The sequence below is a fragment of the Adiantum capillus-veneris genome, chromosome 1, assembly GCF_014529385.1.
Source record: "Adiantum capillus-veneris isolate H3 chromosome 1, ASM1452938v2, whole genome shotgun sequence".
In the NCBI taxonomy this organism is placed as follows: Eukaryota; Viridiplantae; Streptophyta; class Polypodiopsida; order Polypodiales; family Pteridaceae; genus Adiantum; species Adiantum capillus-veneris.
The window spans coordinates 97,521,322-97,665,500 of NC_140931.1; the positions used below are offsets into that span (position 1 = coordinate 97,521,322).

General features: G+C 41.7%; 1 protein-coding gene across 2 annotated transcripts; it reads right to left on the reverse strand.

Moving 5' to 3' along the window:
• Positions 1-49,617: 49,617 nt before the first annotated feature.
• LOC147465233 (uncharacterized) lies at positions 49,618-91,997 on the reverse strand. Of its 2 annotated transcripts, XM_086518953.1 has the most exons (9): positions 91,164-91,997; positions 90,828-90,943; positions 90,701-90,753; positions 90,621-90,633; positions 90,499-90,536; positions 88,499-90,404; positions 52,176-52,304; positions 51,151-51,173; positions 49,618-51,025 (listed from the first exon to the last, which is right to left on the reverse strand). In XM_086518953.1, the coding sequence occupies exons 1-9, from the start codon at positions 91,245-91,247 to the stop codon at positions 50,397-50,399; spliced, it is 2,991 nt and encodes a 996-aa protein (XP_086375079.1). In that variant the 5' UTR covers positions 91,248-91,997; the 3' UTR covers positions 49,618-50,396. The 2 variants fall into 2 exon arrangements, with proteins under 2 accessions (XP_086375079.1, XP_086375073.1); XM_086518947.1 differs by having other exon boundaries at positions 88,499-90,940; positions 91,164-91,199.
• Positions 91,998-144,179: the final 52,182 nt, after the last annotated feature.

The window sequence follows — 144,179 nt, forward strand, 5'->3', positions numbered from 1 at the left end:
TTGCGACCTATGATGGGAGCACACACATTTTCTAGATGGGTATAGACTTTGTAGGTCCAATACAACCACTAGCTTACAAAACTCGAGCACAATATATTATTGTGGAAACAGATTACTTAACCAAGTGGACTGAGGCACGAGCCACCCGGAAGAGCACTGCTAGAACCATTGTTGCATTCCTGTACAAATGCGTCTTTACTAGATATGGACTTTCTATTGAGCTTGTGAGTGATCACGAATTGCATTTTCTCAATGAGGTGATAGAATATCTACTAGATGAGTTCATGGTAATCCATAACAAGTTTGCACCCTACCACCCTCAAGAAAATGGCCAAGCAGAACATACAAACAAAATTTTGAGCTTTGTACTAACCAAAATTGTTAGTTTAGGCAGAATGGACTAGGAAATGCATCTTCACTCTTCCTTATGTGCTTATTGAGTTTCCTTTAGAATGACTTTGAGCACGAGTCCTTTTAATTTGGTTTATGGCCTGGATGCGATATTGCCGATGGAATTCTTGTTACCCGCACTTAGAGTTTGCAACTAAGTTGGAATGGAAAGGGCATGAGTTGTCAAAACGACTCGAGGACTTAGAACAGCTAGATGAACAACGTTTAGCGGACATTGCCCACATATATGCACAAAAATGAAAACAAAAGCATTTCTTTGACTTGAATTTTTTGACTAAAGTTTTTAAACCAAGTGACTTAGTCCTGGTATACTCGTTCAAACAACATATACCCAAGTTCAAGAAAAAAGGACATGGTCCTTTTGTCATTGAAGATGTTTCACCAAGTGGGGCTATCAAGTTAGCCATTGTAGATGGAGAAATCATGGGAAGCTGTATTAGTGGATGTCAACTCCGCAAATACAACCTTCCCTTAGCTAATGGACTTCTCCGGAGAATGCATGCATCCAAGGAAAGTAAGCTTAAACGACAACAGGTTATTGAGGAGTGTTACCATACATGTGGTAGTGATGTGTGTGAACACACTAGGACCGCCGGGGCATTTTTTTCCTTTTTAGGAGGTTTTTTCCCCCGTGCATTGTATATACGCCCATCACTCTAGAGCTGTCTATCTTTCCATTGCACACTAAGAAACACACTCTCTATTGTGTGCCTTGAGCTTCCTTCGTCTTCTCCAAGCTGTGTGTGTTTCTCTGCAACCCTAATTCCAACAATTGGTATCAGAGCAGGTCACGTCCTCCCGGGCTTAGTCGCCAGCTGCTCCAGCACACGCCTGCTCACTTTCTCCGATTTCAGTGAGCTTCGGCTCAGAATTTTGATTTGGGCTCATTTTGGCCTCCGTTTCCACTACGGGCAGTACTGCACAGGCTATTTCGTCATTTTGTGCAGATTTTTTGTCAGTGCCGTTTTCTGCATAACAGGTGCCTTATAGTCTTCTACGGTTTGTGCTATATAGCACAAGCTGTTCCCGCTCCATTTCTCCTATTTTCGGGCAGTTTTCACATCAGGTGCAGCATTTACCATGGCTGACAACAACAACACAGATGTGTTCAAGATGTTTGCTGCTGAGGACAGGTTGGATGGGGACAACTACCCTATGTGGGCTTATATGATGAAACATGTTCTTGTGTCAAAAGGTGTCTGGAACATTGTGCAGGGCATTGATGTACGTCCTGGTTCTGAAGATGTAGGCGATATTGAGGATGTTGCAGGTCTTGCTGCAAGGATTGCAGCTGTTAGAGCTGTTTTGCCTACGGCAGAACAAGCTCGTTGGGATGTTAAGGATGCGCAGGCTCATGCATTGATTACGTTGTCTGTGAAGCGCACCATTATTCCTCACATCCGTTCAGCAAAATCTGCAAAACAGGCTTGGGATATTCTAGCAGGTCTTTATGCAAGCCGCAATGAGGCTAAAATTGCTTTGCTGCGTAAAGAGCTAGAGTCGAAGATTATGCATGAGGAAGATGATATGGACACTTTCCTTGCTAGTGTCAAGGATATCAATGAGCAACTCATTTCTGCAGGTGAAGTCATTTCGGACAGTTCCCTTGTGCAGACTGTTCTTGATGCCTTACCAGATTCCTACCAGACTTTTGCTAGTAATTGGAGACTGATGACCCAAGGAAATCCTGAAGTTGTCAAGTTTGATGCATTATGCACATTGCTGTTGCAAGAGTCACTTTCTAGAAAAAACAGGACTAGGCAGCGTGCAGTTGAACAGGATTTTATTGCTTCTCAAAGAAAGGGTGGTAACAGTAATGCAGCCACTTCTTATGGTTCTGCTGCGAGTGGCAAAAATTCTGTTCCTAATGCTTCTGCTGGCAGCACTTCGTCTGGCAATTCTGGTGATAAGGGCAAAAAGAAGATGCGTTGCCATTATTGTAAATCCAATGATCACTTGATCAAGTCGTGTCCCAAGTTGAAGGCCAAAGAGGCTAAGAAGAAAGAGGGTGGTTCCACTGCAAATGCTGGTTCCACTACAAATGCAGCCATTGTTGAGTCTTCTGTGAAAGGAGATTGTGATGTTGATGTTGATGCAGAATGGGCTTTTAGCGCAGAGTGCACTTACAATCCTGTTGTCCATGATGCATGCTTGTCAGTTGCTGCAGATTCACATGTATGGTATTTCGGCAGTGGTGCTACAAAGCACATTACCTCACATCGTGAATTGTTTACCTCTCTCGAGTCTGTCCCTCATGGGAATTCAGTCACTTGTGCCAACAACGCCTCTTATCCAGTTCATGGAGTTGGAAAGATTGTGCTCACTGCTGCTAATGGCAGTTCCTTCACACTTGTTGATGCACTTTATGTACCTGGGATCAAGAAGAATCTCTTGTCTGTATCCGCACTTGCTAGACTTGGACTTGTAGTCAAATTTGTGGATGACAGATGTACAGTTCATGATCTCAGTTTTGGTGATGAAATTGTTGCATCTGGGCTTTTGTGTCGTGGGCTGTATAAGCTCACTTTGTATGACAAGTGTGGACAAAATTTGCAAATGCTGTTGCAGATTCAAGGGCTATTTCAGATGCAAAACTTTGGCATGCACGTTTTGGTCATCTGAATTTTGCCAGTTTGCTGCGTTTGCAGAAATCTGATATGGTTGCTTCTTTGCCGCCTCTTGAAGCACCTGTCAAACATGTTTGTGAAGGCTGTATTCTGGGTAAAATGCAGCGTTCTAAGTTTCCAAAGGATGGTTCAGTTAGGGCCACATGCAGGTTGCAGCCTGTGCATAATGATGTTTGTGGGCCCATGCACACTCCGTCCTTGGGAAATTACCTGTACTTCGTGACTTTCATTGATGATTACTCCAGGCATGCATGGGTATTTCCGCTTAAAGCGAAGTCCGAAGTTTTTATGTGCTTCAAACAATTTTTGGCTATGGTTGAAAATGTCTCAAAATGTACTATGGGCACCCTCCGTTCCGATCGAGGGGGGGAGTATATGTCTCATGAATTTAATGCATTTCTGGCTAGTCGTGGGATAAAACACCAATGTACAGTGCCTTATACACCTCAGCAAAATGGTGTTGCTGAGAGGAAAAACAGGTCACTAACGGAAATGGCACGATGTATGGTCAAAAGTCAAGCTTGCCGCATTTTTTTTGGCTTGAGGCCATCATGTGTGCCACTTATGTACTTAACAGGTGTCCTACGAAAGCTTTGCAGTCTATTACTCCATATGAAGCATGGCATGATAGAAAACCTTCTATTGAGCACATGCGTGTTTTTGGCTGTTTGGCATATGCTTTGGTGCCACAAGTGCAGCGCAGAAAATTGGATGATAAGGCTGTCAAATGTATTTTTGTTGGTTATAGTGCTGAAAGCAAACGTTACAGGTTGTATCATCCGCAAACAAAACGTATTCTGGTTTCATGGGATGTAGTGTTTGTGAAAGACTCTGTTCAGCCCTTGCTGTCATGTACTAGAGACAGTAATGTAAGCTCACAGGACATTTATGACACTTTGTTGCCTCTTTTCAGTGGTGGAAATACGAATGTAAGTTCCAATGAGGCAAATGTACAGCCTATGGGGGTTTCTGAAAATGTTTTAGAACAGCCTATTACTGATGCAGATGTACATGATGTACTTGATGAGGAAAGGGCTGAAAATGAGCAGGCTAGAGGTATGCCAAAATGGCTCGTGCACACTTTGCGTGACAGTAAATTGGATGCACCTTTATCTAGTCGTACTCGTTCAGGCTCTCGCCATGCATCTTATGCATCAGATTGTTATGCTTTGGCTGTGTCTAGTTTACATGATGTTGAGGAGCCTCTCTCTTTTGATGAAGCACAGAATTCAGAAAATTGGATTGCTGCCATGAAATCAGAATATGATGCACTTATAGAGAATGACACATGGACTTTATGTGATTTGCCTCCTGGCAAAAAGGCCATTGGTACGAAGTGGGTTTACAAGTTGAAACGCAAGCCGGATGGTGAGATCGATCGCCATAAGGCTCGACTTGTTGCAAAGGGTTATGCACAACAAAAAGGCATAGATTATGAAGAGACTTTTGCTCCCACTTGTCGTATGACTACTGTGCATTTTCTATGTGCATTGGCAGCTCATTTTGGTTGGGATGTACATCAATCAGACATTGTTACTGCTTTCTTGAATGGTGACATATTTGAGGAAGTTTATGTAACGCAGCCTCGTGGTTTTGTCATAAAAGAACAAGAGGACAAAGTGTGCAAATGTAAGAAGGCTTTGTATGGGTTGAAGCAATCTCCTCGTGCTTGGTATGAGAAAGCTGACACTCATTTGGTTAAACGAGGTTTTCGTAACAGTCCAACAGAAAGCACATTGTATGTAAAGCATGAGGATGATGTATTTCTCATTGTGGTTCTTTATGTTGATGATTTGCTGATCACTGGACCAAATGAGAGACATATTGCTGAATTTAAGGCTGATTTGAATGCTACTTTCAAGATGAAAGATTTGGGGCTGTTGCATCATTACTTGGGTATACAGTTTAAGCAGTGTGATGGTGGTATTGCCTTGTGTCAGAAAAGTTACATAGAGACATTGCTATGTAAGTTTGGACTTGAGGACTGCAAACCTATTGACACTCCCATGGAAACAGGTTTGAAGTTGAGTCTACATGATGCTGGCGATCCTGCTGATGTCACTCTTTACCAAACTGCTGTTGGCTGCCTCATTTATGTATGCAACACGAGGCCAGATATTCAGTTTGCAGTCTCACAGGTCAGCAGATTTATGCATAGCCCAGGGTCTAAGCATTGGCAGGAAATCAAGAGGATTTTCCGCTACCTTAGTGGCACTTTACATCTTGGCTTGTTTTATCCCAAGGGGGGATCATTGCCGCCAGACTTACATGCTTTTTCGGACTGAGATTGGGCTGGTTGTTTTGACACGCGAGTGTCCACAAGTGGTTTTTGTTTCATGCTTGGCAGTTCATGTATATCATGGTTGAGCAAGAAGCAACCTACTGTGGCCACTTCGAGTTGTGAGGCTGAGTACAGGGCAGTCTTCAGAGCTACGGTTGAGTGTGTATGGCTCAGACGCCTTATGGCTGACTTGGGTGTTGGACAGGACACTGCCAACACTATCTACACTGACAGTCAGAGCGCATTGGCAGTTGCGAGGAACCCAGTTTTTCATGCTCGCACAAAGCACATTGAGGTGCATTACCACTATGTCAGGGAGAGGCTCTCAGCAGGAGAGATCAGCTTGGCTTATGTGCCAACACAGGACAACCTTGCAGATCTTTTCACAAAGGCATTATCTCGTGAGAAGCTTGAAGCTTTCCGCAAAGCTTTGGGCTTACTCCCCTTTGTGGACTGATCCTGTCCTCAGGGCATGGCACTTCCCTTTACTCATGTGCCAGCTCTCGTTCACCGCATCACTCCAGGGGGGATTTGTTACCATATACATGTGGTAGTGATGTGTGTGAACACACTAGGGCCGCCGGGCATTTTTTTCCTCTTTAAGAGGTTTTTCCCTCCGTGCATTGTATATACGCCCATCACTCTAGGGCTATCTATCTTTCCATTGCACACTAAGAAACACACTCTCTATTGTGTGCCTTGAGCTTCCTTCGTCTTCTCCAAGCTGTGTGTGTTTCTCTGCAACCCTAATTCCAACAAGGAGGCTCAAGAAAAAGCTCGCATTTGAGTTCTAAAACAAAAATTTGCAAGGCAACCTGTCCTCCAAGCTATACCACTCAGTACTTTCCAGTCTCCACATTCAACCCTTAGTAGAGTACGAGTTCAAGACTGATGACGAAAGGCTAGATGGTCTTGATATGCGAATCAATGTGAATATGAATGACGATCACAAAGTCAAAGCTTTAGCAAATGTAGGAGCCGAGTCAATGCGGTCAACTATTCCACTTACCGCAAAGCAACCACTCAACCACTTGAGTACTATCAATCCATTGTCAAGGGCTACAACAAGAGTGTCACTCCAACTTAAGGGAAGATCAACTTGAATATTATGGTTCATGGATTCTCTTACCCACATACTTTCATATGTATAGCGGATGAACACATGAATAAGGACTTAATACTAGGTGTCTGTGAATGAGAACCTACAAAGAAATTTAGGATTAGGATGCCAAAATTCTAGAGCTCACACTCAAAGGAGGACAGCTAAAAATACCATTTGCATATAGTAAAGAGGAATGGAAAGAAGCTCTGGGTGGTGATTTTCAATCAAACAAGCATGAGTCATCAACCACAATTACAACTACAACTCCAATAAATACTTCTACTACTCCACCAATGTAGGGAGCCAGGAAAGTTTGGATACCCAAAAGTCAGCTTGTCAATCTATCTCAGCAAATTTGGATGCCCAAAAGATTTCTATGCACCACCAAAAACCCTAAGGAAAAACAATTATATCCATCTTTTCAACAAGAACCACCGCTACTAAAGATGAAATGGATATGGAAACCAAAGGAGAAATGTGCAGCTCAGATTAGAAGACCAACTGCCCAAAGCAGACAAGTTAGACTATGGGTACCAAGACCCCATCACAAAGCCTGCCTCCATCACGTACAAGTGGATACCTAAAGTCAAACCCCCAACCATGATTGTACCTATAGTCATAATACTACAGACGATGCATATCGCACCATAAAAGAACGTGCTCAAGTGCTTCAAGATTTACTCTTCATGAGAGTTCAATCACAACATACCTCGCCAACGGAAACCCTTGAGTACAATACTCAAGACCCATCTCTTACACAGCACAGCGTGTTTAACTACATTCACATCAATAGTATTATAGGGCTAATCAGGGCCATGCATAGACATGACTTTGTAACCTACGCACTGGACAACCAAAATGCTTTGTTATTTCGAAGGACTGAAGCAAGGAGGGGGGGGATGATCTGAAAATGGACAAAGCATATCGATTTGGAATAGATACGAACAATGTTTAGTCCTCGTAACACGATAATTGGAAAATGCAATAAGTTAATCCCTTGATATGTGTATATAATTATTTTTTTCCAAAATTGAATATAAAATCCCTTGTTTTAATGTATCTCTGTTAAATTGCCTAAATTTTTTGAATTTTAAAATCCCTCCTTTTGAACTCACGTTATACATTAACATGATTACATAGTGCACCCCCCGAGTCAAAACCCAACCTTATGGTACATCAAGAATCTACCCTCCACTACTAGTCAAGGTGCTAGAAACACAAAACCTGCCAAATCAGTCATTTTTTATCTTAGGAGCACCTAAGATAGAAATACTAGAGGGAGGGCTTTGGCTCGAAAAGCTCAAAAAGGTACATGGATCACAATCCATGTTTGGTATCCTTTTTGGGTAAAACTTGGGATATATGTTCCTATAGCCTATCCTAACACACTGATGAAATCTTTTCAAATTAGTTTTTCTCAAGTTTTTGCAATTTTCCAAATTATAGCCCAATTTGGTCCAACTTTGCCATATTTGGTTTTGAATGGCATCTTTGATCCACTATTGTGATCAATCTGTTTAAGATTTTTTCCATCTAATGATTGAAAGGCTCGCAAACCGGTTGTCACAAACCATAACAAAATTGAGAATGATTATACTTGAATTAAAGAGCATTAGACAAGGAACACAATGAAATTGTCGAAAATGAACTTGCATTACGAGAGCTCAAGAAAAATGGCTTATAAGTCGCATGAGAGTAGTCCCTCTTAATCATACGCTTCAAAATCCAAAACTTTTGGCCAGAGGGTGGCTTACAAGACTAAGACTCAGAAATAGACTTTACAACTCATGTTTTACAATAATTGGCTCACAGATCTTTTGACTAAAAGCAAGTTCTCATAATTACAAAGCTTTCTCAGAAAAATAATAATAGGGTTACGAAATTGACGACTTTAAGAACAGGTGGCCGACTAGGAGGGTGCAAATGTGGTCCAGTTGCTAACAACATATCTATGGTATGGAAAATTTTTCAAAAATCGTAGTTTGTAGTGTAATTGCAAATGAAAAATCCGAGTTGTGCTTTTATTGGACTTTAATTTTCAAGGTAAAAATCTAGACATTTTAGTTAGAATTCCCAGGTAAATACCTTAGATTTTGGCATAAAGTCTTATTGTCTCATTTTTTTGACCTTCAAACTCAAGGCCAAGAAAAATGGTTTTTTTTAAAGCAATGGCATGGAGATATCGTAGAAATTTTTATTTTATTTTTTTGCATAAAGACTTGAAAATAATTCTACCTATTTTTTATTGTGCCACACCAATGTGCGGGTCATCTCTAGAGTGTACGCTAGATTTCTCAAGATTGAAAATGTGTATGGTTAGTATGGCATATAGCCTAAGTGAGCCATAAATAAGTGGTTTGGAACGATCACTAGATTGTTCTCTCACATCAAGAAATCCTTCATATTTGATACAATATCACACGCCTTTATTTCCTTTTAAGACAACTTTTTGACAACAAATCTAGCAACACTTTAGAGGCTCCATCAAGAAATGTTTAAGAGAAGAACTTACTGATGGTTTCCTAAATTCCCTTCAAGGTTGATGTTGATTGGACAGTTGCAAAAGAGACCTATTAAAGCAGGTTGATTTTAAAGCTATTTAAAAAGCTAATGCAACCCATCGTGTGTTAACCTATTCTATAATTGTAGGAGTCAAAGAAGAGAGTCATTAAAGTGAGTAGAAAGTGGTGAGCTGTCATGTACCATCCATTAAATATAATGCATGTATTACTAGTGGCATCCAAGCTCATCGATCAAGGAGCTTTGAAAAGTGGCTTCTTTAGACTTTCTTTCTTTAATCAAAAGGAGAAAAGAGAATTTGGACTATAGACTTACTTTGAGCAAGAAGAAGTCCTTCTTCGAAACGATCAACCATCACTTGATCTAGAGCGATTAAACTATTTTCAAACACTCCCCAAAGAAGTCCTTCGATTACTCAAATCCTTCCACTAAAAACCAAGTATGGTGTAATTCCACCTAAAATTTTTGAAATTTATCGCTAAAATTTATATTTGGAGGTGAAAAAAGCTAAAAATGTAAAAAATTTCACATATACTTAACTTACCTTTTTAAAAAAATTACAATTTTAATTTTTTGTCTAACACATAACACATATGGCCAACTTATCTCCAAAAAAAAAAAAATCCATGTGTAGGTTTTCGAGCACTTCTTTCAAACTTCTATTAAAATGCTACTGGCTCGTTCTCACTTTCATTAATTAATTAACACTCCAGATTCCTTTGGCTCTAAAAGCATGACCCATTCTAACAGTGAGATTTAATATAAAGCTAATGCACGCGCGCCATCTCTCCTTTTCCCCTGTCCGATCTCATCACCTCCAATCCCATCGTTCTGAGTCTACGCCGCCCCTTCCCTTGCTTGCGCGAAACGGATAGAACAGTCGATGCCTCGTTGCCCACTTGGGGTTGTCCTTCAGCGTGCCCACTTGTTGCATGCTTTCCCCACACACACACACATACACACACACACACACACACACACACACACAGGCTCCCCCATGTGTCACCCAGCTTGCGCACTGTCTTATCTCCACAACTGATACTATGCACAACCCACAGGTGGGCAAGCAATACAATCCTTGGGCTCAATGAAGCCTCGATTGAGCACATCTACATCCAATACCAAGCATTGGCTCCCTGCAAATTTTCGGCAGCCACGTCCACTTCAGGTGCATTATGCCACTTGCTGGCGTGTGCATTTTTGCACACATCACCTCCCGTCCTCACAGACATGGTGCGAGAGCCCTACCCACTGCAGACTGTCGCAGTTTGCGACTACCCCGTACACAGACCAGAGGGAGAGAACCGTCAGGAGGCCAAGCGAGGTCCATACCGGATGCGAGACTCGACAAGCAGAGCGAGACAAAGCGATGTTGCTGAACCGAACCGAGACAGAGAGAGGGTCGGTTTGAGAGGGTTTGATAAAACGACCTAGTCCTACCTTGGCTGAGACATGCGTCCATTTTTCCATGATCTGCGTGCAACGTTCTATTTTGCTTTCATTTTCGACACCGCATCTCCCAAGATACTCCTTAATAAGCACCTTAAATAAGATTTGAGGGACATACTCAAACACTAGTACTACTATGCTCCTACTACTGGGTCTATTCCGTCATCCATTAATTAATTAACCTTCAAGATTCTGAGAGGACGTTAACTTTTAAAACCAGGAGCTTAGTTGGAGCTGATGCACATGCTGTGTCCCTCGCCGCACCCCATTGCATCCTCCTTGCCCTGCTCGGTTGTGATCGTTGTGTATCCATCATGCCAATTGCTGGCATTTTCCATTGCACCAAGAGCGACAGAGTTGTCTGTGCATCTAGGCTGCCCAAACGAGAGACGCACATGCCACAGAGCGGAGGACCTGGATGCATCCTCTGAGCACCGAACTCACCCTCTGAGCAACGACCTCATGCTCTGACGCATCGTCTGAGCACCGAACTGATCATCTCACCACGCCAAACTCATCGTGTCGCAGCGAACTCACCCGCATCCTCTGAACTTCAAGGGTGTGCCATACACATGAAACAGAAAGAAAACTGAACTATGCTTCAAGGCTCTAAGCTCTTGAACCATGTGAGCCATGAGATTACAAGGGGTGAATGATAACAAGCAGCCCAAACCTGATGGAAGACAATTACACAGGCAAGACATCTACATACTCACCGAAAGGCACAGATCACCACTCAAAGCTAAAACAAAGAGCTCCTCAGAACCAGCAACCTCCCTGAAGGCGGACCTCCCCCATGCCATGTGAAAGAGCCCATAGCACATCTTGCATCTGCTTGTTTCTTACTGTTGCAGTCCGCAGCATCATGCTCGTCTCACAGAGCGACGTGACGGCAGCCTGATCACTGGCACCACACACAAACACACACACACACACACACACCGTTGTCCTGGCCATCCTGCTGCTCGACTGCGCAAACGTCCTGCTTTGCCCCGAAACACAAGCGGCAAAAGTTATCAATTTTGTTCTTTTTCTCTCTCTCTCTCTCTCTCTCTCTCTCTCTCTCTCTCTCTCTCTCTCTCTCTCTCTCTCTCTCTCTCCACCCACCCAACACGTGCCACCTCGTCCCATTTTCTCCTCATAGGCTTGTTCCGTGATTTCTCTATACTCAAGAGAGATAGAAAAAACTTTCCCTTCAAATTTCCCTTTTTCAAATTAGATGAACCTAAGCATCTCCTTTGATTCCTCTAAAAAGAAATGAAAAAATCGTTTTGGGGACCTACTCAAACATATAAATGTAGGCAAAGAAGTCAATGCAACAATCAAAAAACTTTCTTATGGCAATTTGCATATTATTAACCCTTAGAAGTCTCTCCTTAGAGATGATGTTTCTTGTTTTTTAGGATTTTGTTGGATAGTAAGAACAACCTAGGTATGTCCTTCTAATTTTGCAAGCAGGTCGATCAGCAAGAATCTAGCAAGATGCTCCCAAGTCTTTGAGAAAAAAAGAAGAGGATGTGACACGTGTTGTGGAGGGAGGGAGAGAGAGAGGCACTTGTATAAACAGTTGCCCTTCACGGGCGAGCTGTTTGGATGAAACGAGGCAGTGGGAGGAGGAATGTAAGGGCGAGTCAGCATCGAGGTGTGTCTGGGGCCAAAAGAGCAGGGAGGAGCCTGAATTTCACTTTGCGAGGCGGACGAGGGAACTGCACAAGAGGCAGAGTTTTTCTCTCTCTCTCTCTCCCTCTCTCTCTCTCTCTCTCTCCCTCTCTCTCTCTCTCTCTATGTGTGTGTGTGTGTGTGTTTGCTCCGAGAGTGCGCCCTGCTCGAGCTGATCATCACAGGGAACGGTGAGGGAATAGCTGCTTGCTTCGATGCAGGATGCTCTCTCTCTCTCTGTCCCTCTCTCTCTCTCTCTCCGTCCAGCATGCACAGTGTGGCGAGATGGGGGGTTACACCTCTGGTTTGCTCTGGGGTTGGGCCACGATCAGCCAGGGGAGAAGGCGACGAGGACGATCGCGGTGCAGAGACCCATGGCGATAGCAGATTCCCGAAACGACTGCTATGTGACGTGGAGGGTGACTTTGCCTTTTCAATTGATGATTCGAAACGAATCATCATTGGAAATTAATTGATGGAAGTGGCAAAGACCCAGTACGTACCTAGTGTTGCTTTGCTCAAACTAGGATATACAGCTTCTCATTTTGTAGTTTCTCAAGAAGAGAAAATTACCACAATGCCCTCTAAAATTTGTGGAACCTTCCAAAATACCCATTAAGCTCCAAATAGGTGGCACAAAAGATTTTTTAATGGGTAAATTAGACGATAGCAATGAAATGGAAAAGGACAAAGAGTTAGCAATCTAGGTGGCAAGCCATGAGGTCTCTCTCTCTCTCTCTCTCTCTCTCTCTCTCTCTCTCTCTCTCTCGTGCATAGAATGATGTGCAAACTGAAAATCCCTCTCTCATCTACTGATGCCCGGCCTCGTTATTTTAGGCATGTGCCACCGTTAGATTGAAGCATAGCAAGCTTCTCACATAGAGCTCAGTACTCATTGTTTCCGGAGTGCTATTCTCTCAAATTGGGCTCCTTGCAGTAGTGCTTGCTTCCATAGCAGTACCTTGATTCAATTGCATGCTTTGTTTTTCCATGGATTTTCTCTCTCCATCTAATGTGTTGATGTCTACACAGGAGATCCGTCTAATCACTTTGCAATTGCATGATAGATCTTTGAGGCCTCTTGGGATTGTTGCTACCATGTTAAAATCTCTCTCCTTCTTGTCTTGCTTAATGGCATGCTTGTGAGGTGTAAAATGGTCCACACATGCGTGGGACACGACCAAGGAACGAAGGTGGATAGAGCACCATGCAAAACTCGGGAAGGATGGTGGCTAGAGCAAAGTGTAGGAGCAGGATGAACTGGGGAGTTCTCCCACATTTCACACTCTAGAAGGGAGAGGAAGCCCTGAGGCAGGTTGAGCTTGTAGGAACACCATGCATGAGAAAGATCAAGGACAAGTAGGGAGCGGATCTTCTGAGATTCACCTTAGTAAAATGTAGATAGAGTGAGTGAAGTAGCTACACCTACAAGAGCTACTAGTAGTAGTAGTTCTTGATTCCACCCGAACCCAATGCTCTTTTTTTTTATAACAAAACTCACAATTCGTGAGTGTATTGTATTAAACACATCATAATATTACAAAACCAACCTCAAGCTCGTATCGAGCCTTGAGGTGCAAAATCTTACAATCTGGATGTTTGCCGCCTTGTGGTTAGGCCTTTCACCACGGAATTTGAATAAAATTTCTAGGCTTTACTTATCGTCTTTTGACAACAAGGCATGAGTAGTCCTAGACCAATCTTTCGAATTTTGCTTGCACCCGAGCGTCCATATTAGCACTTTGCTTTCCTGGATAATCTCTGTGAAGGTTGCCACCTCAGGATCTCCTTCGAACACCCGGCGGTTCCTTGTCTGCTCATACATCATGGAAGAAGAAGTACCTTACAGTTTGAGTGTTGATGAGGAGGGCAAGACTTCCCAGCTTATTACCTCCAAGGAATAATTCAATCTTGAAAAAACCAATTTTCCATGTCCTTTGTACCCACTTGCATATTTTCCATGCAATGCCTCCGATAGCCGGGCATTCCATGAATAGATGGGACAGATCCTCACTAGCTAACTTGCACCCCCAGGATCAATCTGCCCCAATCCCTCTCTCATGTATCTTCACCCCCATTGGAAGATCACCCCACATTACCTTCCATAGAAATACCTTCATGAACTGCGGCAACTTTGGCTTCCAGATGTTCTCTGTTACTTGCTCCCACCATTCATCTGGCCTTTGTTTTTTCCATAACTTGTTAAAGGGGCTAGACCAATTCTTCTTGTGCATCATTGCATGATATATGCATTTAGAATGGGTTTTCCATAAGAGACTACTTTCGGGCCATCTCTAGGCATTCCATTCAAACCTTATCTTCCCATGTACTCTCCCCTTCATTACTCTCTCCTTTTTTCTCCAACCCTTTCATCGAGGTTTCCCTTTCACTAGGGACCTGTGCTGCTGGCGTTGCAGTGCTATTAGTCTTCATCCGGCAATCCTTGGCGAAGTGTCCAAATTTTTTGCATTGAAAACATGCTCCAAAGTATGACCCAAAATTGAGCGGAGTAGTAACAAGCCCAGCTCCAACATTGATTTACCATGCTCTTAGGTGGCGTTTTAGAAACATTCCAGCTTATACAAACCCTGTTTGTGGCCCTGCCAAACCCTCTCTTGTTAGGTATAAATAAAGGGGTGCTCAGTTGACTGGCAAGCATCCTGAGATTTTTCCACAACCAGCTAGGCAATCCCACAAAGTCAACCCAAACCGGGTGGAACCCTTGTAGGGATTCAGCCAAGTCGAACACTGGATCCCATGGCACCACACATACCATAGTCCTGTTAAAAACAAGGGGCCCTTTGTCAAGGATCTTTTGCACGTCGGAGGCCTCTTTGAATCTAACTAAACAAAAACCTTTGGCTAGGTAGAAGGTACTTTCAACTGTTCCTCCATGTCCAAGAATTTGCAGGCCCTGAAGCCACTAAATCATCTCAAACCTGTTCGGGATTCTTCCACTGAACCCAAATACAAGAGTCAGCTTAGCTTGCTTGGATAATTTCTTTTTGATAAGTGCTGACAGAATTGCTACAGTAATAGCCTCGGCAACCTCCACTTGTTACGGCAAAGACTTTTTTAAAGCAAAAAAGGCTTGATCTGCCAATCCGTCTTCAACCAGACCACTACAATCTTCTTGAGAGCAAGTTCTTCTCTAGTTGTTAGGGCCAGTCTCTATCATTTTGTTGACTTCCTTGAGCTCTTGTTTGAGTCTAGCTCTTGCATTCTGCAGTTTTTCAATATCTCCTTCACTCGGCAACCCTTTCGATGAAACTTTTTCACAATCCTTAGAGCCAGGCTCCTTGAGTATGCTAGCAAACAAAATGCCTAGCCTGCGAGCTGCAGAAACACTTGCCACCTTATTTATGTTTGTATAAATGGGACCTTGAGGTACACCGGCTTTCTTGGTCTTTACCTCAAATTTAAACCCTTGAGTTGAACACATTTTTTCTTTTGCTTCCTCAGAGGAAACCTTTTCAGTCGAAACAGCTTTATCATTTTTTGTAGTTGAAGCCCTTGGCGAATTGGGGCTCGCCATTTCCATCATCAAAGGGTCTCAAGACCAAGCCACCTCCTTCTTCCATCGGAACGGCTACCTCCTTCTCTTGTATTTATTCCGTTGCTAACATATGTAAAAGTTTTACTATATCTTCGTCTACGGCCAGATGATCGAGTTCCATTACCAACTACCTCGGGACGACAGGGTGTCGTGAGGAAATTCTAATTACTGCACAGGAATGGACCACTCAGGATGAGCTATGGAGCTGTTTGATGGCATTTTTAATAGTTTTTCGATGCCTTTTTTTTTCCCCAAGCTAAGGCTTTTATCCAAAAAGCACTATCGCAGACCAACTTAAGGAAGGATGGATCGCAATCGATGGAAAGCAATGGAAGAATCTTTTGATCAACCGAGCTCGATCACAATCTAAGCCGCAAGCTTACGCCCTATTAGACCTCAACAGGGCAGTGGATTACGATCTAAACCAGCGATTCTTAATGACCTCTGACAGCTCACTGCTCTAATAGCAACCACACTCCACCTTCTCCTAGTCACCACTAGGCCATGAGGATGGATTGCGATCCATGAGGAGTGAACCAGCTGTGGGGATGTTGCTTCCAAAAAGTGTAACCAAAGGCTTGCACTATAAACCTCCTCCTTTACTCCTCAAAAACCACAGAGGGTGAAGGTCATTGTCGACTCCAAGCCCTAAGGGACGGGCTTGCGACCACCCTTGGACTTCTTACACCTATACGCCACCACCAGCTAGCTCTTCTGAAGAAAACCCCAACTCACAAGTCACTCAGGACATCAGCACCAGCTCCACCTGATAGCCAAACACCACTGCTGTGTTTCTTTGTGCTCTTATATAATGTGTAAATATAGGATTAAAAATTCAATACATTAAATAAAATTGTTTAAACTTATGTGGTGATAGAAGCCTTGTGACCATTGAAAGGTGGATACTAAGGGGTGTGTTTTTTTATCATTCACTATCCAAGACCTTTATCACCTTAAGCCACTACATAATAATCGAAGAGCACAAAGAAATACAAACATTATCTATTGGATCATGGAATTTGTTTACAATGGATTAGGGTTAATAAGATTAGGGTAATTGGAGTGGAGTACAGCCTCTACGTAATCAACACCAATTGAAAGGATAGGCCCATGCCTACCACCATCAACAAAAAACACTCAATTACAACTGACATATTTACAATTGAAAGGCAGGTGTCACTGTCGAGTCACCGCCCTAACCCTCTTGCTATCAATTTCGCAACTTGATGCACATCGCTCAACTCAAATTACTAAGTGGAGTCATTTTAGAATGAAAAGCTAATAATAGATGAACTTTAAGTATGATCACTAGACTCATTTGTGAAAACATTATAGAAACAAAAAATTACCAAAAGAACTTTGGCGGGCAACAAAAAGTCCTTTTTACTCCTTTCAATTCAATGCATGACACATCGACCATTCATAATAGTCATTGCTAGCTACATAGGCCATGCATGAGAGGGTTAAGAGCACTTTACATACTCTACAAGGGGTGAAGAGAGTGCTCAGCTTGAGGCCTCCACTATTCAAAAAGCTTCTATATCACATACGTTCATGTAGCATTTAAATAACCCCTCTTCACATTCTTCACATACCTATTTTCATTAATTAAATGACCTCCCTTCATTTAAAACCTGTAGATTTTTTTTGTGATTTTTAAAACTCCTTTTGTTGATGTAAACTTATAACTTTCTTGAAATTAAAAAACCCTCTTCATGGTCGATTTTTGTTAATAAAGAGAAAAACATGTGTAGTATTCAATTTTTCATTTGTGAGCTAAATCAATTTAGTGAGTAGGTCTATTGATGAACAATTAGGTATGGGATACAAGTGGAAGTAAAGTGCATGAGTGTTGCCTTTAATGGTCGAAAAGCTCACAAGAGGAAATTTAACTTAGTCATATAGTAGGGGATTCCATAAGGAAAAATAATAGGCGTGCCACTATATCCGTGCCCTTTATAAATAACTCTAGAGAAGGAAAAAATCATTGACAATGGGAATAGATTGCGAGGATATGCATATAAAGAATAGGAATTACGCGTACAAAAGTAAGATGACATAAATTATCATGGTTTAGGATCTAGTGAATAATAATATATTTTTTGATAGATCTCATCTACAAATTTAAGGATATAAGAGAGATAAAGGAGAGCACTAGATCACAAAGACCATGTGTGTGTGTGTGTGTAGCTGTTTTACTTATATAATAAGACATAAATTAACTTTTACGTTCAAAAGACAGTTGGCTTTAGAAAAGTGACAATGATTAGTACAAAAACAACTCAATCTTAAAATTATCTTTGTACATGGCTATAAGAATGACATCTCATTCTAATGTAAAAATACAATATTGATCAAAGAAGTAATTTCCAAACAGCAGTAGGAGCCAGTGAAGTCACGGACAGTCATTTGCTTCAAGCCAAAAAATTCCAAGAAAGGATAGAGTCCTCACCTGCATCCATTCAAACAAGACAACAAATATGCTAGCGTTGAATGCATTATATAAGTGTTAATGGACTATATCCATTTTTATCCATGTCCAACTTACAACTTTTTAACTTTAACACTAGTCTGGTAACCTAATAGGACATAAAAGTGTCCTTTTAAGGTTTTGGAAAAAAATTTCAAAACCATAGTAGATCCACTCATTTTGAAAAATCATTTCATGAGCTTATAGTTCAAAGACTACTACATATGGCAAAATTGAGAAATTTGTAAAATTTCTCAATTTTTTGGTCGCAACAAGCCTCCAAAGTTGATGGACCAATGCATTTTGCCCAAAACAACAATTTCTTGCGGTTGATTGCATATAAATAAGAGTGGGGATTTTTGTAGGACATGAGATAAAAAAAAATTGTTAGCTTCAATGGGTTGGGGATCAAAATATATGGTTACTTTTGCCTCACTTTTTTTTGGGGGGGAGGAAAATAGGTACAAAAAAGTTGCATTTTTGTCATTCTACAGACCTATCATCAAAGTTTCTATAGTCACGCACAATACAGATATTATATACATGTTTTCTTAGTTCCCTTTGGGACTTTGGATTCAAAAGGAGCCATGGGGCATGTCAAAAGAATAATAGATCTCTTACTAAGTGGAACCTTGGGGACAATCATGAAGTGCTAAATACAACAAACATGACAAAATTGGGTTTAGCATTATGACCTCTAGAATCCCACAGAAACTACTCAATATCTAGCCAAATTTATAGTCTATGATTAGATATGGCTACTAGCTACAAATTACACACACTTGTCTTAAGAAACTAGTAATATTGAGAAAGCTACACTTGCTACATTATAATGTCTAGTATTCTTCAACAATCAAAAAACTCAACCATCATTATATACTATGCTATATAGCATATTAGATCACCCAAAACTGAAGAAAAATTAGCTTTATGTTATACATGAAACTTAAACAATCAAAATTGCATTTGGATATCAAGAAAGCCACCAAAGAAATCATAAAAGTGCTAATTTTGGCCAAAAAAACAAGATTAGGCAATTCTTGTAATTTGGTCATAACTTTCAATTTTAACACTTAGTTCTCCCTAGAAGCGTCAAAACATATTGAGAACTAGGAAGGTTTATTCTCTAGCAATTTAAACCTCACAAACATGAAGTTTAGAGTGGTATAGTTGCAAAAATTTGAACAAAAAGCATAAAACAAGACCCGTTTTTTCGCACAGTTTAGGTTCAAAAATGTTGTGCAAGAGTAAGGTTAATGGTGAGATCGATATTACAAAGAAAATGTCAAGTTTTTTTAGCTTATAAGGCAGCTTTGTGGATATATATAGAACCTAGAAATACATTTTCATACTCTTCAAATAATTCAAGCATTTATGGAAGTAATTATATGTATGGTTCCTATATCGCTCCATTTTATTTAGACCTTAAATAGATAATAACATACATATTATTCTAATCAGAAGGCCACCACCCCTTCTAATCAAAGTGTCTCAAAACAAAAATCTACCCCAAGCCATCTCTAAAACACCTAAAATACTTTGCAAGGTACTTTTAATGTTTAGTCAAAGCAACTCATCTATGCGGTATTCTTCGTATCGTCTTTCACCATGAAGTCATAGTAGTCTGATATCAGACTCAATCCCCAAAACCCTTTGTTTAATTTTGGTATCAAATTTGGTCCAACATTTCAAGCCAAAACAAAATACTAGGATCTAATCGAATATGCAGTACCCTATATCACCAAAGATTGTAAAAAACCAATGTCATGCTTAAAACCACAATAAGATATAGGTTACTCAACCATAAGGTTGTTATAAAAAACCTGCGGAAAAAACCAATGAGCAATATCCAAAAAGCAACATCCACATTCCACTCCTTTTTACGTAGAGCACAAGCAACTTAAAGCATATAACCAAGAGAGTGATACCTATAGTATGCAACAAAACACCAATCCAAAAAAGTACATTTGACTGGCGCCTTCTGGGCCAAAAGTATCCACTCCACTTAACCATAGTAGATCAAAGCATCCTTCCGACCAGCCCCCTTTTCTTTTCTTTTTTTAGAACTCAAGCAGTGCAATATTAAGATAGCAGTTTAACCAAGCCATAAACCACGTCACAACCAATAACCAATCTCAACACACTAATGGCCACCCAAAAACGGCATAATTCAAAGCTAGGTGTAGTAATTATTCAAGAGTTTTGAGAACCAACACCAGGTGCACTTAGCCCTATAGCACACCCATGAGAGAATATCTGATGGTACTATGGACAAGAGCCCTGAACATCATGAGATAATTGTTCCCCAAAAAAACTTAGAGTTTCGGTCAGCAAGACGTAGAGAATGATCAAGAGAGCAAGAAACCATGCTCCTGAAGAAGATCATAAACAACATCTAATACCAGTAATTGCAACAAGGAATCACTTTTAGAAAAAGAACACCCCATGTTGCAACCTGTAAAGCGAGCCTACCAAGGCAAGAATCCTTATTTAAATGCCCATAGAACCACCAATTCATTGTTTCATTATGTTGCATAGTATATTGAAAACATCTGGTGTGATAGAAAAATAGAGGAATTTTTTAAAAAACCAATAAAAATGTACTTTTTAGTAGAATGCAGACCTGAGAAGCACCATCTTTTTCTATCAGCTCCATAGTTAGAAAGTAGGCATGCCACCAAAAAGCCCTCAAATCTCTCTTTACAGAGACACAAACACTACGCAAAGACAACACTAAGTGAGGGGCACACGGCCATCCTCACCTCATTTATATAGTATTCCATTAATGGAGGGACTGATGAGGAAGGCCAGCATGTAGGAATCCTTCTCGATCTTTGCTCGACTCCCAAAGCCCCTTGCTAGAAAAGGCAGCTACCATGGAAAACCACATAGGGGACAGAGTGGGAGAGAAGGGGGGACAGCATATTGTATGCAGGTGCAAAGAGATCAAGCGGCAACAGAGTCGTGAGGTAGAGAGGGTAAGAGGACGAGCGTGACAAACTTACTGCGCACGCAACCCCGTCATCAAGACACCTAATACAGTGTCCCAAAAAAACAAAAAATGAGAGCCAGTCACCCCATTTGGGGTGGTGTCCCATAGTTCAGGCACCCTATAAAGGCCTATGTAAGGCCTAAAACAACTTGAGAGGCCAAGAGAGGTCAAAAACACCATCCCTCAAAGTGATATAGGAGAGCCCAAGCCCCGGGGGGGGGGGGGGGGGGGGGGGGGGGGGGGGGGGGGGGGGGTTGCAAGGGTTTTTTTCAAAAAAGAAAGGGAAAAAACCAGACATGGTACAGAGTCAAAGTTTGTGCTAGGCTGACATTTCATAGTGAATAGGTATATTTGTGCATATAGAACTTTAGTTGCATTAGTATTTAGGGGGGGGGGGGGGGGGGGGGGGGGGGGGGGTGTGTGCCATTTCCTAGGCACCATACACAATGGGTCGGTAGTAGGCCCATTGTGTATGGACCTACTACCTAATTAGAGAGATGAGGTTGGCATGGCTGAATTGTAAGCCATGCTAGTCATTTCGAGAGATAGTTTTTGTGATTTTTCTTATAAGGTCACTCCTCTTGAATCCATTAGGGCAAAACTTGTGAATAAGAATCTTGATGTTTTCCCATGCTAAGAAATATAGGAGGTTGATGCAAGTACTAAGAGCGCCTTTATAAGTTCGATTATTGCTCTTTTTGATGAATTCTATGGGAGGGATATCCAATAGGTCTCTTTTCCAAGTGAAACAGTAGCCATAGCCACCATTATAGGGGTTATGAAGTGTAATTGTAAAGTTAAGGAATTGTATCGAAGTAGTAAAGAAGTAAGAGGTTGTAGTAAACCCTTGGCCATAACTTGGTTCAATCGTAAGAAATTACGATAACTAAGATTAATTTCTTTGGAAAAAATTTTATTGTTCAGGCTTAATATGTCATCCATATACCTATAAGTGTGCTTAAACAGAGAAAGTTTATGATAATTCACTTTTATCCCCATGGTTTTGAGAAACCATTTTTATTCAAAGAAGGCTAAATATAGATTACACATAAGGGATAAATAGGAAAATCCAATAGGAATGCCCAAGCTTTGCTTAAAGCATTTCCTCTAAAGAGAATAGCGCAGTCATCGAGAACCCAAGAAATATTACTAAATATTTTTTCCTCATTGAACTGTAAGAGGAGTGGTTTTTCTTAATCCATCTAGGTTTATTGGAGAGAGAAATGTAGAAGAAACCATTCCTCCTAGCATGTTTAAATGCTAACCCAATCATTTGTAGTAGAAAATTTTTCAGCCCTAAATTAACCTTCTACATGTATATTCTGGTAGAATTGACTGATATTTGTTGTGAAGAGATGCAATATCTATTTGGGGAGGTTAAGAGTAACTTCAGTGGAGTTTTTACTGGCCAAAATGGGCTATAGTGTATTTGGAGAAAGTTAAAATAGATTTTTTGTTTGGTTGCACAATCAGATTCAAATTCTGAGAGTACAAGGTCTAGGAAAAGGGTGATATCTTTAGTAATTTCAGTAAAAATACCATTAGAAGAAGCATCAGATATCCATTTGAATTTATGCTTGTGAAATTTATACGTGCAAAAAAGCAATGGAAGCTTCATAGCCAGAAGAGAATAGCTAAGGTTTATAAGAAGTTTGGAAATCTTATCAGTAACTACACAAGAAGATACATTTAGCGGTTTGAATTCCTTCCCAAATAGTCAAGAGTGAGCTGCTTTCCAAGCCAAGTTTTTTCACAAAAGAGTCGGACATTTGAGGCTTTTATCTAGCCCTACTATAAACCAATCTTGTGAAAGCTTCTGAAATTCAACCACGAGACGTGGTGGGATCCAGGAACTCTCAGTAGACAACCATTTCTATAGTATAAGCAAGATTTTTTGAAAGAAACATTGTTCAACCATTTTAGTTAAGCATAGTAGGGCTGTCTTCTCTAGTCGGAGAGTACTAACAAGGTAAGTTAAGCAACTAAGTAAATTTGACAGAGCAAGATATGGGTTTCTTAGAAAAATGGAGATGTGATTTAGTCCTTTAGCTAAAATTTTATTGAGTGTGGTATCTTTAACTAAATCAAGTTCACAAGTGCAGACATGCTTGCCATAAATATCAAAATGCTTACAAAAAGAGACATATTTATCACAAGCACACTTCAGAGCAACGTTGTGTCGTAAAAAATCATTATATAGACAAGATTCTTAATAGGTTGTTGATACTTCCAACCAATGAGAACATTCTCAAGTATTTCATGGTTTCCAAAATGTAAGTCAAGACACTCACAGAATATTATTTTGGGGTGCACCCAATCTAGAAGTTCACTTTGGAAAAGACAATGTACGTAGATATACTCCTTGCAAGAGATCTTTCTAGTAAGATGCATCCTTCCACACGGGCCAAAAGAAAGCCACACAGTATAGGTGATCATAAGTCAAGAAGGTGCCGGATAGGAGTGTTTCTTCTTCCTCCCGCAGTAAAGCCACGAGACTTTCCTCTGTTAAAATTAAAGGAACAACTAGGTGTCAAAAAAGATGTGAATGTATTATTTGGGGTGGCTAAAGAGTTAGGTCTTTTTAGCGAGGGGGATTCGTCATCTTCAATACAAGGCTTGAGTAAACTAGTGATTAACTTAACACCTTTGAAGTTGGCATAAGTGGTCAGATAATCCCTACATCAAATTTGAGTTCTTTAAGAATATCAAGCATAAGCCCACGAAAAATATTGAAAGCAATTTGAGCAACCAATAATTGTTTGGCTTGGCCCCCTAATCAAGAATAGATAAGGGATAGATGAGATTCCACTGGCTTCTCGGGAAAAAGTTGGTTAAGATGGTTGAGGATAAACCAGATAGCATGGTCAAACCACATAATGTTGGATTCACATGAGTCTTTAGGGTCAATAAACTTGCATGCACATTTAACATATGGCCAAAATACATTCCTAATTGATTCCTTGTAGAAGTCGGGATTACTTTTAGCAAACTCCATGTTTCCTTTTGTCCAAATGTACAATCCTACATTAGAAGAGCATTTGGAATGGTCAATAAATTGAAGGTTGAAAGGGGCTTTAATGAGTTCCCTTTGTCATGAAACTATCCTCCTTTTAGAATCTTGAGACTACAATCCTAAACTATGGAGGCAGGAAGATTAGCCAAATATACTCAGGTTTCACTAAGAATGGTGCTAGAAAGGCTTTGTTAGGTGAAACCCAAAGCTAATGATCCACTCCAAAAGATTCAATTTCAATTTGTCTACAGGTAAGAAAGGAAAAACTTGTGACACTTTGGGTACCATTTCCAAAAGATTAGAGTCACTAAGGGAGAAAAGATTGTTTTGAAACTTTTTGACAGCTTCAAGCACCGCACTATCTCTACAAAAGATGCCACTAGTTTGAGGGATAGTCAGAGTAGCAGGGGTAATGATCAAAGATGGATTGAAGCCACATAATTTTTTGATAAGAGAATAGGGCTAGCTCTTGTTGATATTGTAAAGAAAGTATAGGTAACTCGGCTATGTAATGGGAAATCATAGCAACCCCATCTTTGGAGTCCTTGTCCAGGGTAGCCAAAATCTTGACCCAATCATTGAAAGAAAGCATGTGTAAGCTAGATAACTTTTTATTCATGGCAAGGGCCAAATCATAGATTAATTGAGAAGCATCCAAACTGCAAATACATCTAAGGACAAGAGAGGTTGCCACAGAGAGGGGCTCAGAGGATAAATTCAGGCCTTGCAATAGAGCAAGGGTCTGAAATAGACAAAATTATTAGTAAGCAAGGGATTACTTAGGGTAAGAAGTAACACAGCTTTTGGCCCATCAACCCAGAGAATCTCTAGTCCTAACAGCCAAGGCTTTTTGTGGAGAATGGTCTTTTAGGTAACACCTAATTTGTATTAAAATCCTTGTATGCTTCTCCACGTCGTGGATCACTCTCATGCGAGCAATCAGTCTAAAATGTTTGTGATCCTGAAAGTTAATAGAAAAATATGATTAGTACTGTAGGTTGGACCTGCACTCCTTAAATCGGCAAAGCCAGAGACTATAATAGTCGTGAGCAAGTATCTAGAATATTAGCCTAAGAGGGACCACCTAACACCACCCAACCCAAAAAGGAATTATACGCAGTGGGTACAACTTACAACTAAGATTTGAGCTAGTTTTCAAAGCCAGCATCTTGGTTTTCCCAAGGAATTGGAAAAACCTTATGTATATGATTACTTATATTGTAATGGAATTGGCCTATTTAACTTGAGAGTAGCGGAAATTAATGAAAGTACTTTTGAGAAATGACTTTGTGAGCATAGCGGGTGAACATAGTTGAAGATAGCAACATAATCATAGCAATTAGTTAACTTGGCATGAACAATACTTTTGCAAGAGAGAGAATTTAGAGAACATGACAACAGTTGAGGACCGGATTCATGTGGAACCGGTCCCCCCTCCAATAGACATTTTTATTATGATTTCTCCCATCAAGAGAGACTTGCTACAATACAATCTTTGTGTTCCTTGTGACCTAGGTGATGCAATGAAGATGGAAAGCTTCATGCATCACAAACATAACATAAACTTGAAGAAAGCTTTAACTATCCCAAGCCTCAATCCCAAGACCTCAAACACCTTCGAAGGTGGAGAGAGCTAGCAGGGAATGAGGGTAGGGAAGAGGAAGAAGAAACATTTCGTAGGAGAAAGAATTAGTTCCTCACTTATCATAACTCTTGTTGCTAGCATACATAATAGCATAGTAATTAAGAAGAAGGAGATGGCAAGCTTAAGCATTGAAGCATGGCTCTTGGTTGGATTTGCACTCCATATCCAAGAGTGTTGGTGTAGGCTCTCAACCTCTACGTGATTGGAGAAGGAGAGGGAGCTCTTGCACTTTGCATAGCACACCATGAGAGTGTTTGTGAGTGTGTGTGGGTGAGTATACCTTGCAAGCAACCCCCCTCCTTGCTAGGTCGACCCCCTCTTCTAGCTCATCATTGAAGCTCATTGGATCATGCCAAGCCTAGCCAATCACAAGCTTGGGCCATTTCTAGCAATAGGTGTAGTCTTGGGACAAGTGTCCCCCTTTCCCCTTAGAGAGAGAGAGGACTTGATAAATGCAAAAACAATTAGATAATTGTTGTAAATTTTCATTGGACCCCTTTTAATCCTAGCCAATAGGGTTCAAGCACCTCATGGAGGTAACATGGGTAGGGGCTTGCCATGTGTCCCTGCTGCCTCTTTAAGCTTGGGGTTTCCTTGAGAGTGTGTGTGTGTGTGTGTGTGTGTTCTCTTTCTAACCCCTAAGAAAAGGGCTCTCCCCCCTCTTTGTAGGGATCTTTTTGACCTTGGGTGCTCAAGCACCTTAGTCATCAAGCATGACTAAGCACTTGGACTAGGGGTGTTCCCACAAGCATCTCAGGCAAGCATGTCAAAGCACCTCAAGCACCTTAATCATGCAGCAGGTCAAGCACCTCAAACACCTTAATCATGCAATAGGTCAAGTACCTCAAGCACCTTAATCAAGCACCTCAAGCACGACAAGCACTTCAAGCAGGACAAGCACCTCGAGTTTGGGCCGGGTTCCCACCTCAAGCTAAGACCTAGATTGACTATGGTCCTAGATCTAAGGACTTTTACACACATTATTGGAGGTCTTCAATGAAGCTAACCCTAAGGTCTTATGCTCCATTGTTTAACCTTGCTCTTTTATAGACCATCTCTCATTTGGGCTCCTTTACCATTGGCCCCGTGTTGAGATAGATCTATAAGCACATGTCTATATCTTAACACTAGGTTTGTAATGGGACACTTTTATGTCCTAGGACACTTTTATGTCCTGTTAAGTGACCATTTTCCTTGAATTATGTCAAGAGTTTCAAAATGGATTTTGAGGTGCTATCTATCTAGAAAGTTGTCTCATGAGCTGAAAAAACTCGACAGTTTTTTGGAATATCAATTCCATCTTTATCATTGTCCTTGCACAACATTTCACAACCTAAACTGTGTGAAAAAACGGGTCCTGTTTTTGGCTTTTTTCAACTTTTTGCAACTATACCACTCTAGAATTCATGTTTGTGAGGTCTATAATGCTAGAGAACTATCTTTAGTAGTCCTCAACATGTCCTGATGCTTCTAGGGAGAAATAAATATTAAAGTTGTAAGTTATGACCAAATTACAAAAATTGTCAAATCCTGTGTTTTAGCCAATTTTAGCTCTTCTATGATTTTTTTGGTGGATTTCATAATATCCTAATGCATTTTTTATTTTCTATGTCACATATTGTAACATAAAGGTAACATTCCTTGAGTTTTGGGGCACCTAATACCCTATTTTTCATAGTACACAACGATGGTTGATTTTTTCAATTATAGAAGAAAACGAAACATTCTAGTATATCAAGTATAGCTTTTTCAATATTGCTAGTTTCTTGTGACAACTACATGCATTTTGTAGGTAGTAACCATATCTAGTCATAAGGATCAAATTTGGCTAGATATTGAATAGTTTTTATGGGATTCTACAACTCATAATGTTGAACCCAGTTTTTTCATGTTTGTTGTATTTAACCCTTCATCTTTGTCCCCAAGATTCCCCTTGGTAAGAGATGTATTATTCTTTTGACATGCTCCATGGCTCCTTATGAACATAAAGGACAATAGGGAACTAAGAAAACATGTATATATTATTTGTATTGAGCGTGGCTATAGAAACTTTGATGATAAGTTTGCAGAATGGTAAAAATTCAACTTTTTTGTACCTATTTATTTTGGAAAAACAAAAAATAGTGAGTGAGAAGCAATCATATGTTCTGATCATCAACCCATTGAAGTTAACTAGGGAGATGAGAAATTTTACAAGTTTCTTATTTTTCCTTGTTTAGAAGGCCTTGAACGATAACGTCATGAAAGGATTTTACAAAATGAGTGGATCTACTATGGATTTGGAGGTTTTTTTCAAAACCCTGAAAGGACACTTTTATGTCCTGTTAGGTTACCAACCTAGTGTTAACCTTTGTTTCCGTTTATTCTCCCACATTAAGTGATCAGTTTAATATGAGAAAATCATTTGGGTTGGTTAGATATTAGATATTAGATTTTATGACATTACCTCTCTCTTGAAATCATAGTCGTCCTCGACTATGAGGTAGAAGAGATAAAGCCTTAGTCATTAGTCAATTTTACTTAGCGGATAGAGGATCCCTTTTTACCCTACGACATCTTTCCAAGATGGATGACTAATCCATTTGGTGCTTGGGAGACATAGCTGCAAGCATGTCTGCTCTTTAGTCCATTTCATTCTCCCAAAGTAGAGTGACAAATTCTACTTGGTGTTTGAGAGACGTCGTCATCACAAACATGATTCTAAGCATGCATACTAGTTAAATTTGTGCACAATTAAAAAGAGGACTACTCTTATACGACAAACCATGAGTCATTTAAAAGAAAATTGTACATTTTCTTACTCTAATGTAGCATTGTAAGCATTGACAAGGTTCATACTATCCTTAAGCTGTATTCCTTGCATCCATCTAGCATCTTCAAAAGGATAATTTTTGAACTTAATAAGATACCGACGGATAGTCTTACCATGTCGTGATACCTTGTCTTCATGTCGAAGAACAGCTTCGGGTTGTAGCACCTCTTCTTGGTCTTCAACTTCGGGAGGGTCTTCAATAATTGGTTCAGTTGGTGGCTCTCCTTTGTAGGTCTTAAGTAGGCTTACATGAAAGGCATTGTGTATGAACCAATGGTTGGGCAACTTGAGTTGATAAGCCGTCTCATTGATGGGCTTCAAGATTTGGAAAGCACCATAGTATCTTTTTGCTAGTTTAGCATAATACTTTTGATGGCCCGTAGGATTTTTGCCCGTCATTTGCCTTAATCGAGCCTTAGGAAACTTGAGTAAGACCCAATCATTTTTTTTGAACATTAAGGCTCTTCTGTGCTTATCAGCAGCATCTTTTTGCCTTTGTTGAGAGATGGATATAGCCTCCTTAAAAGATTCTTGTAGGTCACGGCTATACTCATTGGCGGCGAAGATCTTCCCATGTAGTTTGAGTAGAAAGGGACTTTTAGGTCTTCCCTCAATGATCTCAAAAGGTGCTTTTCCCGTAGAAGTATGTACAGTATTATTGTAGGCATACTCTACAATAGGTAAGTACTTTTCCCATTGTGAGCGTTGATCTACTTCGGTAACATAAGTCTTGAGTAGATTGAGTATCGTAAGATTGGCTATCTCACTTTGGCCATCCGTTTGTGGGTGATAGGCCGAAGACAAATTCAATCTTGTTCCTAGATTTTCAAAGAGACCTTTCTAGAAATTACTGGTCATTCTAGGATCTCTATCTGACACGATGGATGTGGGTAATCCATGGTGCTTGAAAATCTGAGATATAAAGAGAGTTGCCATTTGATGTGCCTTAATAGTCTTTTTGACGGGAATAAAATGTGCTTGCTTGCTAAAACTGTCAACTATTGTCCATATTCCTGTATTCCCATGGATAGACTTGGGTAATCCAAAGATGAAATTTATGGATATACTCTCCCATGGTGAATTTGAAATAGGCAATGGCTGGAGTAATTCAGGTTGCTTCCCTCTATCATACTTGGTCTTTTGGCATACTACACATTTTGAAACATACTCTTGTATGTCCACTTTCATGGTAGGCCAATAGAAGTACGTCTCTACTCCTCGGAGAGTAGGTTGAATACCTCTATGCCCCGCATATGGAGGAGCATGGGATTCATGCATAAATTTCTCACGAAGGGAATGGGTAACACATAGCCTATTGCCGCGGAGAAGATAACCATCCTGCAAGGTGAATGGTTCCTCTTTCTTCCCCAAATCAAGGGCTGACATTATGTCGATCTCTAAAGTCAGGGTCAGTAGCATACTCATCTATCATAGAGGATAGATCATTGTGAGTAGCTATAGACACCGCATTAACTTTGGGTCGTCGTGAAAGTGCATCGGCCACTTGATTGTGTTTTCCAGCTATGTGAGCAATATGGAAATTAAATTGCAAAAGAAAATTTGCCCATCTCATTTGTTTGTCAGAAAGCTTGGTTTGCGTCATGAAATACTTGAGACTTTGGTGATCGGTTTGTCGGATAAATGGAGTCCCCAATAGGTAGTTCTTCCATGTGTCTAGGGCATGTAGAACAGCTAAAATCTCTTTCTTATAAATTCCCAAGACTCGTTCATCAATATTGAGCCTTCGGCTCTAATATGCTATGGCATGCCCTTCTTGAAGCAAAACTGCTCCAAGGCAATCACCACAAGCATCACATTGGACCTCAAATGGCTTTGAGAGATCCGGAAGCACGAGGACTGGTTGGGAAGTAAGCTTCTCTTTGAGCTTTTCAAAAGCATTTTTCTCCTTAGCAGTCCACACAAACTTAACGTTCTTCTTAGTTAAGTCATGTAGTGGTCCTGCTACTTGAGAGAATTTTGCTATGAAGCGTCTATAGTATGCGCACATACCAACAAAGCTTCTTGGCTCATGTAGATTTCTTGGGTTAGGCCATGCTTTTATTACCTCTAACTTTGATGGATCCATTTGGATACCATCTTTAGAGATAATATGAACTAGGTATTGAATCTCTTGTAGGAAGAATTCGCTTTTCTTTTGGTTGAGAAAAAGCTTGTTCTCCCTCAATGCTTGAAAAATCACTTGGAGACGTTGTTTATGTTCCTCCAAAGACTTGGAGTAGATGATGATATCATCAAAGAACGCTCTAGTGAATTTGCGGTATGGTCTAAAAATTTTCTCCATCAAACGATTGAACGTAGCTGGTGCATTAGTCAAGCCAAAAGGCATGACTAGATATTCATAAAGACCAAACATTGTGCGAAACGCGGTCTTTAAGATATCTTCATCCACTATCCTTATTTGATGATAGCCACTCTTAAGGTCAATCCTATTGAAGTAGGTCGATCCTTGTAGCTTATCAAACAGATCTTCTACCCGAGGTACGGGAAATCTGTTTTTGATAGTGATATGGTTTAGTGCTCGATAGTCCACACACATACGGTATGTACCATCTTTCTTTTGCACTAAAAGGACTGGAGAACAAAAGGGAGAGGAACTAGGCCTCACCATCCCTTTGTCTACCAGCTCTTGTACTTGCCTCATGATCTCCTCTTGTTGAGCTTGTGAGACTCGATAAGGAGGCTTGTTAGGTGGTGAGCTTCCAGAAAGGAGCTCAATACGATGGTCATCATCCCCTCGTTTTGGAGGTAAGTCCATAGGGATATCATTGATGAACACATCTTGGAATCCTTTTAGAAAATTAGACAAGTCTAACTCTTCTTGATTCCTATCATTTACATTTGATGAAACATTAGTATCTTTTAGAGACTCTTTGACAAAAATCATGTACACAGAAACTGAGCTCTTCATGACTTATAAAATGCAAGAGGATTTACAAGTGGAATAGTGTGACCACGCTCACTAGCATCTATATGCCTGTTCTTTCCCCTGTAGAAGTGAAGTAGATTCTCCTTTCAGGGAACTTCATGTTGGCAGCCATGCGATCAAACCATGGTGCCCCTAGGATAACATCCTCATGTTGGAGAGGAGAGATGAAGAAGTCTTCTTTGTCGACATAGCTTTGGAAATGAAGCCTCAACTTCCCAATCAAGGGAGTAACGGAGGCTTGTTGTCCTTTGAAAGTTGCATCAACCACTACTATATCTCCCATCTCAAAAGCTTGAATGCCCAACTTGGTGGCCAACTCCATTCATATGAGCCAGGGTCAAAGAGTAGAGCCAGGGTCAAAGAGCCATGGTCAAACAAGATGAAGGCATCATGCTCTCTTACCTTTACCCAAGCATAGGAAAGTGATGATCCTTTGCAATGAGCATCCTCTTTTGGAGCTTCGATGGTGGAAGCCCTAGGAGTCTCATTGCGAGTATTCTTCTTGGGGAAATAACGATAGCCATGTCCTTGCTCCCCACACTTGAAACACTTCTGGCCCTTGCAAAAAGCTTCAAGCTCTTCAGGAGAGAGATTTTTTTTACCTTTGTAAACTCCCTTCTCCTTGGACCAATTGTTGTTGTTAATGGAATTGACTTGGGAAGTATTTTGAACATTGGTTTTCCCCTTTGCATCATTTTTGTCTTTGTTTTCCATGGGCTTGACATTACGTCTAGCCCCTTGATGGAAATTGATGCATGAAGCAACCATGGTGTGATGGATTACTTCGCTAATTGTACCAGGCCATTGAGAGTTGATGTATTCGGCCATCTCTTCAGGTAATCCCGCATAGAATTGTTGCCTTTGCTCTGCAAAGTCTATCTTTTGAAAGACAGTAGCCTTGAGATGTAAATCCCAAAACTTGTCTACATATTTGTGGATAGACTCATGGGAGAGGAGCTTCAAGCTGCGCCATTCGGTAAGCACTTTGTTCTTTTCATCGCTTCGCAAGGAATTGCTTCATGATGGAAACTCGTAGAGTTTTCCATGTCTTTGGGGATTCACCATTTCCACGAAGGCTAGCCCACCATTGACGAGCTGATTTTTGGAAATGCATAGCTACATGGTGTAGCTTAGAGGACTCTGTGAAGCCCTCATCTCCAAAGGCCGCATCAAATTGTTGGGTGAAGGCCAACACTTTGTCGGTAGCACCGAAGGTGCCATCATAGGTGAGAAAAGAGATACTCTTTCCTCCCTCCTTGAACTTCTTTAGCTTTTGTGACCTTCGCCATGCAGGAAATGATTTGCGATGTCCTCCCCTCTTGTATTCTCTAGGAGAATAACCATAACTTTCATCAGAAGAGGAGGAAGGTGAAGAAGAAGGAGAAGAGGGTGACCTCTTCCTAGCCCTTTTCTTCCTTTGTTTCCTCTCTTGCCTTTCAGAGTGATGAGGAGAAGGACTATGTGTTGATCTTTTCCTCTTGGGAGGAGTGGGCGATCGTCTAGACCGCCGTCTTTGTGGAGCCACATCTTCAGAGGAACTTAAACCTTCATTGATTTCTTGCTCTTTGGATTCCTCCTCTCGAATGGGAGAGAGTCTTCTTTTGGGGGTCTCTTCAAGAGGCCTCCTAAGCTCTCTCTCCTCTTAAAGAGGAAGGGAAATTCCATAAGCACGAAGTTGTTAAGTAACTTCGGCTTGCAAAGCAGGGTTGCCCATAGCCTGCTGTAACCTAGTGACGAGATAATTCACAAACATGGGAGCATCATCATTAGCACCTTCATGTGCAAAATCAAAGCTATCAATGTTCATTCTACTCTCTTGATTATTGTCAGCCATGTTAACAAAATTTATGTATGTACTTAGTGTATGCTTTTATACCTATAAGTGTGCTTAAACAGAGAAAGTTTATGATAATTCACTTTTATCCCCATGGTTCTGAGAAACCATTTTTATTCAAAGAAGGCTAAATATACATTACACATAAGGAATGAACAGGAAAATCCAATAGGAATTCCCAAGCTTTGCTTAAAGCATTTCCTCTGAAGAGAATAGCGCAGTCATCGAGAACCCAAGAAATATTACTAAATAGTTTTTCCTCATTGAACTGTAAGAGGAGTGGTTTTTCTTAATCCATCTAGGTTTATTGGAGAGAGAAATGTAGAAGAAACCATTCCTCCTAGCATGTTTAAATGCTAACCCAATCATTTGTAGTAGAAAATTTTCCAGCCCTAAATTCACCTTCTACATGTATATTCTGGTAGCATTGACTGATATTTGTTGTGAAGAGATGGAATATCTATTTGGGGAGGTTAAGAGTAACTTCAGTGGAGTTTTTACTAGCCAAAATGGGCTATAGTGTATTTGGAGAAAGTTAAAATAGATTTTTTGTTTGGTTGCACAATCAGATTCAAATTCTGAGAGTACAAGGTCTAGGAAAAGGGTGATATCTTTAGTAATTTCAGTAAAAATACCATTAGAAGAAGCATCAGATATCCATTTGAATTTATGCTTGTGAAGTTTATACGTGCAAAAGAGCAATGGAAGCTTGGTAGCCAGAAGAGAATAGCTAAGGTTTATAAGAAGTTATCAGTAACTACACAAGAAGATACATTTAGCGGTTTGAATTCCTTCCCAAATAGTCGAGAGTGAGCTGCTTTCCAAGCCAAGTTTTTTCACAAAAGAGTGGGACATTTGACACTTTTATCTAGCCCTACTATAAACCAATCTTGTGAAAGCTTCTGAAATTCAACCGCGAGATGTGGTGGGATCCAGGAACTCTCAGTAGACAACCATTTGTATGGTATAAGCGAGATTTTTTGAAAGAAACATTGTTCAACCATTTTAGTTAAGTATAGTAGGGTTGTCTTCTCTAGTCGGAGAGTACTGATAACGTAAGTTAAGCAGCTAAGTAAAGTTGACAGAGCAAGATATGGGTTTCTTGGAAAAATGGAGATGTGATTTAGTCCTTTAGCTAAAATTTTCTGGAGTGTGGTATCTTTAACTAAATCAAGTTCACAAGTGCAGACATGCTTGCCATAAATATCAAAATGCTTACAAAAAGAGACATATTTATGACAAGCACACTTCAGAGCAACGTTGTGTTGTTAAAAAACATTATATAGACAAGATTCTTAATAGGTTGTTGATACTTCCAACCAATGTATCAAGTATTTCATGGTTTCCAAAATGTAAGTCAAGACACTCACAGAATATTGTTTTTGGGTGCACCCAATCTAGAACTTCACTTTGGAAAAGACAATGTACGTAGATATACTCCTTGCAAGAGGTCTTTCTAGTAATATGCATCCTTCCACACGGGCCAAAAGCAACCCGCACAGTATAGGTGATCATAAGTCCAGAAGGTTCCGGATAGGAGTGTTTCTTCTTCCTCCCCTAGTAAAGCTACCAGACTTTCCTCTGTTAAAATTAAAGGAAGAACTAGGTGTCAAGAAAGATGTGAATGTATTATTCGGGGTGGCTAAAGAGTTAGGTCTTTTTAGCGAGGGGGATTCGTCATCTTCAATACAAGGCTTGAGTAAACTAGTGATTAACTTAACACCTTTGAAGTTGGCATAAGTGGTCAGATAATCCCTACTTCATCAAATTTGAGTTCTTTAAGGATATCCAGCATAAGCCCACGAAAAATATTGAAAGCAATTTGAGCAACCAATAATTGTTTGGCTTGGCCCCCTAATCAAGAATAGATAAGGGATAGATGATATTCCACTGGCTTCTCGGGAAAAAGTTGGTTAAGATGGTTGAGGATAAACCAGATAGCATGGTCAAACCCCATAATGTTAGATTCACATGAGTCTTTAGGGTCAATAAACTTGCATGCACATTTAACATATGGCCAAAATACATTCCTAATTGATTCCGTGTAGAAGTCGGGATTACTTTTAGCAAACTCCATGTTTCCTTTTGTCCAAATGTGCAATCCTACATTAGAAGAGCATTTGGAATGGTCAATAAATTGAAGGTTGAATGGGGCTTTAATGAGTTCCCCTTTGTCATGGACCTATCCTCCTTTTAGAATCTTGAGACTACAATCCTAAACTATGGAGGCTGGAAGATTAGCCAAATATACCCAGGTTTCACTAAGAATTGGTGCTAGAAAGGCTTTGTTAGGTAAAACCCAGAGCTGATGATCCACTCCAAAAGATTCAATTTCAATTTGTCTACAGGTAAGAAAGGAAAAACTTGTGACACTTTGGGTACCATTTCCAAAATATTAGAGTCACTAAGGGAGAAAAGATTGTTTTGAAACTCTTTGACAGCTTCAAGCACCGCACTATCTCTACAAAAGATGCCACTAGTTTGAGGGATAGTCGGAGTAGCAGGGGTAATGATCAAAGATGGATTGAAGCCACATAATTTTATGATAAGAGAATAGGGCTAGCTCTTGTTGGTATTGTAAAGAAAGTATAGGTAACTCGGCTATCTAATGGGAAATCATAGCAACCCCATCTTTGGAGTCCTTGTCCAGGGTAGCCAAAATCTTGACCCAATCATTGAAAGAAAGCATGTGTAAGCTAGATAACTTTTTATTCATGGCAAGGGCCAAATCATAGATTAATTGAGAAGCATCCAAACTGCAAATACATATGAGGACAAGAGAGGTTGCCACAGAGAGGGGCTCAGAGGATAAATTCAGGCCTTGCAATAGAGCAAGGGTCTGAAATAGACAAAATTATTAGTAAGCAAGGGATTACTTAGGGTAAGAAGTAACACAGCTTTTGGCCTGTCAACCCAGAGAATCTCTAGTCCTAACAGCCAAGGCTTTTTGTGGAGAATGGTCTTTTAGGTAACACCTAATTTATTCTAAAATCCTTGTATGCTTCTCCACGTCGTGGATCACTCTCATGCGAGCAATCAGTCTAAAATGTTTGTGATCCTGAAAGTTAATAGAAAAATATGATTAGTACTGTAGGTTGGACCTGCACTCCTTAAATCGGCAAAACCAGAGACTATAATAGTCGTGAGCAAGTATCTAGAATATTAGCCTAAGAGGGACCACCTAACACCACCCAACTCAAAAAGGAATTATAGGCAGTGGGTACAACTAAGATTTGAGCTAGTTTTCAAAGCCAGCATCTTGGTTTTCCCAAGGAATTGGAAAAACCTTATGTATATGACATGTGTGTAGCTGTTTTACTTATATTGTAATGGAATTGGCCTATTTAACTTGAGAGTAGCGGAAATTAATGAAAGTACTTTTGAGAAATGACTTTGTGAGCATAGCGGGTGAACATAGTTGAAGATAGCAACACAATCATAGCAATTAGTTAACTTGGCATGAACAATACTTTTGCAAGAGAGAGAATTTAGAGAACATGACAACAGTTGAGGACCGGATTCATGTGGAGCCGGTCCCCCCTCCAATAGGCATTTTTATTATGATTTCTCCCATTAAGAGAGACTTGCTACAATACAATCTTTGTGTTCCTTGTGACCTAGGTGATGCAATGAAGATGGAAAGCTTCATGCATCACAAACATAACATAAACTTGAAGAAAGCTTTAACTATCCCAAGCCTCAATCCCAAGACCTCAAACACCTTCGAAGGTGGAGAGAGCTAGCAGGGAATGAGGGTAGGGAAGAGGAAGAAGAAACATTTCGTAGGAGAAAGAATTAGTTCCTCACTTATCATAACTCTTGTTGCTAGCATACATAATAGCATAGTAATTAAGAAGAAGGAGATGGCAAGCTTAAGCATTGAAGCATGGCTCTTGGTTGGATTTGCACTCCATATCCAAGAGTGTTGGTGTAGGCTCTCAACCTCTACGTGCTTGGAGAAGGAGAGGGAGCTCTTGCACTTTGCATAGCACACCATGAGAGTGTTTGTGAGTGTGTGTGGGTGAGTATACCTTGCAAGCAACCCCCCTCCTTGCTAGGTCGACCCCCTCTTCTAGCTCATCATTGAAGCTCATTGGATCATGCCAAGCCTAGCCAATCACAAGCTTGGGCCATTTCTAGCAATAGGTGTAGTCTTGGGACAAGTGTCCCCCTTTCCATTGCATACTAAGAAAGACACTCTCTATTGTGTGCCTTGAGCTTCCTTCATCTTCTCCAAGCTGTGTGCGTTTCTCTACAACCCTAATTCCAACATATCTTGTACATGGCTATAAGAATGAGATCTCATTCTAATGTAAAATACAATAACGGATCAAAGAAAAAAAAAATCCAAACAGTAGTAGGAGCCAGTGAAGCCATGGAAAGTCATTTGCTTCAAGCCAAAAAATTCTAAGAAAGGATAGAGTCCTCACTTGCATCCATTCAAACAAGACAACAGATATGTTAGCCTTGAATGTGTGATACAGGTGTTAATAGACTATATCAGTTGTTATCCATGTCCAACTTACAACTTTTGAACTTAAAACAAACGTCGAGAGTGCATATGTAATCTAGTTTTGTAAAGTATAAGGTGTGTGTATTTTTCATACCATTTCAAAGTTTGTGGCAAAAGACATTATCGCTTTGATTTATGGAAGTAATGATATATATGGTTCCTATATAGCCCCATTTTGTTTAGACCTTCAATAGATAATAACATACATATCATTCTGATCAGAAGGCCACCACCCCTTCTAATCAAAGTGTCTCAGAACAAAAATGTGCCCCAAGCCATCCCTAAAATACCTAAAATACTTTGCAAGGAATTTATTTAATGTTTAGTCAAAGCAACTCATCTATGCAGTGTTCTTCTTACCGTCTTTCTCCATGAAGTCACAGTAGTCGGATATTAGAGTCAACCTCCAAAACCCTTTGTTTAGTTTAGCTATCGAATTCATTTCAGCATTTCAAGTCAAAAAAAAATACTAGGATCTAATCGAATACACCCTATATCACCATAGATTGTAACAACCAGTGTCATGCTTAAAACCACAATAAGATATAGGTTGCTCAACCATAAGGTTGTTATAAAAAACCTGTAGAAAAAACCAGTGAGCAGTACCCAAAAAGTGACATCCACATTTCACTCCTTTTTACGTGGAGCAGAAGCTACTTAAAGCATGTAACCAAGAGAGTGATACCTATAGTATGCAACAAAACTCCAATCCAAAAAAGTGCATTTGACTGGCGCCTTTTCGGCCAGAAGTATCCACTTCACTTAACCATGATAAATCAAAGAATCCTTCCGAAAACCTCCCTTTTCTTTCTTTTAAAAACTCACGTAGCGTAGTATTAAATAGCAGTTTAACCAAGCCACAAACGGCGTCACAACCAGTAACCAGTCTCAACACACCAATGGCCACCCAGAAACATCATAATTCAAAGCTAGGTGTAGTAATTATTCATGAGTTTCGAGAATCAACACCTGGTGCACTTAGCCGTATAGCACACCCATGAGAGTATCTGATGGTACTATGGACAAAAGCCAAGAACATCATGAGATAATTATTTCCCAACAAAACACAGAGTTTTGGCCAGCAAGATGCAGAGAATGATCAAGAGATCAAGAAACCATGCTCCTGAAGAAGATCATAAACAACATCTAATACAAGTAATCGCAACAAGGAAGCGCTTTTAGAAAAAGAAAACCCCCTGTTGCAACCTGTAAAGCGAGCCTATAGAGCCAAGAATCCTTATCTAAATGCCCATAGAACCACCAATCCATTGTTTCATTATGCTATGCAGTATATCAAAAGCATCTAGTGCGACAAAAAAACAAAGGAATTAAAAAAAAACCAGTAAAAATGTACTTTTTAGTAGAATATTGACTTGAGAAGCACCATCTTTTTCTATCAGTTCCATAGTTAGAAAGTAGGCACGCCACCAAAAAACCCTCAAATCTCTCTTTACACAAACACAAACACTATGCAAAGACAAGGCTGTGAGGGGCACAGGGAAATCCTCACCTCATTTATATAGTATTCCATCAGTGGAGGGAGAAATGAGGAAAGCCAACATGTAGGAATCCTTCTCGATCTTTGCTCGACTCCCAAAGCCCCTGGATAGAAAAGGCAGCCTCCATGGCAATCCACATAGGGGACAGAGTGCGAGAGAAGGGGGGACATCATACTACGTGTAGGTGCAAAGAGAGCAGGCAACAACAGAGTTGTGAGATAGAGAGGGTAAGAGGATAAGCGTGAAGCACTTACTCTGCATGTAACCCCTTCATGAAGACACCTAATACAGTGTCCCAAAAAAATAAAAATTGAGATCGAGTCACTCCATTTTGGGGTGGTGTCCCATAGTACCCTATGAAGGGTAAAGGCCTATGTTAGCCTAAAACAACTTGAGAGGCTAAGAGAGGTCAAAAAAACCATCCCTCAAAGTGATATAGGAGAGCCCAGGGGTTGTAGCCATGTGGTAAGTATAAAGTACTAAATAAACTCTGGGATGATAAAACCTTTTAAATACTTTGGACCAAGCTTGTAAGTTTTTTAAAAAAGTTAAGAGATGGACATGGATAACAATTGGTATAGTCCATTGATACCGATAAAGTTTTTGTTAATATGGAATCTCATCCTTCCTAATTTTATAAGTCACAATTTCATAGCAAGACAAGTGGTAGAGAACTTATGTGGTAAACTAGCTCGTCTAATTGTCAAACCAAAAAACAAGGTTTAGTTGTAAATGCTAATAGTTTATAGCATCATCTCGACCAATCAATTGATATCCAACAGTTTTATAAATGGAATGTAGCCGGGCACTATTCCCCCGAAGTAGCCCACATTTATTAGAACATGTAGTTATCATCGTGTAAAAGGGCCAAAAACGACCTTAAAGTTTTACTAATTTTTTTGATTTTGTGAGCAACAATCAGTCACAGCGACAGTACCATATGCAAGAACCAATAATCATCCGAGGTATACCCTTCCATCCCAAAGCTCCATTATGCATCGACGGGTTACTTACCTTTTCAGTGGGCAAAAAAAACGACCACAAAGTTCAGTAAGCCAACCCACACAGTAGGTTTTACCAGAATTTGAAAGCAACAGGCATGATGATGTCAAGTCACAGTGCCAATACCATGTGTAAGAACCAATAATCATTAGGTGTATACCCTCCATCCCAAAGCTCCAGGTTACTTACTATTTCAATATCAAGCCAAGCAACAGTCACCATACAATACTCCCCCATATCAGTGTGTAGAAAACAATGCTATCAATGCTGCCAGTTTACTTACCACCAGATTATGCCAAATGAAGCAATTCTAGACAAATATATCTCCTAAAAAACGAGTGAACTAGTTAACGCATAGCATCAAAAAATTTATTGTGTACAATGGCCATAACTTATAAGCCAAAACCTCAAGTTCTTAAGGATTACCATTATTCAAACCATATGTGGCTTTTACTGAAAAAAATATAAAACCCAGTTGAGGGGTCAAAGTAACAAAACCATTCAACTCTTTGCACTTGTAACGTAAAGCAACCTTATCCGGTGGGCTATATCAGGCATCCCGTGCAGGTGATCAAAATACCCTAGCATGGTTATATTTATGAAATCTAATTAAGAAAGAAAACCATGTTAAGTAGATAGTGACAAACCTGAGTTGGTTGAGCTACAAGCTCCATGTTGGTGCAGCAGTGAATAAGAAAACCAACACACAGTCCTCTCTCGCAAAAACCACACATCCAAAGCTCAGTGAGGGGCAGAAAGCACCCTCACCTCCTTAAATAGAGGGGGGGAACACCATCACTCGTGGTGTGTGCAGAATCTTCCCAGGTATTGAGTATAGTATGCGCCTTCTGGGGAATCGACACCATGCGCGCCTTAGTAGTGGTCCGGCTCACCATTGCCAAGAATTTTTATCACAACACCTCACAGCAGAGTAGGTAAGTGTAAAGTAGAGAGACCCATGTTTTTTTACTTGCCATCTACTGCTTAAGTGGCAGTCATTAGCCTATAACGGCTCTACCCCATGGTAGATTTCAAACTTAGTGTACAAAATTGAAGCTATCTACCCAAGGTGACATTATTAGGGTTTAGTAAATTTTTTTCCAATCTGTTGAAAGCTCAAAAAAGCAAGTAACAAAGTGTGTGTGTGTGTGTGTGTGTGTGTGTGTGTGTGTGTGTGTGTGTGTGTGTTTGTGTGTGCGCGCACGTAGATACACACACACACGTACGTACATATATCGGTAAGTGCAAAGTAGAGAGACCCATGTTTTTTTACTTGCCATCTACTGCTTAAGTGGCAGTCATTAGCCTATAATGGCTCTACCCCATGGTAGATTTCAAACTTAGTGTACAAAATTGAAGCTATCTACCCAAGGTGACATTATTAGGGTTTAGTAAATTTTTTTCTAATCTGTTGAAAGCTCAAAAAAGCAAGTAACAAAGTGTGTGTGTGTGTGTGTGTGTGTGTGTGTGTGTGTGTGTGTGTACACATATATATGCATAATGTGTGTGTGTGTGTGCGCGCGCGTAGATACACACACACGTACATACATATATCGGGTGTGTGTGTGTATATGTGCGTATGTGTGATCATGTTTATTTATTTTTACCTCGATCTTGAGTTTGTTTTGCAAACAAATGATCCGCGCTAGGTGCATTCAAAAGGGCAAGATGTTTCCCACCATCTTCAAGGCTTGGTTGTTTTTCTTTATCTCTATCCAGATACATGCAAGGCATGTGATCATGTTCAAGCTATAAAACAAGGCTCCATATGAGGCTACTCAGGCGCAAGGCTTGTACATTAAGTGGTCACGGATTCCATTGAAATTTAGCCACATTCAAGATTTAATCAACCATGTATATCACATTGTTTGCGTTTTTTCCTCACGTTTTAAGTTTTGCAAGACAAACTAAACATTGAAAGGTTTTAAAAAGTTTAAATCTTGGCATTGGATTAGAAAAGAAAGTCAAGCAATTTTGCTTATAGTATGGCTCTCTGGGCCCTTGAGAGTTTTATTATGCATTGCATGTGAATGTTTTATGAAGCATCAAAAACCTTTAAGTACAAATGCTAGACACATATTAATTCTTGAAATGTCACTATCTAATGCAAGGCTTCCTACTTTATGACTATGGCATAGTAGGTTTCAAAGTTTGCGGTATGCTATCACTATATGTATTTGGAGGGGTTTTACAAGTGTATCTGACTGGTTAATTATTGGGTGCCAGCATGAACCAAGCTAAGGGGCTAACGAGCCAGATCCAAAGCTTATCAAATTTGAGTTGGTACTTGTTACTCCATTGCAAGGACTACATAATCCATCCGAAATTCATTCTCCAATGAGCACATGCTTTTGGATTTTAAGACAATTGGCACAGGAAAGGTGACAAGTTGACAATTTTATGTTTCTATTGTTTTTTATATGTTTATAACCATTAATTTGAATAAAATCTTAACTTGCAGTGCAAGGTGCTTTGAAGGCCATAACAGAAAGCAAGGCTTCTACCCCATGCTAATGTCCTGCTCATTGAGCTAAGATCTACGGCAAGGCACAAAGAGATCGAGAATTGGCATTATTGGGATTCAAGTTCACATTTTACGTATAACAAGGTCGAATCGTGCTCAAATTTATCAATGTTAGTTTTTAATAGTGCAAGACACTCAAAGGTATCGGTTAAAATTATTGAGGCCATCATTGTAGCCAATGGCTTATCAATCTAGAGTTTTTAATTGCGTGCAAAGCATGCCACTGAGATCGCATTAATTCCATCCAATTAGTTTGTACGCTTCTATTATGATGCAAGATACTCTATCAAGAATATTTTGCATAAGTATGCACTCAGTGTGCTACACATGTTAAGTGATAATGACTTCTTTTTTAATAGACTGGCATGGCATAGCTATCGAGAGACTTGTGCATGTGACAACATCAATCGTGTACAAGATCTTCAAGGTAGGCAGTCCCTTGTTTTGATTACAGCTCTATGGACTTGCAGCCACACATTCATGCTTAAGTCATGCTTGTAAGACATATCTCTTATATTATATGGAAGGCATATTTTAACAAAGAGCCTAGTGTGACTCTTCTCTTTTGGGTTTTGAGAATATCTTCCTCCTTTCAACAGGGTGACGTGATCGTTTAACAATCTAGTAGTAATTACAGGAACAGTTAGAGGTTACTGTATTGGGTACCTCCTCTGATAATTTTTTCTTGTCCATGTTAATTACTCTTATGCTAAAGTTGAAGGTCCACTTGGATATTACCTAGTCTTTTAAGTGGTCAACTCCCTTACGACGGTCATAGACCTAAAAGATAGGGATTCTTTTTTTCATGTGGTGTCAGTCATAAGGTGTACAACATGGTTTAAGAACTCATGGAGTTTAGTTTAGCCAGTGTGGAGCAAGGTTATGAAGGTCCCTTTCACTCATGTTGCTAAGTGTTTTTGGTGACCTCCACACATAGGTATTTTTTTGTACTTCATGGATGTCACACTTATTAACATCACTATATGAGACATATTCCACATATGGAGAACATGAGTTTCTCAAACTTGACACCGGCATATTTTTTATAAATTATGTATCATGACAAAGTCCTTACGTTTACTCAAATTCGTTTATTAAACCATTTCAAGCATGTGATATCGAGAACAATTTTTGTGGCCAAAAATTATAGGATATCTAGTAAAACATGTTAATGTAACAAGTACTATAAAAAATTTTGCCTACCTGTTTCATCTTTTTTGCCTACAATTTCGCATACATGTTTCGCACATATCAAAGCTATGTCATGTCAATGAAAACATTCAACAATTATTGTAAACAACATTAATGAATGGTTGGTTCAACTTTTTCGCCTACAATGTTGCATACCTATTACACACATATCAAAGCTATGTCATGTCAATAAAATGTTTCCTTATTTGTACATAGATCCGATTTATGTTCACATTCTATCATGGTTCAAATGTTTTAGCAGGACAATGGTTCATAAGTAACCAAGTTTCCACTTTTGACTCTTTGCATGATGGTGCCTGTGAAATTTTGCACAATGGTGCATAAAAGATTTATGATTGGCATTTATTTTTCCCTCTACAAATATTTCAAGCTACAAGTTTGGTCCAGTATTTATTTTGAGAATCTCAAAAGGATGTAGAATGCTTACATAGGAACATTAATGTCATCAATTAAAATGTAATTTGTTCATTTCATTGAACCTTCCATTCAACCGCGTGAACTTCAACGTATTCATGATTATCATGGCATAGCTCAAGAGGAAAAACATTAGTGTTCTTACAAAGAACTATTTCACTTTTATTTTCGAAGACAAAAATGCTTCTTTATGACAGTAGGACAAGGGGAGTCCATACCCTTAATAAGGTCGAGTAAACATGCATGTTCAAGGGTTCCTAAACAAAAGCTACGAATCTATAAGAGGATACAGTTGGGTGGAGATCAATATATCGTAATTCCCATCAATTTTTCACTTATTCTCATGTGTGTGTGTGTGTGTGTGTGTGTGTGTGTGTGTGTGTGTGTGTGTGTGTGTGTGTGTGTGTGTGTGTGTGGATTTTGAGAATTGGCCTTAAAACTAGCAACCAACCCATAGATATGTAAGGCATCCATGATACATCATACATTAGCTGGTTGATTTTTGGGCCAAAACATGGAATCATCATCATACACGTGCCACAAAATGATTGCCATATGGTAATTCCAATCCATGCAAATGTTTCGGTGTTGTCAAAGAATCCAAATAAAGCAATACAGGATGAGTGGCAATAGCATATAACATGGCACTCAAATGACATCCTTGTCTGACAGATCAGCCAAGATCCCATGACTCCATAAGCTCACCATCAATTATACCCGAAGATTTACTATGTTCATCAAGAAAATAAACCACCCGCCGCACTCTAGTACCAAAGCCCAAGCCCTCCATTATTTGTGCAAATGAAATTCCAATGAACCGTATCAAATGCTTTTTCAATATCAACCTGTATGATAAGTACATCTTGATTTGTGTATTTATCATATTCGATTTCGAGTAAGACATTAGCAAGATTATCCATAATTTATCTTCGAGGAATGAAACCATACTGACGTGCTTGTATATTCAAAAACAAATGATCTTTAATGCGTGTAGCAAGCATTTTGGACATCAACTTGTAGATGACCGGCAGAAGTTTGATGGATGCCAATGAAAGAAGGATTACATAATGCTTGTTTAGGCAATAATTTCACCAAGCCTTCTTTTCACAATACTGGCAAAGATTGTATACTCCATGTGTAATTCAACATCAAAAGTAGAGGTTGTGTTAAAGAATCCTAAAAGAAACTCAACATTAAGCCCATCCCATCCAAGAGATTTTCAATTGAGATTGTGAAGTCGGATTAGATTGTGCAGCATCTTGGATATCCTTTGGCTTGTTTGATAAACAACGCCAAACGATTGGATTGGGTTGAGCATAATTTTAGATCCAAATTACGTCATTGGAAGTTTCTACCTAGCTGTAATGTGTACGCCTCAGAATAGTTCAGTCCATCTTAATGGCATACATGTAGTTTTTTCTACCATTATTACATTAGCCATCTTGTTGTCTTTGTGCTTTTATATCTCGCATCTTGGAACATTTTTGGTCCACTTGCTCACACAAAAGAGGATTGTGACTACTTTCTATGGATAAAATATGTACTCCAAAATCTTGTGGTGGTCTGAATATTTTATATTTATGCTCTCATGTTCTTGCCAAGGAGGCCACATTGTTTTCAATCATAGTGGAGCAAAACAACCCTCGACATTGATATTTTCTTATTTATGCTCTCATGCAGTTTCTATACCCGCTTTTGGTCATTGGTCACCTTCATACTGGGATGTGGTTTTTGGAAAACTTGAAGCTACAATTCTGGGTTGCCCCTCGCATCCAGTCTTATAGCTGATTGGTAACAAGTCACCAAGCGTTTGTCTGGCATGGTCGGAATGGCGATAGTGGAAACTCGCTCAGGCTAGAAAGTATACATTGTAGCATGGTTTTTTATCAGATCTTAGTCCAGCGATCGCCCAAGGAGGCATATTTTCTCGCCAAGAAAGGAATTACTTCGAGATCAAACATTGTTGACGCTAATGGGAGTGTACTTTTATTTTGGCAGGCGACTATTACTTTTTATCTTTGTATGCATTATAGATATGCATCGAAAATTATCCAAGGTTTGTTGTTTCTAAATCTCCCATTCTGCCACTTTTTGTTGAAGATCAACTTTGTATGCGTTCCTTATGTGCCAGAAAGGTATATTACCATTTGCAATCATCCTCCTAGATAGCGGACCATTGTAATATGGTAAGAAATATGAAATAAATGTATTGCACGATGGCACAATAAGATCATGAACATTTGGCATGCTAAACGTCCCCTGAAAGTGCAATTGTTCATGTTGTGATGTCTCATTGGAGTTCTCCCAACAGCTGACAAATTTATTCATACTTGAAGGCTTGCTTCTTCACGATGCATTCATTGCACTGTAAAGAGTGAAACTATCCCGCATTTTTTGTGGTATTGCTCTCATATGCATCGGTTTATTGATTACATCTCTACATGCACTTGCACTCATTTCCGTGGGATATCTTTTTGGTCGATATTTCTGGCTTTTTGGAGTGCTTCGGCCATATGCATATTTTTTTGCTTGGGTTTGTTTTTGGGTGCTCATAACAATTTGGAGAGCATGTACTCTTCTCATGTTTCAGTAGGTGGAGGTGGACTACGTATTCCTCTTCAAAACATCTCTTTGTCAAACCCTTAAATTTGCCCATGACTTGAATGAGCTCTCCTCCCTTCACTATGAGTGTTTCTAATTTCCCACATCTAATGTTTTCTATGTTTTTTCCTTGTTTTGAGGTTTCCCATTAGTAATTCAATCTAATATTACTATATTTTATTTTTTTAAAGTTTGTGTGTGTGTGTGTGTGTGTGTGTGTGTGTGTGTGTGTGTGTGTGAGAGAGAGAGAGAGAGAGAGAGAGACACACGCACATACATATATTTTCCCTATATTTCTCTTTATACATATATCATATGTATACACATATTCGTAGATACATCTAATAGAGACATGGACAAGCACACATATACATATTCATATGTCTATATATAATAGGAAGTCTATTACGAGTCAAGGAATGTCAGGTAAGACTCTACAGCTCCCAAAACATACCTAAGCTTTTGAGAGACACAAACAAGCATGCAGACAACCACCCTATCAAGTACACCATGTAATCATCCATTTCTTGATAAATGTTGAGCTCTATACAACTTGTGCATTCATCAAAGGTTGGGGTTCGGGTGCAGCACCCCTCGATGGTCCATATGCTCACCAATATGTGCCAAAATTTATGCCTCAACCGCTAGATGTTCACCAGATCAGGATCGAGAAAATAGCGGCCCAAGCTCCAATGGACATCACTGGCCCTTGTGGCATCTCCTAATTAACATTGACAGCCTATCTTGTAGAGCCATTCTCCTTCACACCATATTGATCATTGTCTTCAAATTCCTTAACAAGGGGTTCATAATTGTTTGCATGGATGTCTTTTGTAGTTCTTAGAGTTGTTCATTTTTTTATTTTGAGTGGATACTAAGAACATTAAAAGGATTCTTGCTTCAGAGTTTTGAGACTATATTGGCACCATCCTTAAACATTTTGTCTTAACTTTTCAAGTTGCAATAAGTCAAGTGGAAAGAATACACTACACTGCAAAGATTCCTATTAGCCCTAGATAAGGTAAGGAGCAAGATGCTAAGGTGGAAGTATGTACTTATCCCTTTCCCAAGAAGACTAACAATGGTCAACTCGTGTATACTACCTTGCATAACCTTCACCGAACCTCTGCTAAAGTTAGTCAAATGCAACCCGAAAGAATTCTCGAAAACTAGTAAAAATATTCTTGTGGAAGAACACTAAAGACTTAATGTGTCACACCCTAGCATTGGGTGGGGTGGGATACCTTGGCAAGACCTATAGAGCGAGGCAGTATCGAATGGTCACCTGGTGACCGTTCCTTGGAATACAGCTCTCACCAATGCAATCTATGCAAACCTATCTGTTGTGCCCAAATTGTGCCAACATAAAAACACGTCCATTCACTGAAAAGAAATGCATGTGAAACACAAGTAATTGATTTGTTTTGTGTACATAGCAAGAAAAATTGAACCAAGGCATTCTATGTTCCTGAGGGAAGTTTCAAAGGCAAGTGCATAAGAGACTAAAGCTGTTTGGTTTGCATAATGAATGAATTAAGCACACTCAAGAAACTCAAAGCAAGGGCTACCATGCTCCCTACAAGTGTGGTCTTATACTAGTCTTCTTCCGTGCCAACACAATCTTTTGATTCTCACCCAAGATGGGAAAATGGGGATAACCACAAGCTTGATGGTTCTTCATGCATCTGCCAGTCCTAATACGAATGATAGACCTTGAACTTGCCAAGCTAAGCTACTATACATTTCTGATGGAACACTTTCACCAAAAGCTGTGCTGACATCAGGTCAGGATCATAACATAGTGGTTAAGGTGGATGTGTGGGTTTGTAAAGACCCAGGTTCCATGCCAACGGCATCTATTGAATTTTGATTGTAGCTCAAAGCCATAAAAGGTGTATGTGCAGACATGTGCATGTGTCAGTAAATAGGATGCCATGGCTACCATTTATAGCTTGTACAAAGTGGGGAACTAGCGATGAAGCTTCATGGCATTTTTCCATTGAAGCTACACTTTAATCTGCTTCCTGCACAGAAGCAGCCTCTAATCATGCAAAAGCAGCACCAGTGCAAAATCTGTTAAACCAAACGGACCAAAGAATTGCAGCCAAAAGTGAGCAGGGGAGAGTGTGAGGACTAAGGTGTTGCATTAGTATAACACTCACATTGGATGAATTCCTTCGAAGAGAACAAACCTGCTATTTTTCAACCCAAAAAAAAAAAGTTATTTATCTCCTTGCATGTGTTCTGTTGCAACCCCATTGCAGCATTTTATTTAGGGGCATGCAGTGATTGACTCGAAGTATGGCATCCAAGCTTTAAAAAAGGCCATTTGTTAGTATCTCCACTACAATGATTCTTGCAGTGAAAGAAATGAGTGGTCGTACTTCCGCAAAGTTTGATCATTTTGTGCTGCCAACTTATTCAAAACAATGCACAACGGTTTCATGGTCAACTTACTCTGTAAACAAAAATCTGTGTAGAAGTACAACATAAGGGCCCATTAGAAGATAGCTCCAAAGGATGAATACCAAAACTAGGAAGAAATCGTTTGCTTTGCATCTGAGACATCCTTCAATTTTGCTGAAAATGGAATGTGAATAACTAAGATGTTTTGAGCAAAAACTGGCAGTGTAATGTACAACCCATTAAACTACAGTGGTGAATAGGCTGCCAGATGAGTATTCACCACCGTACCCTCATATACACACGATAATGATATCCAATCAGACAAGAAGCTTTAGCAATGTTACAATGTTTGACCCCCTCGCCAAACCAGTAATGCTTCAATAATTGCGGTGCTGGACAAGCCCACTTCCATCACTTTCATTGAAGGCTAGAACCAATGCAGCAGCTGTCGTTAAATTTTCCAATACATCATAAAAAACCCTCTCCATGGCCAGAAAAAGGCATACGTGATCTTAAGATGGCATACGTGATCTTAAGATGGCAGATAAATGGCTAGAAAAGCTAATTGGTCTCCTCGAGAATGTCCAGGTCGCAAGTTGTGGGATGAGCTTCTCAGAATGTATATCACCCGGAGGAGCATGAAAAGCCCCCTTACAGAACCTAACCCCTTGTCAAACAACTTCTCACATTGACAAACACAAGCTCAGAGCCGCATCATTCTGGCCTACAAGAGGATTTTCAGAAGGAGATAACCCTTCAATCGACCTAAAAGCTTTGAAAGCAGCTATGCCACTTTCGATAGCAGATTAAACCATCCGCAGCTTGTACTGACTGTTATGCCAGAGCAGGTGAAGGAAGCCTTCCAATGAGAGGCTGCCAGCAACCCTGGTTATTTGAAAACAATGCACTAAGTACTTAGCTTATCAGAGTCTCTGTTTGTGGGTGCTTGGATAATTGAGTCCTCTAGAGGTTCAGGGAATATCTCACTTGACCCTGGTCTCCTTTGAGAGAGGCAGATTTCCACTAGGCCACCACTCCCTTGAGAAGCTCCATTCAATGCATGCTTGTTCTTGTGCAAATACTCTTCCCTTAACGAGCCGGGAATGATAACCGTCTCCGATGAGCTGTGGCGCCAACTTCCAAAGAAGGCACCATTCCATGACCCATGTGAAGATGTTCGTAACCTGGCAGACCCGGCGGTTGTGTCTTCTCTGACCACCTTGAGAGGATTTTCCAAGGCCTTCAGAATGTATCTCATTAGGGGCCTCTTACTTGGCTTTGGGTTTAAACATGATTTAGCCACAATTGACATCGCCCAAACCTCATCCATGAGATCCTCATCAACAATTAAGCTTGGATCCACAATCTTGCCAATAGGTTCTTTGTCATTTACATTGATAAAGGACAGAGCCCATTCAAGCCATGCATCCGTGGAAGGATCCGTCGAGCCACTTATGCCAAGCTTACCTGTAACAAGCTCAAGTAGCACTTTACCAAAGCAGTACACATCTTGAGCACAGGTTGGAGCAGTGGCACCTGAATGACATAAAAGAAAATATACAAAATCAGGCAAGATACACTGATTTGAATGCAATAGGCCACAGAAACTCTCTTCTGTGGCAGAAAACACGTTACTCAAATAGGCTGCAATCGAAACACACCTGCTTCTCCATGCTCTGAAGTCCTGTCATATATAACAAAAACACATAAGAGTCCATTTGTAACTAGTGTGTATGAAACCCAAAGAGAAAACACAGTAAAATAAGCGATCAAAGATTGCATGCAAATCACATTTCATGTCCTTTGGCTATCTCGGTACAAAATATGGCCAATTGAGAACAGCAAGAGCCATTCTAAGAGTCCAGAATGATAAGAACATGATATAGCTTCAGCTGAGAGAAGAAATCGTTGATAGATAACACTACGCAAAAGAAGTAGAGCCGGGAACCCTTACCTACAACATTGTACTACAAAAAGCCCAGGCAAGTGCCAAATAGACATTCAGAAAGCGTGCTTAAAAGCACGCAAAGAACTACTCTCTATGTGAAAAACATTGTGTTTCAAAAAAACGCAGTCAATTAAAATTTAGGAGTGGTGCTCCTGCTTTAGTTGGCTCCAAACTTCCCATTATAATAGACAAGACTAAAAGATTCCACCTCTTTGAGACATTCATAATAATATTTTACTCGACTACCAGGCATTTTGACCCCATGAAAGGTCATCAAAAACGACGATGTGGGGCCACTCACACCTGTAAAGTTCTCTATCCACCCTTGACACAGGATGTAAGATACCCCCAATGGAGAAAAATGAGACTCCTATGTACTTTGAACTATGTTGCCTCAAAATAGTAGAGGCCATGATACAAACTGCATCGATGCAGTATTTATTAAGATGGGACATGTGTACCTCTTTACATTATAAAAACAAGGCCAGAATACAGAGAATGTAAACATGCAGGCCTTCTTTTGTCTTTTTCTTTTGTGTCTGTCTTTTTCCTTTACATGCTCATATATTTGAGTGATCAAGTGTTCTGCACACTGTTGATTGATGAAACTTCCTAGGAACTTTACTCCAAACCAAAAACAAAATTACCATCCAAGACCATAAACTGCTCTATTTCATCGCACGCAATGGCACATATTTGCCTAAAAGAACTGGCTTGAAATCTGAGAAATATACATACTGTGATCTGCGAAGTAAACGAGCAATAACCCCGTGATGTGCTTCACTAGTAGCTACACATGCTTCTGACAAGCTGCCTAGCCTCACTTCAAATTTATCATCCAGGAAGATACTGTTTGATTGTATATCCCTGCAAATCAGTTAAAAACAAAGTATCATTCAACCACTGCTGTCAAATAATGTTTGTTCAAAGCAAGACTATTGCGTACTATAACAGTAACAAAGTTAATGTAATTTTTTTTTCCCTGGCATTAGAACAACCAATCATCCAACTTGACATCATGGCTTGTTACCATACAGAGGGAAATTTGGCTCCTATTTCACATCTTGACTTCTGAAAAAGCTTGATTTAAAAATCCAGTTAAAGAAGAGCTTATAGAAGAAAAGACATGGATAGTTGGGGCAAGGTCTGGCATGCAGAAGAATTGTCTCTTTCCAAGTTCATAGCAGGTAGCACTTCAAATTCTTAAGGGACAACCCTTGATATGTGCCTCATAAGGGGAGAGCTGTCCCTGATCTGGCTGTAGGTAATCCAGGGTTGCTACATTTGCAACATGCCTACTCTAAACTCAAACTAACTCGCAAACAAGTGATCTGAATGTTCAAGAAAAGAACCAAAAAAACCTGAGACTCTGAATCTGGAGGCGGAGGCTTACAATGACTAAGCCCTATGCTACATTCCTGACAGAACAGATTGAGAAGCTGCTCACTGAATCTATGCCTGGAAGACTCATTGGAGTAAATTCCTGGGAGGTTTGGATCCTGTTCAAACCACTCAAATACCTTGAACAAAACTAAAAGATTTATGCTAGTACCTCAAAGCTCCTAGTACTACCTATATACACTTCATAACAAGCATAAAAGACAATTCAGAAGGATGCGCCTACAATTGTGGAAACACAAGGTGTACAGAATTTAATTAAGCTCGCATCCTACGTACACATTCAGCTTCTATTTTTCAAGAAAATCTCGTAATGTATTGCAAACTACTCCAATCCTCACTTTTTATTTTTTAATTTCCACTAGCAATTCCTATGGAGCCGGACTGCCAATGACACATAAATGGCTCTTATTTCGCCTACAATATTATCTCGCTTGCGAGACAGAGAGGTTTTAATGTCGTAGGAACAATCCCAAGAGACCTCCGACGAGTCTTGAACTCAAGACGAGAGAGAGAGAGAGAGAGAGAGAGAGAGAGAGAGAGAGAGAGACGTAAATATAGACCCAATCCTCTCATGCAACCTCCTCAGACAATTGGAGCATCCTCTCATTTTGGGCCTCCTAGGTCTCCCAATTCTGTTGCTCGATCCCTCACTAACTCAAGTGGATATAGCCCAAGACATCTCTGATCCTCATAACTCATGACCCTAGAGAAAGGACCGAAACCCTCTCTGAATAAGCAGTGGAAACGGCCCCGAATCTCATAACACACTGTGCAATGACATATGTAATGTAGTTATGTCTATGGCTGTAGCTGGCATAAGCGGCATATCCTGTTGTTAGCTGGTATCCCTCTAAATCTACCAGTCTCAATCTCCATCTAATGTGAGGATGTGAGTATCTGACCAATAGCACACCACAAACCATGAGACATGTTTGTATCCATGTAGCTGGGTCGAATCACAAACCCATCTCCTGTGAGGGGGAGAAGATGCTCTCCATAGAAAGCCATCTTCGTGCCCAACTCCTATGGTGGCTCTATCCATGTCCTCCTGGTATCCAGCTGGATCAGGTCCTGACGAATGAGTCTAGTAATCTCTACCCGTGTAAGAGACATCGAGGGTGTCGGAAGAGAGTACTGGAAAGGGGGCAACTTGTCCATGGCAAAGCCATGCATATGAAACCATGATGTCTATGTGCATACCAGCATGAAGTGTCCCCCTGAAGAGCTAACTGTCTGGAAGACTCAAGGGTCAGTCTAGCATATCTGTCTCTAGTAGTATCCCACAAGCTGTGAACAAAGGAGACTGATCTGGTAAGCACCTCAATCTCCATAGGAGGGGCACAGCTAGCTCTGCTTGAATGATAACGTGGGGTACGGAGGCCTTGGCTCTGATCAATCGAGAGATCATAGATACCAAGGGCCTCTCCATACGTCTCCAACCATCTTGGCCTACAGAAGATCCGCATATCTGCACCACAATAGGGATATTCATTCCCTCCGTTCTGTAGCTTGCTCCAAATGAGGGAGAAGTCTGGTCATCCGAATATAGGTCGGGAAGTGATTCCAGTTCTTGATGATGTTCACAAGAAATTACATTCACCCTCGGCCATCTAGACAGTCCGTTTGCAGCCACATTCTTACTTCCAACCGTATGAAGGATCTGGAAATGAAACATGGACAAGGGGTTTTCCCGTTTTATCTGTTTCTCAAATAATTTCCGTTATGTAAGGAAACCACAGACTTTAATATTCGGTTTTGATCACAAAATCCGCTCCTAAAAGATAATGCTTCTAGGCAGACAACGCGTGAATCACAGCCATAAGTTCCTTCTCATGGATCGAGGCATGCAATTCTGCATCCTTGAGCCATCTACTCCCATAATCCATTGCATGGGCTTCTTGGTTAATCACTCCACCGATGCAATCACCTGAAGCATCGTAGTGTACCTCCAACGGTTTCCTTGAGTCTAGCACTACCAGAATAGGACCGTGACTAAATTAATACTCTAGCCTGTCAAAGGCTGCTTGTTGTCGTGTTTGCCATTTGAAAGGGATCTTCTTCCTGGTTAGATTATGACGTGGTCCTATTACATGAGCAAAGCCTTGGATAAACCTCCGATAATATGAACACAATCCTAAAAAGCTAAATACGTCATGTCCAGTAGTGGGAGTTGGCAATCTTGCACAACATGGATCTTTGATGGATCCATACTCACTTGATTGTGAGACACTATATAGCCTAAGTAGTGAATGTTAGTGAGAAAGAACTCACTTTCCTTTGCTAAATACGTCATGTCCAGTAGTGGGAGTTGGCAGTCTTGTACAACATGGATCTTTGATGGATCCATACTCACTTGATTGTGAGACACTATATAGCCTAAGTAGTGAATCTTAGTGAGAAAGAACTCACTTTCCTTTGCATTTACATGCAACTCATGCTTACGCACTTCCTAAAACACTATATCCAAGTGCTTCCGATGTTCCTCTTCTGCCTTTCAGAAGATTGGTATGCCATCGAAGACTCTTGTAAAGGCTCCGTATGGACTGAAAATATGATCCATCATTCGATTGAATGTGGTAGGAGCATTGGTTAAACCGAAAGGCGTGACCAAAAATTCAAGAAGTCCAAAAGTGAAGTAGAAAGCAATCTTATGGACATTTTCAAGGGCGATGCATATCTAATGATACCCATTGTAAGGTGCAACGGGATGAATGTTGAACTTTGCTCAAGATGAGTGCTCTGAACTGTGCTCAAGGGTTCCTTTTACTTACGAAAGGAAGAGCCTTCCGTTCCTTTAGTGAGAGAGTGCAATGGACACAAACAAAGTGAATGGACACTGTTAGTGAAGGTACATGAGACTGAGAGATAGAGAGAGAAGAGAATATGACACCAGTAAGTTGTCAAACCCTCCTCCGAAGGCCCCACTCTCTATGGCGAGAGCGGTCTACTTATGATTGCACAAATCTCTACAATGCTTGGACTTGCCGACGATGTCGACGACGATGAGGACGACGACGAGACGGGCTGAAATCTGAAAATGCTAAGGTTGAAATCTGCAATCTTCTATCTGCTGAATTCTGACTCTATGTCGGTGACGATGTCGATGGCGACGATGCGACGACGACGCGCTGAAACGCAGATGCTAAAATCTGCGTTTTCCGGGCTGAAACCGTAAACCTTGCGAAATCTGATCGTGCGGCGACGAACCGCTGCGGGAAGGTGAGACCTGCGACGTTCAGGGGTTCTACTGCGGAGTCTGACTGCTGAAAACTGAAAACGCTGATGCTTCTTGGGTCTTGTCGCGATGAATCTGCAAAACGCTGAGGTTGCTGCCTAATCCAAAAACGCTAGGGGCTGAGTTGTCTTTTGTTGCAAAAACGCTAGGAGTTTTGCTATCTTGCTGCTGCCGGGGCTGATCTATTGTGAAAAAACATCGGCTGCTTGTCTTGATCCAAAAACGCTAGCTAATCTGGTCCAAAAACGCTAGGTTTATGCTGTGGAGCATAATCGCTAGGCCTCTTGGGTTCTGCTGAGAAGTTACCTGTTGAGCGAGTGCTCCTGCTGCCTCTTCTGCCACAAAGTGCTAACTTTGGTTTGCTTATATATTATCTTAGCAAAATTGCCCTACCTAGTTCCCAACAAAAGTCACTTAATAAATAAGTGAAAAATGTCAAAAATAGGGAAAATAGGTCTAATGCATTGGAAAATTCCCCTGATGGATTCTAATGGGAATGTTGATGATCATGTTGTATGCAACCAAGGGATATGCACCTAATCTAAGTGTCTGGACATGCACAGTCTGCAAACCGACTCACAAAAGTGCCATATCACTTCCTATTCTAGATTGACTTGACTGAACTGAACCCTGGTCATGCTGTAGCTTTTCCACGGACACATAGGGTTGGATGTGTCACGTGACATCCCCTCTTTTTCAAAGTGAGGTACTGGTACCGAGCTGCATGGCTTCCTTGTAGTCTGCCAACAACTCTGGATAATCCTTGAACAACTCTTCGTCAACCCACTCTCAGGTGTGGGTTGTGCGATACTTGAACTTCATAAAGGTCTGCAACGCTTGCTTCTTTGGGCCGCGCCGAAAGCGATACAAAGTCTGATGTGGCTCCTTCAATGTTTCAACTTCGTCAAGAGTCATGCTTCTTCCTTCTTCAAGAATCTCCATGGCTGAAAATTCATGAAACCACTTCCAACACAAAAACATGAACATACCTATTCCATGTAAAGTGACTGGAAAAAATCTCGTCTTCCTAAAAGACTGTGCATGCAATGTAGATGAACAAAGAGATGGAGTGCCAAACCATTCACCACACACACGCAAACAATGAGATCGAATCGTTCTCTTCTGATCTAAAGCAATGAACTGTGGCAATTCACAACGGAAATGCCCATGCTTGGTGCTCATACTTTCATGTGCTCTTTCTACAACTGTATCGTGCCAAGGAAGAGACATGAAATGTGACTTCCTTGAATGCATACTTTTCAGATTTTCATGAATAATCCGCATACATCCGTGCTCATTCATGAGTGAAACGTAATCAACGGACAATATGGCATGCCTAGGAAAAGGGATCACATAAAGACGCTGACTAAAATACAGGAAACGATCACGAATGAAACACTCGAACAATGTGTGTTGACAAATCATTCGAACACATAGTACTTTCTGTAAGGGTTCTTTGAACCTAGGCTCAAGAGCCAAGATCGGTTCTTCCTGAGGGATCGAATCTGAAATGAGGTTAGTTTCACTAGTGAAAGTATCAACTAACACATCATTCTTATGAACAATCACATCATCTTCATGCAAATCATCATGCTTGTGAGAAATCACATCTTGATCATGCAAATCATCATGCTTGTCCTTATCATCCAAATCATCATGCTCATCATTATCATGCAATTCATCATGCTTATCATCATGTAAATCCTTTGTGTCATGCTTTGGAGAAGACGAGACTATGAGAGTCTCCTTTTCCCGAATCTCTTGCATCTGTGCCTGAACTTGAGAAAAGAGTCGCAACATCTCTTGCATTCTTGCTTTGTTCTGGCGATCAAATCTTGCTAGTCTTTCTTTGTTCTCACGCTCGTGCTCACGCTCTATGGCTTCCATTTTTGCATCGTATTCACGATCTATGGATGCCATACTTTCGTCGTAGGCCTTTCTTTCTGCTTCTCTTGCTTCGCGTTCGAACTTGTTGTCCATAAACAACTGCGTCAACTCCTTCATAGGAGTTAGTGCAATCCTTGGCATAGATGGGAAAGGGGGGGGGTCGAAAAAACCTCCCGGTGGGGAAAATTCTTCTTCGCCTTTCTCATGCTCATCACCTCCAAGCGAAGTATCCATTCCGCTTCGAGTGATGACCATCCACTGAAGTCTTGGGTTCTTGTGGGTTCTTGTGGTCTTGGGTTCTTAAGTTCACGAGAAACTTGAGTTCTTGGGGGTCTTGGTTCTTGGGGTTCTTGAGTTCTTGAGGTTCTGGCGGGTCTTGAGGTTCTTGAGGTTCTTCTTTCGCTTGCAATCTGTGTTTGAGAAGGATCTTCTCTTCACCCGAGTTCTGCTCTTTTCCGCAGGCGCACCCCTTGGCGGCCTTGCGCTCACACCAAGGTTGCTTTTTCCTACCTCGCGTCGATTAGCCAGCCGCTAAGTGCACGGTCCGATCTCAATGAGTGAAAAGAGAACAAGGGGAGGCTGGACAAGCCCTTCTTTCTTGAGTTTCCTGTCACTCTTCAAAAACACGACTAGGAATCAACACGCCCAAGCGAACTTGGGTTCGTACGACCGCAACAAGCAAAAAAAATTATGTGGTTCTTGTGGTTCTTTCCTTCAGTGATTCAAAACACTACCAAAGCTCTAATACCCACTGTAAGGTGCAACGGGATGAATGTTGAACTTTGCTCAAGATGAGTGCTCCGAACTGTGCTCAAGGGTTCCTTTTACTTACGGAAGGAAGAGCCTTTCGTTCCTTTAGTGAGAGAGTGCAATGGACACAAACAAAGTGAATGGACACTATGCGTGAAGTTAAATGAGACTGAGAGGTAGAGAGAGGAGAATACGACACCAGTAAGTTGTCAAACCCTCCTCCGAAGGCCCCACTCTCTATGGCGAGAGCGGTCTACTTATGATTGCACAAATCTCTACAATGCTTGGACTTGCCGATGATGTTGACGACGATGAGGACGAAGACCAGACGGGCTGAAATTTGAAAATGCTAAGGTTGAAATCTGCAATCTTTTGTCTGTTGAATTCTGACTCTATGTCGGTGACGATGTCGATGGCGACGATGCGACGACGACGCGCAATCTGCGTTTTCCGAACTGAAACTGCAAACCTTGCGGAATCTGACCGTGCGGCGAGGAACCGCTGCGGGAAGGTGAGATCTGCGAGGTTCATGCGTTCCACTGCAGAGTCTAACTGCTGAAAACTGAAAACGCTGATGCTTCTTAGGTCTTGTCGCGATGAATCTGCAAAACGCTGAGGTTGCTGCCTGATCCAAAAACGCTAGGGGCTGAATTGTCTTCTGTTGCAAAAACGCTAGGAGTTCTGCTGTCTTGCTGCTGCCGGGGCTGATCTACTGTGAAAAAACGCCAGGCTGCTTGTCTTTATCCAAAAATGTTGGCTAATCTGGTCCAAAAACGCTAGGTTTATGCTGTGGAGCAAAAACGCTAGGCCTCTTGGGTTCTGCTGAGAAGTTGCCTCTTGAGCAAGTGCTCCTGCTGCCTCTTCTGCCAGAAAGTGCTAACTCTGGTTTGCTTATATATTATCATAGCAAAATTGCCCTACCTAGTTCCCAACAAAAGCACTTAATAAATAAGTGAAAAATGTCAAAAATAGAAAAAATCAGTCTAATGCACTGGAAAATTCCCCTGATGGATTTTGATGGGAATGCTGATGAACATGCTGTGTGCAACCAGTGGATATGGATATGCACCTAATCTAAGTGTCTGGACATGCACAGTCTGCAAACAGACTCAGAAAAGTGCCAGATCACTTCCTATTCTAGACTGACTTGATTGAACTGAATCATGGTCATGCTGTAGCTTGTCCACGGACACATAGGGTTGGATGTGTCACGTGACACCCACTCTTTAAGTCTATGCGACTAAAGATGCTTGCACTGTAACTTATCGAGAATGTCATCAATCCGAGGAATCGGAAAGCAATTATTGATTGTGATCTTGTTTAAAGATCGATAATCCATGCGCATTCGAAATGTGCCATCTTTCTTTTGCACCAATAGAACTGGAGAGCAATGGGAGAAGTACTTGGCCGTACTATACCTTTCTCTAGAAGCTCATTGACTTGCTTCAGAATTTCTTCTTGCTTTCCTTTTGCTGAGCAAGATTGTGAAGAACACTCTTACTATGTGTGTTTATTCATAACTAAACTTAGATAAAAACTGAAACTGAACTAGAACTAGAGACAAAGACTCAAGAGACTGAATGTGTGTTGATTGATCAAAATGTGTTACAAGGGTGTTCTTATATAGAAACTGAAGAGACACGATAAAAAGACATGACCATAGGTCAAGAGACATGACTTTAGGCAAATAGTCGTGTCCTTCGGCTGTAGAGTCTCGACCCTTCGGAGTAAGGATGCAGCCATTCGCTGAAGAGGCATGGCTATTCGCTGAACAGGTGCAACTCTTGGGCGAAGAGACACATCTTTTGGAGAATCAGGGGTCTCGCATCTGGTGCATCTTCATATCTGCAAAAGAATCAAGCGAAAAAGGTAATACAAAGGCAAAGAATACATCACAATCATGACATTCCCTCCCATTTAAAATGAGAGCATGTGTCAAAGAAATTACTTCTGATGTTGATAGAACTCTGGAAAAGCATTGAATCTCCGAAAATCTTCAGTCTTTGAGTTATTTGAAACCTTTGTCTTGAACCTTCGCTTCTTGCAAAACCTTTTTGCTTTGATTGTTAAATCCCATGTCATTGCATTATTCAAAGACTTTTTAGAAGAATCTGGCTTAATCAAGTTGACTCCAACAAGAGATTGATCTTCAAAATCGTTCATGTGATGTAAGACTTCTCATTCAAAATCTTCCAATAACTGTGAATTATTTGGTCAAGAGGAAATCTTCTCAAGGCATGCTTCGAAGGGGGTAACTTGAACTTTATCAATAGAGAGAATTTTGGATTGACACTCCACTCATCTTCCAATAACAAATCCCAAAATTCTTCAGAATCATCTTCAGATAATGTCACTTCACGACTTGCAATTGGCATATCATCATCCAACAAAGAATCAAAGAAAGAAAGCATAATCATCTTCTGATTCAAAATCTACAACTATGTCCTTATCTTTGTCTGGTAAAGAAGTATCACTTGGAAAAACTTCTTGATCGAAATCATTTTTGTCTTCATCAATTGGTTCAAGAGAAGTTAATGAACTCAAAAATTCATCAAAAATAATTTTTGCATCCGCATCAGAAATGATATTCGCTTCATAATCCATTGTATCATGTTGTTTGAATTGTACAAGTGAGGCTTAAATCACTCGTTTCGCATGATAAAGCCCATGTAAAATCAGTTCACTTCCATCTTTAATAGTATGTCCTCAAAAGCTAATTGTTGGAGCGTACTGAAATAACGAATGCTGACCAAGAATCATGTCGTAATAAGATAAAGGCATGACCTCAAAATGCAGTTGATCTGCATAATTTAGAATATCGAACAACAACTGTCGAACTGTCTCATCACAAGTTAAAATTGGTCCATCTGCTAATTACACATCATATAAGTGAGATGTCTTCTGAGTTGGTAAACCTAAACCAAGTTGTTGAGCTAGTGCTGACGAAATTATTCGAGCATCCGCTGTCCACCAAAATGATGATGGAGCGACCATTGAGAGTTCCAAGAAGGCTCAAAACTTGCTTTGAGAGAGGCTCCAAAATTGAAGAACTACACTGAGCATGCTTCATAAGAATAGTCGTATCTGCTAAGACATGAATTGTATTGACCATAGATTTTCCTTTATCTTGAGCAGAATCTGATTGTTCAGAATTTGATGATGTTTCCACGTTGGAATTTCTTTTCAAACTAGACTGATTTGATTTCTTTGGACATTGATAACATCTATGATCACCACCACAAATTGTACATAATCCATCCTTCTTTGAAGTCGAAGAAAGATTTGACGAAGAGCCTTGCTGAGTATTAGAACGCCGATCTTGAGAAAAATCACGTTCTTTACCACGATCAAGTGTAATATATGAAGAAGATCTGCTTTGAGATTGTCGATCTCGAGAGTAGGATCTTGAAGTTGAATAAGGCTTTGTTGCATGCTGCCAAAACAGAGATTGTTGCTGCTGACTTTGGCTATAGCTTTCTCTACGATCGCGCTGTGAAAAGCGAGCGCTATTTGAAGATCTATCACCAGGGAGAAAATTTTGTGTAGGGTGCCGATTATTGCCAAGACGCTCCACATAGGCAATTGCAGCATCCAAAGTGGTAGGGTTGTATTTGTGCACATCGTCCTTCGCTCACGATCCAATTTGGATTGTCATTCTTTGGCTTCCAAGTGTGCTTGCTCGCGCTGATGCGCTATGGCTTCCATTCTTTCTTCGTACTTAAGACACCGGAGACGTTGTAAAACCCTCCTCCTAAGGGCCCACTCTCTATGTAACAAACTGCTGACGTGTCAAAGCCTAAAGAATGGAGCCAACTTATAGATGCTGGCCGAGGGACCTAAACCCTAAGAAGAACAAGCAACAGAAGAAGTGTCACAAAGTGATGACGTGGTTGGCCGAGTGTAGAAAACCCTAACCCTAATTTCAGCCAAAAACCCTAATTGCTAAAAACCTAATTCTGGAAACCCTAATTCTGGAAGCCCTAACTTCTGAAACCCTAATTCCAAAAACCCTAACTGCTGAAACCCTAATTCTGAAAACCCTAATCCTAAAACCTGCAAACCCTAATTCTAAAAACCCTAACCCTAAAACCTGCAAACCCTAATTCTGGAAACCCTAACCCTAGAATTGCAACAGTGTAGCTGATTTCCGAAAATTGCGCTGGCATGATGACGTGGCAGGCTGTACGGATGTCCGTGATTTACGCTGGCAGCTTTTGGCATTGCTTTTTGGCCATAAGCTTTTGAGTTTGAAAACTTTTCATGTAAACTGCTTTTTGGACCAGAAGCTTTTGATTTTGAAAGCTTTTCATGTAAACTGCTTTTTGGACCAGAAGCTTTTGATTTTGAAAGCTTTTCATGTAAACTGCTTTTTAGGCGAAGGGCCTTTAAATATGAGGCTAGGACTCATTCTCTGGCATGCTTCCTGGAGAAGGTGCAGAGTCTGGAGTATCGGCTTGTACTTTGATGATGCAATATAAAGAAATACCGAAAGGGGCACCAAGGTTTGGGGCCAATACTCTCTAGGGTGGAATTCCACCACTCCATGTCGTGTGTCGTCTCTCTCTCTTTCAGTTCAGTTGTTATTGAAGTGGTAAAAGTCTATTCAGTATGTTCTTTTATTGGCACGTGGTGCCCGCCTTGTGACACTCTATGGCGAGAGCGGGCTACTTATGATTGCACAAATCTCTACAATGCTTGGACTTGCCGACGATGTCGACGACGATGAAGACGACGACGAGACGGGCTGAAATCTGAAAATGCTAATGGCTGAAATCTGCAAATCTTTATCGACTGAATTCTGACTCTATGTCGGTGACGATGTCGATGGCGACAATGCGACGACGACGCGCTGAAAACGCAGATGCTGAAATCTGTGTTTTCCAGGCTGAATCTATAAACCTTGCGGAAGCTGACCGTGCGGCGAGGATCTGCTGCAGGAAGGTGAGATCTGCGAGGTTCGGGACTTGTTCTACGATGTCTAAGTGCTGAAAACTAAAAACGATGGTGCTTGTGTTGGTTCCGTCGTGGTAGATCTGCAAAACGCTGAAATGCCTGGCATATGCAAAAACTCTAGGGCTGAAAATCTGACTTGCGATGGAAATCTACTAACATTAGGGCTGATCTGCGGTGGTTCTGTCGTCACGTTGATGCAGGTGCAAAAACACTGGCTGATTTGGGTACTTGTCCAAAAAACGCTAGCTCTTCTGCTGAGGTGCAAAAGCGCTAGGCCTCTTGGGGGTTCTACTGAGAAGTTGTCTGTTAAGCATGTGCTCCTGCTGCCTCTTCTGCCAAAAAGTGCTAGCGCTAGGTTTCTATTTATACAAACTTAGCAAAATTGCCCTACCTACTTTCCAACAAAAGTCACTTAATAAATAAGTGAAAAATAGGAAAAATAGGTTTAATGCACTGGAAAATTCCCCTGATGGATTCTGATGGGAATGTTGTGTGCAACCGGAGGATATGCATCTACTCTACGTGACTGGTTATGCACGGTCTGCGAACAGACTCACAAAAGTGCCAGATCACTTCCTCTTCTAGACTGACATGACTAAACTCAACCCTTGTCATGCTGTAGAGCTTGTCCACGGACACATAGGGTTGGATATGTCACGTGACATCCCCTCCTTTTCAAAGTGAAGTACTGGTACCGAATTGTATGGCGTCGAGGGAGATCTCCAGTAACATCCGGAATCCTGGAAAGAACTCTTCGTCGTCCCACTCTGATGTGTGGATCGTGCGATACTTGAACTTCATAAAGGTCTGCAATGCCTTCTTCTTTGGGCCGCACCGAAAGCAACACAAAGTCATCTATGGCTCCTTCATTGCTTCAACTTCGTCTTTAGTCATGCATCTACCATCGTCAAGAATCTCCATGGCTGAAAATTCCTGAAACCACTTCCAACACAAAAACACAAAAACATGAACATACCTATTCCATGTAAGGTGACTGGAAAAATGCTCGTCTTCCTCAAAGACTGTGCATGCAATGTAAATGAACAAATAGACGGAGTGCCAAACCATTCATCACACACACGCAAACAATGAGATCGAATCTTGTGTTTCTGATCTAAATCAATCAACTGTGGCAAAGCACAACGTAAATGCCCATGCTTGGTGCTCATACTTTCTTGTGCTCGTTCTACAACTGTGTCGTGCCAAGGAAGAGACATGAAATGCGAATTCCTTGAATGCAAACATTTCAACTTTCCATGAGTAATCCGTATACATCCGTGCTCATCCATGAGTGAAATGTGCTCAACGTGCAATATATCATGCCTAGGAAAAGGGATCACATAAAAACGTTAACTAAAATACAGGAAACGATCACGAATGAAACACCCGGACAATGAGTGCTGACTAATCATGCGAACACATAGTACTTCCTGTAAGGGTTCTTTGGACTTAGGCTCGAGAGCCAAGATCGGTTCTTCCTAATTGATCGAATCTTCCTGTGGGGGTTCTTTGGACCTCGACTCGAGAGCCAATATCGATTCTTCGTGATTGATCGAATCTGCAATGAGGTTAGCTTCACTAGAGAAAGTATCCACTAAACCATCATCCTTGTGAACAATCACATCATCTTCATGCAAATCATTATGCTTGTGAGAAATCACATATTGATCATCATGTAAATCATCATGCTTGTGAGAAATCACATCTTGATCATCATGCAAATCATCATGCTTGTGAGAAATCACATCTTGATCATGCAAATCATCATACTTGTCATTGTCATCCAAATCATCATTCTTGTCATTATCATGCAAATCCTGTGTATCATGCTTTGGAGAAGACGAGACCGAGAGTCTCCTTCTCCCGAACCTCTTGCATCTGTACCTGCACTTGAGAAAAAAGTCGCAACATCTCTTTCATGTGTCCGTCATTCATTGCTTGTCTTGATTTGTTCTCGCGATCTAATTCGGCTTATCTTTCTTTGTTCTCGCGATCAAATTTGGCTTGTCTTTCTTTGTTCTCTGCTTGTCTTTCTTTGTTCTCTGCTTGTCTTTCTTCGCGTTCACGATCCAATTTGGCTTGTCGTTCTTTGGCTTCCAAGCGTGCTTGCTCGCGCTCACGCGCTATGGCTGCCATTCTTTCTTCGTACTTACGACACCGGAGACGACGTAAAACCCTCCTCCTAAGGCCCCACTCTCTATGGCGAGAGCGGTCTACTTATGATTGCACAAATCTCTACAATGCTTGGACTTGCCGACGATAAGGACGACGACGAGACGGGCTGAAATCTTGAAATGCTAATGGCTGAAATCTGCAAATCTTTATCTGCTGAATTCTGACTCTATATCGGTGACAATGTCGATGGCGACGATGCGACGACGACGCGCTGAAAACGCAAATACTGAAATCTGCGTTTTCCGGGCTAAATTTGTAAACCTTGCGGAAGCTGACCATGCGGCGAGGATCTGCTACTAGAAGGTGAGATCTGCGAGGTTCAGGACTTGTTCTACGATGTCTAAGTGCTGAAAACTGAAAACGCTGGTGCTTGTATTGGTTCAGTCGTGGTACATCTGCAAAACGCTGAAATGCCTGGCAGATGCAAAAACGCTACGGCTGAAAATCTGACTTGCGGTGGAAATCTACTAACGCTAGGACTGATCTACAGTGGTTCTGTCGTCAGGTTGATGCATGTGCAAAAACACTGGCTGATCTGGGTACTTGTCCAAAAAACGCTAGCTCTTCTGCTGAGGTGCAAAAACGCTAGGCCTCTTGGGGGTTCTGCTGAGAAGTTGTCTGTTGAGAGTGTGCTCCTGCTGCCTCTTCTGCCAGAAAGTGCTAGCGCTAGGTTTCTATTTATACAAACTTAGCAAAATTGCCCTACCTACTTTCCAACAAAAGTCACTTAATAAATAAGTGAAAAATGTCAAAAATAGGAAAAATAGGTTTAATGCACTAGAAAATTCCCCTAATGGATTCTGATGGATTCTAATGGGAATGTTGTGTGCAACCAGAGGATATGCATCTACTCTACGTGACTGGTCCTGCACGGTCTGCGAACAGACTCAAAAAAGTGCCAGATCACTTCCTATTCTAGACTGACTTGACTAAACTCAACCCTTGTCATGTTGTAGCTTGTCCACGGACACATAGGGTTGGATGTGTCACGTGACAAAAACGTTGTTTTTACATCCGTTTGATTCAATTTCAAATCAAGCACTGCAACGAGAGCAAAAAGGACACGTAGGCCATTGGGTAGCCACAAGCTTTGTGACAGGCATGTGGGTGACAATGTGGCCAAGCACAAAGGGAGTCCACAAAGTCTCTTGTCAATTCGTCGGACTGAAGTCCCATCATTGGAAGGGTCGTATATTGAAGATGAAGCAGGCGATCGATGGAAGCAAGCAAGTGAAGATACAACATGTCTACAAAGCTTCTCAATTATGGATCAACGACGTCGATTGCAAGCACTTTCCTGCTAATTGTAAGTATTTCTAGTGTAGTTTGTAGCTCTTCTGCAAAGAAGTATGAATCTGCATCACCGTTGTCAAGAGAATCCTCTACACAACCATTCTCATCACCCAAAGAGACCTTTGATATATCCAAGGTGAACCTTGCATCAATTCTCTCACCCTCTTTTAGATACCTCTCTACCTCTGCATCATGAAACTCTGTATACCTCTCAAATATAGCATCCAGTTCCCTATCCATGTCAGCATTACAAATATGTTTCCAGTTTGCTATAACCAGTTGTTCAGAAACCTGCTTGTAATTAGTCTCTGACACAATATCGTCAACCCCCCTCCAGCTTTCTGGTCAAACTCTGAAATTGCCGCAACCGAATCATGTCTCGAGTCATCTGGAGAACCCTATGTATTCCTTTCTGCATGCTCATCTCATGTGTATGTCTTTCTTCATACTCACCCTCCAATCTATTCTCTTTGTAATCGCATAGTCTTATCAAATCCCTCTAAAACCCTGATCACAATCGCAGTCACCATCTCATGTAATTCATCCAAGTACCTTTGAACCTCTCTGTCATAGAACTCTACATGTCCCAAGAAGATAGCATCGATTTCTTTGTCCAAGTTGTCACTATGAGTAGGCTTCCAAGATCGAGATGACTGCTCATAAACATGCTTGCTTTGTAACCCTGACTCTGACACAGTTTCATCACACCCTTTAAACTTGGAACACTCAGTAAGCATCCCAAGATAACCCAGCCTTGAAGAACCCTATAAAATCTCTTGGCAAGCAGCTTTAGGTGCATCATCCCTGACGGAATCACCCATGTCACATACACAAACCAGTATAGCTTCACTCTCCTCATTTGAAAAAGATTCAACCTTTGGATCATCTGCTTCACAGTACCCTTGCCCCCAATAATCATACCTAAGAGCATGTTGAAACTCATACCAGCTTTGAAAATATTATGCTTGAAGTTCGTGAACTCGATCCTCCAATTCTAGAACAACTAGGTGATGAAAAGCCTGTACCATCTCAATTTCTGAAATACCGTTGTCCATCCGTCTTCTGTAGTGGCTTAGGTATTCATCTATGTTCATGGTATCCAACATACCGATATTTTCATATATTGACATAACCATCATCTTCACCCCTTAAACTCGTCTGTCAATTTGTCGCTTCCTCGATGTAATTAAGCTCACCATCTTTAACTCCAGCCTCTGTCTGCTCAAGTTTGCCTTCCTAAGTGTAAGCTTTACAGAGGGGAAAAGATTTCTTGAAAATCAATTCCTTCTTTTTGTGCATATCCTTTTGCAACCAATCTTGCCTTGTACTTGGGTTTTTCATCCACAATCTTAATCTTGTACACCCATTTGTTAGGAAGAGCCTTTCTCCCTTTAGGCAATGGCACAAGATCCCAAGTATCATTTGCATACAAGGATTTCATTTCCTCTTGCATTGCAAGCTCCCACTTACTGCTTGACTCACATGACTTAGTCTTTTTATAAGTAAGAGGTTCACCCTCATCTGTCAATATTACATGATGCAAAGAGGGATTAAATCTTTGCGGTTGTCTTCTCAAATGAGTTGACCTGCATACCCAATGATCTACATTCTCAGGTAACGGTTCTACATCATAAGGCAACTCATTTTTAGCTCTATTATGCTGCTGAAAATCATTTTCAGCCAATTCAGGTGGCTGTCCATCCTCATTAGGGGCATCAATATCATGTTCTACCTCTTCTGGCTCAAGGTTAGCTGGCTGATTATCAATTTCAGCTTGCGGTAATGCATCATGAGGCTCTTTTTCAACATCAATGGGTGGCACGGAAGGCTGAAATCTAACTGTTTTCTTATCAGCATCAGATTTTGTAGCATTCTTAAGCAATTTTGCCTCATTGCATACTACATCTCAGCTGCGAATTACTTTTCTAAACTGTGGTAACCACACTCTATAGCCCATTTCACCTTCTTCTCCATAACCTAAGAAGACTCCCTTAATGGACTTCATATCAAGCTTTGTTCTCAAGTCATTGCGTACATGAACGAAAGCTTCGCAGTCAAATACTCTCAAATGATCATAAGAGGCAGGTTTGCCAGACCAAACCTCCTCTGGAATGTCATTTTTCAGCGTACTATTAAGAGAGCAATTGCAAATATGAACTGCAGTTTTCAATGCCTCCCCCCAAAACTCTTTGAAAAGATTAGCGGTGGACAACATGCAACGCACTCTCACATAAAGTACGATTATACTTCTCAGCCACACCATTAGAAGACGAATTATTAGGGGCTGTCAACTCCCTTTTAATACCCAATCCCTCAATGTTGCAAGCAAAATTATCACCAAGGTACACCTTGCCATAATTGCCTGCAACATATGTAGCAAAACACTCTAAAGATGGAGTCACATGGAATGAAGCACTAGAGTCCACTATCCAAGACTTGGATAGGCCATCATTAGCGCTAAGCAATGCATCAATGACATCTTTCTTCGAGATAAGCATGTCTTCTGCATTAGCTATCACCAAATCTGAGGGACATGAAGCTGCAACCGAAATTTTCTCAACGTCTGACAACTCCTCCATGACCACACTAGAGGATACATTTGCATTCTCAGCATCCCTGGAGGAATCACCTGCTGATTTTTTCCCTTTCTTCTTTTTATCTTGCGTTCCCTTCTTCTTTTCCTGCTCTTTCTTCAAGTACCTGCAATCGGGTTTCTTATGACCCTTTCTGCCACATTGATAATAAGTGACATTCTTATCCTTTGTCTTGCTCTTACTTGTATTTTGAGTCATGTTGCCCGCATGACGCTTTTGATTTCTACCTCTTGCATTGTAGGTAGAACTGCCACCTTCCCCACTATACTTGCGTCTAATCTCTTCATTGAGCATGGACCCTCTCACACTGTCATACGTGATGGTGGGACTGTTGCTCAAGGAGACAATCAATGTTTCCCAAGTATCTGACAATGTCATAAGCAAGAAAATAGCTTTCAACTTATCATCGAATTGTTGAAGCCCACTGTCTTGCAACTGACTCAACACACCTGTAAAAGCACTCAAATGCTCAAAAGCCGACTTCGAGTCATCAAGCTGCATATTCACCAACTTTCGCATCAAATGCACCTGGTTCACAGACGTGGTGTTTTCATAATTGGACTTTAGCTTTTGCCATATTGCATAAGCAGAGTCCAAACGCTTGATGTCCGTCAAAATGTCATCATTGATAGCCATTTTTATGTAGACCATAGCCTTCTTATGTAACCTAGCCCACTCTTCGTCAGACAAACATGACGGCTTATTCTGTTCCAATGCATCTTCACAATCCTTTAAGGAAAGGATACCTTGCATGCGTTCTTGCCAAAGATCGAAGCCTTGACCATCAAACCGTTTGATTTCCATCAAACTTTTAGTGTCAGATGTGGAAGAGGAAGAAGCAATCTTAATTCAACCACAAGTGTGTATACAAGAGAGATGCAATAGGCTGAAAATTTCAACAAATAGTAGCAACCACAAGACTTTGTATACAAAGAGCCAGAGTTTCTTTACATGAAACAATCCAAATCTGAAATTTCAGCTGAAATGTGCAATTTCAAGCACTTGTACTCAGCTTTTCACTCAATTTGTCGCGACAAGCATCAATAATGTGATCCCACAACTTTGGTACACCTACGTATTGCTGATTTGACTTGGAATAACCTATAAATCATTTATTTTGCGCTAAAAACAGCCTGCTTTGGGCTGTTTTAATGACCTTTTCGACCCCAGAAGCAAGGGGCTTCGCGATGGAAGCGAAATTGATTGCAGAAGAGCAAATTTAACTTGCTGTCCAGCAGACTGCGTAGGGCTATTTTGAAACCCTAGGGCTCTGATACCAGTTGAAAGCGTGAAGCAGAGGGTACCGGTAGGTGCGCGTCGCGATGTAGTGCAAGATTGAGACAAGAAGCAGGAGACACAGTGCAGCAGAGAAGAAGCGCTAGCAATCGAAAATACAGAGAGAGAGAGAGAGAGAGAGAGAGAGAGAGAGAGAGAGAGAGAGCTCGTACGTTTTTTTGCGGAAAACTCCATAAGTGAGTTTTGGGTTTTCCCACTTTTATTAATGGTGACTTTAAAAAAATGTGTGCATGTTCAATATGAACCTGGACAAAGTATAAAAATGTACAAAAAGGGGTTATTTAGGCCTTTAACCCAACACAAGGAACCTGTCTGGCTCATGCGACGAAGAGAGGACCGGGCCTAAAAATTCGCATTGGCAGCTCCGAACGCCTTGCGCATAGCGCACCGGAATTTGTCTCAAGAAGGCGTGTGTTTACCTTCAGCAACCCATCGTTGCCACCAAAGAAATGCTGTGTCTTTGAGCAAAGAACTAGCAAGTGCAACTTTTTTACTCTCTACTTGTCACGTGCACATCTAACCCTACGTGCATGTGGACAAGCTACTTCATGACAAGGGTTCAGTTAGCCTAGCTTAAGAAGTGTTCTGGCACTTTTGTGAGTCTGTTCGCAGACCGTGCATGACAAGGCATTTTGCAGTGCAGAAAACCTATTTTCTCTATTTTAGCCATTTTTCACTTATTATTTTTGTAAGGTGCAGCGGAATGAATGTTGTATTTTCTCAAGATTAGTGATCTTTATTGCTCAAGGTTCCTTTTAGTTCTTAGGGAAAGAGAGAGCTTTCCGTCTTGTAGAGTGCTGTGGTCACGAACAAAGTGAGTGGATCTTGTGCGTGCAAGTGAATGAGACTAAGAGGAGAGAGAAGAGATACGACACCGAGAGGTTGTAAAACCCTCCTCCGAAGGCCCCACTCTCGTCGGCGAGAGTGGTCTAACTTTGATTGCACAAAGGTGTACAATGCGTATGCAATGGACTGATGCAATGGAACTATGCCGATGACGACAATGGTGATGACGACGACAACTAGATGGCTGAATCTGTGATCTTCTTTAGGCTGAAATTCTTGGATTGGTTTAGGGCTGAAAATGACTGTTTTGGGCTGTGTTCTTATGGCTGAAAATGGGGAACCATCTTGGGGGGAATCTGCTACTTTGTTAACTGCTGAAAACTGCGTTTCTACGAGGCTGAACTGCAGACTTTCTGGCGTTAGTGGATTGGGCTGAAAACGCTGGGCTGAAATTGGCTAATCTGGTGCAGAGCCTAGCGTTAGTGAAAACGATGCATAGGCATGGCTGTTGTGAGCAAAAACGCTGATGGGCTGATTGCCTGAGTCCCAAAAACGCCAGCCCACAAGGGTTGATGGCGATGCTAGAATCTAGGGAAAAACGCCAAGAGATGATCCTGATGGCGATAGCTGACTGCTGTGGAGAAAAACGCCAGATGGGGGAAAATGGTCAGCGATGGGTCTTGATGCTGAGGGGGTACTGCTGAGAAGTTGCATGTTGAGCGGGAAGCTCCTGCTGCCTCTTTTGCCAGAAAGTGCTAACTTGGGTTTGCTTATATATTAACTTAGCAAAATTGCCCTACCTACTTTTGTAGGAAAGTCGCTTAAAAATAATAAGTGAAAATCCCAATAAATAGGAAAATAGGCTAAATGCACTGGAAAATTCCCCTAACTGATGTTAATGGATTCTGATGGGAATTCCGATGATCATGCTGTGTGCAACCGGAGGATATGCATCTAGGCTAAGTGACTGGGCATGCACGGTCTACGAATAGACTCACAAAAGTGCCAGATCACTGCTATTCTAAACTGATCGGACTGACTGAACCCTGCTGTGGTGTAGCTTGTCCACGGACACATAGGGTTGGGATGTGTCACGTGACATCCCCTCTTTTTCAAAGTGAGGTACTGGTACCGAACTGTATGGCGTTGAGGGAGATCGCTAATAGCATCCGAAATCCTGGAAGGGACTCTTCGTCGGCCCACTCTTCGTGCGGTACTTGAACTTCATAAAAATCTGCAACGCTTGCTTCTTTGGGCCGCCCCGAAAGCGACACAAAGTCTTTTGTGGCTCCTTCCTTGCTGCAACTTCGTCGAGAGTCATGTTTCTTTCTTCTTCAAGAATCTCCATGGCTGAAAATTCCTGAAACCATCTCCAACACAAAACCATGAACATACCCATTCCATGTAAAGTGAAGGAAAAAAATCTTGTCTTCTCTAAAGACTGTGTATGCAATGTAGATAAACATAGAGACAGAGTGACAACCCGTTCATCAAACACATGCAAACAATGCGATCGAATCTTTCTTGTTTGATCGAAATCAATCAACTGTGGCAAATCACAATGGAAATGCCCATGCATGGTGCTCATACTTTCATGTGCTCGTTCGGAAACTGGGTCATGCCAAGTAAGAGACATGGAATGTGACTTCCTTACATACAAACTTTTCAACTTTTCAAGAACAATCCGCATATATTCGTGCTCATCCATGAGAGAAACGTGCTCAACATACAATATGTCATACCTAGGAAAAGGGATCACATAACGATGCTGACTAAAATACACGAAACCTTCACGAATGAAACACTCGAACCATGCGTGCGTATCAATCATGCGAACACATAATACTTCCTGTGAGGGTTCTTTGGACCAAGGCTCGAGAGCCAAGATCGCTTCTTCCTGAATGATCGAATCGTCCTGTGAGGGTTCTTTGGACCTCAACTCGAAAGCCAAGATCGGATCTTCGTGATTGATCGAATCTACAACGAGGTTAGCTTCGCTAGGAAAAGCATCCACTAACACATCATCCTTGTGAACAATCATATCTTGTTCATGCAATTCACCATTCTTGTCTTTATCATCCAAATCATCATGCAAATCATGGTCAATCAAATCATCATCATACTTCACACAATCATGCAAATCCTGTGTGTCATGCTGTGGAGAAAGAGAGACTGAGAGAATCTCCTTATCCCGAATCCTTTCAATCTTGTCATGTATATTAGCAATGAGAGATGGAGAATGAGCAATGTCCTCTCTATGAATGACAATAGGAGAATCACTTTTGGCATTGAGAGTTATAGTGTTAGTCAGAAAATCCATGAGAGCGTCATTATCACGAAACCATCGAATGCCCAAAATCATATCACATCTGAGAGAGGAGAAATACCAAATCTTTTAGTGAAGACGGTCTGTTTCATTGCAAATAACACATCAAGGCATTCCTCGGTGATGAGAGCGTCCATACCAGGACGAAAGCCAGAGACCTCGATAGGAGATCTCGAACTAACTTCGAAGCGGGCTCTCTTAACAAAAGAGGAACTGATCACATCATGCATACTACCTGGATCAAACAATATGAAAAAACGGTGCCCCGACGTACGACCATAACATTTAATGAGAGAATCATCAATGGGAGGGTCTTGAGAAACTTTGGGCACACCCGTGTTATCATTCATTGCATTGACAGATGTAGTGGGTGCTGTGGGTTCTTTAGATTCATTCGATTCAAGCTTAGGACATGTTCGTTTTATGTGACCCTTAATGTGACAATGAAAACAACGACCTTCCTTAGAATGAGTGCTTTGTTCTTCCGAAGTGATGTAACCTCCAATAATTCCTTGTGCTACCTTTTCATCTGGAGTAAGCTTAGGTTTAGCCGTTGTGTTAGCCTTACCCTTAGATTCATTGGAAGAATTCTTTGATGAGATACTGTTGGTAGATTGGTTAGAAGAGTTATCATTCTTACCATTCTTACCGTTCTTATCGTTCTGAGGGTTCTGAGAAGTTTGCGAGGTACTTGTGGAAGCCTTGTTCTCCTTAGGCTTTCCCTTGTTGTGCTTCATCTCCTTTGCGAGAGCAATCGCTACCGCCTTGTTGAGATCGATTGGATCGAATACCTCAACATTGTACTTGATATACTCGTCCAATCCATAGAGAAAAGCCTCTTTGCGCTCATCATCCGACATGCGTAATTGGGTACCTAGCTGCAAAACACGATTACAAAAAGACATAACCGGCATACCATTTTGCTTGAGAGCGCGCCAATCGTCTTTCAACCGTGCGAGGTACTGAGGTGGCATAAACCGCGCCTTGAGCTTGTCTTGGAAATCAGCCCAACTAAAAGAGAGGGACGTGAAATCGTCGGCTGCCCCTAGGTGCACGGTTAGCTGTGCCTCTTGCAATGCGTGGTACCAATTAATGGCATCACCGGCAAGATACATAGCTGTCGTCAAAACTTTGCTATTGCTTGTCTTCTTAGTTGTTGCAAAATAAGCATTAAATTGATGCACCAAGAATAAATAACTGTAGCATCCATCTTACCGTCATACTTACTGAAAATCAACTTTTCTGTAACTGGATGGTTGGAATCCCCATCGTGGCTTGCGCCACTTGACGAACTTCCACGATCTTTGGGTGGTTCGATCTTTGAGGCTAGGACTTGGGCAATCAATTCTTGAGAGCGTAGCTCTCGTCGAGCTTCACGCTCGGTCTCCAAAGCCAATCTATGAGCGGCACGATCGGCCTCCAATGCTGCGTTTCGTACTGCCGCCTCTTCCTTCCTGAGTTCTTTTCTTTCTTTTCTTGCGTCGCGCTCGCGTTCTAAAGCAAGGCGCTTGTCTTCCTGTCTCTCCATCATGGCCATCATTTGCTTCATCATTACCTCCATAGGGTCTGGCGTAGATGGCAAAGGGGGAGGGTTGGAAAAATCTCCTAGTGGGGAGAATCCTTCGTCGCCTCTCTCATGCTCATCACCTGAATGCGAAGTATCCATGCCGCTTCGGGTGACGACCATGCACTATGATCTTGGGGTCTTAAGCTCACGAGGAACTTGGGTTCTTGAGGTCCTTGATTCGTGAGAATCTTGGGTTCTTGAGGTTCTTGAGGATCTTGAGGTTCTTGAGAGTTTCTTTCGCTTGCAAATCGCGTTAGAGGAGGATTTTCTCTTCACCCGAGTTCTACCCTTTTCAACGGGCGCACCCCTTGGCGGCCTTGCGCTCACACCAAGGTTGCTTTTTCCCACCTCACGTCGATTGGCCGACCGCTAAGTGCACACTCCGCTCTCAATGAGTGAAAAGAGACAAGGGGAGGCTGGACAAGCCCTTCTTTCTTGGGATTCCTGTCACTCTTCAACAAAACACGATTAGGAATCGCCACGCCCAAGTAAACTTGGGTTCGTGCGATTGCAATAAGCAAAAAAATTCTTGTGGTTCTTGTGGTTCTTTCCTTGAGTAATGCGGAACACTTCCAAAGCTCTGATACCAATGTAAGGTGCAGCGGAATGAATGTTGTATTTTCTCAAGATTAGTGATCTTTATTGCTCAAGGTTCCTTTTAGTTCTTAGGGAAAGAGAGAGCTTTCCATCTTGTAGAGTGTTGTGGTCACGAACAAAGTGAGTGGATCTTGTGCGTGCAAGTGAATGAGACTGAGAGAAGGAGAGAGAAGAGATACAACACCAAGAGGTTGTAAAACCCTCCTCCGAAGGCCCCACTCTCGTCGGCGAGAGTGGTCTAACTTTGATTGCACAAAGGTGTACAATGCGTATGCAATGGACTAATGCAATGGGACTATGCCGATGACGACGACGGTGATGACGACGACGACTGGATGGCTGAATCTGTGATCTTCTTTAGGCTGAAATTCTTGGACTGGTTTAGGGCTGAAAATGACTGTTTTGAGCTGTGTTCTTATGGCTGAAAATGGGGAACCATTTGCAACCTTCTTGGGGGGTATCTGCTACTTTGTTAACTGCTGAAAACTGCGTTTCTACGAGGCTGAACTACAGACTTTCTGGCGTTAGTGGATTGGGCTGAAAACGCTGGAAAGGCTGGGCTGAAATTGGCTAATCTGGTGCAGAGCCTAGCGTTAGTGAAAACGCTGCATAGGCATGGCTGTTGTGAGCAAAAACGCTGATGGTTTGAATTGCCTGAGTCCCAAAAACGCCAGCCCACAAGGGTTGATGGCGATGCTAGAATCTAGGGAAAAACGCCAAGAGATGATCCTGATGACGATAGCTGATTGCTGTGGAGGAAAACGCCAGATGGGGGAAAATGGTCAGCGATGGGTCTTGATGCTGAGGGGGTACAGCTAAGAAGTTGCCTGTTGAGCGGGAAGCTCCTGCTGCCTCTTCTGCCAGAAAGTGCTAACTTGGGTTTGCTTATATATTAACTTAGCAAAATTGCCCTACCTACTTTTGTAGGAAAGTCACTTAAAAATAATAAGTGAAAATCCCAATAAATAGGAAAATAGGCTAAATGCACTGGAAAATTCCCCTAACTGATGTTACTGGATTCAGATGGGAATTCCGATGATCATGCTGTGTGCAACCGGAGGATATGCATCTAGGCTAAGTGACTAGGCATGCACGGTCTACAAATAGACTCACAAAAGTGCCAGATCACTACTATTCTAAACTGATCGGACTGACTGAACCCTGCTGTGGTGTAGCTTGTCCACGGACACATAGGGCTGGGATGTGTCACGTGACAATTTTTAAGTGACTTTTGTTGGGAACTGGGTAGGGCAATTTGACTCGGCTTATATAAAAGAAAACCTAGCGCTAGTGCATTCTGGCAGAAGAGGAAGGAAAGCACAGGCATTAAGTTACAGCAGGCCCTCTGGGAAAGCTTCTCAAGCAAGAACTCTTGAAGACCTGGCGTGTTTCCCACATATCAAAGCCAGCGTTTTCAGCAGCCATTTCCATCGCCAAGCAACCCCTCAAATCAGCGTTTTCAAGGCAGCAGTTCAGCGTTTTTCAAAACAGCAGTTCAACGTTTTTCCAAGCAGCAGTTCAGTGTTTTGTCTAGCAGCAGATCAGCGTTTTTTGCACCAGCAGATTTAGCGTTTTTGCAGCAGCAGACTTCAGCGTTTTCAGCAGCAAAATCAGTAGTAGATCCAGCGATTTTCAGCAGATAAAGAACAGCCCGAAGATAGCAAATTCAGCCAGCCGTCGTCTTCGCCACTCTCTTCATCGCTGTCGTCTCCAACCTAGATCCGCAGTGCATCATAGCTTCACGCACTTGCATCAGCATCTTGTACCAGATTTCTGCAATCAATAGCATAGGCCTCTCTCGCCATCGAGAGAGGGGCCCCGGGAGGAGGGTTTGACAACTTGTCTGGTGTCGTATTCTTCTCTCTCTATCTCTCAGTCTCAGCACCTTCATTCACAGTGTTTATCCACTTTGTTTGCGATCACTTGCACTCTCTCATTAAAGGAATGGAAGGCTTTCCCTTCCGTAAGTAAAAGGAAACTTGAGCACAGTTCGGAGCACTCATCTTGAGCAAAGTTCAACATTCACTTCCGCTGCACCTTACACTACTAAATCAATGTTGGACAAGTAGAGTCTAGACCTCCATTTTGAAAAACCATTGGTCCACCACGCGCTTGTCGCGACGACCATTATAAGGCTCAGACAATTTAACATCTAGTTTCTTCTTCTGAGCAGCATTAAAAATTTTATAAAGTAATTGAAGTTCACGATCTGTTGGATCTGCTTCGTTTCGTTCGTCCAATGAAACTTCAGAAGAAGGTGGTGAAGCAGCATGTGTAGTCCGAGAAGCAGTATGAACAGTCTGTGATGAGTTTTGCGTTTGCATCTGCTCTAGGCGAGTGTTGATTAAGGCGAGGCTTGTGGAAAGTGTTGTCATCGGCCTCTTGATAAGAGTGAGGGCGGCATCCTCTGATTAACCTTCTCCACCCTGAGAAGTCGGCATGGTTACGCCTATAAGGGAGCTTGAATAGGTGCAGGAGCAGGTTCTAGGATAGGTGCTCCGAGAGCAGAAACTGCGTCCGGAACGCGTTCCAGCTCTGGAGTCAGGGAATCAGGAATACTTATCATTTTGGGTGCAAGGGATTTTTTCCAGGAGAACAGTGTTCGGAATCTCGTCTAAATACGAGAGAAATGAGACGGGCACATCTAAGGCCATGGCTGCAAAGTATCCCTTTTGCGGTGAGAGCACACAAGGCCAGCGCTAGAGGGAGAGGCAGGGGAAGAAGCGTCCGGAAATTGACATCGTTAGCTGGTCTTCATGCTTTTGTTTCTACTTAAATTTAATTGAAGGGCTAATGTCACATGGGGATTAAAAATTATAAGAGTGTTGTTCACATAGGCTTTAATTTTGGGGGAGGCCAACCAAGTTGGGCCGGTCAATGGGGGCTTTAAAAAATTGGGGTACTTGTGTACTGCTTGTCTTATACGTAAAACAGCCAACCAGCACAAAGCAGTTTCAATGCCAGTATCTTAACAGCCAACGAAGACTTTATTGATTTGACAAAGGGGCAGCCATCACAACGTTTGCAACAAACTGCTGACGTGTCAAAGCCCTGAAGAATGGAGTCAACTTGCAGATGTCGGCCGAGGGGCCTAAACCTAAGAAGAAGAAGTAACAGAAGAAGAAGTCCTACCAACTTATGGGGACCCCGTTCGATGGGGCCCCAAGTGACATAAAGGATTAAAATAAAGCAAGACCCACACACACTGACAGTTTTGCGTGGCAGCTGATGACGTGGCAGCTGTAAGGAGATTTCCGGAAATTTCCACTGACTGCAGACGTGGCAGAATTGTACGGATTTTCGCTTTTCACGCTGGCGGTGCTAACGTGGCAGGACTGTACGGATTTCCGCTTTTCACGCTGGCGATGCTAACGTGGAAGGACTGTATGGATTTTCGTAAACTGCGCTAACAGCTTTTTGGCTTTGCTTTTGGACCAGATGCTTTTGAGTTTGAAGGCTTTTTACTGTAAACTGCTTTTGGGGCCTAGGGCCTTTAAATATGAGGTTAGGGCTCATTCTCTAGCATGCTTCCTGGAGAAGGTGCAGAGTCTGGAGTACCGGCTTGTACTGTGTTGATGCAATATAAAGAAATACCGAAAGGGGCACCAAGGTTTGGGGCCAATACTCTCTGGGGTGGAATTCTGCCATTCCATGTCGCGTGTCGTCTCTCTCTCTCTCTCTCTCTCTCTCTCTCTCTCTCTCTCTCTCTCTCTCTCTCTCTCTCTCTCTCTCTCTCTCTCTCTCTCTCTCTCTCAGTTCAATTGTTATTGAAGTGCTAAAAGTTTGTTCAGTCTGTTCTTTTCTATTGGCACGTGGTGCCCGGCTTGTGACAACGTTTCAGCCCAGTGTTTCAACAATCCACCGCTTGAAGAAAAGATACGCAAAGGGCAGGTGCGAGCACTAAAGCAGAGGTGACCGTTGGCTAGGGTAGTGCCCTTTCGCACGAAAGGGTGCGAGCATAGAGAGTGTGAGGTTCTTCGAGTACGCGGCACACACACATCATTGGTCCAATATAGTTATTAGTAGGTAAATAAACAAATACCAATGTTACCTCATACAGTCATGAGAAAAATTGCATTCTCTCTTTCTTTTGCTTCCATACAACTCCGGGAGAGGGGATAGAGTGTAGCGGCGAGGGTGAGAGGCTCACAACCTTTGGGTCCCTGGAAAAAAAAATTCTCTGATACCACTGTGAAGAACACTCTTACTACGTGTGTTTATTCATAACTGAACTTGGATAAAAACTGAAACTGAACTAGAATTAGAGAGACTCTCAAGAGACTGAATGTGTGTTGATTTATCGAAATGTGTTACAAGGGTGTCCTTATATAGAAACAAAAGAGACACGATGAAAAGACATGACCATAGGTCAAGAGACATGACTTTAGGCCAATAGTCATGTCCTTCTATTGTAGAGTCATGACCCTTCAACGTAAAGGTGTAGCCATTCACTGAAGAGACATGGCTATTCATCGAACAGGTGCGACTCTTGGGCGAAGAGACACATCCTTTGGAGAATCGGGGGTCTCGGATCTGGTGCGTCTTTGTAACTGCAAAAGAATAAAGCCAAGAAGGTAATACAAAGGCAAAGAATACGTCACAATCGTGACAAAGAGTTACCCTGTAGGGAGGAGATCTACCAGGTGAGATCAATGCAATGATCTTCCGAACGTTCCGGAGGTAGCTTATCAGGAATACTTTCAATGAAATAGCCCTTGTACCTTTCAATAAAGTGAAAACGTTCAATATCAAGACCCAAGAGCAAACTCTCTTTAGACTTATCCTTTTCTCGTACAAAAATCAAGTAGAAACGCACTTCTTTATTTCCTTTTTAATGGAGATATGGCTTATAATAGGGGATAGCCAATCCCCAGCATCAACAAAAAATTAACTTTCTTGCCCTCATGTTCAAAGGTACTGACTTTTCCACATAATCTGGGACCGGCGGGATGTGGAAGTGCCATGGCATACCTAAAATGATATCATATCCTTGGATGGGTACCATCACAAATGATTCGTCGTCTTTGTACTCGCCAATCAAAGATTGAGCTATCCTTGCATGAGCGTCACGCACTCTACACTATCAAGTGAGATGAAATTGCCCATAGATCCTCGATCATAGAGGATCAATACTCGCTAGTTATTCAAAGATCCCTAGCCCTTTGGAAGTTGACGCTTCCCTTCCCAAGAAAAGAATTTGAGCTTGGTGGGGCGGCTTCCTTCTTCGTTTGTTCTTTCCTCAAAGATGCTTCTTCCTATCGTTGCTGCCAAACAGGCAGTCGTACTTCATATGTTCTTTCTCTCCACAGTAGAACAATCTTGTCCCCTCCTCTCTCATCATGTACCAATGTTTTAAAACACTTTGAGAGTAAGTGAGTGTGAAGGGCACCTTTGGGCAGGTAAGGAAGGGATTTGGTAGCCTCGCATTAGAGAGCCTTGACGGTGGCTTTCGGAGCCCCGTTTGCCACACTTGGTGCGGCTTGGGAGAATGAAGAGACGGGAAATTGGAGTTGAAGAGAGGGATTGCGGAAGGTGCGGAGCAGTTTGGCATAAGTCGTGGAGTGGAAAAACGGCTTGGAAGAGGCGAGGAGATTGGAGATCTTGCAGCTTGGGATTTGTTGCGGCCACCTTTGGAGTGCGAGAAGGTTTCCCTGACTTCCAGATCTTGCGACTTCAACATAGCTCCCCCTTGCTCGAGCGCCCGCAACGATAACCACCAAAACCAACAAGTGGCTATGGATAGCAGAACAACCATCCACTTAGCGGCCTATGCACTGGCACAGTTCTCAAGGAACCTAACAAATTGTTTGGCTCGAGATTGTAAAGCCAAAAGCAAATGCCCGAGTTCGCTAGAGGACAAAGGCAAAGGTCAACTTGACAAGGATGACAGTACCAGTACTCAGTTAGTTGCCTTGGTACCCATGCGGTACGACCACAATTGTTATGAATGTGACTGGACGCTTTGTTTGGCTCGGGAGTTCGAAGCCAAAGGCAAAAGCAAGAATTCGAAGATAGACAAAGACAAAGGCAAGCTGAACAGAGATTACGGTAATAAAGATTTGACAAAGGAGATCGGCATGGCACACGTGGTGGCGGCCACAATGGCCTCGACATCAGATTTCTAGTCAAAGTACAAGTGTCGCCACTAGCTTTACGTTTTTGAGTGGCAGAGAGGGGTAAGCAATGCTCCGTATAATTAATTTGGACCATTGTGTTGGAGTTCAAGTTATCGGTGTTTGGACCCTGTAGGTCAAAATTAATGCACATGCATCTGACAGGGAACCAATCAAACGTATCTCTATGGATGAGTGCACCAATCCATTGTTGTTGGTCGGATTATGGACAGGATGTGTTCCATAATTCATTATCTTGGAGTTTTATATTTTGGATGTGATGTGTTCACACTTCACGAATGGGGATTATTGGACGTAGTGTGGTCTACATTTCAAATTTTCCACACAGGCAACCAATGCTCAAGATGGCATTATTATCAGGTACAAAGTTGAGGCGAACAACACCGGGGTGTATCCAATTGGCAGTGGTCACTTCTAGGGTGTCCATGGTAGATTCTTCATTGACTTGGTCTCACTATTGATGTCCACTATGAGTTGCAAAGAGGGTGTTTCAGCACCTCAAGTGAATTGCCCAATGTGATTTCATTATTTAGTTTGGCTTCTAGGTATTTATTTTACTTATTTGTCAAAGTCTCATTTATTGAGGTTGCTATATAGCAACCCCTTGCCTCCATTGTATACACATTCAATTATTCATTGCCAAGGTTGATTGGTTCAAGAGAGACTCTCTCTCTCTCTCTCTCTCTCTCTCTCTCTCTCTCTCTCTCTCTCTCTCTCTCTCTCTCTCTCTCTCTCTCTCTCTCTCTACGCTTCCACATCATCGACTTTAACAGTTCTGGCTTGAGCACCTTCCAAAATCTTTGCCAACCACCAATGGCTTACTGTCACAAACTAATGGCGTGGCACGACTGCCCGGACATGCGACGTGGACAAATGTACGGCCCTCCGTGAATCGCGCTGACATGGCAGCTGAACGGACCGTCGCATTTTGCGCTGACATGCCACGTGGACAACAGTACGTATTTTCGTAAATTCCGCTTGCTGCTTTTCTTGAGAACAAGCGTTGGCCTTTGAAAGCAGATACTTTTGGATTATTGCTTTTGAACTGAATGATTTCGAGGCTCTGCTTTTGGGGCATCCCTCGTAAGAATAAATAAGACCCTTGGGGCCTCAATCTGCAGAGTATCTTGACGCAGAGTTTGAGAGCAAAGGTCCCTCGGGAGTTGTACTTTGCTCAAGCATTAATATAAAAATAAATACAGACCTTTGGGCACAAAACTACTATGTGCCGTGTAGACTCAAATTTTAAAGTTGTGAAGTATTTTACGTATTCTCTCGTATGTCATGTCAAATTCCCAGTCTCTGACACTTGTCTTTGAGATACATCCCAGCATGACGCAACTTGGATTGTTTGGTGAAGTTTCCATTTGAAAAAGCAACTTTAAACCGTCTGATAAACGAAAGTGCCTAGGAGATATCTCCCCGTCTATATAGCTGTCAAACTTCGTCCTTGTCACCAGATTTGAAAACTCGCATCTTGTGGTGATGCTCGTGTGTGTCCTTTTTAGCATGGGCCTCTCTTTCGAATTATGTAGAGTAGTAGTAGGTGTTCTCCTCTTAGAAGAGGGTTTTAAAGTTTCTTTGCGTGTAACTTAGATGACAGAGATTTATTTATGTTTATACATAATGCTTTGAGAAATCTATAGATGGGAGTTGTCCACAGAAACTTTGGTAAGGCCCGTGTCACACTTGATCAAGATGATGGCTATTTGTCTGTGGATGACCACCACGATTCTGTAAACTGGCCTTGCTTTCAATGTTGAATCTAGGCTTTTCCTTTGGATTCATGTGGGTATACATCAGTCACAATAAAACGCGTTTCGTCCCATCGCAAACTAAACACGAAACGCTTGAAACATTTCGAAACAAACTCGAAACAGGGAGATGAAACGCATTTCTTAGGTTAAAACAAAGGTCTCTAGTTTTCAAAATTCATAATTAGCTGTCACGTGCACATCTAACCCTATGTGTATGTAGACAAGCTACTTCATGTCTAGGATTCAGTTCAATTCGGCTTAGGAAGTGTTCTGGCACCTTTGTGAGTCTGTTCACAGACCGTGCATGTCCAGACACTTACAGTAGATGCATATCCTCTGGTTGCACACAGCATGATCATCAGCATTACCATCAGATTCCATCAGGAGCATTTTACAGTGCACAGAACCTATTTTCCCTATTTTAGCCATTTTTCACTTATTATTAATTAATACTAAGTGACTTTGTTGGGAAACTGGGTAGGGCAAATTGGCTAAGGATATATATAAGAAAAGCTAGCGCTAGCACTTTCAGGCAGAAGAGGCAACAGAGACCCAACGTCTGACAGGCATCTTCTCAGCAAGACCCCAACAAGACCACCTAGCCTTTTTGCAACAAACATCCCTAGCGTTTTCTGCAGCAGCACAACTAGCGTTTTCATCAAGATCAGCCCCAGCGTTTGCAGTTGCAGATCAGCCGGCGTAAGCAGATTCATAGCAGACATCCATAGCGTTTTTGCATCAGAAACAACAGATCAGCCCTAGCCTTTTGGGATCAGCAGACACCTAGCGTTTTGCAGATTCTCCGCGACAGATTCAGCCTTTGCATTAGCGTTTTGCAATTTCAACATATAGACACCGTAGAACAAGTCCCAAACCTCGCAGATCTCACCTTCCCACAACAAATCCTCGCCACACGATCAGATCAGCCCGTGTTTGCAGATTCAGCCCCAAAAACGTAGATTTCAACATCTGTGTTTTCAGCGCATCGTCGTTGCATTGTCGTCATCGCCGTCGTCTTCGACATAGTCCCCTTCAGTACCTCAGTACCCTTCAATATGTCAATACCAATACCCAGCATTAGTAGCAACAGAACTGTCATGGACCACCTCTTCGACATAGTACCGTCGTCGTGTTCGACATAGACCTCGCCGTCGACCTCCCCATCCTCAACATAGAACCCGCACTACCCATCGTTGGCATCATCGTCTTCGACACAGAACCTCAGTACCCCTTCAGTACCTCAGTAGCAAGTACCACAGCATCAGCATCCACTCATTGTAGTAGCATTTGTGCAAGGATAAAGAAAGTACTTGCTTTGGCAACAGAGCAAGGGAGCCCTTGAGGGTTGGAACCGACAACCCTCTCTCTCTCTCTCTCTCTCTCTCTCTCTCTCTCTCTCTCTCTCTCTCTCTCTCTCAGAGTCTCAGTTCAGTTCTTTCAAGTGAAGTAAAGTGTCCCTTGTGTTTGTGTGCGGAGTACTAGATCCGAGTAAATCCTTATTCTCTTTCGTTGCACCTTACATTAGCCATATAATGTGTGACATGCAGCATGTTTGACACTTCTGTGACCATGTATATTGGATGTAGTCATCTACTAGACTCCTAAATAATATTTCTCCTAAAACCTCTAGAAACGTATGTGTTTTATTCTGTTTCGCCTTGGCATTTTCAAAATGAAACGAAACAAAATGTCTCGAAACAACCAAAGGACGGAACACAAAAAAAATTTGTATACATAAGGCGAGTTTCATGCACATAGCCGGCCGCCATTTTTGAGCTGCACTGAGAGAGCAAGGGCCCAATGTGTTACGTCCATAGACATTAGGATGGGCACATGAGCGGTGTTTGGCTAGTGTAAGCCAGGCCCCTAGGTTAGGACAGTTATAAAGTCCAAATTCAAAAAATAGGACCCTAGGCTCATTTGTGATCTATCTTGTGTGATCACCACACATGGACTATGGATCCTTGGCAGTGCTTGCCGGGACACCCAAGCTAGGGTGTGGGCTGATGGCAAAACCTTAAGAGGTGAGACACTAGGACAAAGTAGTTGCAAGCTCCCAGACTCGGGGATGAGCAGCCATGAGCTAGTTCGGCTCCATGCCTCTGAGGTTAGTCAGATGTCAACCCATTATGTTGTTTTATATGCATGTTTGGCTATTGTCAAGTCATGTGTGTAGAATGGATACTTGGGGAGCACTAACGTTGGTATCAAAGTGTCACATGCACATCTAACCCTATGTGCATGTGAACAAGCTACTTCATGACAAGGGTTCAGTTAGCTTAGGAAGTATTCTGGCACCTTTGTGAATCTATTCACAAGCCGTGCATGTCCAGGGTAGATGCATATCCTCTGGTTGCACACAGCATGATCATCAAGAGCATTTTACACTGCACAGAACCTATTTTTCCTATTTTAGCTATTTTTCACTTATTATTAATAAGTGACTTTGTTGGGAAACTGGGTAGGGCATTTTTGACAAGGAACTATATAAGAAACCTAGCGCTAGCAGTATCTGGCAGAAGAGGCAGCAGATAGCATCTGGCAATGCACCTTCTCAGCAAGACTGGCAAGGGAACCGAGCGTTTTCAGTCACCAGAGACCAGTCAACGTTTTTCATCAACTGCAGAACAAGCCCAGCGTTTTGCAAGTTGCAGATCAACCAGGCGACAGCAAATTCCATAGCGTTTTTGCAGCAGATGACTCATCAGCCCTAGTGTTTTTGGAACGACAGATCAGCCCCAGCGTTTGTAGTTCCTTGGCGACAAGACCCATTTTTGCATCAGCGTTTTCAGTTTTCAGCAGACTGACTCCGCACCGTAGCCCCCAAACCCCGCAGATCTCACCTTCCCGCAGCAAATCCTCGCCACACGGTCAAATCAACCAACATTTGCAGATTCAGTCCGCTATTCGCAGATTTCAGCATCTGCATTTTCAGTGCGTCATTGTCGCATCGTCGTCATCACCGACAGAGTCAGAATTCAGCAGATACAAGATTTGCAGATTTCAGCCCTTAGCATTTTCAGATTTCAGCCCGTCTTGTCACCGTCCTCATCGTCGTCGACATCGTCGGCAAGTCCATTGCATTTAGACCATTGTACGAGATTTGTGCAATCAATAGCATAGACTTATCTCGCCATCGAGAGAGGGGCCCTTGGAGGAGGGTTTGACAACTTTTCTGGTATCGTATTCTTCTCTCAGTCTCAGCACCTTCATTCACAGTGTTTACCACTTTGTTTGTGATCATTTGCACTCTCTCACTAAAGGAACGGAAGGCTCTCCCTTCGGGAAGTAAAAGGAACCCTTGAGGACAGCTCAGAACACTCACCTTGAGCAAAGTTCAACATTCACTTCCGCTGCACCTTACACAAAGCAACTTCGTGCTCGATTACATAAACAGGGCGACGTGCACAAATCCACTACAACTCATGGGGGCCACGATGGTCCAGATTGACAAGTCCACCCCCTTCCGAATAAAGTGGTATGGGACACTACTATAGAGAAAAGTGGGCAAAGGGGGCACATGCCATCCGGAGGTGGGACTCTATGGTATGTAATTTCATTTCCATCGACTCTCTTGTGTGGTGGTTGGTGTTGGCAGGAGTCACATGGTGATTGGAGAGTGGGTGTAGGTGTCATGAGGAAGCCTTGGAGGCATGCTAGCATTCCTTACCGCATAGCCAAATTGAGTATGAGTTGTATTATTGAGTATGAGTCCTCACTTGTGGCAGCCACTCCAAAATGGGGTTACACCATCAATTTCACATGAACATACGGCCTCCTCGGAGACCTTTTTCCCAAGGACCATTGTAAAATAGTTGATGCAAGTGAGTCCCCAGCTCCTCAAACTTCAAAGAAGCCACTCATAGTTCTCTCTCTTTCCCTTGCACCATACAAACACCTATTTTGGGTGCAGTTGTTTAGCACTCATTTTGGAAGCACCTCTTTCCGGTACAGGGGCAATACCAGCCCTTTAGTAGCCTACTTCCCGGCTCATCTTCTTGGAAAGGGTGGGCTCAATAAGGGCAGCTAGTTTCCTTGCTGCAGAAGAGCCCTTATGGTTGGCAGAAACACAAGCTAGGGGGCAACTATTACTCCTCATATAGTGCCTCTACAGGCCAGGATTCTTACACATCAACTTCATTACCAGACTCCATTCTACACTACATAGAGACCAAATAAGATGTGTTTTTCTCCCAAATGGGAAAAAACAGCCACCCACAGCAGTTACATAATATTGACCACACACATTGTACGTAAAAGCCACTACAATTGAGGTTCAACGGATGAAAGATTCAGGAAAAGGACAGTACCTGTGGACAAGAGCAGGTGTGCATTCATGATGAAGGTGTGTCAATCCTTCAGCTACTCCAATTGCAATCTTTAACCTAGTTATCCAATCTAATGACTGCAAGCCATCTTCTGGGGAGCTTCCTCTACTTTTCTTTTGCAAAGCATGGCCTAAATCTCGACCGGGCATAAACTCGTACACAAGCAACTTCTCCTCCTCCCTTTCGAGGCAGTGGCCCAATAGAGGAACCAACCTGGTGTGAGATGCCCTCCCAAAAAGGTCAAGCTCTGAAATATAACCATCCTTCTTGAACCTACTGAGATCAATCCTTTTGACTACAACAGGTATGTGACCTTCCAAAAGGCCTTGGAATAGATCGCCTGAATGCCCAGCTTTCAAAAAATTTGCTTCATTGAAGTCCCCTGTTGCTATTTGCAGTTGAGTATAAGAGAAGTTCTCCCCGAGGCACAGCAAATTGACTGAAATATTGCCTGAAAAAGCTTGAGGTACACCTTTTCTGGCTGCTGGAAGACTTTCCCCCTGCTCTTTTTTAACTTTCTTCTGTCTTTTTAATACATAAAACATCACCAACATGACTAGAATCACAAAACCTACACCACCAAATACTCCACCTAAAATGGGAGCCAAATGATTGGATTTGTTGATGACACTGTCAACCGCCAATGGCAATGCCGGAGAAGGAGCTTCAATCTGCCCCTGGAACAGAAGCCCTCTGCTAAGATAAAAATTTTGGCAAACATTTAAACTGCGCTGGTTAGGCATATCCGTCAAGCAGTTCCCCTTCAAACGAACCTCAGAAACAAAAAGAGCCGGTGGTGTTCCTTCCAGATAGTTCTCGAAAAGGTCTAAAGTGGCGCTCTTGCTCAAATTGGTGAACGATGATGGAATTGTGCCATAAAAGAGATTATTGGACAAAAGAATATGTTGGGCTCCTGTAAGTCCCATTAATTCCTCAGGTAAAAGGCCTGAAAGATTGTTAGAGAAGAGACTAATAGTGGAAAGATTGGCAAGAGATCCCAGGAAGTTTGGAAGGCTGCCTGTTAGAGCATTGCGATCCAGTGAAAGAGATTGTAAATGGGTGCAACTTGAGAGTTGTTCAGGTACTCCACCATTCAAGGAATTATTAGATAATGTCAAAGAAACCAGAGAAGTTAACTTTCCAAATGAAATGGGGATTGAACCTGAAAGAGCGTTAAAGCCCAGATCCAGACTTCTCAGGGAGGTAAGGTTTCCATATTCTGCTGGTATGGGACCTTGAAATGCATTGTTGCCCAACTGCAAAAACTGCAAATTCAAAAAGCTTGCAATGCCAGAAGGTAGTTGACCCTCCAGCTGGTTGGCACCAAGGTTCAACGTGACAAGATTCCTAAGATTGATCAGGGTTTCTGGAAGGACACCTGTAAGCTTGTTGCTTGAGAGATCCAAGGAAGTAAGGTCGGTCAGATTTCCAAATGATGTAGGAATCGAGCCTGTCAGATTGTTCTTGGCAATTGCAAGAATTTGCAGGTTTACGAGGTTGCCCAAAGATGTGGGAAGAGAGGACTTTATTGAAGAGGAGGAGAAATCCAGCTGTTCTAGGGAGGGGAGAGAGCCAAACCAGTCTGGAATCATGCCAGGTAAAGCAAAGCCTGAAGAATTGAAAATAGAGAGGCTGGATAAATTCCGAAGAGGATCCAATGCAAAGGAAGGATGCAGGGCTCCTGATGATGTCCTTCTCAGTCTGGATAAGGTTATGGCATACACGTGACCATTTCTGCAAGTAATGCCAGACCAAACCTGGCAGGGATCTGCTTTTCGAGGCCAGTAGCGACTCCGGATACCCAACATGCCCCTTAGCGCTAGGAGAGCAGCAGCCTCCGATGAAACAATAGGTGTAGCCTCAAATTGAGTGGGAGCTGTTGCTGCATCTGTAGAGAAAGGATCGCCCTTGGCAGTAAAGCTGCATACAAATGGCAAAAGCGTTGCCACTATAGCTAATACAAAAGCATGCATCTTAAGCACCATCTCCAAGAGCTTCTTGGTGGCAGAAACGCACTACCCTAAAAGAGAACCAATAAGTCATTCAACTATGCATTCCTCTTACAGAAGAGTGTCTTGTGTGAGCATGCCGTAAAGCATTCAACCTTTCCAAGGTAGCTGTACATGCACACAGCTAATCACCAGGTTGAGCTTCTCTGTAGTGCTCCGGTGCTCCACCAAGAACGCTGGAGCACTCTCTCGCATATCAATGAAGGAGAGACGGTAGACTGCAGAAAACTGTCCACTGAGGTAAAACAAAGTATTGCTGCATGCCCAGGAACCTACTGCAACGAACCCCAGGAGCAACTTACTGGAAAGCAATCATCGCCCACCACCACATTTGCAAGAGTTTTCTGCGACAGAGGAGCCCCACAAACCCTAATCCAAGCCAAGATGAAGCTGTAGTTGAAGGAGACCTGTATGCCTGCTGCAAGAACAAAGAACAACCTTGTGAGAAGAAACTATCATTTGTAAAACAAAAATGGCCTCAGAGCGTCAACCTACCTCTCTTGATGGAGACACACACACACACACACAGAGAGAGAGAGAGAGAGACACTTTTTTTGTGTAAATGAGAGACACACACACACACAGCGAGAGAGAGAGAGAGAGGGGGAGGGGGGGCGCAGACATGCACACCTCCCTACCTCGTTAGTGAGAGAGAGGGAAGCTCCCTTATTGCGGGCCTCGTGAGTAGATAGAAGAGGGAAGATGATGAGTTCTCCTTGCATGTATTGCTGACTTGTCTTCTTGTTCCATCCTTCCTTCTGCTCTAGAGTCTGGCCCTACTCCCAGCGAAGAGCTTCATGCGCCGCAATCGCAGCCAGCTCGCATTTTCATAAACATTACCCAATACATTAGAAGAATCTCCGAGAATTTTTCCCCTTTTTAGTGCATATTTCTGGAAAAAAATTGTGCGCCCAATTCGACCTTTCTAGAAAACATGACCGCAAATTCAAAAATATGCGAAAAAGATTATGAGCTCGGGGTTAAGTTTTCATGGAGACCTTGACGCGCAGGAAAGTCAGCTCCAGCTCTCACAGAGAGGTTCTCTTGTTCGAAAGCGTGCTACCACGCCAGTAGTACTAGCGGAAAGGTTCACTGAAATCAGTTGAAAAGGGAAGACTTTCTGTTGAGAAGCACGTTAAGAGCTGGCACGTAGAGCTCGAGAGGAGAATCTAATATGGAAAGAGAAGCGAGAAGCTCCCATGGAAAGCTTCAGAAACTCACTCAGGTAGAAAAAGGAGACTGACAGGTTAAAGGGTGGAACGGCTGAACGATATCTTTCTAGTAAAGACGGCTCATCATCAAAACGGTTTAAACTGCTGCTCTTTTGTATTGGGTTCGGTGAGGCATTTTAACTGTGAAATGCCTGCATCACATTAATGGTAGGTGCCCCTCTGCAGCTCTGCTTTTTTGAAGGAAAAGCTTCTTTTGTAGTTACTAGCCCACACCTATTAAAGGACCTGCAGGCTGCCTCTGCTTTGCTTGGCGTTCCTCTAGCCTCTAGGCTCTCAAAAAAGCTCAAGGAGCCTCAAGCCTCGACAGAGAGTCTAGGATCAAACTAGAAAGCGAGCTCCTCTCTGCTAATAAGGCTGGTGTCACACTGGGACGGGGAGGGGATGGCCATGCTGATTTGGCACGCTCTCATTGGTGCTCCAAAAAGTGAAAGATGGCCACTGGGGTTTGTCAAAGGGGTGACCTTCCCACCTCGGCCAACTTTCAGCATGGGAGGCCATCTGCCAAAAGCTATGGCGCGAGCGCACGGGATTGGGTTTGAACCCTGGCAGGCAACGAGAAACCCGGTGGTCGTACCACTTGGCCAAGGCGGATTCGCTGCTGCCTCCACGCAGGTTTTTGGAGAAGGCCCAGTGTGACAGCAGCGACGGGCGGCACCCTGCTAAAAGTGAGGGACGCCCGTCCCAGTGTGACACGGGCCTAAGATCTCTGTTTTGTTTGTCATTAGAGATTTTTATTTTTTTTGGCCTGCCCTGAAGGGGGAATGCTTTTAGTGATGCCCATTGCCTTCCATTTTTTTTTGGGTAGAAGAGTAGAAATGTGTTAATGAAAGGTAAAGAATAAGTACAAAGGTCCCACAGATGATGCAAGATAGAGTGCAATCTTCAAGGAGAGCATCTTGTGCTTTGCTGCATCATCTGAGATCAGAATTCCTAAGCTCAAACATAAGAAAGCTGATGGGATCTGGAGAGGAGTAATTAAATATAGAGGTGTTTCTTTGGATCCAAAATAAACTAAATTATAAGACTTCTCCATATATTCCACAGAGGTATATCTAGTCTTTTGCAATTACCCTATAGGAGATCCTTATAGTCGAGGGCTTGAAGATTAAGTTGGCTAATAGATGTTGCACTGCCCTTATTACTTCTGAAGTGCATTTGCAGTTAAACCATAAATGAGTGCAGTCTTGACCAGTTGAGCTTTTGAAGCTTGTTTTGGCATGGTTGATCACTGACCCACTGCTTTGGAAAAAGTTTCTAGACAGGTCAGAAGTGATTCACTGTAGATGTGTCATTAGGCAACAAAGAGTTGTTGTCATCAGCAAACTATTGTAGGACCAGATACTTTTCCATACCATGAATTTTGATACCTTTCATAATGCCTCTCTCAAGGGCATCCTGCACTAGCCAACCAAGGGTATCTTAACGGATGGCATACAAAAGAGGAGCTATAGGATGACCCTGCTCTTTTCAAAGGAAACACATCAGTTAGTCCCCCATTAATTGCTACTCTGACACAAGCATTACCAAACAAAATTTGAATGTATCTGATTAAAAAAATTCCAAAGCCGATGTCCGGCAATGATTGGAAAATGAAGTCCCACTCTATCATGTCATAAGCTTTATCAAAATCAATTCGGAAAAAAATGAACTCTTGTTCACTCTCATGACCATACTTGATTGCTTCCCACAATGTCATGATAGCATCCAGAATAAATGTGCCCGTTATGAAACCTTTATGTTCAGGCATGATAATCTAGTGCTTAATAGGACTCAATCTTCTAGCTAGGACCTGGGAGAAGATTTCATAGACAGAAGTCAGGCAGGTGATAGATCGCCAATTACCGAAGTCCTCCTTTTTCCCTCTTTTATGGATAAGCTCAATGACATTGTGTTTATAGAGCTTCCTTCCATATGGACAAGAGATGGGGCAGGAGGAAATCTTTATACATTTTGAAAAATTCATTAGGAAGACCATCACAACCATGTGATTTACCATTTTTAAGAACATCATGGAGTCCTTCACGTCCCCCTCTGTTAGTGGCTGATCCATCATTTTAGCTATATGCTAGCTCTCGCTATTGTGGCCCTGGCATGAGGTCAGCCCCTGTTTTTGGAGGACAGGAAAAAATGTCAACAAAGAAATCAGTGACAATCTTGATATTATCTTTATGTGATTCTGATGTAACACCATTTTTTTTTTTTAAAAGGGGAATAAAGTCTTTGAACTTCTTCTTTCTAAGAAGATTGAACATGTGCTTATCAGGTTTGTTGATTTTTCTTAGCCCAAAATTCTCTTGTCCAAAGGATGGAAGCTCTAGCAGCCAGCAGCTCTTTCTCTTTAAGTTTAGATTTTAGCTCATATAGCTCAAGGGAAGGAGTATTGTTGGGATCAGAGAGAGCTTCAATCTCAAGCTCCTAAATACCTTTCCTTATCATCATCCTTCTGTTCTCCCTAATGGCCCTAGCTTTTCATTTGTAGTTTGTGAGAAGTCTCTGAGTTTCTCTTGCTGCTACATCCCAGGCCTTAAAAGATGAACCATTCTTGCTAAAGGTTGAGGCAAAGATGTTCTCTACTTTCCCTTTCACAACATCAAGTGAGAGAAATGTCTATTCTATATGAGGCCGACCTAATTTGTACACACATTCTTCCTTTTGAAGCTCAAACACAACTGGAGTATGATCAGACAACATTATAAAATTATCCTTAGAACAACTTATCTGTCAGTAGTCATGAAGTAAGATTGAACTCATGTATACTCTCTCAAGGCTTGATGCTATGTAGCATTCCCCCATTTGTTTGTTGTTCCATGTGAGACATGTACTTTCAGAAATGTCAATCATCTTGAGCTTGGATAGGGCCATATCCCATTTAGTTTTCTCATTACTACTGATGGTAAGACCTAGCTAATTCCATCTGTCAAAGGAGGATTCAAGCATGTTAAAATCTTATGCACAAATGCAATGCCCTGATAAATTAGCCAATTCTTCCCATACTTTTTCTCTTTCCACTGAAGAATTTGAAGCATAGACAGAAATCAAAGTGTAATTAAAAGGATTGTTGAGGGAGGCATGCACCCAATTGCATGAAGTGTGAACTTGGTGCACAAGTTGTTTGTATTTTTCTGAGATTCCCAATGTTGCTCCTCCTCTTCCATGCCTATGGTTAGTGTAGTGCCAAGTATAGCGAAAACCTAGCCTTTGTGTTAAGTATGGAGCCTGATTTACCCCTTGTAATTTTCTGTATTAAAAACGCACATTTGTAAGGCCCCCGTTATGAGAAGAAGCCATCGCGCGTGAAGAAAAATTACTCATCGAAAACCAAAATTTTCACGGCCAGTCTCGAGCAAAACTCGAGACTGGCTTCGCCTGAATATTATGGTCGGACGGTGGCCGGAAAGTGGTCGAAAAACGGTCGGTCGTTTGACCGATGGCCGAATTCAATGGCTGGTGGCCGATTTCAAAGGCGGACTTGTCTTCTCAAGGACGGCCACACATGGACGGATTGGAGGGTCCAATTTGGACTTGTCAACACAAGGGAGGCTACACACGGCTGCCTCTCATGAGAGAGAACAACCCTTTGGCCCTATAAAAAGAGGCCTCTTCTACACACAAAAACGGATTGTGAAGCATTGTGAAGTCGATGTGAGGTGGTGAGAGTGAAACAAGGCGGGAGCTCCAAAAGGGTATAATCCCTTTGTAACTTACTTCTTGTTTTGAAGTATTAAAGCCATTGTGTGGCTGGTTTCCCGTGGACGTAGCCCACATTGGGTGAACCATGTATATCGTGTGTGATCTCTCTCTCTCTCTCTCTCTCTCTCTCTCTCTCTCTCTCTCTCTCTGCTCTATAATCTCTCGGGTGTGAAAATTAACTCTCTCCATTAAGTAATCTACTAAATTATCTACTAAGCTACGTCCTATTTCCTAACAAGTGGTATAAGAGCAAGGTTTGCTCGTAGGTAAAGTATCTCAAGAAAAGGATTCCTTGAATTGAGTGGGAGTAATGGCGGAGGAGGGAAGCTCAAGATCGAGAAGTTCAACGGTAAAAACTACCAACATTGAAAGATGCAAATTGAAAACTATCTCTACCAGAAGAACCTCTATTTACCATTAGGCGGTCTTGCAAAGAAGCCCACAACGATGACAGATGAAGCATGGATTGTCCTTGACTGAAAAGCATTGGGAACAATCCGGTTAAGCTTGGCGTCAACGGTGGCCTTTAATGTTTCGGAGATGAAGACCACGGAGGACTTGATGAAGTCACTTGACGGCCTCTATGAGAAACCATCAACATCCAATAAGGTATTTCTCATGAAGCGCTTGTTCAATCTAAAGATGACAGAGAATGGTTCAGTTGTAGAACACCTAAATGACTTTAACACCAACATAAGCCAACTTCAATCGATGAAAATAAATTTCGATGATGAAGTGCGAGCTCTCTTTATACTATCGTCTCTATCGGATAGTTAGGACAGCCTTGTGATGGTTGTAAGTAATTCTATCTCTGGCACAAATACTCTTAAGTTTGATGATGTTGTGGGTGTTCTTCTAAGCAGGGAAATGCAAAGGAGTAGCACAAGAGAATCATCAAGTGTTGCATTGTCAGTGGAAACAAGAGGAAGGTCTAAGGAGAGGGTCAAAAACCAAAAGGGTCGTGATCGCTCGAGGCGGAGAAAGTCACGCACAAAGTCAGTTCTTGAATGTTGGAACTGCGACAAGAAGGGCCACGTCAAGAAGGATTGGTGGTCCAAGAAGAAGAAGGAGTCGGAGTCTCAAGACATCAAGTTGGCACTATCAGCTTAGGCATATAAGTGCCAAAGGAATGCAAATCCTTCAAACGAAGAAGCTTCTACTAGGTTTGAAAGAAGTGGACTTAAAGATCTGTGAAGATTGTACTTATGGAAAACAAAAAAGGGTAAAATTTCAAAAATCAGAAAATGAAAGAAAAAAAAAACTTGAGTTGGTTCATTCTGATGTTTGGGGTCCTGCAAGTATACCATCACTTGGTGGCTCATTGTACTATGTAACATTCATAGATGATGCGACTAGGAAAACATGGGTTTATGTAATGAAGAATAAATCCGATGTGTTTTCCATATTTCAAAGGTGGAAAGCTTTTGTGGAGAATGAACAGGTACTAAGATTAAATGTCTCAAATCCGACAATGGAGATGAATATTGTAGCCAAGCTTTTGGAAACTTTTGTGCTAGCAATGGCATTCGAAGGCAAAAGACAACCCCAAGGACACCTCAACAAAATGAGATTTTGAAAAGGATGAACAGGACAATCATGGAGCGAGCACCAAGCACGCGGCTACATGCAGACCTACCGCTTAAGCTTTGGGCGGAAGCAGTAAGTGAAGGGGATCGGGGAGCACCACAGACGGAGAGTGTGAGAGAGAGAAGGAGACACACGACACACAGATATGGGTGGGGAGACTCCAAGAGTGAGCAGCCCCCTATACACTTATGCTATGTATAAGGTATACAAGTCAGTGGGCGCCCAGACTCTGGGCGGCCAGGCAAGGCACAGGCGCCTATACCCCAACAACCTCCCACTTAAAGGCGATTGTGCCTTTAAGCAAGGGAACCTAGTCTAAAGACTACAAAAGGTGAGAGAAAATCGCTCTCAACCGATACCCACTGGCTGGCTGTGATCGTGTGCATCCGGATGTCCTGCTCCCGTGTAAGTCCATACACCAACAGACGTACCACACACATACTGCAAGTATGTACGCAATACCTGCATATCTCCCTCGTGCACTATGCCATCATCAGTCAACAAGAGACTGACAATCCCAACTGCAAATGCTCCCACTACAGCTGCGATATCTGGTCTCAAGATCAACATCTCATACATGAGACCACCGAATGCCGATGCAATGCTAGCGGGCCCTGCTAGCTCTACGGAGCATGCATCAACATATATATCCCTGGCAATAGGCATCTCTGACTGACAAGGCGTGTCAGCCACATGCATCTCCTGACTGTCCACAAAAGACGCATCAACCTGTCGTGCAACCTCAGAGCAAACCAGCTGCTCTAGGTGTTTTCTGGAAGACATATCCTGCACAACTATATCCCCATGCTCACTGTCGAGCATAGAAAGGAATGATTGCATAATCGCTGACATCTCAGTCTCCTCTGCAATCATCCACTGCAAACATGACCACTCAATCTGCTGTGACTCACTAGAGCTCTCATGCTCTACCTCCGTATGCATAGACTCTTGCACAACGTCCTCCTGTCGTGACTCACTAGAGCAAGACCGCTCTACATGTCTATCCTGCATAGAAGTATCTCGCACAAATGACTCTCTGCTTTGCTCAGTCACTAGCAAAGCATGCATGTCGGATTCTGTCACCTCTTTGTGTGACTGCTCAAGTCGTGCCCCAATTGTGTGCACAACGAGCTCACTACTGTGCACTCCATGCAAAGTACCCTGCAACCCATGAGCAAAAGAGACTCGCCTGCTCTCTCGCTCTCTACCTGGCTGCGTGATCACAGAGACAACACCGTCTTTCCTGTGATCCACATGCAATGGGTAACCTGTACCACTCCTAGCACCTCTCGCAATCACTAGCAAACCCAAATGCATCACAAAATCTCGCTCTCGTAGCGAAATCTGACATCCACAATCTCTAAGCTGACCAATCGAGATCAAACTCATTGTCAAATCTGGTACATAGCGCACATGTTGTAACAAGTAAGATGCACCACTCGGTAATGACAGTCTCACATCTCCTGCACCTGCTATCGCATGCACCGATCCATCGGTCAAACGTACATTGCCAAGCATCCCGCTAGAATAGCTACAAAACCATGCACGATGCGGCGTGACATGAAACATAGCATTTGCGTCTAGCAACCACTGCGAAGGGAGTGCACTATCCACATGTATAGCATCTCGTGCATAGCTCGAGGTAAAAGTGACATCCCCGTCACTAGTATACTCCGACACTACATGTGCCTCAACTGTCAAAGCAACTGAGTCCATGGCATCACTACATACATCTCTGAGACTGCCATGTCTCCTACGATGTCGCATACGACGAAAACAGCGCCGTCTAACGTGTCCAGAATGACCACAATACCAACATGTCACCTGTCGGCGTGCTCGTGAATGTACATGTCTCACACGAGTCCGTGATGACTCAGATCTATCATACATATCATGTAATCTGCGCCAAAGTGCTCTCGAAGTAGTCTCATACATAACAAGAGCATATACAGATTCCGCAAGGTGCAAAGAGAGCGTAGATAGTGCCATCTCCTCTAGCTCCTGCCACTGATCGTCAGACATGTTTGAAGGTCTACCTGCATCACCACTCAATGGTCGATGCAACCCTCGCTGTGTCAATGCATCAAGCATACACTCTCTCCATGTCGCAAAGTCTGACCCATCAAACACGCGCATCTGTGAGAGGTCACAATCTTTTTGATCACCTGTCTCTGCCATGAGCACAAGTAGCAAGCTAGATAGCAAAACCACCTCACCAACAACACCTGGAAACTGTCTATAAATATGGCCAGAAACACAATGTAAAACCTGTGAGACACACTCCAAAATAGAGCTCTCGCAATGTCAATACAAGCCTCACCTGCTCTAGTATCACACTGCAATCTGTGAGCTAATCACCAAGCCCACACTGTGCGGTATCGATGCATACACACGCACAAATCTCCCACCTGCAGAGAACACCGCACGCAAATGCTGAGTGCAACCTGCAATCTCTACCTAGATCGCATAAATGATACGCATAAAACTCCTGGGAAAATTTCGCCAGAGTTTCGACGCACAATGGCTATCAACACAAAATAACCATTGTCCTGCAAGCTCAATACAATGAGCAATCAATGCGCATCAAACTACATTCAACATACATCAACGGAGTGACCGCGCATAAGCAAACGCCAAAAGATTTGCAATCCGGAAACTTGATCAATGCGAAAACAATGCTCTCAAGAGAGCTCACCGGCACTTGAAAGTGCTCGCCAAAATGCATATATAATGGGCATCAACCATGTGCCATAACCATATGCAAACCATCCGCAAAGACCATGAATCCAAGCACAAAATCACTGCCAAAGTATTTTGTGAAAACCAGTGAAAGAAGCTCCACCTGTGTGCTCCAAAAACCTGCATCTCTCAAGAGACCGCTTCGGTGGTGTGTAAACGCCTCCGTACTTCGTTGCCCAAGTCTACCAAAAAACCCTCAAACCACAAGCTTAACACAAGCTGCAATTGCATCTTCAGCTCAAAATTTATGCACTCAACATCAAGCATCTCCCGTGCTTCCAAAAGTGCATCAAACTCGCACACAATGCGACAACAGAAAATCTGGAATTTCTGTATACAGTCAGTCTGAACTGAATATCAGCAAAACAGTGAGGAATTTGCAAAAAGTTTCTTCTGCAAAGTTGTAGACCACGTCGAAACGGATGGACACATGAACAGAATTCTCATATCTGCATTCTACAAGGAGAAAAAGGAATCTGAAAACAGTGCTGCTGCGCACACAGTTTTAGGGCAGCACCTTCACTTACACACAATCTTCCACACTCCTTTCTGAGCTTCCACAAGAGGATACATCACTCTCAACTGAGCTCACAAGCTCCCATTGCATTCTCACAAAGCTTCCAAGCTTTCTTAATCTCTCGATCGTCGAGAGCGAGCGAGCTATCGCCTCGAAGCTCTCAAAGCCGTCGTGCTCTCCGCGGTCACCATAGCTCTGATACCAATTGAAGGGGATCGGGGAGCACCACAGACGGAGAGTGAGAGAGAGAGAAGGAGACACACGACACACAAATATGGGTGGGGAGACTCTAAGAGTGAGCAACCCCCTATACACTTATGCTATGTATAAGGTATACAAATCAGTGGGCACCCAGACTCTGGGCGGCTGGGCAAGGCACAGACGCCTATACCCCAACAGTAAGTACGTCTGTGTACTTAATCAATCGGTCACCCTCAATGAAATTGAATGGGGGAATTCTAGAGGAGGCGTGGATAGGTAAAGCAGTGAACTATTCATTTCTCAAAGTGTTTGGGTGCGAGGCTTTCATGCACATAGATAGAAGCCTAAGGTCAAAGCTAGATGCAAAGTCCAAAAAGTGTTTCTTCATCGGCTATAGAGAAGGTGGCTTTGGGTATCGCCTATGGAATCTTGAAGATGGTAAAATCTTTAGGAGTAGGGATGTAATTTTTAACGAACAAAATATGTACAAGGATTACTTGGAAAGAAAACAAATAAAAGAAACAGGTGATGAGTACATGGAGCTTGAGGACGCTGAAGACTCAAGGACTACAAACGATGACAATGTGCAGCAACGTCAACCAAATGAAGAGCCTCAACCTATTCCCCGAAGATCTACAAAAGCAAGTAGACCTCCAGAAAGGTTCGTTCCTTCCTTCAACCATCTCTTGATCTCAGATTCTGGAGAGCAAGAATCATATGAAGAAGCTATGCATCACAAATCCAAAGAAGAATGGATGAAACACATGCAAGTGGAGATGGACTCATTACATCATAACCAAACATGGGAGTTGGGTGAGTTGCCTAAAGGTAAGCGGACACTGTAGAAAAAATGGGTGTATAAGCTAAAGGAAGAAGAAGGTGGGGAAAAAAGGTACAAGTCTAAGCTTGTGGTAAAAGGGTTTTCTCAAAAAATGGTATAAAATTCAATGAAATATTTTCTCCTGTTGTAAAAATGAACTCAATTAGGTTTTTCTTAAGCCTTGTGGCTGCTCATCATTTAAATCTCGAGCAAATAGATGTAAACACGACATTTACATGATTCAACAAAAGGGGTATGAAGTAAAAGGTAAAGAAAGAATTATTTTGCAGATTAAAGAAGAGCTTGTATGATTTAAAGTAAGCATCAAGATAGTGGTACTTGAAGTTTGATCGATTGATGTTGGATCATGGATTCACAGAGATGCAACTCAGATCATCGCATCTACACAAAGAATTTGGGAGATGGAAAGTTCATTATTCTAATGTTGTATGTTGATGACATGTTGATTGCAAGTGCTAACATGCAAGACATCAAAGACCTAAAAGAGGATTTGTCTAAATCTTTTTCAATGAAAGATTTAGGTGCTGCAAAGAGAATACTTAGTATGAAGATATCAAGGGACAGGACGAAGAAGACAATAAATCTATCTCAAGAGGATTACATAAAAAATGTACTAGAAAGGTTAGCAATGCAAAATGCAAAAACGGTTTCTACACCGTTGGTTGGTCACTTTAAACTAACCAAGGATACATGTCCAAAGACACAAGAGGAGATAGCCTATATATCTAAAGTTCCATATGTTGCAGTGGTAGGTTCTCTTATGTATGCTATGGCCTAAAAGGGACAACAACAAATGCTTTGTATTTTGGAGGAACTGATATTTTTCTTCAAGGGTATGCTGATGTAGATATGGCAGGTGACAAAGATACTCAAGGGAGCACTACTGGCTATGTCTTCACGGTTTGAGACACAGTAGTAAGTTGGGCTTCAAAGCTGCAGAAAGTGGTCTCACTTTCTACCACGGAAGCAGAGTATGCTGCAATGACAGAGGCAAGCAAAGAAATTCAGTGGCTTCACAGATTCTTAGAAGAGCTTGGATTCAAACAAGAGAGGTAATGTAAAATATAATATCTAACTTTACCAAATGATTTTTTCATATTAAAATGATTATTTAATATAGGAAGATAAAAGGGTAACAAGAGTTAGGATATAGACATGTGCTTCTAGACCTATTTCAACAGGGGACCAAAAGGAGAAATGGTTGCATCTCAATAGGGTTCCAAAAGGAGACGGTCTGACAAAGAGCAATGTGCAATAAGTGCTTCTAGATTTACCTCAGCAAGGGACCAAGAGGAGAGATGGTTACATCTCAATAGGGATCCAAAAGGAGGTAGTCTATAAAAGAGCAACGTGCATCTACTAGAGTTTAAAAGACCTTAGGGTTAGCTTCATTAAAGACCTCCAAAAGTTAGTGTTAAAAAATCATTTGACATTAGTCAAGCTAGGGCTAACCTTGAAGTGGGAATCTTACCCAAACATGAGATGCTAAGATGCTTAAAGTGGTTGTGGGAACCTTGTCCAAAGCTTGAGATGATTTTTATGCTTACATGACTAAAGTTCTTAAAGTGTTAAATTCAAAGATAAACTCTCAAGAGGCATAAACGTTTTCCATGCTTAATTGACTAAGTGCTTGAAGTGTTCAATTCAAACCAAATGACTTAGGAAGCATAAAAAACACATGCTTGATTGATTAAGTGCTTGAAGTATTCAATTCAAACCAAATGACTTAAGGAGCATAAAAGGCACATGTTTAAAAAATCCTTCACATGTGGCCCTCATGATGTGCTTGAATCCTATTGGATAGGCTTTAAAGGGATCCAATGAGAATTTAAATGTATAAAAATAAATAATTAAGTTCTTTCTCTCAAAGAGGAAAAAGAGAACACGTGTCCCAAATGATATAATTAAATATTACTAGAGAGAGAGAGAGAGAGAGAGAGAGAGAGAGGTGTGACCAAGCATGAGAGGGGGATATACTCTCCCTCCCACATACACACATTCTCTCATTGTGTAGAGTGCAAAGTGCAAGAGCTCCATCTCCTTCTCCAAGCTTGTTGAGAAGTGGAGAGCCTACACCAGTTCTCTTGGCTATGGAATGCAAGTCCAACCAAGAGCCATGCTTCAATGCTTAAGCTTGCCATCTTCTTCATCTTCATTACTATGCTATTATGCTATGCTAAGCAAGAAGAGTGATGATAAGTGAGGAACTATTTCTTTCTCCTATGGATGACTCTTCTTCCTCTTCCCTACCCTCATTCCCCGTTAGCTCTCTCCACCTTCAAAGGTGTTTGAGACTTTGGGACTGAGGCTTGGGATAGTTAATGCTTTTTGTAAAGTTTATGGTATGCTTGTGATGCATGAAGCTTTTTATCTTCATTGCATCAGCTAAGTCACAAGGAACACAAAGATTGTATTGTATCAAGTCTCTCTTGATGGGAGAATCTATAATACAAACGTCTTTTGGAGGGGGGACCGGCTCCAAGTAAATCCGGTCCTCAACTATTGTCATGTTCTCTAATACTCTCTCTCTTGCAAAAGTATTGTTCATGCCAAGTTAATTAAGTACTATGTTTATGTTGCTACCATCAATTAAGTTCACCCCCTATATTCTCAAAGCAATCTCACAAAAAATGCTCACTCTAATTCTCTTAATTCCTCTATTCTCAAAGTTCATAGGCCATTTCCATTACATTGGTATTAGAGCATTCGGTTTCTCTTTTCTTGCTTAAGAAGAGAGGTCCTTAAGTAGCCTATTAATGGTTGATTTTGTTATATTAGGGTAAGTGAGACTGGGATCTATTATCGGTTTTGTTGAGCCCACTATGTGGGATATGGTGTACGCCTCGGGAGCTTTAGTCTTAATAATGGGATCTTTTTAAACTTGCCTACGGCTTTACCATTATTGAGCCATAAGAAGTCCGAAAGGAGCTATCCCTCGGAAATTCTGTTATGTTAGACCCCACCCCACTACTCCCTATAATTAACCAATTTGGCCGTGGGTGTAGATATTTAAGTGCTTATTTTCAAAGGCTAAGAAGAGTAGCAATGAAGGTTTTGAATTGCTAAAGAATACACTAAGTAAACACATAAGTATAATTAGCATGGCTGACAATAACCAAGAGAGTAGAATGAACATTGATGACTTTGATTTTTCACATGAAGGTGCTAATGATGATGCCCCCATGTTTATCAATTATCTTGTTACTAGGTTGCATCAAGCTATGGGCAACCTTACTTTGCAAGCCGAAGTTACTCAACAACTTCGTGCTTATGGGATTTCCCTTCCTCTCCAAGAGGAGAGAGAGTTTAGGAGGCTTCTTTATGAGCCTCCCAAAAGAAGACTCTCTCCCATAAGAGATGAGGAATCCAAAGAATGAGAAATAAGCGAATCCCTAAGTTCCTCTGAAGATGTGGCTCCATACGACTCCAACTTCATTGGAACTTCTATTAGCACTAAGAGTGCCTATAGGGTTGCTGATCCATTCTTGGAACCTTCACACTTGCAGTTTCAAGGAAAGAAGTCCACAAATTGCCAAAGGGTAGTAGAAATATTTCTACTTCAAAAGTACTAAAATGCCTGGGGCAAACCCAACAGGGGTCACGAACATAGGCCAAGGGCCGGCTACTAGTTGAGCAGTTTTCCTCCAAAGTTTAACCAAGGGGTTTGACAATGTTGATTTTAACCAAGGGGTCTGGTTTGCAAAGGCAACACCCACGGTTACATTTGCAATACTACTTGCATTTCACTAATTTTCAATTAGTGTTCCTAGACCTTTAATGACGGGAACTTTGGGCAGGTGCTCTTCACTCCGCTACAGGTATGCATCTGTTTTGGTTTTGTTTCTTTTGGTTTTCCTTTTTATGTAGGATGCATAAACTATGTTTGCTCTTTAGAGAAATGACAAGTTCATGTACAAGCCAAGCAATTTGGGCTGTGATGTCCATAATAAGTTTCTCCATTATGTAATTATAGCCTACTTGTAGGGTTTACTTGGCACATGTTGTCACATGGGATGCAACATGGTCTAGGAACTTAAAGAGTTCGGTTTAGCCAGTGTGGAGCAAGGCTAATGAGGGTCCCTCTCACTCCCGTCATAGGTGTTTACAGTTACCTCCACGCACAAGTACATCTTGTACTTGAAGGATGTTCTTTTTTCAGACATTCTTACATGAGACATATTCCACAGATGGAGAATATGAGTCTCTGGGACTGGCAATGGTGCCCTCTATTTCAAGTATGTGTCATGACAAAGTCCTTAGGTGCTGGTCCAATTTGTTTTCTAGACCATTTTTAGCACGACGTATCAGGAACAATTTCGGTGGCCAGAAATTGTCGGATACTTAGAATGACTTGTTCATGTACGAGTCTACTAAACAACATTATAGATGGTTGTTTATACATATATCAAGGCTCTGAGTTGTTAATGAAAAAGTTTCATTATGGGTCCCTAGAAGTGATTAATGTTTCACAATATATTATGTTTCAAACATTTCAGAAAGGCTTGCAAATGATCGAAGCGGACAGTATTTAGTTTCTTTTCAGAACTATTACATTCCTCTTTAATGTGTGCTACGAGCATCACACTTGCCATAAGTATTGGCAAAGAGGACCATGGATATACAGTTTTGGATCTGTTTTTTGCTAAATGCATGCACACTAGGTGTTATGGGCCTTAGTGTTTAGCAAAGGCTGATTTGGAGTGGTATGCATATTCATCACATCAGTTGTTTATGACGCATTTTTGCACTCTACGTATAGTATCTCTATGAGATAACTTTTGGGTCTACCAATCACCAATAGAGGTCATGGCTCGGTTTGGGTGCTTGTGGATCTTCCAAGATAACCAAGATGGTTATTTAGGAAATTGTTGATTCGTTACGATAGTGTAATTGTACCATGCCCTTATAGAGAGAGATACCCAAAAGTCACATCTTGACCCACTCACCTTGCATGTGAGTGTGACTATATCAGAGTGTAGATGTATGGCATGTTGCCTGTGAATAAACATAAAAAGAAAATGTCTAAAAACAACAATGACTGAGCTCGTCCTTGACAGAGTAGCTAGTGCTATAGCGGAACCGTATGCAATGATGGGTGATGTACGTCCATCATACTAGTATTCCGTGCATACAGATCAATAAATGGAATGATAAGCCCTTGGCTTCAATGAGTCTGCCCAAGCACTTTGCTTTGCAGAGCAGAGAGATCTTTTGCAAAGTGAAAAGTAAAAATAGACAAAACAAACATAACTTGATATTGACTAACCTTGTCGCCCACTGGTTGTCAATTTTTTGTAATTTGCACAAATTGGGCTCAGAGCCATATGTACCACTCAAATGAGTTAGCATAGGTATCATATACACCATCATGGGATGTAAAAACTTTGTAATCTCCCTATCTGTGAATAAATGCCGTAATGCTTGATGCCGATGGCCGTGCCCAATTCGCAACCGGAGTGGAAACTTGTGAAGCTTCAATATGCTAGTTGGGCGACACAAAACATGCATATGAAAGTATTTGGACGGAGCCTTGCTCCTTTGTCTCAAAAATGAATAGGTTCGACTGTGTCAATCGTTGGCCGATGTGTTTGATTGTTCGTACATCAATCATCAAGACTGTCTTTGCGTAGGAGCCTTGCCCCATCAAAAATTCAAATTGTAGAGGTGGAAAATAGATAAAGAGATTCTCATGTCAGCAATTTTAATGATGACACAGAGACCGCCATGCCAATAATTTGTATACTTATGTGCAAGTCGAGCAATATGCCGTGCGTTGCCAATATCTTGGAAATAATTGCGATCTTCCTAGAGGAAGATCGATGTCTTGCAAGATGAAAGCATACTAAGAAAACTCATGAAAAACACGAATCTCAGACCTTATATCGTTGTTCTTTGATTGATATCTTGCATGGGAGAAGCCATGCTTCTGGTCCATACGTAATCCTCTTTGTAACTTGTAGAGAAATCCCCTTCAGCAATAGTCATTGCATCCATGCATGCAACCCCTTTCGGAGCCTTGCCTCGCCTATACTGTTAGGCAACCTCGCCACCCTGCATCAACTTTTTTTTTGTTCTCTTGGAGCCCATTTAGGGCCTTGCCTTTGCATCATGGAAGCATTAGCATGCTTCCATGATGCAAAGGCAAGGCCCTTAATATTTTTTTCTTGTCCATTTGCCGGCGTCAATTACAAATTGCTTCTCCGAAACCCAACTAAGCAGCAATCCTCGGCTGCAAAATTTATGGATTTTGTAATCAGAATCTGCATGTTGAAGTAGGGTACGTATGCAATGGACGACGCCCCTCTCTTGTAGCAAGACGAAGAGCTGGAGTAGGGTGGGAATCACCCTCTGCATGAATTGTATGAAACAAATTTTTTTGTTTTTATATATAAATATATATAAAAAACCCTGCATGGAAGCCATGGCGGTCGTCTGCAAGCCACTGATGAAGACGATGTGCTTGCGCTGAGCGTTATAGCCCATTTTGGCCATGCCTGCAGAAGCGTCTTCTCATATTCACGCCGGGGCGACCCGTTTTGGTACCACTCTCGCCTTCAACAGTGCCACTCATCGTCATGACTCCCTACGCACAAGGGTTGCTTCCCGCGGGCCTCAACCTCTTAGGTTCTACATAATCAAGGGCCATGCCCACGACCCTTCCCCCTTGCTTGCTATAGAGCATCTACATCACCCAAGCTCGCCGCCGCAGAGAAGTAGGAAAGAGAGAGAGACCATCTACAGCCATGCATCCACGACCTTGCCTTTCTCATAAAAGGAAGAGAGAGCAAGAGAACATATGTCGGAGCTTCCATGAATGGAGAGAGAGAAAAAGAGAGAGACCTTGCTTCCATGCCCTCCACCCTCCACCCTCCTTGTCCTTCCTCCCCCCTGAGCTCTGATACCAGTGAAAGGCCGAGGGGAGATTGAACCCGGGATCCTCCTCCCAACCAACCTATTATAGGAGAGCCTATGGCCCTTTGCCCTAAACGGATCCCCTGTCCACACCTTCAGTCTGGCCCTTGGCTTAAGTCCTTGACTCCCCTAGGTCGGGCCCTGCCCTCTAGCCCTTGGCCTGACACTACCTCATAGTCATCGACGGCTATGATTTCAAGAGAGATGCAATAAAATATGATATCTAACTTTACCAAATAATTTTATATTAAATTCATCATTTAATATGGTAAGATAAAGGGGAACAAGAGTTATGATATAGATATGCGCTTCTAGAACTATCTCAATAGGGGACCAAAAGGAGAAATGGTTGCATCTCAATAGGGGTCCAAAAGGAGACGGTCTGACAAAGAGCAATGTGCAATAAGTGCTTCTAGATTTACCTCAGCAAGGGACCAAGAGGAGAGATGGTTACATCTCTCTCAATAGGGGTCCAAAAGGAGGTAATCTACCAAAGAGCAACGTGCATCTAATGGAGCTTAAAAGACCTTAGGGTTAGCTTCATTAAAGACCTCTAAAAGTTAGTATTAAAAAGTCTTTTGACCTTAGGAAAGCTAGGGCTAACCTTGAAGTGGGGATCCTACCCAAGCATGAGATGCTAAGATGCTTAAAGTGGTTGTGGGAACCTTGCCCAAAGCTTGAGATGATTTTATGCTTAAATGACTAAGGTTCTTGACGTGTTAAATTCAAAGATAAACTCGCAAGAGGCATGAACCTTTTCCATGCTTAATTGACTAAGTGCTTGAAGTGTTCAATTCAAACCAAATGACTTAAGAAGCATAAAAGACACATGCTTGATTGACTAAGTGTTTGAAGTATTCAATTCAAACCAAATGACTTAAGAAGCATAAAAGACACATGTTCAAAAAATTCTTCACATGTGGCTCTCATGATGTGCTTGAATCCTATTGGATAGGCTTTAAAGGGGTCCAATGAGAATTTAGATGCATAAAAATGAATAATTAAGTTCTTTCTCTCAAAGAGGAAAAAGAGGATACATGTTCCAAATGATATAATTAAATATTAAGAGAGAGAGAGAGAGAGAGAGAGAGAGAGAGAGAGGGTCCAAGCATAAGAGGGGGCTATACTCTCCCCCCCCCCCACACACACACACACACACACACATTCTCTCATTGTGTGGAGTGCAAAGTGCAAGAGCTCCATCTCCTTCTCCAAGCTTGTTGAGAAGTGGAGAGCCTACACCAGTTCTCTTGGCTATGGAATGCAAGTCCAACCAAGAGCCATGCTTCAATGCTTAAGCTTGCCATCTTCTTCATCTTCATTACTATGCTATTATGCTATGCTAAGCAAGAAGAGTGATGATAAGTGAGGAACTATTTCTTTCTCCTATGGATGACTCTTCTTCCTCTTCCCTACCCTCATTCCCCGTTAGCTCTCTCCACCTTCAAAGGTGTTTGAGACTTTGGGACCGAGTCTTGGGATAGTTAATGCTTTTTGTAAAGTTTATGGTATGCTTGTGATGCATGAAGCTTTCTATCTTCATTGCATCAGCTAGGTCACAAGGAACACAAAGATTGTATTGTATCAAGTCTCTCTTGATGGGAGAATCTATAATACAAACGTCTTTTGGAGGGGGGACCGGCTCCAAGTAAATTCGGCTCTCAACTATTGTCATGTTCTCTAATACTTTCTCTTTTGCAAATGTATTTTTCATGCCAAGTTAATTAAGTATTATTTTTATGTTGCTACCATCAATTAAGTTCACCCCCTATGTTCTCAAAGTAATCTCACAAAAATGCTCACTCTAATTCTCTTAATTCCGCTATTCTCAAAGTTCATAGGCCATTTCCATTACAATTGTGTCTTGTACAGTGATAGCCAAAGCGCTATCCATCTTGCAAAGAATTCAACCTTTCATTCAAGGACAAAGCATATTGAGGTGAGATATCACTTCATACGCACACTTTTGAAAGAGGGACAACTAAAGCTAAGAAAGGTGCATACAAGTGAAAATCCTGCAGACATGTTTACAAAGGTGGTCAACAAAGAGAAGTTGAGCTTTTGCTCATCTTTGATTGGCATTAAAGGATAAGAAGCCAGGATGGAAAGCAGTCACAGGTTTGGTTTGGAGACCAGTCTTCTCCAAGTGGGAGATTGTTAAGTATGGAGCCTGATTTACCCCTTGTAATTTTCTTTATTAAAAAGGCACATTTGTAAGGTCCCCGTTATGAGGAGAAGCCATTGTGCATGAAGGAAAATCACTCTCCGGAAACCAGATTTTTCACGGCTAGCCTCGAGCAAAGCTCGGGACTGGCTTCGTCGGAAGATTATGGTCGGACGGCCGTTGAAAAGTGGTTGGAAAATGGTCGGTCATTTGGCAGGTTGGCTGGTGGCCCGAAATCAATGGCTGGTGGCCGATTTCAAAGGCGGGCTTGTCTTCTCAAGGGCGGCCACACATGGGCGGATTGGAGGGTCCAATTTGGATTTGTCAACACAAGGGCAACTATACATGGTTGTCTCTCATGAGAGAGGGCAGCCCTTTTGGCCTATAAAAAGAGGCCTCTTCTACACACAAAAACAAATTGTGAAGCATTGTGATGCATTGTGAAGTTGATGTGAAGTGGTGAGAATGAAGCAAGGCGGGAGATCCAAAAGGATATAATCCCTTTTTAACTTACTTCTTGTTTTAAAGTACTAAAGCCACTGTGTGACTGTTTTCCTGTGGACGTAGCCCACATTGGGTGAACCACGTATATCGTGTGTGATCTCTCTCTATCTCTATACTCTATAATCTCTCATGTGTGAAAATTAACCCTCTCCAGTAAGTAATCTACTAAATTATCTTCTAAGCTACGCCCTATTTCCTAACACTTTGAAGGTTAACAATCAAATTAGGACCAGAACTTTAAGTTCCTGCAAAAAGATGAATTCAGGTTTTAAGTGTCAGTTAACCTTTTAATAACATGAGCTCTCAGAGGATCAATAAGCCCTTTGCAATTGAAATTGAGAGCTTTAATATGTGGGCACTTCTTTGGTATGTTTAGCAAGGGTCATTGAGGATCTGGTGGGGTCCTTGGAAATTTTCTTTTTCCTTTTGGAGGAGAAATGTGGGGCCATTGGTAGCCTCTCCGCTTCTTCCTGAGTCATAATAATGTCCACTAATTTTTCTGAGTCACCGCTTAGTTGGGCCTTAGCTCGATTACCCTGCTCTTGCAATTGGGTTTCAAAAAGCTGTGCATCATCTGTACATTTTGACTTTAATTGAGTACTAGGCACTGAGGCATCTTCAGAGTTTGAAGATTCAGTTGAAGAGAAGGCCCCTTGCTTGGATTGAAGGATTGTCAGGAGGTGATGCTATCTTGTTGTCTTCCCCAATGTTCTGATCACCTGAGGGTGTACTGACTTTCTCCCCTTCTTCTTCCATATTTTTGGAAGGGGTTTCCTTCAATTCTTCCTTGTCAGCTTCCTCTTCTGAAAAATTATAATTGAAGGGGTCAAAGACCTCTTGCAATAGAGGACTGAAGCTATTTCTATTCCTATTGGAAAATTGTTCAGGATTTCTAGTATTCTTGGCACTGTTCTTCTTTTGCACTGGTTGGAAAATGTCCTTACTTTCTTGATGAGCTTCCTCTTGTGGATGGATGGGATTTAGATTTGGGCAGTCTTTGATAAAATGAACCTGCCTCATACAATGAAAGCATGTATTAGGGAGGTTCTTATACAACACTAACTGAAGATGGATAAGATTCCTAGTAGAGTCCTTGATTGGAACCATGGTCTTCAAATCTGACTTGAGGTCTACTTCTATTAGCAATTAAGGATCCCATTTGGGGTTGATCCTAGTTTTTGACCTTTGCCCTAAAACCTTTCCTACATTAGCCCCAATGTTTTTAATCCATGGGTAAAATTCCAAAGGAAGGTCAGGAAAGTCCACCCACACTGGGGCCTTAGATGGTTTGGGTCCTCTAGGATTGAAACCTTGGTACCACTTGAAAACAGAGGGGGGAATTTTTTATTAAACACTGACCTTGACTTATTATTTGTAGAGCTGCATTAGAGTCTTCACAAAAGAATAGATAAGCCCTATAGCCACTCTATCTTGTAGTTGAGAGTGCCAAAGTTCAAGATCTTTTGTGGGAATAACCACATCATCATCATAGTTTTGCTCATCTCCTCAGAGACCCTATCTTCTTCAACTCTGAGATCCCTCTTCGGATGAGAAGAGTGTTTTGGTGGTTGAAAATGATGGTGACCGATGGGAGAAACATTGGATTTTGCTGGTGCAAAAACGTTGGTCGTTTTCGTGCTTCTTGAGAGGCTGTGCTACTACTCCTCTGCCTTCTACTGGCGCCCAAAGGGTTTCTTTTATAGGTCCTTTAGCCATTTTCCCTACCTACTTTTAATAAATGTCACGTCAAAGTCACTTATTAAAAAATGAAATAAGTGACTTGTTCGTATGTCTATATGCTTAAGTGACTTAACTGTGCAAGCGAGGGTATGCAACTATGACCGGCAAGACATGCACGTCTTGTTAGAGGCTTAGAAAGTGTCAGGCTAGGTCCTAGGCTAACTATGACTGATGCTAGATTGTAGCAAAAGCTTGTCCACGTAGCGCAAGTGCATTGCACACGTGACATCCCCCCCCGTTAAAGGTGAGGCACAACTACCACACTTCTATCTATACTTCTGATGTTGAATGCATCTGATGCTTGTGGATGCATAAGCTGATGAAAACTCCTCAAAACGGGTGGGTACTGCGGATGTAGGTACTGTTGCGATGTAAACACCAACCAACCAAGTTACTAGGTAGCCTTACTAATGTCGCAGAATACTAACCTTCATGCTGACTCTACCTTGCAAGCAAGTACTACCACTTGATAGTCTTGTCGTGAAAACATTGCAGATGAAGATGAAAGGTCAATGGTATTTCCAAAGAAGGCTTGTCGACGGAAGTGGATGCACGCTACATGTGAATGTGAATGCAGAAGAGGGTTAGGGATCCTTTCTCAATTCCTTCCATATCCGCATAGGAGGCGAGTAGATCTTGGCACTAAGATTTGGGTTTTTGTGTATCCAATGTCAATCTTTGTTCAAAGGCATAGCAATGAAGATAGGAGTGCACCCGATGCATGATGGACTACGGGTGGGAGTGGCAAATAACTTGGAAGTCCGGGATCATGACACAAAGATTCTTTTAGGATAAAAAAACCCACAGAAGTTCTTTGGGTTCTTGGTTTTTGCTTGGGTTCTTGGTGTTTCTTCCCTTGAGTTCGTGAAGCCGAGAAGCACGCACAAAGCTCTGATAACGATGTCAGGTATAGCCGAAGTGTTCAAGGATTAAGCTCGGATCTAGTACTCCGCACAAACAGAAAGGTTGCTTCACTTGAAAAGAGAAACTGAACTAAACACAATGGACGAGAGAGAGACAAAGAGAGACGACACAACATGTCGTGTCGTCTCTCTCTCTCTCTCTCTCTTTCATTCAGTTCAGTCCAGTTATTTCAAGTGAAGTAAAGTAGAAAAAAACACAGATATGGGGCCTCAAAGGCAAACAATGAGCGAATGTGGGTAGCTTAGGGAAATTGCACACATGTGTGCTCTCCTTGTGCTCTCCAAAAGTAACATGCACTGAACCGCAAACTGCACATCATTCTCGCCATTGTATTAGTGCTTTGCCATTTTCCATTACTCTCTCTCTCTCTCTCTCTCTCTCTCTCACACACACACACACACACACACACGCCTCAGGGGGTTCACTATATGTAAAACTACCATATCACGTGCGTTCAAGACATGTTTGTAAAATCCCTTATCTATGAATGTTTTTAGAAATATAATGTACCCTTTTCTTTTAAGACCTGTAAGTATTTTTCAAATTTGAAAAAATAGTATCCCATTGTATATAGATTTCCGTAAGTTTCAAGAACTTTAAGTACCCTTCTGTTGAACTCACGTGATAGGTTACATTATTTTTAGGTCATATCCCCGAGAACATACACATACCAATACATGGGCAATTAAGTCTCTCTCTCTCTCTCTCTCTCTCTCTCTCTCTCTCGCAATCTCTCCGACTTTCTCCATTGTACAAACACACACATGTGGATTCGTGTGCATTGGCTCTCTCAAAGGATGGATTTTATAGTCAAGTTAATATCTAGGGCTTGCTTGCTTGGCAGATGCACATGCTCCATCTCAGTAATCTATCACATGTCGTAGCTGCATACATTTAATCACTACAACGTTTGTATTTTTTAGAATGATGTACTTGCTTCCCAAAACTAGTGCATATAGGTTCATGTTGCTTAATATATTTAGGTGCATTTCACAATCTAGCGGTGATTATCTAATACCGTATGGCTTTACCTACTCAACATATAGATGCTACTCAATACATGGGAGCTTTCATGACCTCGCATTGAACATTGTAGAGCATATGTCTCATCTACTGAGAATTTTTTGTGTGGATGGTGGTCCACATGTTGCTGCTTAATAAGGATCACATGCGATGGTTGGTATTACCAACATTTTAACCAAATATATACCACACTCACAAACACACACTTGCCAATGATTGGGTGCATGATCACCTACCCATAAAAAGGTTAAAAAAAAAGAGTTGATCCAAGCCCTATGTGAGATCCCCAACCCACCAATATCAAAATGGGGATGGGGTCCTTGAAAGGGTCTCTAGGCCTATTAAAACTAAGAGTATTTAAGTAAGAAGGGTCCAGGGAATAGACCTTTGCCATTGACAATGGCTTGGGTTTATAGCCCTAAAGGACGACCTAGTCCTGTCTCACAGCCTTAACATGACAACATCTTAAAAATCCAAAACTATTTCAGCCCTAAACTTCCACAATTTGGGCTAAGGTAACCTCAACCAACATTTTTTTCGCCCTAACAGATGTGAGGGCACAACCGCTGGTGAAATCCTCTTCCAATTGAAGAAGTTTTCTAAATGCTTTTAGTGCGCTGGGATGGATAGTTACTTGACTAATCAGGTCCACCCGTCCATGATTGACAACCTTAGTCAATCCCCACTTACCACCCCACACTCACACACGATTCTTTTGTTTTTAATCACTATCACATTATTTTAACATTTAAAATAATAGTTTCTTTTAACTTTCCGTCACAGTGATTCCTTCAATCAAGTGTTAAAGACATCATTGAAAAGAATTCTTTTAGCAAAAGGACATCTTTAAACTTAAGACATGGTACTCTCTGTAATGGAAATGGCCCATGAACTTTGAGAATAGTGGAATTAAGTGAATTAAAGACAGCATTTTTGTGAGTCTACTTTGAGAACATAGAGGGTGAACTTAATTAACTGTAGCAACATAACCATTATACTTAATTAACTTGGCATGAACAATACTTTTGCAAGAGAGAGAGAGAGAGAGAGAGAGAGAGAGAGAGAGAGAGAGAGAGAGAGAGAATTAGAGAACTTGACAACATTTGTGGATTGGATTTATGTGGAGCCGGTCCCCTCCAATAGGCTTTTGTATTATAGATTCTCCTATCAAGAGAGACTTGGTATAATACAATCTTTGTGTTCCTTGTGACCTTGGTGATGCTATGAAGATGGAAAGCTTCATGCATCATGGACATAACATAGAATGTTTAAAAAGCATTAACCATCCCAGGCCTCAGTCCCAAGGCCTCAAACACCTTCAAAGGTGGAGAGAGCTAGCGGGGAATGAGGGTAGGGAAGAGGAAGAAGAAACATTCATAGGAGAAAGAAAGACTTCCTCACTTACCATTATTCTTCTTGCTAGCATACATAATAGCATAGTAATGAAGATGGAGAAGATGGAGAAGATGGAAAGCTTAAGAATTGAAGCATGGCTCTTGGTTGGATTTGCATTCCATAGCCAAGAGTGTTGGTGTAGGATCTCAACTTCTCAACAAGCTTGGAGAAGGAGATGGAGTTCTTACACCCCGGAGGATTCTTTCCCTTAGTATGCCTTAGAGACGAGCCTTGAGAAACTTTAGCAAGACCCAATCATTTTTCTTAAAGGATAAGGCTCTTCTGTGCTTATTAGCAACATCCCTTTCTGCCTTTTCTTTGAGATGGATATAACCTCTTTAATCTTTGGAAAAGATTCTTGTGAGTTCAAAGTGCTGGATGAAGGCCAATACTTTGTTGGTAGCACCAAATGTGCCATCACATGTGAGAAAAGAGATTCTCTTTCCTCCCTCTTTGAACTTCTTGAGCTTTTGGGACCTTTGCCATGCAAGGTAAGATTTGCGATGTCGTCTCCTCTTGTATTCTCCAGGAGAATAGCTGGAAGAGGAAGGTGAAAAAGAGGGAGAAGAGGTGAACTCTTTCTTACCCTTTTCTTTCTTTGTTTCCTCTCTTTCCTTTTGGTGTGAGGAGGAAAAGGATTGTAAGTTGACCGTTTCCTCTTGGGAGGAGTTGGCGATCGTCTAGACCGCCATCTTCGTGGAGCCATATCTTTAGAGGAACTTAGGAATTCATTACTTTGTCATTCTTTGGATTCCTTCTCTCATATGTGAGAGAGTCTTCTTCTGGGAGTCTCATCAAGAGGCCTCCTAAGCTCTCTCTCCTCTTAGAGAGGAAGGGAAATCCCATAAGCACTAAGTTGTTTAGTAACTTCGGCTTGCAAAGCAGGGTTTTCCATAGCTTGTTGCAACCTAGTAACAAGATATTTAACAAACATGGAGGCATCATCATTAGCACCTTCATGTGCGAAATCAAAGTTGTCAATATTCATTCTACTCTCTTGGTTATTGTCCTCCATGCTAATTAAACTTAAGTATAAATTACTTTGTGCTTTGGTGCCCTCAAAAACCTTAGTCGCTACTCTTCTTTACCTTTGAAAATTACTTCTCAAGCAGCCACACCCGTGGTTTAGACACTATCTATTGCAAAGACTAGTGGAGAGGGTCTAACATTGCTGGGTTGATTATAGTTCCTGTTGAGCTTGATAGTAGCTCAATAATGGTTAAGCCAAAGGCAAGCCCCAAGAGACTCCATTATTAAGACTATAGTTCCCAATGGTATACCTCGAACTAAGTCCTTCTCAACCAAGATAATAGATCCCTGTCCCACTTACCCTATTGCAATAAATAGGCCCAACCTTTCATGGACAACTTAAGGACCTCTCTTCTTAAGCAAGAAAAGAGAAACCAATAGCTTTGATACCAACGTAATGGAAATGGCCCATGAACTTTGAGAATAGTGGAATTAGGATAATTAAAGAGAGCATTTTTGAGAGACTACTTTGAGAACATAGAGGGTGAACTTAATTAGCGGTAGCAACATAACCATTATACTTAAAAAACTTGGCATGAACAATAATTTTGGCGAGAGAGAGAGAGAGAGAGAGAGAGAGAGAGAGAGAGAGAGAGAGAGAGAGAGAGAGAGAGAGAGAGAGAGAGAGAGAGAGAACTTGCCGACATTTGAGGACTGGATTTATGTGGAGCCGGTCCCCCCTCCAATAGACTTTTGTATTATAGATTCTCCCATCAAGAGAGGCTTGGTATAATACAATCTTTGTGTTCCTTGTGACCTTGGTGATGCTATGAAGATGGAAAGCTTCCTGCATCATGGGCATAACATAGACTGTGTAAAAAGCATTATGTTAGGACAAGGGTCCTATGGGGCAAGGCCCAACCTAGGGGGTCAGGGACCTAGGCCAAGGGCCTGGATTGGACCAGTGGGGACTGGGGATCCTCTTAGGGCAAGAGCTAGGAGCTAGGCCTATATAAGGGGCTGTAGGGAGGAGGATCCTATGTTCTGTTACCCTAGGTCTTACATTGGTATCAGAGCCAGTTCTATTTTTGGGGGACAGAGGCCGTGGAGCTCCTCTCTTGCCAGGCGGGGAAGAAGCCGAAGAGGAAGGACCCGTGGGCAGAGCCTCTTGAGGCAAAGGGAGCCGAGCTATCCACCTCCACCATAGGCTATGTGGGAGGGCTTGAAGGCTTCGCGCTGAGCCAGTGGGCAATTCACGTCACTGCAACCGAGCACGGTGGGCATCACAAGGGCCGCCATCTCCTCCCCAGCCTCTTGCGGCGTTGTTGGCTGCCATAGCTGACAGTGCCTTTGTTTTCTTTCCCACCTGTAAACGACCTAAGGCTTTGGGCCTTGGACACTTTACTCCAATAATTTGGACAAGGGTGAATGCCCACCCCGGCACACACCCCGTGCACAGATTATGCAGTTTTTCACTCGGTTGTCAACCAAGGTGCGACGTAACCTCGTCGACAAGGGGCCGGGAAATTCTTCGACAGGCCGTCAATTTTCTGCAAATTCTCCAAAATTGTAAAAATTGTAGAGGTGGGTCAAGGTCAACTTACGACGGCTAAGTATCTATTAGTACTTGTTTCTTCGAGAAGATTTTCAAGGAGACGATTATGTTCAAGCGGTGTATTTGGATGGGTGGAATTACGGATTGGCAAAGCTTTGATGGACAACGTAATTAGCACGGCTAATTGTCATCGTTTGCGTTACATACTACAACTACAAGATTGTGTTTAGAATCAAGGGGTGTTGGCCCATGAGCTATGTTGCAGTTTTGCAAGGACATGGATAGCACGGAGGGCGAATCTGCAGCATTTCAAAGAAGGAGGGCAAGCAAATACATCATTGAATGTAACTGCATATAGCCTGCAACAAATACATCATGAAGTCGACGGATAATGCCACTTTGCGAATCCATCGGCATGATGTCAGGACATCATGACCATGGAATCAACCTCGTGTTCAGAAGCTTTCAATCACATGTAATCAGAAATTTGAATGCCAGTCATGTGGCAAGGAAGCTCCTTGGTTTCAGGAACCAATCTACACATAAGTAACAAACGACTAGGTTGTCAGGATTGGAAGATTCATCCAAATACCACTGATTAAATTTGACATGCAAGGGAGGTACGTATCTCAATAAGGTTTCCAATTTCTGCATTTGACTAAATTTTTCAGGAAAAACATGCACGAATGGTTAACAAATGGTTAACAATTTTGAGGTTGCTACCAATTGATACTGTTATCCAATTGCGTTCATGAAAGTACATGCAATGCTTGCAATGGGTATGGTACAGATGTTGGCATGGCCGACTAATTTTTTTCGTTTATACTTTCTTGGTGCCCTTAAGGTACATGTTTATATGCCTTGGGTACGGCATTTTACTTGACAAAGCCACAAATTGGTGGGAACTACTTTCGGTATACCAATGTCATAAGCTGCACGATGGTACTTCCATCATGTTTTCACCACGGAACAAGGTTCCAACAAGGCAAAGTTACCTAGCGCGTAAGGGCAAGAGCTAGGATTCCAGAAGGATTCTCAATCCATCGTAAAATTTGGCAAGGCCATTGCCCTACGAAATCTTGACAAGGTCAATCTTTTTCTGCTCGGACACATGTGTGTCACCAAGAGTAGTTGTTAGCTATGAGCACTCAGGTTATTTCATTACGTGAGCGACGAGCGTATATGATACAAGGGACATATTTGTACATACGACAGCTTCCACTAGTGCAGCAGATATGGCTATTGCCATTTTTAAGCGACTTTTCTTCCACGGAATATCGGGCCAAGGGGTTACAGCAACAACCAGGTTAGCCAAGTTTAAATTTTTCTTGTTTTTCACTGTTTACACCTTACTTGGCAATTACTGTCATTGTGCAAAGCAAAGTGCTTTGCTAATTTTATAAGACGCAAGGCTTCAAGTAACTGGCAAAACAGGGAATATTAGCTCACATAATCCCTATCAGTCTGAACTGTGCAAGGCACTTATGGTTTTGGTTCTCACGTTTGAGGCTATCACTCTGCATGCAAGGCATGCTAGCCAGGTGGAATGCCCTCCACCACTTCATGGGTTACGCTTCCGCTATCACACTCGCAAATTTGTCAAGGACACAATCAGTGATGAATTGTTTAACATGATTGTTGGTTGTTATCAACACACAACAACATTAAAAGGAAACCTAAATCTAGGACTTATTTCATGGGCAAGTGCCAATGCTAAATCATTCTCATACAATCACGACCCCTGCAAGGTAGGTAGGTCAAGATGTGTTTGTGTTTTTCTCGTTCTCTCTCTCGAAGAATAATGAAAAATTTCTAAGAATCTCTTGATACATGTTTCATTGGTGAGTCAGCCCCAGTCAAGGTGCTCTAACTCTCAGCTAGAAATTGGGCAAGATGCCATCCACATTAGTCTTCATCGGTTTGACGATTGAACACTAATTGCCATGAGGGCTATGAGCCACACACACTGGCTACAAGCCATTGTCAGGACAAGGGTAAGACCCAACTATTGGTATTCCTTGGATGATTGTTCTCAAGATCGAACAGCTCTACCCAGTGGAGTACACATTGACGTTAATTGACAAGAAAGAGTCTTGTCATTACAGATGTTTAGCGTGTCATTTTGCACTACATGCGACGCTTGAGTTGAGTTTTTGATAACCTTAACTCCCATCAGCTGGTCTCTACCACGGAGTATAGATGCAACAATAGGTTGAGACAGCATGGCTGTCCATAAGACCTAGGCAGCTCACTTGTGTGGATCTCCGGCTCCCTCTATAGCACTACGGATTGTCTATGGACATACTGTGTTGGGGTAAGACCCGGCGGGTGATTGCTACATCTCCCCATAGGCATTGAGGATCATAGTTTGCTCTATCCCAGTTTTACTTTCAAGGAAAGCAGCCAGTCATCTACCATGGGGTAGCGGACAAATTCAACTTTTTAAGTTGATTCCAATCATTCGAAACACGGTTAACTAGGTTGGTTACCATTACTTGCTAGTTACGCAGTTCTATAAGGCGTCTTACCAAGGGGTTTGACTACGTAGATTCTAAATCCAAGGGCTTGGATTGCAAAGGCAACACCCAGGGTTCCCTGTGCAATGCTATTTGTTTTTTCAGGTAGGGGACGTGCTCCTCTCCATTTGAATACGGGTAAGTGAACATTACGTTCAAATCTCCAGGTACGCATCTATTGATTTGGTGTTATTCCATTTTTAGTATGCTTTGCTCCGTTTTTCAAGATGTATAAGTACACTTGCATGTTACAGAGCCATGCCAAGGGCATGTTGGCACAAATTATTTTGGGCCAAATGTCCAATCTCTCTTTCTGCCTTATGCTATTACGAACCTACTTGTAGGGTTCAATTTGGCACATGTTGTCACATGGGATACAACATGGTCTAGGAACTCGAGGAGTTCGATTTAGCTAGTGTGGAGCAAGGCTAATGAGGGTCCCTCTCACTCCCCTCGTAGAGTGTTTGCAGTTACCTCCACACACAAGTACATCTTGTACTTGAAGGATGTTCTTTTTTACACATCCTTACATGAGACATATTCCACATGGGGAGAATATGAGTCTCTGGATTGACATTGGCGCCATTATTTCAATTATGTGTCATGACAAAGTCCCTAGGTGCTGGTCACATTTGTTTTCTAGACCAATTTTAGCATGATGTATCAGGAGCAATTCCGTGGCCAGAAATTGTCAGATACTTAGAATGACTTGTTAAGGTACAAGTACTGCTAAACAACATTACAGATGGTTGTTTATACATATAGCAAGGCTATAAGTTGTTAATGAAAAAGTTTCATTGTCTGTACCTAGTAGTGATCAATGTTTCACCTTCTACTGTGATTCAGACGTTTCAGCAAGGCTTGCAAAAGATTGCAACTAAAAGTATTTAGTTTCTTTTCAGAACTATTTACATTCCTTTTAATGCGTGCTAAGCACATCACATTTGCCATAAATATTGGCAAGGACCATTATGGATATACAGGTTCGGGTTAGTTTTTGCTAAATGCATGCACACTAGGTGTTATGGGCCCTAGTGTTTAGCAAAGGCTGATTTGGAACAGCATGCATATTCCTCAGGTTGTTGCTTATGAAGCATTTTGCACTCTATGTGCACTATCTCTATGAGATTACTTTTGGGTCTACTAATCACCGATAGAGGTCATGGCTCAGTTTGGGCGTTTGTGGATTTTTTCAAGTTAACCACGATGGTTATTTCAGACATTGTTGATTCCTCACCAATGTTATACACTACTGTGATTCCCCCTTTACCAGTCATCTGGGACGACTATCTGTAAACCGCGAGGAAAACACACCTCAGTACTGTCAGTTATCCAAGGGGATAGGCAGATTACAAAGAGTAATCTTGTGCTGAAGGATCTGCTAAGAGCATACGTTAGCACAACACATTTATGAATAGATGATTTTCTACCTATTCTAGAATTTTCTTAAGTACGGTTTTCGACTTTGAACACTTGTTGTGGTGGGGTTGGAGATTGTGTCAATACTTTCATACGTCAAGGACTTACCAGGTGTGCTGACAAAGTATGTTGGAAAGTAACCTTCTTTAGGGATGAACATGTAGTTCTTTGTGTTCCAAACTATTCAGAATTATAACACGAGGACACTCCCTATCTATGAACTTTTCAGGATACTCAGGCGAGTAGGAATCTGGGTCACAACTACATGGACAGTTACGCCAAGGTTTCCTTGCATTATTCTAGTACCTTCATAATATCTGAAAACTGGTTATGCCTTTGGACAACTCTTAGTTGTGGTTACTCCTTTACAGTACTCAAGTGAGTTATAAATGGAGTTACCATTTAGACCCAAGTGACTCTTAGTTGTGGTTACTCCTTTACAGTACTCAAGTGAGTGATAAATGGAGTTACCATTTAGACCCAAGTGGTTGCAAACGGACAACAATGTTGAAAATCAAGATATTGCTCTTGGTTTCATTGAACCTCCTCACTGCACCAATTATCGGTTATACAGACAATTGGCTCACTTATGGGACGTCAATAAAGAAAACATCAGTATTCTTAAGAAGATATTACTACTTGTGTTTTTGAGGACAAAAACTCTTCCTTAAGGGGGGAGTAATGTCAGGACAAGGGTCCTACGGGGCAAGGCCCAACCTAGGGGGTCAGGGACCTAGGCAAAGGGCCTAGACTGGACCAGTACGGACTGGGGATCCGCTTAGGGAAAGAGCTAGGAGCTAGGCCTATATAAGGGGCGGTAGGGAGGAGGATCCTATGTTCAGTTACCCTAGGTCTTACATATTAACCATCCCCGGTCTCACTCCCAAGGCATCAAACACCTTCGAAGGTGGAGAGAGCTAGCGGGGAATGAGGGTAGGGAAGAGAAAAGAAGAAACATTCATAGGAGATTGAAATAGTTCCTCACTTATCATCACTCTTCTTGCTAGCATATATAATAGCATAGTAATGAAGATGGAGAAGATGGAAAGCTTAAGAATTGAAGCATGACTCTTGGTTGGATTTGCATTCCATAGCCAAGAGTGTTGGTGTAGGCTCTCAACTTCTCAACAAGCTTGGAGAAGGAGATGGAGTTCTTGCACTTTCACCAAGTGAGAATGTGTGAAAAATTAGTGTGTGAGAGAGTGTATACCCCCAAGCACACCCCTTGCTTGCTTTGGTTGACCCCTCCTTGTAGCTCAAGCTTGAAGCTCATTGGACCCCTCTAAGCCTAGCCAATCAAATGCATAATGCATTTCAAGCAACATGGGTAGCATTCGGACAGGTGTCCTCCCTACCTCTTTGAGAGAGAGAACTTGAAAATATCTAGATATTTGTTGAATTGAACTAGAAGCTCATTAGACCCCTCTTTAGCCCAGCTTATAGGATTCAAGCACACCATGTGGCTAAGCATAGGGAGAGCTTGACATGTGTCCATGTGCCCCTTGAGAAAGGGGGTTCCATTTGGGTGAGTGGGAAGTGAAGTCAAAGATTCCCCTAACTTTGGGGCTTTCCCCCTCCTTTGAAGGGTCTCTTTTTTACTCAAGCACCTTACCTCCCATGCATGGGAAGCTTCTCAAGCACTTTCCTCATCAAGCATGACAAGTACTTCAAGCACCTTAGTCAGCAAGCACGACAAGTACCTCAAGCACCTTACTCATCAAGCATGACAAGCACCTCAAGCACCTTAGTCACCAACCATGACAAGCACCTCAAGCACCTTACTCATCAAGCATGACAAGCACCTCAAGTACCTTAGTCACCAAGCATGACAAGCACCTCAAGCTTGGGCCGGGTTCCACCTCAAGCACAACCTTAGCTTGCATAAGGTCTAAGGACTTTTAACACTAACCTTTGGAGGTCTTTAATGAAGCTAACCGTAAGGTCTTTTAAGCTCCGTTAAATGCACGTTGCCCTTTGATAGACTACCTCCTTTTGGACCCCTATTGAGATGTAGCCATCTCTCCTCTTGGTCCCTTGCTGAGGTAAATCTAGAAGCACTTATTACACATTGTTGTTTGGTAGACAATCTCCTTTTGGACCCCTCATGGGATGTAGCCATATCTCCTCTTGGTCCCCTGCTGAGATAAGTCTAGAAGCACTTATTACACATTGCTCTTTGGTAGACAATCTCCTTTTGGACCCCTATTGAGATGCAACCATCTCTCCTTTTGGTCCCCTGCTGAGATAGGTCTAGAAGCACATGTCTCTATTCTAACTCTTGTTCCCATTTATTCTCCCACATTAAATGATCAATGTAATATGAGAAAATCATTTGGGTTAGCTAGATAATAGATTTTATGACACTTTCGATCAAAACATTGTCCATAATAACCATGATCAGTACTCTTCTTGTCTCAAGACCACCTAAGGGTGAAAAAATCGGCACACATTTTTTATTCATAATCCAGGGTGGAAACCCATCACCCAAAGTTCGAGGTGTCCATACATGAAACCAGTTGCCCATACAATTGGACAGCTCTCCTAGGATAAAAACGGTATCCTAACTTATGTAGAAACATCAAGACATGACACGGAGTAGAAACTCATCGTTCATGGGGGTAACCGACTTATTCGTGGATGGAAAGCCATGATCAAAATATACAAAGGAGTCGGAGGTGTCTTGAGACAAGCTGTCTTAAGGATGATCAATCATTGTTTCCTAAGTCAACCAACCTTAATCCAAGGAATCCTTTCCTAATCTACAAACAAGTATATGTTGGTTTCTTAGAAGATGCCTTCCATTTTCAGTCAATTTCACCTTTTCTAATTCCTTACCCACTCTTTACGTATGCAATGATATTACTTAAAGAGAACTTGAATTATTCATCTTAAATTATAATGAAGACCCACCTCGGATTGGTCAATTATTTGCCTGCCATGCTGGGGCCTGAATGCTCTCGTTAGTAGGCCTATTACTAGGCCCGACCTCGTCGTCATGGGCGACGCTCTAGCTCTCTTGGGAATACTACCCTCATCATCAGATTGAGGATTGGCTCGGGTAAAATTACTACTCAAAAACTCATTGTGGCTACGAGGGAGCATCAGTGGGGAAGTGATTCATAGAGGAGGCATTCTCACTATCCATGGACTCTCTTAGAGTCAAAATGGATGTTGCAAGCCAACTTAGTGTATCCGTGACCTCTACTTCTTTTGAGTAGCTCAAACAGGATGGAGGGGACAATGGGAATGTGCTGCTCATGGTGGAGGAGGCAATGATGATGTTGATGATGCTAAGAATGGTGATCAAGTGTAATGAAAATAGCCTATGAACTTTGAGAAAGCAAAATTAGGAGAATTAGAGTGAGCATTTTTGTGAGATTACTTTGAGAACATAGAGGGTGAACTTAATTGATGGTAGCAACATAAATATAGTACTTAATTAACTTGGCATGAACAATACTTTTGCAAGAGAGAGAGAGTATTAGAGAACATGATAGTAGTTGAGGACCGGATTTACTTGGAGCCGGTCCCCCCTCCAAAAGGCGTTTGTATTATAGATTCTCCCATCAAGAGAGTTTTGATACAATACCATCTTTGTATTCCATCGTGACCTAGGTGATGCAATGAATATGGAAAGCTTAATGCATCACAAGCATAACATAAACTTTGCAAAAAGCATTAGCTATCCCAAGACTCAATCCCAAGGTCTCAAACACCTTCGAATGTGGAGAGAGCTAGCGGGGAATGAGGGTAGGGAAGAGGAAGAAGAATCATCCATAGGAGAAAGAAATAGTTCCTCACTTATCATCACTCTTCTTGCTTAGCATACCATAATGGCATAGTAATGAAGATGGAGAAGATGACAAACTTAAGCATCGAAGCATGGCTCTTGGTTGGATTTGCATTCCATAGCCAGGAGTGTTGGTGTAGGCTCTCAACTTCTCAACAAGCTTGGAGAAGGAGATGGAGCTCTTACACTTTGCACTCCACACAATGAGAGTATGTCTGTGTGTGTGGGAGAGTATACCCCCTCTCATGCTTGGTCCACACCTCCCTCTCTCTCTCTCGTATTATTTAATTATATCATTTGGACATGTGTCCTCTTTTTCCTCTTTGAGAGAAAGAGCTTAATTATTTAAGTTTATGCATCTAAATTCTCATTGGACCCTTTAAAGCCTATCCAATAGGATTCAAGCACATCATGAGTGCCACATGTGGAGGATCTTGACACGTGCCTTTTATGATTCTTAAGATATCATGTTTGAATTGAACACTTCAAGCACCTAGTCATTTAAGCATGGAAACTATTTATGCCTTTTGAGAGTTTATGTTTGAATTGAACACTTCAAGAACCTCAGTCATTTCAGCATGAGAAGCACAAAACTGTTTATGCCTTTTGAGAGTTTATGTTTGAATTGAACACTTCAAGAACCTTAGTCATTTAAGCATGAGAAGCACATCAAGCTTGAAAAAGGTTCTCACAAACACTTTAAGCACTTTAGTTCGTAAGCACGACAAGCACCTTATTCTTGGGTAGGATTCTCACCTCAAGGTCAACCCTAGCTTGCCTAAGATCAAAGGATTTTTTAACACTAAATTTTGGAGGTCTTTAATGAAGCTAACTCTAGGGTCTTTAAGCTCCATTAGGTATCATTTCTCTTTAACAAACACCTCTCATTTGGACCCCTTTATCCTTCACCCCGTTGTGAGCGGGATGGAAACACACAGAATGCCTCTATAACGACCCGACACACACTCTTGGGATGATACACACACGCAAACTATGGGGCACCACTCGGCTTATACAATCCACCTGGCTGAGACAGGGAACACACCGATGGAGTGAGAGGAGAGAGACTATCCACTCGCCCACTCCACACAGAGACACACACACACACACCCAAAAAACTCAGCACAAAAGAGGGTAACTTATGATAATTAGATCCAAATGAGCTTGGGCCAACACCAAGGGGCAAATAGCTCACACAAAATGGGTAAAATATACCAGATACAATCACAAATTGGAGAAGAAGCTTCGCTCATAGGAGAAACTTACACAACCAAAATAGCAGAAAAAGAGTGAAGAATTTGGCAAAATGGACAGCGCCATCGCGTCCGGAACGGCCCAAAACCCCATTCTACAATGTCAAAGTGCTCAAATCCGACCTTGGATGAGCAGTTTACGGCCAAAACAGGCTCCAAAAACCCCAAAAACACACCTGCGGCTGTTCCTCCTCTCTTCTCCACGTTTTTTCTGGTCTTCTCTCAGTTTTTTCAGTTCCCACACTTAGCTTTATTAGTTGGGCACCCTTGGCCTTTTAGATGACCTCAAACGGACCCCGAACATGCCAAAAACTGACCTCGCAGTGCATAGTTGTCACCTTTTTGCATCATCCGCACACTTGGCACTCATTTTTTCCAAATAATGCATCCCACAACCACATGAAGTGGCCCCAAAAAGTGGTCCTCATGATGACCTTTCTGCATAAGTATCACAAGAAAACACCCACGTCGTGTCCATACTTCTCCGCGTGCAAGTATTGACCCCGTTCGACCTCCTGACGCCACTCGATGCCATCTGATGCACCTTCTTACCTCATGTCGTCGGCCCGTGGATAGCTTCCTCAAGAAATTTTACGCGCTACCAACTCCTCCTTATTGTAGAAAAAATACAGTGGTACTGGTAATAGTGAAAATCGATGCACTATGTACACCCTGTCCTTCCTGTACACATGTGGGTCCCACGTAACCACCTGGCTCTGAAAAATGGGCAATTCTTTATTTGATGCACCATGCATGTATATGTACATATGCGCAATTCCTTGCTCCAAAAAACTCCTGACACCGTGTTGAGACAGATCCATAAGCACATTTTTATATTCTAACTCTTGTTCTCATTTATTCTCCCACACTAAATGATCAGTTTAATATGAGAAAATCACTTGGGTTGGTTAGATATTAGATTTTATGACATTACCTCTCTCTTGAAATCATAGTCGTCGTCAACTATGAGGTAGAAGAGATAAAGTCTTAGTCATTAGTCTACGTTTCTTAGCAGGTAGAGGATCCCTTTTCACCCTACGACATCATTCTAGAATGGATGACTAGTCCATTTGGTGCTTGGGAGACGTAGCTACCGCAAGCATGTCTCATCTTTAGTCCATATCATACTCCCAAAGTAGAGTGACAAATTCTACTTGGTGTTTGAGTGACGTCGTTATCACAAACATGATTCTAAGCATGCATATTATTTAAATTTGTGCACAAAAGAGGATAAGTCTTATAAGACAAAAACATTGTTCATTTAGAAAGCATATACATTTGCTTACTCTAGTGTAGCATTGTAAGCATTGACAAGTTTCATAATATCCTTAAGTTGTATTCCTTGCATCCATCTAGCATCTTCAAAAATATAATTTTTGAAGTTAACAAGATGCCATTGGATAATGTTACCATTTCTTAGTACCTTGTCTTCGTGTCAAAGAATCAATTCGGGCTGCAACACCTCTTCTTGATCCTTGATCTTTGGTGGGTCCTCCATTATTGATTCTTTTGGTGACTCTCCTTTGTAAGGCTTGAGTAGGCTCACATGGTTAGCATTGTGAATGAGCCAATGGTTGGGTAACTTTAACTAATAAGCCATCTCACTGATTGGCTTAAATTTTTTTAAAGAAAGGAACATAGTATCTTTTTGCTAGTTTAGCATAATACTTTTGGTGGCTCGTAGGATTCTTGCCCGTAGTATGTCTTAGATGAGCCTTGATAAAATTTAGCAAGACCCAACATTTTTCTTAAAGGCTAAGGCTCTTTTGTGCTTATTAGCAGCAGCCCTTTTTGCCTTTGTTGTGAGATGAATATAACATTTTTAATCTTTGGAAAAGATTCTTGTAAGTCTTAGCTATATTCATCAGTAGCAATGAAGATCTTCCCATATACTTTAAGTAGTAAGGGACTTTTGGATATTTCCTCTTTATCCTCGAAAGGTACTTTCACCATAGAAGTATGCACAATGTCATTGTACGTATACTCTATAAGAGGTAGGTACTTCTCTCATTGAGAATGTTGATCTACTTTTATGACATAGGCTTTTAAAGATCAAGAATCATTAGATTAGTTATTTCACTTTGGTCATCCGTTTGTTGATAGGCCAAAAGAGAAATTTAATCTAATTCCTAGATTCTCAAAGAGACCCTTCCAGAAATTACTGATCATTCTAGGATCTTTGTCTGACACTATGGATGTTGGCAAGCCATGATACTTGAAAATTTGAGATTTGAAGAGGGGAACCGTTTGATGTGCATTAATAGTCTTTTTGATAGGCATAGGGTGTGTTTTCTTGCTAAGCTTGTTGACTAAAACAATCCAAGTTGCTTCCCTTGGTCAAATTTTGACTTTTGGCATACCATGCATTTTGAAACATACTCTTCATGGTATGTTTACTTTTCATGGTAGTTCAACATAAATACATTTTTACTCCTCGAAGAGTAGATTATGGAATCCTTCTTTGCCTCGTATAATGAGAAGCATGGACTCATACTTGACTTTATTATTGTATGGGTGAGTAACACATAGCCTATTGCCATTTGGAAGATAACCATCCTCCAAGGTAAATAGTTCTTTTTTTCCTTCCCTAATGCAAAGGTTGTAGTTACATACTTGAAGTCTTGGACAGTAGCACACCCATCTATCATAAAAGATAGATCATTGTGAGTTGCTATAGACACCACATTTACCCTTGGCTGTCGTGAAAGTGCATCGACCATTTGATTGTGCTTGTCAGCAATGTGAGCAATATGAAATTTAAATTGCGAAAGAAAATTTGTCCACCTCATTTGTTTATCAAAGAGCTTGGTTTGCATCATGAAGTTCTTGAGGCTTTGTGATCCATTTGTAGGATGAATGGAGCCCCCAAGAGATAGTGCTTCCATGTGTTTAGGACATGTAGAACAACTAAAAGCTCTTTTTCATATATGCCCAAGAACCGTTCATCGGCATTGAGCCTTCGGCTCTCATATGTTATGGCATGCCCTTCTTGAAGCAAAACTGCTCCAAGGCAATCACCACAAGCATCACATTGGACCTCAAATGGCTTTGAGAGATCCGAAAGTATAAGGATTGGTAGGGAGGTAAGCTTCTCTTTGAGCTTGTCAAAAGCACTTTGTTCTTAAGCAGTCCAAGAGTATTTAACGTTTTTCTTTGTTAAGTCATGCAATGGTCCTTCTATTTGAGAAAATTTTGCTATAAAGCATCTATACACATACCAATAAAGCTTCATAGCTTATGTAGCTTCCTTGGATTAGGCCATGCTTTTATTACCTCCAACTTTGATGGATCCATACGGATACCATCTTGAGAGATAATGTGACCTAAATATTGAATCTCTTGTAGAAAAAATTCACTTTTCTTTTTATTAATGAAAAGATTATTCTCTCTCACAACTTGAAAGATTACCTGGAGCTGTCACTTGTACTCCTCAAGAGAATTTGAGTGGCCTAAAGATTACCTGGAGCTGTCACTTGTACTCCTCAAGAGAATTTGAGTAGCCTGAAGATTTTTGTCCATCGTGAGTTTGAATGCGGCTGGAGCATTTGTCAAGCCAAAACTTGTAACTTATCAAATAGATCTTTTACTCATGGCACGAGATTTTTTTAATATTTATAATAGTGATCCTATTTAGTGCTTATAGTCGACACATATGTGACATGTGCCATCTTTCTTCTGCACTAAAAGTATTGATGAACACAATGGAGAGGAGATAGGCCTCACCATCCCTTTTTCCACCAATTCATGCACTTGCCTCATGATCTCCTCTTGTTCAGCTTGTGAAACTCAATAAGGAGGTTTGTTAGGCGGTGAGCTTCCTAGTAGAAGCTCTATTGCATGGTCATCATCCCCTAGTTTTGGAGGTAGCTCACTAGGGATATCATCAATGAAAACATCTTGTAATCCATTTAGGAAATTAGAAAACTCTAATTCCTCTTGATTCCCTTTATTGCTACTTGTGAAAACATTAGAATCATTTACAGATTCTCTAACAAAAATCATATACGCAAAAATAGAGCTTTTCATTGACTTATCAAAAGCAAGCGTATTTACCAGGGATATGGTGTTCCCCGACTCATTAGCATCTATGTACATGCTCTTTTCCCTGTAGATGAAGTAGATTCTCCTTTCAAGGAACTTCATGTCAGCCATGCGGTTGAACCATGGTGCCCCTAGGATAGCATCCTCATGTTGGAGAGGAGAGCTGAAAAAGTCTTCTTTGTCGACGTAGCTTTGAACAAGAAGCCTCAACTTCCCAATCAAAGGAGAAATGGAGGCTTTTTGCCCCTTGAAAGATACATCGGCAGTTACAGTATCTCCCATCGCAAAAGCTTGAATGCCCAACTTAGTGGCCAACTCCATTGATATGAAGTTGTGAGTAGAGCCAGGGTCAAAGAGAATAAGGGCATCATGCTCCCTTACTTTTCCCCAACCATAGGAGAGGGATAAGCGTTTGCAATGAGTATCCTCTTTTTGAGCTTCAACCATGGAAGTTCTAGGAGTTTCACTGCGTACATTTCTTTTGCGGCAAGAATGATAACCATGTCCTTGCTCCCCACACTTAAAGCATTTATGGTCTTTACAAAAGGCCTCTAATTCTTTGGGAGAGAGCTTATTTTCACCTTTGTAAGCTCCTTTCTCCTTGGCCTTATTGTTGTTGGTGTTGGTGTTTCCTTGGGAAGAGTTTTGAGCATTGCTCTTTTCTTATTGATCCTTGAAGCAACCATAGTGTGGTGGATGACTTCGGTGATAGTGCTAGGCCGTTGTGAGTTGACAAACTCGACCATTTCTTCAGGTAATCTTGCACAAACTTGTTGCTTTTGTTTAGAAAAGTCTATCCTTTGAAATACCATAGCTTTGACATGTAAATCCCAATTGTCAAGGGATAGCTCCTTTTGGACTTCCTATGGCTCAATAATGGTAAAGCCGTAGGAAAGACCCCATTATTAAGACCAAAGCTCCCAAGGTGTGCACCATGTCCCACATACTGGGCTCAACAAAACTGATAATAGATCTTAGTCCCACTTATCCCAATATAATTAACAAAATCAAACATTAATAGGCTACTTAAGAACCTCTCTTCTTAAGCAAGAAAAGAGAAGCCAAATGCTCCGACACCAATGTAATGGAAATGGCCTATGAACTTTGAGAAAGAAAAATTAGGAGAATTAGAGTGAGCATTTTTATGAGATTACTTTGAGAACATAGAGGGTGAACTTAATTGATGGTAGCAACATAAATATAGTACTTAATTAACTTGGCATGAACAATACTTTTGCAAGAGAGAGAGAGTATTAGAGAACATGATAGTAGTTGAGGACCGGATTTACTTGGAGCCGGTCCCCCCTCCAAAAGGCGTTTGTATTATAGATTCTCCCATCAAGAGAGTTTTGATACAATACCATCTTTGTATTCCATCGTGACCTAGGTGATGCAATGAATATGGAAAGCTTAATGCATCACAAGCATAACATAAACTTTGCAAAAAGCATTAGCTATCCCAAGCCTCAATCCCAAGGTCTCAAACACCTTCGAAGGTGGAGAGAGCTAGCAGGGAATGAGGGTAGGGAAGAGGAAGAAGAATCATCCATAGGAGAAAGAAATAGTTCCTCACTTATCATCACTCTTCTTTCTTAGCATACCATAATGGCATAGTAATGAAGATGGAGAAGATGAAAAACTTAAGCATCGAAGCATGGCTCTTGGTTGGATTTGCATTCCATAGCCAGGAGTGTTGGTGTAGGCTCTCAACTTCTCAACAAGCTTGGAGAAGGAGATGGAGCTCTTGCACTTTGCACTCCACACAATGAGAGTATGTCTGTGTGTGTGGCAGAGTATACCCCCTCTCATGCTTGGTCCACACCTCCCTCCCTCTCTCTCTCTCTCTCTCTCTCTCTCGTATTATTTAATTATATCATTTGGACATGTGTCCTCTTTTTCCTCTTTGAGAGAAAGAGCTTAATTATTTATTTTTATGCATCTAAATTCTCATTGGATCCTTTAAAGCCTATCCAATAGGATTCAAGGACATCATGAGGGCCACATGTGGAGGATCTTGACATGTGCCTTCTATGCTTCTTAAGATATCATGTTTGAATTGAACACTTCAAGCACCTAGTCATTTAAGCATTGAAACAGTTTATGCCTCTTGAGAGTTTATGTTTGAATTGAACAATTCAAGAACCTTAGTCATTTAAGTATGAGAAGCACCTCAAGCTTGGAAAAGGTTCCCACAAACACTTCAAGCACTTTAGTTAACAAGCACGACAAGCAACTAATGCTTGGGTAGGATTCCCAACACCTCAAGGTCAGTCCTAGCTTGCCTAAGGTCAAAGGACATTTAAACACTAACTTTTGGAGGTCTTTAAGCAAGCTAACCCTAGGGTATTTAAGTTCCATTAGGTAGCATTGCTCTTTAACATACCATCTCTCATTTGGACCCCTTTAACCATGGCCCCATGTTGAGACAGATCCATAAGCACATTTCTATATTCTAACGCTTGTTCTTGTTTATTCTCCCACATTAAATGATCAGGTTAATATGAGAAAATAATTTGGGTTGGTTAGATATTAGATTTTATGACATCGAGGACAAGAACAAGAAGAAATTGACTGCCTCTCAAACTCACCTTAGCATATGCAGTACTTGTTGGAGTAGGTAGTGATTGGATATGTAAAAAGCAAAAGTGTGAAATCACTATCTTCTAGAGCTATCTCTACTATAATTTTGTATTATGTTCACATGCAATTCCCTACAAATCCAGTCATCCCTCAGACTGTTAATGTGGTACTTTCACAAAAATAAAAATGAGACTTGGAACTTAATGTTTTCCTATCACAAAGTTCTCAGCATGTCTACCAGTCTTGCAATGTTGGCATCAGGATGGACAGCCCAAAGTATACCAGAGTTTATTAAAATTATGCTTGTGTTGACCAAAACGAGAGAGAGAGAGAGAGAGAGAGAGAGAGAGAGAGAGAGAGAGAGAGAGTGTTCACATATCTTGATTTTATGTGCAAATTCCTCGGTTGAACATGAAAAATCCGAGTTTTTACATGTGCACAATATGCCTATGTATGAGTAGCTACATACAAAATCTCCTCAGTCCCCTACATGAAGCTTAGATGGTCTACTTTATCTTGGCATTTTTGAGGAGCAATTGTGCAATACCACTACACCCATTGAACCTTGTGTTCGAGGAGATGATCAAAGTACTTTTTAATTGAAGTCAACAATTTGTCAAGTGAAGTGGACTATTTAGGTTTTTCGCTTAGGTTGTCTCATCGTTGGCAGGCCACATGCTTTCATTGCTTATTTTAGATATTTCCCTATGTGTTGCTTGAGGCACTATCTAACTATTGAAAATTACACTACGTATTTTTATCATGAAAAATTTCAACATACGTGCTCTAGATCTTTTTGCAACTGAGGCAGTTGCCTCTAGAGCTTGAGTTTGGAGAGTTGAATAGAATTGCAGTTGTTTGGAGATTCAAGGATTGTTGTTGCATTATTTGTTGTTGTTGTTTGGAGAGTCTAGAACGAGTGTCAGTACCGGACCTTTTGTTTGGCTAGCGGATGGAAGTTTGAGGTTGAAGGAGCGAGGAGCAAGAGGAGAGCACAAAAGAAACAACGAGAGGAGATCGTTGTAGCATGATGGAAGGAAGAGGCATGGGGTGTAAGTACCTCCCTCATACGCACATTAATGACGCCTCCCACCCCACTCTCATGCAAATCAAGAGTGTAGCCAATAGCTCATATAAAGCCCATGAGGTGGAGGTTGTCCACCAGGTGGCTAGGTACTTGAGGTGTTTTAGCAATAGTCCTCATTTCAAAGCAAGAGGGGTCAGTGGCATCATTCCTAATTCTCTTGGAGGCAATGCTTGAAGGCAAGTGCTCATGATTGGTCCATCGCGAGACAAGTGTGTGTGAGGAAGGGGATGATCACTACATCTCCACCGTTGTGCTTGCTCCAATGGAAAGGACATGTTGTTTTGTGCCACCATCAAATTCCCTTTTTTGGCCTGCCCAAAGGGCTAAGGTCACAGTGATGTGTTCCCTTTTTCCTAATGAAAAATGAGAGGTTGTTTTAAAAAAGTAGACATTTTTTTGATTGGTTGGTTGCCAAGCAGACACTCATTATAAAGATAGAGCTTTGCAGACAGTCATTAAAAGACGATGGTCTCTAAAATTTTTTATTGGTTTTAGGTGATTGTGGGCACTGCGCATTGTTGAGGTCTTTATTATGTGCTCGTTTTCAAAAATGCTTTGAGAAGAGAGAAGACAACACGTCCGAGTTGTGGTCCTGGAACTTTGGGGTGGGAAACACACACAGACACAGATTTTTGGAGTCCCAATGGAGAGCAAGCCCGCCTCCCGAGTCCCTCCCTTCTGTGTGTGTGTGTGTGGTATGCAGAGGAAGTGTTCAATGCAGTGAGGAGCCTGTCCCTCTTTGAGTGTGTGTGTGTGTGTGTGTGTATGTGTGTATGTGTGCGCGATGCAGCATGTGTGTGTGTGTGTGTGTATGTGTGCGCGATGCAGCATGCTGTAGATGCGACAACAAGAGTACAAGAGGGAAGGGGAGTCTGGGACGTGCATCGGGGTGCTCATTTGTGCAGGAGAGACCCAACATCAACAATCTCACCATCTCTATTTCATCAAAATTCCGTTCGAGTCGAACATCCGCTGCCCGCAACAATTCTCCCTGTTCATACAAATCCCGTGCCCACACATCTAGATACCGCCTAGTACTATATGCACTAGCATGGATTTCTAATACCATGACTCCAAAGCTGAAGATATCCGATGCTGTTGACGCATTGCTTCCCCCTTCCACAATCTCTGGTGCCACATAACCCATGGTGTCAGCTCCAATCACGCCTTTCCCAAAGGACTGCCCCTCTTCCAACAACACTACTATTAGGCCACAATATCCAAAGCGTGCATTCCATTCAGAATCGAGCAGGATATTTCCTATTCTCACTTATCGATGCATTATCTTCAGCTCCTCATGAAGATACTTTAGAGTGACTCAGATTGCACAACACGAGTTAGCAAAAATTAACTTGTTCACGGTGAGTGAAAATTTGTTGTTGAAGTAAACCTAATTGGCAGTAACAACCTCACAGCCCAGCTCCTCAAGAAGGTTTTGTTTTTTGCTTTTGCCTTCTCACAGAGTCGTAGTGTTGCCCTATGCAGCAATCCTCTCTCTCTCTCTCTCTCTCTCTCTCTCTCTCTCTCTCTCTCTCTCTCTCTATTTTCCTAATACATGGTAAGTTTGATGCTCATTACTAGCACGATGCCCACCACAAAGCCAATTGAGTTGATGTAGTCTAGCTAGCAACGATGAATGCTCATGTTTTACATACTCCCACTTTTGTACGTCGACGAGGATTTACCATGCAGGATTGCGAACAAGATGTAATATAATATATAATAGAAGAGGAACCATCTTGGAAAGGGACGAGATTAGTTGAGAGCTAGCCTTGAATAAAAGAGGTTAACTAGGACAAAGATTTGGCTACATCTACTTTAATCTTCACAAAAACAAGCATGGTAGGAACCAATTGAATGTTGCCTTTGTTAGTGTTTTTTGATTTGCAGTTTATGAGGGGCCCTTATGACTTGCTTCATCTCCATGTTGCTCACTTTGCATGTCATGGCACAATAATTGTCATTGGCAAGCCTCGCAATTTTATCCCTTGTTTTAATTCAATTCCAGTTTATGAAAAAAACAATCCTTCACATGCAAAAGTCAAATGCATGCCTTATTCATTCCTCCACTGAAGGCTTCTTTCAAAAAGCCAAGAAGAATATTAATTTTGCCATGTGTCCCTATTCCATCAAATTTAAGTGCTCCCCACACTAGAGGGGATAATTGTAAGATAAAGGTGATGTGACTCTTGTGTGTTTGGCCAATCTCACACACCCACATGTGAAAGAGGAGGGAGGTAACTCTTGCAAATCCAACTATCAACTCAAACACAAGAAGATTTGGAAATTTTCTCATGTAAGAAAACGGAGTCTTTTTTCGTGTTTTTCATACAATGCATAACATCATGAGCTTTTGCTCGAGAGGCACCGCATACCTAGCTAGTTACGATTGGGGGCAGGGGACCCCCCGGCCCCCCCACCGGGCCGGCGGTCCCCTGCCCCCAATCGTACCTAGCTAGGTATGCCATGCCTCCCTCACAAAAGCTCAGGATGTTGAGGTAAGTCAAAATGTGGGAATTATTGTGAGAATTTGTTCAAAACTTCTTGTGAAAGAGGGACAGTAAGTCGTAAGTGAAGGGTGGAGGGGGTATAAACAATTAGGACTCCTTGTGTGGGTGCCCTCTCAATCCAATGGTCCACAAATGCTCCCACGGGTTCTTGGTCTCTAGTAACTTCTAAGGCCTTTTATATGCCAAAAATGCAACAATTACAAAGCTCATAAATATCAAAGGTATGTTTTACAAATCACTTACTTTTCTGTGTAAAGAGTTGATAGCTTTCTTTAATGTGCAACGTGAGTATTAGAAAGTCCATGGACGGAGAAAGTGGTTCTATGTCCTCGACAACGTCTACATAGGTGAGAAAAAGATGCATAACTTTATTTGAGAACTAGAATATGAGAAGGCATGATCCTCCCAAGATTGACTTTATTTGGCCCAAAGGTATCTTGACCATTGAAGATATTATGCTCAAAAGACCTACTTCAATATCCATGACGTGTACATGATGCATAACCTACTTCAATATCTTTACGTGTACTTGAGCTGGTGTTTTAATTTGACAAATATGTTTTTTTTTAAAATCGAAAAGGTTTTTTTGGTCTATTACGAAGGTCTGTTGAAGTTAAACAAGTGAAAGGGTCACGGTGGCAGAAAGTGATAAAGTTATTAGGTTTTGGAATCGGTGTTTGGGAAAGGATTGCTTTAGCTTAAACTTGAGCTGGTTGAAAATCGAAACTAGCCGAACGATGATAAAGGGAAGTAAAACGATGAAATATGTGAGAAAATAGTTCAAAAATCTTACAAATTTATGCTAATATTTTCAATTCGCTTTTTTGTGATGAGGAGAAAATTCGGCTAACGATCGCTTAATAAAAGAGACTTTTTTGAATATTGATTAGAATTGATTTGTAGAATGTAAGAAAAGTCAAGCCATGCGACGCTGTGAAATGAAATGTGAAATAAAAAGAATTCATCAGTGTGTGTGTGCGCGCACATGTCTATACATCACTAAAAACATTTAAATTATGCCTATCTAAACACTCCTCTCAGGCTTCTTTTAGAAAGCCAAAAAGGGGAATGAAAGTTATAGAAAGTGATCCTAAATGATGATGCATACAATCACATGTCATTTTTGTTGTGTTTTAAATATAAAATTATGATGTCCATTACAACAAAGGTTCCACTTAAACAACAAGGTAAAAGGCTCACGTTAGCACTTAAAAACTAAATAAAATGAAAATAGTAAAATAAAATATCCAACAAAACAAAAGAATATTGCAATGTTTTGATTAAAAAAAGTCGTTCTAATAAACATAGGATATAATAAATAATTTAATAAAATAGACCTTGATAAGATCTTTAAAGGAATTTTTCACAAATTAAAATATCAAAGACTTTTCATTCAGTCAATACTTCACATTGTGGGATCTAACTCAAATGAATGGACTCCTTAATCCCTTGTTCTCTAAGGTCTTTTTGAGTAGGCAAAAAAAAGAAGAAGGTGACATTTACAAAATGGACACAGTAGCAAGTAGCACCCCTTACAATGAATGTGATCTGCTCAGATCAAGGTTTATTTTGTTCAGTCGTTTTTGGATATTCTCTTCGTATACAAGTAAAAATATGATTTGCCCTTTAAAACTACACTAAAACACCAAATAACCTATGAGATCTCTTGATTTTTTTTTTTTTGGCAAAACTCACAATCGTGAGTGAATTGTATTATAACCATCGAAAGAAATACAGAATGGCCTCAAGCTCAAACCGAGCCTTGAGGTTCGGAAGATAACAAACTGAATGCCTTTACAACACATTTGAGCTAACCTTCTAGGCTTTACCTTATGGGTGCCAACATGGCTTTGATAGTCCTACACTAATCACTCAAGTCTTGTTTGCATCCAATCATGCACATCATTACTCTGCTCTCTTGTATAATCTCCGAGAAGCTTGCTACAACCATTTCTCCTTCTAACACCCGACGGTTCCTCGCTTGCCATAACTGATGGAAGAAGCAATACCTAACTATTTGAGTGCATACAAGAAGAGCAGGACTTCCCAACCTCTTGCCACCAAGGAACAAATCAGACTTGCAGAACCTAATTTGCCATGTCCTCTGGATCCACTTGCAGATTTTTCCTGATAATCCTCTAATTGCTTGACATTTCGTGAATAGGTGGATCAGATCTTCTCCTACAACCTGAGCAACGATCAGACCCAATTCCTCTTTCTCTAATCTTTACACCTGTTGGCAACGCACCCCACAACACCTTCCACAAGAAGACCTTCATGAACAGGGGCAATTTTTGCTTTCAGATGTTCTCTATAATTACCTTCCACCGATCTTACGACCATTGTCTCTTCCATACTTTATTCAGGGGGCTAAACCAATTTTCCCCGTAAATAAGTGCATGGTAGATGCCTTTAGTTCGGGGTTTCCAAAACAGGCTACTACCGGGCCATCTCCAAGCATTCCACTCAAACTTGGATTCACAGATTGGCATAACCACATTATCAAGTTCCTTTATCACTCTGTTTACAAGCAATATCTCAAAGCCATTCAGTTGATACTGAATTGCTAGAGAGTTAATGGTTTTCCAACACTTATTGTTTCCGTTCCAAAAGTGCTCAAGCCGATTTAGACCCTTATTATTCACTTTCCTGGCCATTTCTATCCAGAAGGGGCTTTGAGGTGGCCCCAAAACTTTAGAGAGCCAAGGGAACCAATGTAGGGAGGAATTTTTGAAGTATCTGGTAGCTTCCCCCCATTCCAAGACTTGAGCTGCTCTTTTGCACTTCTTCATTAGTTCACGTGATAGGCCACCCAGCCTTATGTAGGACCACATCGGGGATAAAAGTTTGTCATGCATCAGAAACCCTTTCCACTTTCCACCATTTGATCCCAATGTTGCTCCATCTAACATGTCCTTGGACATGATAGCCCAAGCTTGGTCCTGTTTATCCATTGAGACCATAAATTTGGTGCAAAGTGCCTCAGCATGAGTTACTGGGTTAAGGATTCCGAGACCGCCTTGGTCCACTGGTCGAGCGACGGTTTCCCATTTTGCCCATTGCCATGGTCTAGAGGTTTTCGTGTTGTTCTTCCAAAGAAATCTTTTTATGGGTTTTAAGAATTCTTTCCAGTTGCACTTAGCCATCTTGAGCAAGGGACTGAGGAAAGCAATAAACGGGAGCATAATTGCATTTATCACTTTAATCCGGCTTGGAAATGGAAGCAGAACATACTCCCACCTTCTCATCTTTGTAGTGATTTTCTCAAGCACCCATTGAAATCTTTGTTTGTGGGTAACATCCACCCCCACGGGGGCTCCCAAGTGCCTGAAGATACACCCTTTTGAGATAATCTCACTTGTCCAGACTGATGGATCGAAAGAGTCGTTTTCTGACAGGGAGATAAGCCTTGACTTCTCTATGTTGCACTTGGAACCCAAGGCCACGAAAAATGTTTGCACAATCTCTAAAGCTCTCCAGACATTCTGGGGGCATGCTTTCAAAAAGAGGAGCGAGTCATCTACAAACATTTTGACTAGGAGCTGGTCATTGCCTGGTATGGTCAAGCCTTGAATCTCCCCTCGCGCAGCACTAGCTTCGAGCATCATGATGAGAGGATGTGACCCGATGGCAAAATGCAAGGGAGCCAGGGGGCAACCCTGCTTAATGGACCCTTTAACCTCAAAGAAGCCCACAATTCTGTCATTGAACAGTAGTTCTAACTGGCCACCAATGCCCAGTGTGCGGATGAGGCGACAAAGGCGAGGCCCAAAGCCAAGAGCTTCCATGACGTCTTCAATATATGACCATGTTATCCTATCATAAGCCTTGTCAAGGTCAAGCTGTATCAAACTGCACTCTTGCTTAGTGAAGGCTGCGTAATCAATGCCCACCATTGCTACCAAGATGTTGTCATAAATGGATCTCCCTTTAATGAACCCGTGTTGATGAGGAGGGATGATCCGGTTCAGGAGGGAGGCAAGTCTTATAGCTACCACCTTGGCAATGATTTTGTAGGTTACTGACATCATAGTAATAGGTCGCTCATGCTTTACTTGAGAGCAGCATACCTGTTCTTAATCTCTTGATCCTAATGAGCAAGGGTGCTCGCCAAAAACCAACCTTGGATACTCTGTCCATAAGCACATGATGCATACGACACAGAGTTATTGATGCTTTATGGTGAGCTACTTAGTTTAATATCGCTTTTAGTTTTTTATTGAGCCTCAATGCTCTATGCACATGGAAGGATTTCATAAATCTTCATTGCCTTGTAGAGAAATGAGGCACATCCAATTCTTATAGCTGGAGTGAGTTTGTAATACATACTCCAAAGGAGACTATGTATATGCTTTCTTTGTGTCAACTTCAAAAGGATGGAGAGCCACCACAAGAAGATTTAGCAATTTTTTCATGTAGGAAAACGGAGTCTTTTTCAGTGTTTTTCATACGATGCATAACATCATGAGCTTCTGCTCGAGAGGCACCGCATACTTAGCTAGGTACGATTGGGGGTAGGGGACCATTGGCCCCACACTGGGCCGGCGGTCCCCTGCCCCCAATCGTACCTAGCTAGGTATGCAGTGCCTCCCTCACAAAAGATAGTGATGTTGAGGTAATTCACAATGTGGGAATTCTTGTGAGAATTTGTCCAAAACTTCTTGTGTGCACATGCATCCTCTTTAATGAGATGGAGTGTCTCATGCATAGGCTTTGAGGTCAAAGCAAGCCCCCTTGTACCAAGAAATTGGTGTAAAGGACCCCTGGGACCACATGTAGACATGGCAAAGCTTTTACACCGAGTCTTATATTCCTAGAGGTACCATTTCAATATATCAAATCTATAATCCAACGTTGTTTTTCAAACATGTTTTAGATTGAGAGCAACTAAACATGAAACCAAAACTTGACAAGAAACCAGTTGTCACGCGAGACATGGTATAGTAATTGTAAAATCATGCCTTGTACATCGTCACATGTGCTCTAGTTACTTGTCATATATCACTAATAATTCAAGTCCTTTTGCAACCATGCTAATTTTGGGATAGTTGCATTTACTCATAATTGGTGCCCACCTGACCACATTCAAACATACTCAAGTTTGTGCACCTTTGTTTTGTTGTGTCCTCTGTGCCTCATGGAATTGTGAGGATTGAACTCAAGATCTGAAATCAGACTCAGACAGCAAACCACTTTGCCTCTCATTTCTTGTAACTTTCCAACAATAAGTTAATGATGCTAAGTTTTCTGTCTGTGTAGGTAAATGGCACAATATATTACTCAAAGTGAAAAACAAAAGAAAAACTCTTGTAGCCCAATAATCTATACTATAATACTATAATAAAAAGGGGAGGGATTTGCCCAATAATCCACCTCCGACAGTGGCGAGAGCGAGCGAAGAAGATCAAATCCCTTGGACAGTAGCCGCAGGTTTGAAGATCTTGCTTTCACACTTTACAGTCACAGATCGCCTTTCGGTGGCTTTCACCATTGTACGCAAACTCATGAGGTACCCGTTGAGGGTGGCATTAGGGTGGTAGAGGCTACCATGTACTTTCTTGCAGATGGGAGGGGATATGCCTCCCTGCTTAGCCTCACCTTCACTCAGAGACCGACCAGGTCTTGATGCCATTCATCCCTCTAGTTGAGCCTGCACTCACTCATTTTCTCAAAGCCGTCGCTACAAACCTACAATCATCTACCCTCGAAGGGGTTCTACCTGGTCTTCAACGGCAATGAACTAGGGCATTCCAAATTGAAGAGAGAGAGAGAGAGAGGGTAGATGCCACCTCTGGCATGCTGCGCCTATGTAGTGACCTCATCAGGGAGCAACCGCCCGTCTCTCTTATCTACATCAGCTCCCCTACGGCCTTTCGCATAGCTGCAAGCTACAACCGACAATGTCCACCTTGGTGTGTTCCAGGGGGGTCAGCATGTGCCTACCTCATCTTCTGTCACTCCAGCACTCCATGAAAGCAATGGTGACAACAACAACAAGTCCAATGTCGTGCTTGATCGGTGGCAGCTCTTGCTTAGATCCAACTCTCTTGGCATATTGGCAAGATTTCCATTTTTGTTGCTTCCACATTCAGCTCTTGGCAGCCCTATCCAACCACGAGATCTGAAGCTGTGCACGATACCTTATATCAACCCTAGCAATGGTGTTGCATCTATCAAGTGTTGCCTTCCTGTTTCCACCACCATCACTAACTTCAAGCTCCCCACAAACCTACCCATGCGCACTCGCCTCTTTGCCCACCAAGTCCTCGCTTCTTACATTGCAAAGTACAACCAAGTATGCAAACCTTATCTCCGTCAACTTCCAGCCATTGATCCTCGCCAGTATTCGCAGCAAGCGAACATCCATTGTGCCTTCTGTGATGCAAGTTACGATGAGAATGGCATGTTTGCCTTGCCTTTCTGGAATTGGGATTCTACATCAGGGTATACTCTTCCACCCATATA

Bases quoted from the DNA above. Each gene is read 5' to 3' on its own strand.
- LOC147465233 (XM_086518953.1), bottom strand. From the start codon at position 91,247: ATGCAAGGAGAACTCATCATCTTCCCTCTTCTATCTACTCACGAGGCC. The intron at 90,944-91,163 runs GTAGGGAGGTGT...TTGTTCTTGCAG, and splicing joins CCCTCTCTCTCACTAACGAG to CAGGCATACAGGTCTCCTTC. The intron at 90,405-90,498 runs GTGCTTAAGATG...CTTTCTCTACAG, and splicing joins CCAAGAAGCTCTTGGAGATG to ATGCAGCAACAGCTCCCACT.